Source organism: Anas acuta, chromosome 2 (genome assembly GCF_963932015.1).
Source record: "Anas acuta chromosome 2, bAnaAcu1.1, whole genome shotgun sequence".
In the NCBI taxonomy this organism is placed as follows: domain Eukaryota; kingdom Metazoa; phylum Chordata; class Aves; order Anseriformes; family Anatidae; genus Anas; species Anas acuta.
Window position 1 is genome coordinate 67,540,646 of NC_088980.1, and position 118,474 is coordinate 67,659,119.

Below are 118,474 nucleotides of genomic sequence, written 5' to 3' on the forward strand. Positions count from 1 at the left end.
TCTGGGCTTCAATGCCACCTGAAACAACCATATGGCTTGACAGATCACAGTGTTTTCTGAAAGTTATTTTCCCATTTCACTGCTGCTGAGGTGTTGCCCTCCCTGCTGTCAAACACCCTGGATGTGCAAGAAAGAGAGAAAAAGCCTGTCGCTGGCTGGGACTGGCTCCACGCTTATGGCAGTTTAGCTGCCAACAAAGAAAGTTCCTTCAGAGAAAATACAAATGAAAGGCTTGAGAACAAAGTGCCTTGCATTGCTCCTTCTGTCTTTGCAAGGGGACAGCCAAGGATTCCTGAGGTGCTCCCTGGGAGTAGTCCATTTTGTTCTGCTAAATTTAGAAAAGCCCAACAATAAAGGAGAGACTGGATAACCAAAACAGTTGAGAATAGAAAGCAGAGCCACTTCTCTCTCCTCCCTGAGCTGCAGCATCCCCAGTCAGTTGTCAACAAACCACTGCTGTTTGGCAACTGAGTGGATAGCCCATGTGAAATGAGTCTGATGTCCAGCAGGGAAAAATGTCTGTCTCACACTAATGGCAAACACAGAACACGCTTGGCTCCTTACTCCAGACAAGGAAGTAAATATTAATTCATATTAATTAGACAAACACTTCCTTTTTCTCCCAGAAAGATGACAAAGGGAAAAAGAGTAGAGAAAAGCCGCTCTAGAACTTGGCAAGTTTCAGAGAAACTGTCAGTCTCATCGTATAATCTGTTTCTGCAGAGCCCACAGGAACTATACTTTACTACACCCCATACAACGCAACAGCTCTGCTGCACCTCTGAAGTTTCTTGCAAGCCAGGGCTGCACAGCTGCTGCAGTTGCTGGGTATTGCTGGGACTTCAGGAGATCTGCTGTCTGCCTTTCCAGCTAAAGCAATGCAGGTAAAGTTAGTCAAGCTCCCACACTGCCACCAGATTACACCCCAGTATCTTCACATCCCCTGTAACTTCTATACCCTAGAGCTTCTAGCACTCTCCAGTAGGTACATCTGGGATACATTTCAGATCTGTCCCTCCAGCATCTCCTGCTGGCGCTCCTCAGGGCATTCCTAGGCTGGTAACACCATCCTTCTACAAAGTATCCAAAGCCCATTCTTCTGCCAGCTTCTCCCTGACAAACCCTTCCTCCAGACTGCCTACTCCATCTTAACATGCCTCAGTCTCAACCTAAAGCCTTTAGAAACTTGTCATGCTTACTCCAAAGTCGGTTCTTAACTTTCCCATGCCTCCTTCTCCTCTCACATTAGTCCACGTTCATGCAGGAAGGTTTCCAGGGCAAAGTATAATAGTTAGTCTCAGTGCTCCTCCTAACTCTGAAACATGTCTGCTCTTCCTCACAGCATATGCTGACAATTTCAAAAGATATATGCACCACTCTTAAATCAACTGAGCAATTTTTCTGTCCAAAATAAGATTTAGAAGACCTCAGAGATAGACTATCCAGATAATATAGATTTTTTTTTTTTGAAGCATTTTTCTATTTGCATCTGAATTCCAATAAGGACAGCAGCTTTCCCTGTTTGAGGAGTCCCAGAAACAGCTGTGTGGCTCTTCAGCACCACAGCTAGCCTACAGTCACACCTAGCTCTTCACGAATTCCTACAAGTGCTTCTGACTCAACCGGGTGTTGAACAGTGCCTGGATGAAGTGACAGGCAGCAGAACAACTAGCCCAGCCTTACAGCAGGGCTGCTGACCTGAGAGCGAGCAGGAACAACAGGAACCTCAGCCTCTTGGGTTGAGGGGGGACTGCATGGGCTCCCTCTGTAGCTGGTACCACCTCGGCTTCACCCAACGAACCGCTCTGAGACAGCATTACTTTGATTAAATTAGAGACAAATTTTGAATGCAGCTCACATCTTTAGCGATGTCTGAGCATGCTGGACACACCGTTGGACTCACTTTGGAAACCGGTACATCATTCTCTTAGTCTTCAGTGCTTGCAAGTTTCAGAGGGAATGAAACAGCAGCCAAACCTTGGAGCAGGTATCTCCCCACAGCTCCTCATCTGAGAAGCTCTTACGAGTTCAGAGCGGTGTGCTTGTCATCCCACCACCTCCCAGCTCAGCAGCTTAGGGCTGGTGCCCCAAAGCAGAGGAACAGCAAAGACTGTTTCAGGTAAAAATGTTAGGGCATGGACCAGGCATGCACGCAGACTTCACTTCAGCCTCGCATGGCAGCAGAGCATCGGGAGTTGCCAGTGCTGTGGCAAGAAACAAGGAGACAAAAACTGCTTTTTCCTCCTGATAAACTCACATCTACATTTGCCGTGGGTTTATCAGGAGGAAAAGCTGAAATGTTTCAGAAGGCAGAACAGTGCTGAACAGAACAAGACTTTCCTGCCTCTCCTGGGCTTTACTTTGCTATAGTCATCTCCACACACAAGTTTTCATCAAGAAATGAGTGCCTCATTTCTCCTTCCAACAGGCACTGTCAGGCTAAACACAGCCCTGAACGGATTTGCAGCCTGCTTTCTTCTGCCTCTCCCTCTGGTTTTAACTTCTGCCCCTGCACTCCCACAAGCAAAATTCATCAAATCCACATTCCTTGTGTAAGTCTGTGTTGTTTCATTGCCATCTCCATGGCTTCCCTGAGTCACTGCTGGGGGAAGAGCCCCATACCACGAAAGCCTACACACACGGAGCTGCAGCTGCAACAAATACAGCATACCTCCCATCTCCCTGTCAAAGGCTTCTGTTTCTCTGCTGAACATGAAGGGGCATGCTATCTTTTTCTGTACAAGCACCAACTTGATAGATCAGGCTGACTACGCCGAGAACAGAATGGGGGAGAACGCTGTGCATCAGGTCCACAGGAGATATATAAAGCTCACCCCACCTGTAGCATGTTGCCCCAGCCTTGTGTCATGACCAGCAGCTGCATCTGCAGTCCACAGCCTCCCAGAAGGTCACTGATAGAAAAACCCCACCATCATCATGATTTCCTGGCTCCACACACGCTCACAACCACGTGCTGCTGGCCGAAAGAAGGATGTAAAACCTTGCTGCAGCACTGGGGGTTTGTCCTATGAGATCAAGGGTGATTTTTCTGCTTCCCTGTAATTTCCCTTAATTACAGGAAAAGTGATCGGAGCTCTTTAAAGCCAAGCTGCAGGATCCCAAATGCAAGAAGCCATTTGTAGCTTCCCGTTTAACTAACTTCACCCCATTCAGCCCTGCAGCCAGGGCTACCTGAACCATTTCCAGCCAGGAAAGTGAAGGAGAAAAATTCCCAGAAGCATCTGCTGTTTATGCAGAGGCAGAAACAGGCTTCATTTTACAATGAAGGTTGCAGTGAAGGACAAGCAGAAAGGTCTGCAAGAGGAGAGCAGAGAGAAGGGAAAAAACAGCAACTTGCTCTGACTTCAAGCAGCCTTGCAGAAATGAATCAATCTTTAAACTCTTTGTGCAGGTAGAAGGCTCTGGGGCATTTCCCCCATACACTGGTTCAAGCTTGGCTTAATTCCCAGCTAAACTCAAAGATAAAAAGCCACAAGAGTGACTGGCTGTGAACACAAAAAAGAAAAACGGACTTACACTGTTTTGTTTTTCCACCCTGTGCTTTGATTTTATGAAGGATGGTGAGAGCAGCTCAGCCAAAAACTATTATCTCAGGAGGCAATTTAAGCTAGAAACTGGTACTTGTAATTAACTTGCATTCCAGAAGGGGAGAAATTAACTTAACTGGGCCTTTTTTTTTTTTTTTTTGTGTGTGTGTGTGTGTGCTGCATTTCAAAGAGAAATTAATTTTTGATAAATGAGAACAATCACGTGTATTTTGCACTGCTCGACCTGCAGCTTTTGTCCCTGCTTGAGATGCTGCTAACTGATTTACTTCAGGAATGAGCACAGCCCTGCTGGCAACTCGCATTGCTTTCATAGAAACTAGTACGATGAGTGAAAGGACATTCCTAGAGCAGGGCTGCGCTTTACAAGACATGTCACAGCCCTATGCACATATGCAGGAGGTGGACACAGGATCCAGCATTTTCACCTTGCAGCAGCAGCAGGAGGAACTTTAAATAAACTAAAAATAATTATGAATCACCTAGTCTCCTGAGTGGAGTCCTGAACACTGTGGTGGTCTTTGTTCCTGTGTAGTTTAGAAACAAATGTCCTGCTTTGTGGATGGCTCACCTATAGGAGAAATTTTGTACAAAGTGGTAGCTTAAATACTGTTCTCTAGATATGCTTCTCTACTGTTTTCTAAAATACTTTTATTCTTGATTTGTAGCCCCATATACTCTGGTAAAGATATATTTATTTATTTATTTTCCCTGTTGAAAACTAATCAAATGCCCTGAAGCATGTCCAGAGAAGGGCTACAAAGCTGGTGAAGGGCCTGAAACACAAGTCCTGTGAGGAGCAGCTGAGGGAACTGGGGTTGTTCAGTCTGCAGGAGGCCTTATCGCTCTCTACAGCTACCTGAAAGGAAGCTGTGGGGAGCTGGGGGTTGGCCTCTTCTCACAGGTAACTAGTGATGGGCCTAGAGGGAATGGCCTCAAATTGCACAGGGGGAGGTTTAGGTGGGAAATGAGGAGACATTTCTTCTCAGAAAGAGTGGTCAGGCATTGGAATACGTTGCCTCAGGATGTGGCAGAGTCACCATCTCAAGGAAAGGTTGGACATGGTGCTTAGGGACACAGTTTAGTGGGTGACAGTGGTGGCTGGGCTAGATGATCTTGGAGGTCTTTTCTCCATGCTATGCACACTGACAAATCCTGCAGCTGTGAGCAGTATGAATAACCCAGCCCCACCCAAGTTTGTATCACTGCTTGAAGGCAGTGATACAAATGAGAGCTTACTCCTTGTTCCCTCTTTTCTTCTCCCTAGGGGTGGTGTACTCAGAAGTGCCCCAGTTTGTGTCAGTTCATCTCTTTTCCCAGTGTAAGACACCCCAGGTGTGACTTCACTTGCTTATCTAGACATTTGCACAGGAGCAATCACCAGGGCTCTCCTTAAACTGAATAGAGAGAAATAGGCTCAGTAAAGTCTGATCGGTATGACTAAGTATACTTTAGCATGAGATAAACTCTTTCCAGACTCCATTGTTTACATCTCCTCAAGCCTCTACAGGCAGCTTGGGTAAGTGGCTCATCAACAAACAATCACATTGTGGGATCCTAGCATAACAAATCCCACATCTGTCTCCCGTAACTTGGTGCGGCTACATATGGAGTTTAACTGAGGTCACAAGCTAAAACACTTTAGAAGTTTGTGGGTTTCCCCAGGACTAGGGAGCCTAGTGTCAGTAAATCAAAGCTTTGGTGCTGAGGCTTCATCAAATCTCTTCTCTTGACAGCTCCCTGCTTGAAGCAGGGCTGAGCCCAGGCAGTCACCAGGGGCTCTGGTAGCAGCCCACAGCTGCCAGCCTGCAAGCATGACAATGGCTGAATCACAAAAAAATAAGGCGGCTGAAAGAACTTCTATTTTACATACTTTACAGCATACAATTACTTACATTATAGCATACAATTTCAAAGTGTGGGTTTCAAAATGACTTTCTGACAGTGATTTTGCTTTCTTTTACTAGTTAGAAACATGTTATGAAAGACTGTCATTTACTGTTTCCTGACTGCCAGCATATAGGCCTCCAGCTCATTTTTGACCCATATCAGCATGAGCACAACAATTATTTGGCATACAATGTGTACCTAAGTGAGTATACACATTCAATAAAATGAGTCTTCTACAGTGCACGATATTTGGAAACAGTCTCAGCTTATTCTCAATGCTTTATCTGATCGTACAAGCAAAGAAACTGCCCGTGCAACAAATTGCAGGCACAGCTGGTAGTACATTAATAACAAGTAAGGTACTGCAGCACTGTGCTCATCAACAGCTAACCAGAGCACACTTAAGATGGGAGCATCAGGACACACAAACTGCTCCTATACCACAAATCCATGGTACTACTATCTGGGAAGACAGAAGCACAGACAGGCCAGCACTTGTTACCAGACTCTTACCACAACCCAAATCACTGCAGCTCACTGGTTTTCCAGCAGACAGATCTTCCTCCAGCTGTGCTAGCAAAGGGAGTGACATCCCACATTTCACATTTTTCATATGGAGCCATTACATCTAACTTTCTGGACAGGGTTCCATGACAGGGCAGCAGCACAGGAGCTCAAGGCTATCTGTGGTATCTCTTATACAGCAAACCAAAGCCTTCAGAGCAACAATTCTGACCCTTTGGCATTTTCTACAGAAGTTATTCCTTGTAAATCTCTGCATCCAGGCAAGGCACCAGAGACAGATCTCTGTGCCCCACAAACGTTGTTCACTTCCATTCTTCTTCTTGAAAAAAAAAAAAAAAAGTGTAAGTAGAAAAGTGAAATACAATGTTTTGTACCAGAAAGCACCCATGCCTTCCCAGAAGGAAACTGTACAACAGGCACAGACTGCAGCAGCAGCCTTCCCTTCCCCAGCAGGGCTACTTGTCCACAGCCATGAAGACAAAGGTACCAGCCTTATTACCAGAGCAGCCACAGCGGTGCCCCCCCACCAGCTGAGATGCATATATATCTTTAAAAACCTATTTCATACTCACAGCAGCAAGTCCTCCAGACTTGATTCATCTCTTGCCCTTGCACTGCAGGCAGAGAGAATGCAAAAAAAAAAACACAAACCAAAACAAAACACAACAGAAAACCAAAAGGCTTTCCAAGCCCTACCTTTTGCACAAGTAGGAAGGCTGATGAGCTTTCCACAGCTTCCTTGCCCAGGTGGGACAGTCTCGCACCTGCTGGCAGCAGCACAAAACCTGAAATCAAAGCCTGGCTCCAAAACACACCAGCCCTTTAGCATGCAGGATGGGAATGGGAAGGCTGCCACTCGCACTGCACCAGACACTGACACTGCAGTAGCAGTAGGTTACTGCTACTAATGACAGTAAAAGGCTGTCATTAGTAGCACTAACCATGATGGCTATTAATGAAACTCAGTTGATTGCGGCTTCTTCCCGGTGCAGGAAGCACACACCAAACCCTACCACTGTACCCTTTCCTTCTCTCAGCACAATTTCTTCCTTTTGCTAGGATGGGACAAGCTCACCCAATCTCCCAGAATTACTTTTGAAGCATCCTCCAGTCCCGCTTGAAGTACTGAGGACAAGTGCGGCTCATCTAACATGAACTCTCAGTTCCTCTCAGGAAGACCATGGGACAGAGGAGAAAATTTAGTGCCATTGTTGGAGATAGGCGTGGACTGTGATCACAGGGAGATGTCTCTCCCATACAGCATCACAGGAGCTTCCACTGATGTGGTGGATGGATCCTGCAAGACGCTGACCTGCTAGATGACTGCAAACAACCCAGTTTATTCCCAACGCATTTACTTTTGTTAAGAGGCTATCTTGCCAAGTCCTTAGAAGTGTTAAAAAGAGCAGCAGCCCTCCAGACCCAAGCAGCACATGAATGGCTCCGATGCAGAAGGGCAAGGGAAGCCCTGCATTAAGCCTACCTTTATACACAAACTCCTGTGCACAGCTGACCTGAATCCTTCCTGTCTTTCCATCCACTCCTTACTTACAGAAAACCTGCAGGAACATAGTGTCTTTGAGCTCAGTCTCTAAGTGATAGTTTGAAGGAGAAATGCATGTAGCCTGAACACAGACACAGCTGCAATAAGCCCTGTTTCCCTGGCAAGGTATACAGCCTGAAAGATAAAAATAATAATAATAAAAAAATGCCAGCAGCTCTCAGTGTTAGATTTGATAAAGGGGACTTGCTATTACTCCCAGCTAACAAACAAAGGTTCAAAGGGACACCAACAAAATGCTCCCTGCTTTTCCCTTTGCCTGAATCATCAGGATGACTCACAAGCTAGCAAGGCTCCCACTACATCTGTATCTCATTGCTCTTCTCAAGAATTTCTGTCTTTATTACAAAGAAAACGTGACACAGGCTCTCTACCCCAAAGCCTAGTATTAAAACCTTCCCTGCAAGTCTAATATTAAGTGAGCTCATCATGAGTCTTGGTTTTACGGCCAGAAAACAGCTGCTCCATAACCAGGAAGATTTTGACCAGCTCTGGTGGGCTGTCATTTCACCTCACATCCCTGCAGTGAAACCATAAGAAGTGTGAGAAATGCAACAGCAGGTTGTTTCCGAAGAGATCTGGACAGCAGACAGTTTGCTCCTATGACTAGTCCAGAAAAAAATAAACATGGAAAACTAACCCATTTCTTTAAGCTGGTCTTTACAACGTTACAGTATGTTCATAACCCTGAGAGGTAAAGAAATGCTGCTTCTATTTTATGGCAAGCAGTAAGAAAAGCAGATCCCTCTTGGTACTTTTGGGGTTTCCTTTGAGGCAGATCATTTTTGAGGTCACTTTGACGAAAAAAAAATAATCCAGTGACCCTCTACTGCAGAACAACACGCATTTCCCCCCAAGCATGGGATTCTACACAGCTCACAGCTTTCTTGGCACGAGGCATGCAGGAATGCCCCTGTCCCTCCCAGCCAAGATCCACCAGGATTTCCACCGGGATCGCTAAAAACAGGGACAGCAAAGGCGCTTGACTGCACTGGGTGCACTGATGGGTGGGTGCTCAACACGTCTCCTGCGCTGTGCCTTCTACCTGCTAAGCTTGAAGGCCCACGCCATCTAGTGGTGAACAACTGGGCCCCAAGCTCCCTTTTCACCTACCTTTGGCAACAAAATCCTCCAGGTTTCAGACCAGACAAGCACAATTCATCTGTTTGAGAAGCCAGTCCAGAGGGAAACGCTTTCCTGATAGCCACACTATTACTGCAGCACTTAGGAGGAACACGAGGACATCTTGGAACTAGAGATAAGGAAAAAGTCAATCTCCCCTCAGTGAATCCTTTAGAAAGTGTAAAAACTAATGCCATTTTGTAAATGTAATTGCTGGTCATTAAATACTGCAAATATCAAATAAACCTTGTGATTTTGGCAAGTTAAGAGGCTAATACAGAAAGTCAACAGAACAAGATCCAGAAAGCAAAATTTGTATTTTCTGATACCAGACTTTCAAGTCCTACTGAGCCATTCAAATTCTCCAGCGCAGAGAAGATATTAATATCCACGTATAACAGGCTACCCTCCACTGCAGCAGTTTTGAGGACGATGTAGGGTGCACACACCTCCTCATTTGCTAAATTACTCCAGTGAAGGCAAGGCAATTGAAGCTCCAATCACAGGTTTCACAGCACAGATTTCTGCATAGAAGGCTGGAAGTTTTAATGGAGGGAACAACAATCAGCTGCCTGCATCGTATTGCACACACACAGCCCCAGCTGGGAAGGATTTGCAGCTAAATAGTTACCAGGCCACAGCCCCTAATACAGGACACGTCTTCTCACCCTTCCAAGTTCAGGGGCATTGGCAGAGTCCTGGTGGCAAAGCATCCAAGCCACACTAGAAGGAAGGACATCACAAACAGTGTACACATACAGTACAGATGCTCAAAACACACAGATTTCTGGTCTACATGAAGAGTACAGCAATATACATGTCTTTAAGTTTGGATATGAAACCCAGCATCCTTACACGACCAACTCCCAGTCTAATCCTAGGTAAGTCTTCACATAGGTATAAGCAAGGCAAGATGAAACCCAGCTTGTTTTACAAAGGCTACCTGATCTCCTTATGTTGGATAAAGGCCACAAGAACCTCAAGGACTGCACACAAGTACCTGTGTGGAAGGAGCACTGCCGGCTATGATGGCCTGCTAGGGAGCTTGTGGCAGAGCAGAGTTACACAGCAGCAGCTTTAGTCATCTTCCTGGAGCAGACGGTGATGTGTTTCCTTGTGGTCAGCACCAAGCAGAACAGCAAGCAGGTGCTTTATGAGCATCTGATACTTGTAACCAATCACACATCACTCCCACCTATGTCTAACCCCCCTTCCCAAACACACCTCTATCTACAACTCAGACTTTTTGAAGTCAAAAAACCCTCAAGTGCTCAAGTTACCTAATGCCATAGCATTTTAGTAGCCCCTTCGTTAGTAGCCCCTTTCTGCAAATGAGAACAGTAGGACAACAGCAGACCATCTCATTCAGGACTCAACACATGCATTTTACTTAACAGAAGCAATCAGGGAGAAAGCACACACATTTTCTTCTCCTGTACAACATCCTCAATTCCAAACTATTAGAACTTCCTACTTTAAATCAGTAACCAATCTTAAAAGTACCAAGAACAAAGGAAAGAGTTGTTTTATTTAATTGCTAAAACCAAATGATAGCTTTCAAGAGCAATGCAGAAAAATCATCTGTAATAACAATTGACCTAAAAGAAACGTACTAACCTGGCTTTTAGGATGAAATCATCTGTAGGTACTACGCCAGCTAGAATCTGACTTTTGAGAAGTCCTCTTTTGTACACTCATATGAAGTCTTATTCTACAGAAAAAAAAAAATCCCATTCCAAAGAGAGACAGAAACACACTCAGATCAAGTATTTGTAACAAGTCTGGTTATTTTATTTTTTACGTGTGCAGTCAGCTAAAACAACAGCTAAACAGATGAAAACAGACAACCACAGAAGCTTTAGGTACAGTATCTTAACACTGAATAAGCAAATGACCGCATTAAACACTTTTTTTTTTTATGCTGGTCATTTCCATACAAGACAGAATTACATACACAGGTCTAGTTCAGTGTAAAACCTGATGTTAAGCAGCAAGTTGCTCACGAGTTGCAGCACGGTATATGGCATTTACTGCAAACAGCTACAGCAGCAGTGCTCAGTGGATGAACTGCATAGAATTAACCTTACGGGCAAACATTAGATAGACCACCACAATAACAACCTTAGTGGCTCCTTAACAGGTCTGAATTATGCAATTCAACAACAATTGTCTATACTCTGGTATTTTAACAATAGGTTTTCTATATTTTTTCACTGCTCTGTACTATATTTGTTCCAGCTTTCCTGGCAGCAACTGTTTTCATTTAACTAATTATACAATGCAAGTAATCACTGCTTATTCAAAAGTTACACAGCCCCTGCAACAGAAGTGATATGAATACATTTAAAATAACCAACCCAAAGTACATTCAATAGAATGGCTGCAACAATAAGGCAATGAACAGTTTCGAAAATAGATCCTACTTAACAAAACAAGACCAACCACATAACATGTTGTCTTCATAAGGTTTCAGACTTGAATAGGTCATTTCAAAGTTAAGTGCTTATCCACCAGTAACAGTTCAGAAGTACACTGGTAAAAATATTCAAAGACATGAGTATATTGGACTGCCAGCAATCACAACCCAGGTCTTAGCATGAGTATGCTTGCACACACACAGCTTCATTTTTACAGGTTTACATGAAGTGCCCTGCACAGAGATTTTACTACAGACTCTCAGGAAAAACTGTATACTGACTGAAGATACCAATATTATAAAATTCTTCCTAACCTCGTAATATAAGCCTCTGACCTGCTACTAGTAAGATCACAAATGTTATACATTAAGCAAATAGTGTTATTGGCAGCTATGTCACAGCAACTTTAAAAAAATAGCATCAGCTGTTTAAAAGAGACTGAAAATAATTTGGGGGAGAGAACTGTACACTTACAATATGCAAATAAGGGAACTGTTTGGCTAGAGCAGATGAACTACCCAGAGATTCTACGCCTATTAGCTTTAAACTACCATCTAATTGCACATTTAATCAGTGTCAGCATTCAAGCCTGCATGGGTCTTCCTTCATTAACTTGCTCCGGAGTCTTGATTCTTGCACCTTTAGAACTACTCTGGATAGCTACAAATATCATTATAACTTTGCATTTCTTCACAGCTACCAGAAGCAGAGACTGAGTTAACTGTTCCTTATCTCAGATGGAGATATTACAAGCGTAAGCATTTTGCCATCTTCAGTGGATTTAGGTCTAGGCAAAAGTAAAGTGCAGTGGAGTGTCAATATTCTACATTAGGACCAAAAAAAAAATCTTTATTTGTAAGCCCATATTAGCAAAGCTCCAAGACAGAGATGCTAAACATTTTTCTTCAGAAAAATGCTCCAGGATTTGGCTAGTACTGCTGAGCTGAAAGTCTCATCATGTGAAAAAGACATACAGACACAAGAATATTGTGACATTAAGTTGTGCAATAAAATCAACTGAAAGCAGCAAGGAAAAGAACCTGATTGCTTTTGCTCAGTTTGAGTAAACGGAAATTTTACTAGCGAAGAAAATATTATTAGGAATTCCTGCTCAGCAGTCAGGATAGAGGAAGGAGACTTACTATATTTCTGCATGTGTTTCAACGATATGCGTACTGTCTAGTCATGCTTTGAAGTGCAGCCCTGTGATACAAAGCATGCTTATACGTACATGCTAGTAACTAAAACAATGACTTTCAGGTTCCAAAGGAAGGTCCAGGCTGATCTTACATATCTTAATGCTCAAGCATCCAAGTCATTTATAAGGTGAATACTCTCAGTAACTTTTAAACAGTATTCACAGATGACAAATTAAAACAAAGGCACAAAAGAAGTGCTCTTTTCCCAGAAGTAGGTCTACTTAATGAGAAACCTAAATGTTGCTGCTTTTAGCTGCATAAGTGAACCAAAACCACAATTTTGGAAGTTACAGGTTTAAACTTCATTAACAGCTGCAAGTACAAGATCAATTTTGTAGTCCTGTTTAACAGTTTTTGTTGTTATTGTTTTTGTTTGTTTTAATACAATGAACAGTGATCCAAACAATACCGCATATCTAGGTTCTGAGAGAAAACTGAGGCTGTTCATGAAATAGACTTTTGATTGCTCCCCCCGCCATGCACACGGAGGTGGAACATGCATGGTCCTCTTTTTCCCAAAGATCTCACGCATCAATCTTCAGATTGGCTAGATAAACAGAACTGGAGCTCTTAATTCAGAACTGCAGTGTCAGAATAGCTGCATAACTCATTCTCAAAAACCAGGAGCTCATTACTGGTAAAGATCAGCAAGTTTCCCACCAAACATGAGGTACCGAATTCATTAAATTAATTGCTGTAACACTATCAAAGTGTTAGAGTGACGTCTAACAAACTGGTCAGAATGCCTTCACTGGTTCCAGAGAAAAAGTTAGGTCTGGTACCAAATACCTGATGTAAGAGTGTTCAAGGTGAGCTAGAAAAGTACTTAGTATTCAAGAGCCAAAGATGACACTTCAGATTACTAAACCATAGGTACATAACCTAGGCATCTTCCCCTCTCTAACATAAATTGGACTTGGAGTAAGAGGTTCAGGAAGAACATACAGAAATCTATCATGATTGTTCTACCTGTAACCATTCTTATGCCAAAAGCAAGAAAACAAATCTTATGACCAGATTCAGTATCTGCCTTATTTTAAGGAAACAATTAAAACCTCCCATGTTCATTTAATATTGTTTTTTCATAATTCATTTATACTTACATAGAGATAAGAAAATAACAAAGTTTCACTTTAGAATACTTTCTAAAGCAGGATATTCTTCCAACTGTTTTTCAAGTTCACATGCATTCTCAAGGTTGAAAAAAATATATATTCATATATAGCTAAAGAAATAAAACTCAATTTCAGTACATGTAGTTGCAGTGCTGTAAAGAAAAAAAATAATTTAGAAACCATTTCAACTCTGAAACATTTATTATGTTCAGACAAATGCAAAGGCTAAGCCTATGGTCCAGGACCTATTTTTCATCTGTGCACAGGGACAGGAGCTACAGCAGCTCAGCATTTTTCTGATGGAGAAAAATGCTCTCCACCCCTCGTTTCTTACAGTACTCTATGACTTGCTGTCAAAGCCCTCCCTGAACCTTTATTGAAGTAGCAAGTATTGACAGTTCCAAAGCAAAGGTCCACAAGTATTAATATTACCTCTTAGGTCAGTTTTTCAGTAAGGTCAAGCCATTGAACAACACAGCGCAGAGGTGCTTAACCATTAGCCAGAAGTTCAATGAAGTATTTTAAGTTGTTTCTTCTGCGGGTGCCCTTCGCTGTCGAGCAGATTTCTGTCTACTTCTGTGTGGTGAGGGTGGAGTCTCTTGTTCGGCTTCTGTCTCTGCAGGCTCGTTGTCCCCCTGCTGGGACCCTGTATCACCTATCAATTCTCTCAGGAATTTGAACTTAGACAAAAACAACTGCCAGACCACATACCAGCCTGCAGGAGACAAAGAAAAAAGGTACCACTTAGTTAATTCACACACATCGATAGGCAGCTCTCAGGCAAAGCACAGCAGAAAAGGGAGAAAAAAAATAATCAAGTGCCACCTTGATTACTCTTAACCCCAGCATTCCTCCCTCCCCCTCCACACCCACCCACCCACCCACCCCTGTTCACAGTCCTGCAGGCAACTATGCAGCTTGATCAAGTTTGCCCTCATCCAGAAGCAAATATTCTAAGCTCCAGGCAAGAACCTGAACATATTCTTAATTGCAGTGCCACAGCAAACAATAAGCAGGCGATTACACCTGTGCAAAGGCATGGACCTTAGCTGGCAGATGAAAAGGAACTTCTGTGGTTACACCTAAAGCAAGGCCACAGAATTCAATACATAGGCACTGTAAAAAGGTAGCAGTGGGGTTCCTATGCTCCCTCAGCAAACACACCACACTCAGGAGGAACCACCTTCTAAAAGCTGCATTACATTAGGCACACTTGGAGACTTTTAAATTAATGCCATGTTTTACATTAAATACATAACTTCCTTATCATAAGTCACTAAAAGGCAACATCCTCCAATTCAGTATTTTCTCACCACACCAAAGTCCCATTAAAGTAAAATTATCAGGTAAATTTGTATAACATTTAGTTCCACCCCAATGCAGAAATGTTCTTGGTCTCAAAACCACACAAGTGAATTTTACAGCTGAGAGAGTCACATTTCTAGAATCTCTAAAAATATTTAAGATCCACCACCTCCTTGCTCTTAAGTCAGCATTTCCAGAACAGATGGACAACACTTACAAAAGCAGATGTATTTTTATCTAAACCTAACCCAGAACCTTCTTTATAAAATTCTCATTTATCTAAGCACTTTGATAAAGAAAGGCTGGAGCTGTACCAAACTGAGAACTAGTTATCCCATTCCCTTTAGCTGGCCAGTCAAGTTTCATTATCTATAGCTTAGACGTGTCACTTAGCTGCATATTTCACAGATAAGCAGGATAAAATTGGAGCTGTGATCCAAAGGCATATGCTATAATACAAGCTGCAATATCAAAACCATTTATCTCAGTCAGAGCTATAAATTAACAGTCCTTTTCTCAATCTGAAGGTTTTGCCATGCAAGCCTGTAGTGCTGACACCTGCAAATATTAGCAGCCCTATTTTGCACATCTCGGGAAAGCTGTCCCTCAGCAACAGAGCTGTCAGCAGAAATGGATTTCTGAGCCTGGGCAATGGGCATATAAAGCAAGGTGAAACGCTAACAAGTGGCACTTGTGTAACCACAGCACCTTTATTTTTCTCCCTCTTTTGTCACTGGAGTCAGGACAAGGTGAAAGCCATTACTTAGGACAAAGCAAGACCCCACCCTTCCCCTCTGTCCTAGAATACTCTTCTCACCCTGTAGACTCTTAATTTCCAGAACTTCTCTGCTACCAGGGTCAGCTAGAGGAAGGCATGACAACCTTTTAAGATCCAACTTAATTCCCAAGGCCTACTCCAAGTATTTCCTATTCCATTAACATCTGAAACTTTAAATTATTTGCGTGACATCAGATTCAATTTATTTACAAATACTTTAAAAGCCCTGTATCTAGAAAAAAAAAAATGAAAATGGCTCGTTTATTGTGTTTTTGCATATCTAGAGGTAAAAATTACCTCTACTTTTGAAAATTGTTCCCATTGAGTGGTATTTAAGGTCTTTGGGATCTACAATGTTTTGTCAACTTTGAAGACCATAAATCGATCCATTTTTCTCACGGCTCTAAAACTCATTAAAAAAAGTAATCAAATCTCCAAAGGCACACTTACTTCCAGTCTGCACGGGAAAGAAAAAGTGTTCCCAATGCATACAGGAAAGGTGAAAGTGAGACCTGAGCAGAATATTACAAACTGTTATAAGTGTCTTCAACTCCACAGTTTGCTGAGAGATGAAATTTGTGAGACTGAACCGAGAAGTGCATGAAAAGCATGCAAAGTGTTTTATCACATTCACTTAAGGAGATGGGGGGGGTGCATGAAGCTCTCAGCCACAACTTGCCTTTTTCAAAAGGTTCTCCCTAAAATACCTTCAAGTGAATTCATGTCAGATACATACGCTACTTCCAGAGAACACCCCAAGGAAGAAAAAGCCAAAATATTCAGGGCCTCCCCCCAAATAAAGTTGTAGGACACTTGACAGAAGCACCGGAGTATATTTGATATAAACAAACAGGCCAGTAAGTGAGGTATTTAACTTTGGCTGGGTAAAGAGCTTCTTATGCTTCCCTTATCAGTGCAAACTGGCCACTTACACAGAATTACAACCTGGACAAAAGCAAACACTGAAGGCCATTACAACCAACCTGACCAGCAGGACCAGGCAGATGTGAGCCAGGATGCAGTACACTGAAAACAGAATTACAAGAGGCTTACCCACTGATAGTGGGAGGGACAACCAGGCTCAAGAGCTGTAAAAATAAGTTCAGGTTTACCCTGTCTCTGCCACATCACCATCCATTGCTGCCTCCTGGTCGTCTTCTCAGGCACGTCCCTCCCCACATGCACCCCTGCTGGCTCCACATGAAAGACTCCCCAGACTGCCAAACTATACCACAGACACCGTGGTATAAGGTAATCAAGGTAGAAAGATTCCTTTCTTACACTTGTTCTCATCACAGTGCCAACTTGGATGGAAAGTTGTTTTTTTACAGCATCCCCCGAACACACCCGATCATCTGAATCCAGTTAAAGATGCCTCTTCAGCTGAGACTCCCTGTCGCCTCGCAGTTACCAAACACTCCAATAAAACTTCTCAGAAATAACCAGACTAGTAAAGAATTGAAGCAAGTTGCTCAGGGCAAAAGAGACTCTCTCCAGCAATGGTATTGAGTAAATACACCATTAAACAACAACAAAAACAAAACAAACAAACAAAAAGACAAAGCCTGGAGACAGATTCAAAGTACCAAGTTGCATCGCCATCTCATTTGAAAGTATCTTTTATCAATTTTTCAGCCTCTTAAGAACACTGCAAAATTGTAACCCCACACTTTTTAAATGTCAACTACAGAGTGCATTTAGTGTATTTTTTTTTATTTCTTAAACTAGAATGGACAGAAAGGCCACTCTCCTATTATGCATCTCAGCTTTGCCACTATTCTGCTATAGAGCTGATGCCAGGCAGGTAGCTGGCACCACCAGTTTGCATCTAAGAAGTTTCCAGTCTGTTCAGGCCACTCAAAGAAGTCTTACTGGTTCACCTCCGCACACAAAATACTTGTTTGGAATCAGTCTTGTCTTCTTTAGCCATTTGATTTGCCTTTTTGAGTCGTTCTCAGCTTAGTTGAATCTGTGACAGTAAAACAGCCCTGGCACAATACATCTTCAGCCAACTAGCAGGGATGACATGCCACACCAACATGTAATATTTTACCCTAACTGGTGAAAGAAGCTGCTCTCCAAGAAGTGAGTTAGGGCAAGGGTACATACACCACTGCAACACACAGCAGGGGCTCCAGCTCCCTGTAAAGCAGATACCCAAATCCAGAGAGCCTGGAAAGTCTGCAACCATTATTCAGCATTTAGGCAAAGTAGCAGCTTCCAACCTCCACAGAGTTGTAAGCTGGGAGCCACTTAAAACGCCACGGCTACGTGCCAGCCAGAGACATTTAAGCCACGCTTGGCATCGTGCCATCAGTATGTCACCCCTCCTACGAATCGTGAGGCAATGTGTTTGCAAAGACGGGACCGTGACTCAAGGCTCATTTACTGACTCAAAAGCATGTATCATCTTTGCAATAAAGCTGTCATGACAACTTTAATTTGACCAAGTTTCAATAAAGCTACCTTCTCTGTTACCTCCCATACTGACTCCTAGTTCTTCGTAAAGGGGAAAGAAGCAAAAGCAATCTGATGCTATATTACTCATCCTCACTTGCTCATGGGCACAAGTCTCGGGTCCATAACTTTCATTCACCTTATGTTAGCGTGTAAACATAAAGAGGGGGAGGATTTTATTTACTGGAACACATTTTCCTCTTCCATTTGAATCACAAAGATAAGCATAAAAAGCCAAAACAGGGATAATGTGGAATGCTGGTGTAAAATAAGCTGAATTTTCTTATGCAAAACACACATTGGTCCAAGAAAGGAAGGAAGGTGATGCGGTAACAGTGCAAGAGTTACTTGCTTGTATTCAAACACTGAAGTGCCCACCAGAGAAAATCTTAACAGCTACAGATGGGGGGGCGGAGGCACACAGCTCTAGAGGCTAAACTGAGATTTGGGAGAACAAGGTTCTACCACAGGCAAATCACTTTAACGCTGTGCCTTTTGAAGAGGTATGTAATACACTGCCCCAGAGAACACCTTTACTGTCTCCTGATGTCTGCTGTCAGTGACACGCTGCTTGGGTCTGTGCCGCTCCCTAAGCCTGCTCCTTATTTCGCACCACATCACTTGCTGACTGATGCAAGGAAGCTTGCTCTTTTCCAGTCTTCCATTTTTAACAGTTGTAAATTTCAGTTTCAAATGAAAAAGTATTTTCTCTTTATTGCTAGCCTACTCAGGCATGGCTTTCCTCATGTTTTGAGGTATGTCACAAGATTATGTCATTTATGATAGTTACAAAACTGTTTAAACAAAGCGTTATAGAAGAGTTATTCAGGCAGAATTTAAGGCTCAAATGTTTTCCCATCTACAAATGAATTCAGACTTGTGAAGCAAACCACACACACTTGGTTCAGCAATCAAAGTTACATGATTTTTGTTATAAGTTTATGTCTCAAACCCCATCTCATCAGCCTCGCCTGCTGAATGAGAAGAACAAGCCTATCTGTTCCCCTGAAGGCACTTCTGCACCTTCATCGGACTATGTGCATTAGTACATTGGGAAAATAAAACAAAATAAAACAAATACACAGAGAATAGAACACCAGCCAAGTTGAACTCATGTATTGCTTACCTATGTTACATATGGAGTGGTAATTCGTGTCGAGAAAATGGTTGATATTAATAAAGAAGGGGGAGATTTGGGAGTGTGGCCATAGGGGTTTGAAAGCCTCATGGTTGAGATAACATTAGAATCTTAACAATGAGGCCATCAAGAATATATAAGACTTTAGAGGGAACAAAGAAGGGTGATTCAGGAGACTCCATGCAGTCTGGGGTTTCTTGTTCTCCAGCCATTAAGGCATGGAAGTTTCTGGGTGTTTGCTGTTGTTGTTACATTCAAAGTTGTTTGGCCAATGAAAAGTTGTTTTGAAAAGAACTGCTGTGGAGAGAAGGGTATAAGAGGGGAAACTGCCCGCAAGATAAAAAAGGAAGGCAACACGATGTGAAGAAGTTATGATCAATAAAGAAACAGGAAAAAGGAGTGAAGAGGAACAGGCTAGCGGAACAGAGACCAGGACGGGAACAGACACATTGATTGCCTCATGAAGAAAGGTTCAGCCAAACTCAGCAAACTGCTCAGAGAAGCTCGTACAGAAAGTTGCTGGAAATGGGCACACCGGAGCTGGAGAGAAGCTCGAGCTGAGAGAAGCGGACCTGTGCACACAACTGCCTCTCACTGGTAAGCAGTTGCGCATTATGGAGAATCATACGTCCTTAGGAACAAAGACTGTCCTGGTAACCTTACAGCTTATTCTCCTTATTAAGGATTGGACAGTTTATGAGCCTAAAATATGGGACCAAAGTGGGGTCAAGGTGTGGGACTCTGCAACTAAAAACGACAAGGTTGCAGTGGGATTGCTCGGCACCCGGCGAGCAGCCTCTGAGGTCTTAAAGAGCCCTGGGGGACCACAGTCAGAAACGTGTGGCTTGCCAGACAGTGAGGGAGCTGCGGGCTCCTTTACTGATCCGCCTGCTACACCATGGGCCCCTCTGCTGCTACAGCCATCGAAGGCTTTTGCTGTTACACCCCCTGTTGACCTGGAGGTGCCTTTTGAACCAGGCCTATTGGCCTTGAAAAGGAGATGGATATGCTTTTCTTCGATCCGGGAGGAACGGGATACATAAGGCCCGAAGACCGAGTTGCTCGACAACTTAAAGCGAGACATATTGTTCAAAAGGAATGGAAAATGGAGACTTGTTAGTAATCAATAAAAAGAATGGAAAATGGAGAAACTTAAAGGATTGTTTGTTACCTTTTCTGATTTGTTACCTTTTCTGATATGTTTTGGTGTACTCGAGTTTATTAAGTCATGGAAGCTAAAGGATTGTTTGTTACCTTTCCTGATTGTACGTATGTATAGGCATACTCGCGTTTAGTATGTAAAGCAATGTTCTGTATATTTAGAATGTTTGATGTTTGTGTGTGTGTGTTGGTGGAGCATAGACTCCCCGCACACCCAGCACTGTTTACTTGCATTTTATACCTTTTAGAAATATTTGTTTTATAAATATTAAAAAACTCAGATTGAGTTGAGACCTCATTTATAACACCTATCTCCTTCACTGTGCATAAATTCCTACCAGCAACAAGGAACGCACAAAAGCAATGAGATCACGAGAGAAAACAGAGAAAGGAACTCTGGAAAGATGGCTATAAAGTGGAAGGAAGTTACCTTAGGTCCACTTTTAGAAGAGCAATTGAAAACTAGACATGTTTGTAGTCTCTCAATGGTTTTTATGTCAGATGTGCTCAGTTTTACAAATAGATTTCACTAGCTGCAAGCCTTCAGTGCTTCCTAACAATTCCAGATTAGGATTGGAAATGGCAATTGCAAGCATCCAGAAGTGTGGCGTAATGACCACACAGACACCAGGGTTTCTTTAGGGATCAGTAACTTCAGTAACTTTTATTGAGGACAGGCTTCCTTGTTATACCATTAGCTCTGCAAGCGGTACTTTCCCACTAGCTACTCATTAGTTAACAACTTTGCCCTGTAACAGCAAACATTTAGCCACTTCCAAGTCTTAACGGTTGGAGAACAGGCTGTTTGAGACAGCAAGGGTCTCGTGAATCACTTTTCTTTGTTCTTTCTAGCTTGTTTACATTCCTCATGGCTTCATCGTCAGGAATCCCATGTTATCACATCACCAACCATGGGGCTTGTCGACCCCCCTGGCGATACTCCCACACAGCAGCGTTAAACAGAAAAAGAACTCAGGTCACTAACTCAGTGTACTTGTATAGACATAAATGCAAAATTCAGGTATAATCATTTGCTTTTCACATTGCTGACGAACTGGTCCTAATAACTTCTGACAGTTTGTGCATTGAATTTTATCTTTTCACTTCAGAAAAAAAAAATAACTGGAAGGAAATTTAACATTATAGGAGGCTTTCATAGCGCTTAGCCCATCACATCTGTGATGAGCAACATAAATTCAGGCAATCCTGGGACATCTCCTGGATATTTTAGTAGATTTTTCTCTGCAAGCATTCACACCATGAGTCCTTTTACAAGCCACTCAAAATACAAGTAACAGCTCATCAGTCTTTGGACCCTGGCAGTCTTCTGAGGCTGTTAAATACCTTTCATCAGATGGCTATAAAATATTCTTATCAGCTTAAGCTTACTCAAGCTTATATCCGGTCATCCTTGTCTCAAGTTTGTCCATTAACTTGTGTGCCTCACTGGCTAGCATTTACTTGTATCCTGGCATACATACAGCACTCATCTCCTTGGGAGACTGACAGGCTCTCTATTTACAAATAGAGACCCCTCAGTACAAAAGTTGATAAGATGCTGCCTACGACAGACACAAATAATTTGATTGGAGGTAGTTTATACTGATTTCTCCTAATAGTGGTCTTGATACACTTTTCCTGAAATAGTTTCCAGTCTTGGCACAAGAACTAGAAGTATCCTCGTACTAACTGATTAGTAAATGCTGTGTAGAACTGGGAAAATACCATTACCAATGCTATATAAATCATACCAAACTTTACCTAGCAGCCATTTCTGTCTTTAAAATCTAGGCACATTTTAGCAATCAATTTATAAACTGATACTGTTAAAAACAAGATACAGAGGACAGATGAAGCACAGTGTTCATTAAATCTGAGTGTGGAATACAGAAGTCCAAACTGATAAGTACTTATAAGCCATTTAAAAATAAAGTTATTAACTACTTTTGCTATTTTTAAACAAGGAAGTACTAAAGAGAAGTTACCAGGCAAAGTTAAAGAGATCCCTCAGCACTTCACACCATTTGTCATACAGAGACAAAAGCAGAAACACCTAGAGAAAATGTTTCTGATTTTGAACAGTATGTTGTAAAGTTATTCTTAGCCTTCAGCATTATCTCTCACATGTACTCTGACAGCACGGAAAGCCTAGTAAATACATTGCGTCTCCAAAAGACAGAAGATGGCCACTGAAGAATATCCACTGAAGACAAGAAACCCATCTCAGAACAGATATCCACCTGTGTCACTGTTCAGTCTGTGACAATGGACAAGAAGGGATACAGGAGAAAAGAGCAAAGGAGCAGGGAAAGCTTACAAGGTGCCTCACCTACCCCCAATAATCTGTATTTCAGATGTTCCCTTACCTTTTAACATTAGTACTAGGGCTTAAATACATTGATGGACCATTCAAAGTTCACAGAAGAAAGATAAGTTTTAGAATCCAAAATATTCTTAATATTCTTCATGAGCTTACCATTTTCCCCTTTCTTTGTGTAAAAGAGTACTTTCTCTTTTTTTTTTTTTTTTTTTTGTTAAGCCTGATCATTTCCCTTTATATACTCCAATTCCTCTGTAACAAGGAAATGGAACAACCATTCCCTGTTCACCTTTTTCACTCTACTCAGTTTTATAACTATCACCTTCCACCATTCAACTGTTTTCCAGGCTAGACAGCTCTAACCTAGTTAGAATCTCTTCATGCAGAAATCACTGCACAGCTCTCACCGTTCTATGCTTTTAAAAAAAATAATCTGGGAGATCTTTTTCTCTATAAATAAGGTAATGGAAATACGCTGAGATACAGGCACGTGATAGGTCCTTGTAGCAATATAATGGCATTTTCTATTTTATATTAAATGTCTGAACATTTGATTTGCCTATGTAGTTTCTACAATGAATTAAATGTATTTCGGAAAATTTCTTTGAGTGCCTTGATTTAATCCTCTGTTCAGGATAATAACAGTTCAGTTTGAACCCCTTAAGCTTCTCCACATGATTTACGTATGCACATACCTCTCAGTTCTCAGGGGTGTAACTCCACAGATGTTAATGCTGGATTTCACCTGCCGTTTCACTGTCGAGCCCCTTGACGTTACTACATCTTTTCGCGATGCAGTTTTGAGCACAACTCTTTTCAAAAGCATTAGATGCCAGCTGAGCCTTCAGGTCACCCCCCTTGGTTTTCAGAAAAATAACCCCCCCGAGCAGCAGACGCCGGGTGGCTTCACATCTCACAGGTCTGCACCGCAGCTGGGCTTGGTGGCGCTTACCCTGCATGCTGGGGCTGCTTTTTGAACCCCTATCCCGACGCCCCGGCCCCCCCACTCAGCACAGGTCCGGGAGGGATTTTCCTCCCCGCGCCCCGCGGCCACTCACCGCACAGCATGAAGAGCAGCACGCAGGCCAGGGTGGCCACGATCACCAGCAGGGTCAGCCCGATGCTCTGCCACATGCTGCCCGCTCGCCCCCCGCGCGGAGGGCAGCTCCGAGGGCTGGCGGAGCCGGGGGGGGCCCCACGCGAGCTGGCGGCGGCGGCGTCGCCCCCCGCCGCTCCGCGGAGCAGAGGCGGGGCGGGCCCTGAGGGGCGCGCGGGGCTCACCGGGAGTCCGAGTTCGGCTCCCGCAGGAGCGCGCAGGCCTCTGCGCGGCGCGGACTACAAGTCCCAGCGTGCCCCGCGCTTCGCCGCCTGTCCCCGCCGCGGGATGGTGTCGCTGCGCCAGCGCCTGTAATGGCCGCCCGAGAAGGGTCCGGCGCCTCGGCGGCTCTGAGGAGACAGTTCGTCCCCCGCGCTGAGGGAGCCCGTCGTTTTTCTTCACTTTGTCATCGCTGTGCTGGCTTCCCGCTGTTTGATGTGCGCGTTACAGCGGGGGTGCAAATTCCACGGGACCTGTGGTGATAGCACTGCAGCTGCCCTGCCCTCACAAGGGAAATCCGAGGAAATGATAACTGCCAGGAATCCTGAGATAAAGGCTGCGCTCCTCACCGATACAGCCCCACTGGTGCAGACTTTAGCACTTTCACCTTTAGCACTGGAAAATAAAAGGTTGTGACTTTCCCTTCTAGCATGGGAGACACCGGCTGATGTTCCTAAAACTACTGAAAAAGAGCAGAGCTGTGACTGCCCATGAAGGTGTCACCATTGCAGGGAGATGTCGAAGCCTAATCCACTTATCCTTTGTGTTTCTTACATGGTTGATTTTAAAATCTCCCCTTCTAAGTGAAGCTAAAGTTCTTTCTTTTCCTGCTCGTTGAGTATGTCATGTGCCTCCTCCTTTCAGGAAACCTGTAACCTAAAATTACCTGCACTTGTAATCCTCCATTCACATTCTGAAATTTGCTGTCACTTCACCAAATCAGACCAGAGTTCCATCTTCTTATTTTAGACTATTCTCCTATAATTCCAAGCCCTGTTTAATACTCTGCCTAACCCACTCATCATGTCTTGCAAGTTTAATTCCACTTTAAACACCTTTTCTGATATTTCTCAATAACTTTGCACTTTGTTAATGCCTCCACATCTTTAAATGTCACTCTAATACTAACCTAAGCAGTTGTTACATGCATACTTATGCAAGGTATCTTCTGTATTGCAAACAAACAGCAAAGCAATAACAGATACTGTATTCGCTTTTGAAAAATAAGTAAGTTCCCTCTTAGCTACAGTGCTGTGTTTCTCTATTTTTTTTTAGTTTTCACAGAGAGTACATTCTCTGGGTATGGAATTGCCACATTCCTGTAAAGTAGCTGTCATATTTGGGGTCTATTAAAAAATTTCATATACATTATCCTACAGTTCCAAACCAGTTTAGTAATAGTAGTTAATTAATTCACATCCCTGAAACACATCAGCAACCATAACTGAAGAAAAAATTATCTTGGAAAACTATTTTGGAATGAAGTCATTTTTGAGTGATAAATATCTATAACAGTGATACCATCCAAAGCAGTATATTACACAATAAAAATGAAAACAGGAAGCAACTAAATTTCTCATATTGCACTGCACAGGAAGATGGTCTTTTAATCAACATATGTTCAGTTTGGAAATCCTTAATTGTATTTGTTTAAGTGTGTGTTTCTTCAGAATGTTAAATTTGAATGTGATGGGTCTTCAGGCTTGAATTTAAGGCATCTTGAAATGGTAAATGCTCTTAGTTTAAAAGAACTAGCTCAAAAGGCAAAGCAGATACCATATTTTGGTTGCTCATACTAACCGTTCTAAATCACTTATCTTCTGTTAATTAAAGTGCTCTCAAATTATACTACAAGAAATTTAATTCTCTTATAGAAAGGAAAAACGTGACATGAATATCAGAAAAGCTTCCCAACCACAAGACTTCTCAGGTTGAACAGTAACCACCAAAAGGAGAGAAATGTCCAACCTAGCAGCTGTTACATATTTAGTTAAAAAAAAAAAAAAAAAAAAAGTGATGTATTTAAAAACTTTTTTTATCCCACAAAGCAAATGAAGAGTAAGTAGAACAAATAAGCTTCATGAATCATAATTGGCTTAAATCTGAGGAGAACATACAATCCAAAAATTTTCAGAATATCATGATTGAAGCTGAAGCATTTCACCTTCTGCCTAATTTCAACAAGGTTTCTCACCCAGTACACACATGTCCTAACCACAGGGTTAGCTGAGCAGGATTACCTCATTACGTCCTCTGACCTACCAGCAATGTTCTACCTAATGCAGCCCAGTATAACACTCTCCTCTCATCCACTGGGCTAACTACCTTATGTAGAAGGCTATCAGGTCGATTAGACATGATTCTCTGTTCTTAAATCCATGCTAACTATTCACGATCATCTTGTCCTTCGTGTATGTGGAGACACTTCCACAAAGATTTTCTCCATCGTCTTCCCAAGGTTTGAGATAAGACTGCCTGGCCTGTATTTCTCTAGGTCTTCCTCCCTGAAGATAGGAGTGACATATGCTCTCTTCCAGTCTGCCGGAATCACTCCCAGTCACTAGCACATTTCAAAGACAACTAAGAATTACCTCACAATGACATCATCCAGCTCTCTCAGCACTCATAGGTACAACCTATCGGGCCCCATGGACCTATGTATATCCAGTTTGTTGAAGTGCTCCCTAAGATGGTCCTCCTTTACTGCCGGCAAGTCTTCCATGTTCCACACTTTCCCTCTGGTCTCAGTGGCCTGGGATTGCTGGAGACCAGTATGAATGCAGTACTGAAATTGCCATCAACAAGCACATAAAAAAGACTGTGTAGCGTAATTGTTGAAGCAGTTAAATTCAAGTTCACATCCTCACAGGCACAGTCAAGGGGTAACACTGTGGATGTTATACTTTAACCAAGTTGTGAGATAACAGGAGAAACACTTCCTTCTCTAACCATTTGGTGAATATAGTCTTTGTTATCCCGTGTTTCCTAATAAATAAAACCTTTCATGTGGATCATGTGGAACACATTGTGTAAAATGAAACATATATGCAGATTCCATCTAAATAATAATAAAAATAAAATGGAAACATTATATATACTTTATCTTAGACTTTTCTTCAGAACAAAATTAAATTAAATAAGCACGTATCTTCCCTGCTACATCTTACAAGGAGATGATGTTGTTTAGCTTTGAGAAAAGAAGGCTCAAGGGAGACCTTGTCACACTGTACAATTATCTTAAAGGAGGTTGTAGCAAGGTGAGGCTCGGGCTCTTATCTCAAGCAGCAAATGATAAGATGAGGGGAAATGGCCTCAAGTTGTGCCAGGGGAAGTTTAGGTTGGATATTAGGAGAAATTACTTTACTGAAAGGGTTGTGCGAAATTAGAATGGGCTGCCCAGTGAAGTGGTTGAGTCACCATCCCTGGAGGTTTTCAAGAAATGTGTAGATGTGGAGCGTAGTAACATGGTTTAGTGGTGGACTTGTCTGTACTAGGTTAAAGGTTGGACTAGATGATTTCAGAGCTCTTTTCCAACCTAAATGATTCTATGATTCTGTATCAGTTCGTACATGTATATTAATGTGCCAGAAGTTTGTATCAATACTGATGATGATGCGTTTGGGATAAGTGAGCTACAATACGGATATTGTTTGTTTGTTTCAGAAGTCTGTGGAATCAAATACAAGAAAGTATATTAAAAGAAAGTGATGATTTTTCTAATCAGTGAAGTTTCTAATTTCTGAAATTTGAGAAATTAGGTTGTTTATGCAAATCTAAGCTTGATCTACCTGGTTTCTTACATGTGTATGTGCAATATGGAGTTGCAGAATTGAACGTGTCTCATCTGTTCCCTGAAGAGGATGGAAAAAAAAAATATTGATAATGAGCTTTATGACTTATTAAAGTCATTGCCATCTTTTATCCATCACCTTGCAACATTTGGTCACTGCGCACTATCAATATTGTACATTCAATACTTTTTCCTATGACGCTCAACACTGATCAACCTTCTTATATCTTTTCTGTCAGTGCACATGACCATCTACGCATTGATGTATGTTTTGTGGGTTAGAAAAAAAAGGTTGGCCAAGGTCATCATGCAGCAAAGGAACTGTAGCCCAAGACCAATGAGCAGACCTCTTAGAGTGCTTCTGCTAATTAGTACACCAGACCATGGGGCAGGCCAAAGCAGGAGTATTTGATGCAATTTCACAGAGCAGCACAGACATGCAATGTTGCAAATAAGAGAGCTAAAGACCACTAGCAGTGAAGAGTAATCCAGATTCTGAAGGTACAAGCCTTATTTAAAGGGTGTGAGAGCTGATGCATCTAGACTAACCAGTTGTTTCACAGCAGTCAGTTAACTGGTGGTCATGTTTGTGTAGCAAAATGAGGAGGGATGTTTTAATCCTCCATGAGCCAGGGAGAGGACTGAGGCTGAAACAGGTGTTTGAAACTTCAACTGCTTTTGCACCTGCCATTTTTGGTTTCCTTTCCAGCTGGTACATGCGGAAAATGTAATGCTTCTCTTGTATTTAATGTATTTGTAGCACAGATTCATAACTGTGTAGCAAAGCAGAACTTTCACTTATGTTAGTTGCTGCTGTCAGAGCTCAGCATTGTGACAAATCTACATTCAATTACCCTAAGGCAACAGCAGAAGGAAGAAGAAAATCTTTGACTAGCTGTAGAAAAAATATTTAAACGATCTACCCATAATCACATGGAAATTGTGTTATATAAGCAGTGTGTTCTAGTCCTCCAAAAGAATTTTAACCACTTTAACAAGATTATCTTTTCTCGTTTTTAACACCCTTGCATCATCCATGGCCTCCTTTTTGTTTATTATCGTACACAGTGCATTGATGAAGTAGGAGTCTTGCCAAAGGCTATTAATGTAAATAAGACTTATTAAAATGAGCATGCACGAGAAGAACAAATTAAAGTAATCCAGGCAGTTTTTGTTCAGCCATGTCCTAATTTTTTAATCCTTGTCTTGGCACATACAATATCTTTGAAAGTAACTGGCAACCATGCCAAGTACTGTCACCAAAACAAGCTTGACTGCCAACTGCTAATACCCAAGAAGCTGGCCAAGTAATGATAGTTCACGCAGAAGGTGCAAAATGTAGCCCTTTCTTCTATCCAGACTACACGTGATGACCTTCCCCCCGCTGCCTCTCTTTTGGTATTAATGCATTACTATTTCCCAGGGAAGGAGTACAGAGAAGAGATTGCATCCACTCCTTTCCCTGGTGGTGGTTATCCTTGATAACGTGATGCTTTATGTTGTAAGCTCTTTGAGGAAGGACCTGCCTTCTGGAGTAGGTCTCAACACAGCAAGACCACAATCCCAAACTGGGACCTCTATAGGCTACCATAATGCTAATGCTAGCATGTGCAGGAGAAATAATTCAGTTCCAGTCACAACTCAGAGCATTTTAGCACCATCAGATTCCTCACAGGAGACACGTAGACAATGGACAGAGCATCTAAATATGGTCTTTTGTATTTAGCCTCAGTTTTGGGTCAGGTCCATCAATCTTCGCCAAGTTCTTGGCTGATTTAAATGATCAAAATGGATTATTAATATGAATATGATAAGAGGGATGAGAATATTCTATTTACAGAGATTTATAAAATGCCAAACTAAGCTATGTAAAGTATGTAAACTATGAGTGCAGCCAAGGACTTTTCCTGGGTGTGTTGCTATTGCATTTCAGCTTTAGCAAAGCGTTTGAGTAAATACCTGCAAGTATCCCTTTGTGCCGAAAGGGGGTGCTAAAACATAATATTATAAAATCAGCACTGCTACACAATCGCTCAAATTAATATTTTCTGCAGCCACAAGTTTACTGTGGCTTAGTTTTTTTTTTATTTTACATGCCCACAGCTGGAAATTTAAGACAACGTTTAGTTTTATACTTAGTCATACTACAACAGCTCTAGTTTCAAAATTAAAAGCACAGAAAATGACATTATACAAAGAAATTGCAAAATGTTAGCTTTAGAGGAGTGATTACTCAAATTTGATTCAATGCATCTTTATTACCAACAGATCTTAAGCACTCACTGAGAGTTAACAAAAGTCTATCACATTAACCTTGTAACTCCCCATAACATCGGTAGCAGAATTGAGAAATTTAGGTATGTAACCATTGCCCTATGTTAATAAAATCAGAAACAAAAAAAAATAACAATAATAATTTAAAAAAAAATAATAATAACAATGACAAACTGACAATATAAGGAAGTGAACCTCTTTCATTCCAGTTAGCTTCTCAGGAAAAGAAGACGTTTAGCCAGTGAGGCCGGTGAGTTGTACAGATACTACTGAGAAGACAATTTTGTGAAACAGGCAAGTCCTAAGTTTAAATTCCAAGTTTTGGAGGAGATCGTGAGCAAGAGCAGTGATTAGCAATGGGAGACATGTCTGAGTTCACTTTTCTTTCCCAGACAAATTCAAAGCCTGTCTGGACACAGCCCTGGGTAACTGGCTCTAGGTGACTCTGCTTGAGCAGAGGAGTTGGACCAGATGACCTTCAAAGGCCCCTTCCCACCTCAACCATTCTTAGGTAGCTTGTGATAAGGTCAAATCTGCAGCAATCCATGCACCAGCAGGACTCAAGCTAATTGTGGTATTTCACCATCAGTTGAGTGCATTGTCCCAGAGTGAAGTGCTGCTTAAATTGCTTCTACTTATTCTCCCTGTTTCTGAAGAATGTCAGACTGAACTAAACAATTCTGGTTCTCCACATGTTGACTTATTTTTCTGCCTTTCCTCTCAGCAGAACATGATGTTCAGCAACCACTCAAAGCTAACATGCCTGGCAGAAGTCTGCTGTGCTCACTGCCTGGGATCCAACAACATGTGCAGGATCACCTTCCATGCTAAACAGATGATTCAAAATCCTGACACAACCCTTAAGTCTCCAAATTCAGCACATTAAATAGGTTTTAAAATATCCATAGTACTATTACACATTCTTCTAAATGCCATCAAAATCCTGTTTGCTCCCTATTTGTGATTTCATTGGAGAAATAATTGTTGTGATTTAGAACACACAAACAAACAAAGCAAGTTGCTACTATAGAAATAAACTATATTGATATTATGATGTTTCAGTTACAAGGAGCTCAAGAAATTAGGAATGGATCATCTTTACCAAACCTGAACACCCATTTCCTTTCTTTTTTAGACAAAGAAAAGTGGGAATAAAGAAAAAATGTTTTGTATTACCATCCTTAGGGCTGGATTTGGCTTGACACACTGAATCCAGCCTGTTTGGTCAATAAAGAAATATTCAAATTTATTGAGTCATTACCATGGTTCTTTGCCAGTCACCTTCTGAACTGCTCATTGCTCAACAGCACCTAAATACTAATTTCAAAGAGGACAACTTTCTGCTTAGGTAGCAACTTCTCTGGGGGACGGAATGGATATCAAAAAGCTCTTCTTTTCAATATTCCAAGATGTTCTGTAGTAACAACGAAAGAATCAAATGAATTAACTGATCAAGAACATTAATGAGAGAAAAGGCCAGCAGATAACCCTCAGGAATTATAGCAGTTCAGTACAGACTAACACAACGGAATTTGGAAGCGCAAGCAAACAAACTTGTGTCTGCAAAAAATGGGCTAAAAGTTTTATGAGGATATGCTTTCACGTGAGGCTTCTGGCAGTCAAGCATCACTGGGATGGCAGACTTTGTCAACACGTTTGGAGCATCTCTGTGTCTAGATCAAAGAAAATGCAAGATGTAAAGTAGTACACGAACAAGGAACCCACCAGGAAAGACCTGAGGCTTACAACATCATGTCCCTAAGCACCACGTCCAACCTTTCCTTAAACACCCCGAGGGATGGTGACTCTACCACTTCCCTGGCAACCCGTCCCAATGCCTGACTGCTCTTTCTGAGAAGAAATGTCTCCTCATTTCCAACCTGAACCTCCCCTGGTGCAACCTGAGGCCATTCCCTCTAGTCCTATCACTAGTTACCTGTGAGAAGAGGCCAACCACCAGCTCCCTGCACCTTCCTTTCAGGTATCTGTAGAGAGCAATAAGGTCTCCCCTGAGCCTCCTCTTCTCCAGACTGAACAACCCCAGTTCCCTCAGCTGCTCCTCACAGGACTTGCGTTCCAGGCCCCTCACCAGCTTCGTTGCCCTTCTCTGGACGTACTCCAGGGCCTTGACGTCCTTCCTGTACTGAGAGGCCCAAAACTTTACACAGTGCTCGAGGTGCAGCCTCACCAGAGCACAGGGGGACAATCACCTCCCTGGTCCTGCTGGCCACACTGTTCCTGACACAAGCCAGGATGCTGTTGGCCTTCTTGGCCACCTGGGCACACTGCCGGCTCAAGGCTTTAGCTGTTCTGCGCCATGCTTGGTCTCCTTGGCTCACTTCCACTGCTCGTGCCACCATGGGGACAGTCTGTTCTCCGAGCTCAGGTCGAGGAAACCCTGAGCAGCCAGAACTGAGAGGACAGGACTGGGACAGCTTTGACACTTTTAGCATGTAATTTTTGACAAATTTTCACTTTAAAAGCAAAGTGGAGAATGCCAATATTTTAAGAAAGATTGTTTTTATTTCACACACCAAAGTCTGCTTTATTAAAAACAGGGGGAAAGAAGAAGGGCATTTTCGGCAAGCTTCGATAGCCCGAATAAATATTTTTTATAGGAGATGTAATGCTTTGTTTGCACTCGGAACAAATCCCGCAGCTGGCTGAGGGCTCCCTGCCGCCTCCGTCCCCTTCGCCCTCAGCGGCTGGCATCGCCCTCCCGCTCCCTCCTTCCCCGGGGCAGGCCCAGGGCCCCGGGCTGGGAGGCGGGCACGGCGGAGCCGGAGGCGGTACCTTAAAGCGGGGGCGCGGCGGCGGCCAGGCCGGCAGAGCCGGGCCGCTACCCTGGACAGCGCCATGGTGAGTGCGCGGCACCCCGCTATGGCGGACCCCCCCCGGTGGCCCCCGACATGGCGGCCCCCTGACCCGGCGGCCCCCAAAATGGCGAGCCCCTGGCGGCGGCAGGGCGAGGGAGGGATGAGTGGAGGGGGCCCGGCGGGGAGCGGGAGGCCGGGGGAGCGGGGCCGGGGACTGAGAGGAGCCGGGGACGAAGCGGGGTGCGCGGATGCCGTGGCGCGGTTCCCCCGTTGGCACTCGGCAGCGGGCGGGAGGCGGCTCCCACAAGATGCAGCCCGGTCCCTTGCTCCTCGCAGGTGCATTTTGCTCTGCTCCAAGCACGTTACACAAACAGATTACTGGTGTGCTCTTCTTGTGTTAAGTGTAAAAACCATACTGGAACGCTTTCCTTTTTTTTTTTTTTTTTTCGTGTAATGAATGAACAATGGAGTTTTAGACTCCAGTTCAGCATTTAAGAGAGTTACAGTGGAACAATGCCATCATCTGTTTAGCGAGGAGGAGCATTCCCCAAAGCATATTGTGTCTTTGCAGTCATGGTGACTTCCCAAAGGATCTCATCCTGTTTGTGAACAGTAATGTATTAAGTGTAACGCTGGCCTTATAAAGGAGGAGAGGATCATGCCAATATTTTTGCTTTGAAGTCTGAGCTAAGATGGGGCTGAATGCTGTATCTTCCAAGCTTGTTGTATCAGAAGTTGTGACATGATTAAGAATGGTACCTAATTCTTCTTTAACAGCAAAAACACTTTTTCCAAATGGCTTTGCAACATATGCTGTAATTTTTGCTTTTCATGCATAAAAATCATTTTGAAATCAAGTGACTGAGACATGAATAATGTTCAGATAGCCTTTACATGAATTAACAGGAGTCTCCCTACAGTCAGTTGCAGCAAGTCTGAATCTATTTCTGCTATCCAGTGTGTCTGCAATAAATTCAGGCATAGGATGATAGACGGGAAAAGACCCTCTCAAAAAAGACCAGGAGTGGTGCCCTAGTTGATGCTGCCTAGTAGCTCCAGAATGACTTTCCACTGCATAAATGAACAGCTATTTCTTATAGTACTGGGTAAGACATAAAACAAACTATATGACTAAGTTACTATTACTGCATGAAGCCTAAATTGGTAATGTCTTTCTTATGATACAGTGATGGCAGCTACAAAGAAACCAGAAGGTAACTTGCATTATTTATCAATAACTGTTACAGATAACAATCAGGTGCTCAGAACTGCAGAGTCAACTTGAACAAAAGTTAGAAGAACAGTAAAAATATTTCACTTGGACTCCTTATAGGACAGATATGAGATTAGTCACATAGGTGCAAATCAAAAAAAATAATAATATTGGTAATGTATGCATTGACAACTTTGTATTTCTGCTAATGAAAGCGATAGTGGAGACTTAATCTGTTACTTCTGGATCTTAGAGCTGTTTCATTAACCTTGGAATTATTCTTGGAACAGCTGGTTGCAATATCCAGAAATGGCTATTCAGAGCTGCACACGGTTTTCTTTTAGCAAGTTTTTGCTCTTCTATATCTCCAGTAATCTGTGAGAGTTGAAAAGTTGCTTAGATTTCTTATGCCTTGTTACTCATAAATAGAGGCATCCTGGGAAGAGAATGGCCAGTTTGGGGAAATCCTCTAAGAGGTGTAGAAGCTGGAGGTTGCTTTGGTTCTAAAAGTTTGAAAGAATGTCCTTGGAGCATTAGCTACCTAAGATGAAACCTGAACTTTTTCTGAAAACTGCTGTAATGATACTAATGCAGGGTTAGAAGTTGCAACACATAGATGCTTAAATTGACCTAGAGCTGACTGGAGGGAAGAGGGAAGGATGCTATTGATGGTACCAGGAGTAAATGAATGATGAACTTAGATTTTAGGACAAGTAATAGGAACAGTATTTTAGCATTCCCTTCTATGGTGGCATAGGAGTGATCAGGTGTATGTTACTTCAATTCAAAGGAGAGAGTTTATCACCATCATGGGTGTTAAATCACTATTATTTGTAGAACGCAGCAAACCACAGTCTTCAGGAGGCTTTGAGTGTTTCCATATCATTCCCACAGTATGAAGGTAACCACAGTGGGACATTTCTGTTTATGTGGTTCATTACAGCTCTACTTACTTGAGTGGATCTAGGTCAAATTACACTGGCTCAGGATTTGGCTGCACCCTTGAACTTTAAACCGATTATAAGTTTTGATTTGTCAGTATATTTTCCATGGGGTCAAATCCCACTTTTACAGAGTAAGAGAGTACATAACCTTGCACAGTGCATGCCAACTAATGCTTACGAAGAGGCTAGGTAACACTAAGGTAAGCATAAACACGAGGACTGTACGAAGCTGTATTTAATAGGTTCAAGTATCTTGAACCTCTACAATAATCCAGTTGCAGAGAAGTTATACAGGCAGAAGCTAGATTTATTTTATTTTATTTTTTAATTCCCTAAGGAACACAGATAACCAATGTAATTTGAAATCAATGAAGAAAGACACCTAACTCTTCCAAGCGCCATGACCACCATGTCAGGGTATGATGCCTGATAAGGGCATACGGTCATTATAGGATGTACAGAAAAGGTCCCTAGACAGAAGCAACTCTCCTGTTGGCAGTAGCCAAATGAAAGCCCTGCCTTATTGTCCACTGGTATTTGTTAAATGCCCTGAGCACCTTATGAAAAAGAGTTGAAAGAGTTGAAAAAGTTGAAAGAGTTGCTTTTCTGAAAAGCAAAGACAATGTTCCAGCCCTTTCTTCTGGAGTCCCTGAACTCCAACAGGAAAACAGAAACTGGAGGATAAAAATTTCTGTAAATAGTCATCAATCCACCACAAATTCATGGCTGACATGGGACCTTCACCATCTACTGCCAACATGATCTCTCCAGCTCCATCAGAGTGAAAAGGTAACAGATTTCAGTACCCCCGACATCCAGAACCAAGACAGCAAGCCAGGGTTGTTCTAGGTGAACAGAATTAATGAAGCTGGAGAAACTATGTTCAGGAACTACATATAGAACAGACAAATGGGCACAAGTACTTGTGCAGAAACTGAATGGGATGTGCTGAAGTCTTTAGCACATGATGAAGTGACAAGGGATTAATTAAGAAGTCCTCTAGGTCCTTAAGCTTGAGTCCAATGTTTAATTGGCAAAGTTACTTACAGATACCCACTTACAAAAACTTGCATATTGCCCTTGGTATTGTTTCCTTTCTTCTCAAAGAATATCCTCTGATTTATTTATTTTTTTTAATTCTGGTTGTTGAATCTTCATTACAAGTACTCTGATCTGTGAAAAGAAACAGATACCTGTTCATCAGGTACTTCATTTTACATTCATTTAGTTCAATAGCTTCTCTCAATTTTATTAAAGAAAATAGTTAATCAGATCCAAACACTCTAAAAATGAACCTCTGACTCAAAAATAGGAAAAAAAAAGAAAAAAGCAGTAGTAAATTCTTTAGGTAGTAATAAACTCAAGAATAATGTCAATATGTTGGCTTGGTTTATTATGTCGTTTATGCCAGCTTCAAGTGTAAGTCACATCAGGTGGGAATTTTGCCTGATGTTTTCATTCCATGCTATATAATCACTGCCTGTAAGACTGATTTAGACACCAAGACATTTAGAAATAAATCTCATACAATTTGAGTTGAAGTACATATTTAGCGATAAGGTAATATGTCCCAAGTGCAGATTGACTTGTAATTAAAGAAAGGAGGGAAATTAGGAGTTTGAAATGAAGTGTACCACTGGTTGTTCAGAGCCAGAAAGCTTTTGGGATGATTCTGCCTTGTGACAGAGTTGTGGAAGGGCACAAGAACCATTCCCTTGCTACAGCGGAGAAGAAACACCTGGTGAGACAGTGGCCTGCAATTCTGCTGCATTATAAATGACACGCTTCAGACTTCAAACATATAAATTAATTTGCCAATTTATAAGAGCCTGGCAATAGCTGAGCTTATAAATCTATTATCTGCATGTAGCCCACATGCCATGTCTCATCACGCGATAAATACCTCGGATTGCATCCTTACCCATTGGACTGCTGCACAGCTGACAGGTAGAGTTCAATGTGAAATTAAGTGAATATTTTTGTCTTCTATGGGGCTTCTTATCTACTTAAGTAACAAAAAGCAAAAAAATTCTCATTTTGGGGGGCTAGTTATGCGCAGATCTTGGAGAGTAGGAGGGATCACTTTACATCTTGCATTATATTGGCATCAATACTGAAGGTACTCTGATGAGATGTCAATCTAACAACAGCTGTGTTTTTTCTTAACATTAAGTTCATCCAGCTAATGACTTTTAAACTTCATTGCAATTTGTCTTCCTCAGTCCACACTGACCATAATAAAATGGTCAAGGTCAGATGTAGTCAACTGAAGGAGATAAAACCCCACATGGCAGAAATGGCTACATGAAGATGTGTGATTAAGGGACAAAAAATTAAAACTGTTTTCATCACTGCTGGGAGACTTTTACATGCCTCCTCCTCCCTCTCCCCTTCCCTCAGGAGGATGGGTAAGTCCATGAAAGAAGTTCTTCATATTCTGTCATTATTTGAAAGCCAACCACAGCAAGAAATGGAAGCTGGAATTAGGGTGGCCAAGCTTCAAGGAAATAGCCTAATACCAAGCAAAAGGAAGCTCAACAAAACCATTCTTTTCTCAGTTTTTTAAAGGCTTCCTGCAACATGCCAGTCCCTAGTTATCGCTCAAGACACTTTGCCGCTAGTGAAGTCAATGTGCTATTGCAATCTAATGGTAAGAGAAACCTGTAGACATGAAGAGAAGTCCCCAGTTGCTTTCATCTCCCCTGAGCCAATAACTCAAGCAGTTACAGACACATGGTGTTGTTAGGGCCTTACCATGCAGCACAGTCATTAGCCTTTTTATTTTGTTTCGAGAGATGCAGCAGTCTGGATGTTTCCATGGTGTAAGTGGTTTAAAAGTTTAGGACTTAACATTCTCATTATATGTGGTTAAACTCTAGGATAACTACTGTTAGAGATAATGCAGTAAGGGAGATAGCGTGTGCACCTTTTTGTCCCATGCCAGCAGACTGTCCTCTGTTTTGGGGTTCTGTACCCTTTAAAAAGTTCTTGTTGGAGTTCATTAAAGTGATTTAAGGCTTTAAAAGAGGTAAATTTAGAACTGTTTTGAGGGGATAGTGGGGGAAGAACTTCCACAGTCTTCTTGGCTTCTTTATTAAACTGAAAAACCAAACGTCATTTCCTTTCCTCTCCTCACCCAATCTTAATTATGATTAAAGTAAAAATCATGAATTAGCATTTGAAATCCAAGTTATCCAAGTTATTACCCTGTAGGATTTAAGGGAGAAAGGGAGGAAAAATATAAGTAAGGACCGATTAACAGAACAAGAAGATATTTTCCTCTTTAATTGTTTTTTGTTCTTATGTAACACTTCAGAAAATACTCATCAGATGCTGTTTCTTCGTTTCCCTATATTACACATGCATTTTCACAGCCAGCATGAATTAAAAATACTTTGTTTCTTGCATTTCACTCTGAGCACGGATAAAACCAATCCAGAAAGCAATGTGCCTTCAAATTGGCAGGGAATAAATGGTTGGCAAAGTTGTGAAGGGTGATTTCCATGTTCAGGAATTGGCACATCTTTTAGTAAGGCAGCTCTGAATAATACCATCCACACCTCTCTCTGCTGGCTAGAGCAACCCAAGTTACTTCTATTGCAGTTTAAAAGGTCACATGAGGTAATGTGAGCTCTCCACCTTTTCCAAAAGGTGGTATTTGCTGCAGAACTGTGTTTCAGTACATACATGGTTTAATATTTTTTTTTCCAGTGTTTGTCAATAGTCCATACAATTTTGAGGAGAAAGCCATGAAGCCCATTTTCATATCTACAGGCTTATTTATTATTCACATCTCCTTATGGACAAAATAGTTTAATCAATTTGCATTACCGTCTGTCTGCTCAAAATTTCTTTCCAAATGCAAAAGTTTCTTTAGTCTGAAAAAAACATCCTTGTACAACGTCTGTAGGAACATCTGCATCTTTCCTCTCAGCCATTAGGATTGTGGGGCCTCCTGGGGTAGTATCCCAGAGTCACCCTGCTGTACATAGGAGACAACATTGTGTCTTAAAATGCAGCAGCCCGTCTTAACTAGGTTGTGTGTACTGGATCCCACTGGAACATAATAAGACTTGGCCTATGCTCTTTCTGAGATGTCTCTCTTACTACTGACAGGAAGCTATGCATGAAGCAAGACAAAAAAAAAAAACAAAGCAACCAGAAAAAAAAACAACTCATAATTTCAAGTATTTGGATGAAAAAGACATAAGAAACAAACCCTATCCAAAACCACTTCAGATTGGCAAAGTATCTATAAGTTCCTTTCTTCTTGCTACCTTCTGCTTTAGAAAGCAGATATGAAAGATGCCTTCTAACCTGTCAGTGTGCAGGTATGTTTGATTTCAGCAGTTATCTTCACTCTTCCAAACAGTAAGCTCCAAATTCTGGAGTAAGTGTCTCTATCCAGAAGCGTAATGATCAAGAATCATGAATCTGTCTATGCTAAAAACCACACAAGACAAAGTATATCACTTTCCTAGTTTTATGTTACTCTCAGAAATTTCTGAACCTCTCTTTTCTGGCAGTAGGCTAGTTGTTATATATCCTAAGATTATTTTTGTTGTTGTTTTTCTGGCACATGTCAAAAGCATCATGGGATGTTCACGCTCCTCTTGAAAGCTGAGATACAGTTTGTGATTAAACACATTTGAAGCTTGGCTTAAAAATAGGCAACTTGTATTTTTATATATATATATATATAAATAAATAAAGGTAGTATTTAGTTTTATTGCTCTGAAAAAACATCAGTAGTTCTCCATTTCATTGAAAAGCAATAGAGGACTTCTCGGGTTTAACGCAGCTATTTCTTCCTTACTGCTAGAGATCTTGTAAGCCTGCATTTTAGTAGTATCAGTAAAAGAAACCTTGAAAGATAAAGCACTAAATTAGAGTTATTTTGTGGGTAAAGCACCAAGTTTTTTCCCCTTTGCATTTACTGAACTACCAGCATATTATTTCAAATCAGATATCATTGAAATTTCTCCTCAGGATATAATAAAACTGCATATAAACTTCTTTTTCATGAAATAGATTATTTTTCATCAAGCATAATCTGCGATCCATGGTAGTATTACAATGTATCCAAGCTCTAAGAATAATAACTTAATCATATTTTTCTCTAAGAACAAGGTTTAAAATATTAGCCTTCTCACTTATTGTGGGTGAGAGGAAGTCATCTCCTTCTGTGACACCCTTGAGAGATGGCAGAGTTCAAATCTGAAAATGTTTTCCTTGTAAAGTGCGAAGCTGAAGCCCAAGCCAGAGAACAACTTCAGTAAGACAAGTATAAAAGGAAGAAACAACACAGCACTATACCATTTTTGCCTCCAGGTGTGTTTTCATGAGTTGAACGGAAGGTTAGTATTTCATTATGTTGGCTCATTAAACTTTAGGCTTTGCTGAAACTTGGCACGCACTCCAAAATACTCAAGTCCTGAACACTCAGTAATTGGAATATCTTGAGAAGAAGGAAAAAAAAAAAAAAGAAACCCATACCATTCTCCTAGTCTTCAGCAAACCTGGGGGCTCGTACTAGTTTCTTTTCTGATGTCCTGATCCCTCGCCACTCACAAGTCCTCCTCCAGATACAAATGGCATTGATAGACATTGATGCAAAAATGATTCTCAGCAGTTCTCACTGAATGCAATAAGATGGTTATTTAAATGAAGAGATGAAGAGGACAACATTGTGGAAGTAATGAGGTCATGCAAATTAATACCGAGCTAAATAACAAGGTACTCACTGCAACATGACCCTCTGTGTTCCAAAAAGCAAAGTGATGTCATTAAACACACATGAGTAATTCATTTATCAATCCGGAATTAGAACAGGCTTGAGAATTAATTACCTGTAATTATCTTGTATTTGTCTTGATAAGCCAGTTTGGTATATTGTGGTCAACATCCAGTTGTTCATAGCTTCAGGTTATTGTAACAGATAACTGAATCTTAATTATGAAGGAGAAATGTATATAGCCAGGATGGAAGAAGTGTTAAATTCTGTTAGAGCCTCAGATGACAGTGCTTAGACCTAGCTGGAAAAGTACTGAAGGAAACCTTCAGACATAATTTCTTTGCTTATTTCTTTATATCTTGCTAAAATAAGTTGTTTCGGGCAGATGGATTATCTTAAACACTAGGAATACTTCCATTCCTTTTTACTTGCTTACTTAATTCTGTTATTGCACATTTACTACCCCACTGCACATACAAATTCCACACACTTCAGAGGTGTATGTTTCTTGCTAGTCTGTTTCTAGGCAAAATGCATGTCTTCTGTTTCCTTTTTTTTTTTTTTCCTGTAACCCTTTGATACTGTGATATTTAATTAGATTTATCATTATCTTTTCCACTTCTGTCAGATGTGTTTTTCTGCCAGTTAATTTTTCTTTGTTTAGTTTGCAATCCCATACTCCACCTCCTTTTCTTCTAGGGTAGGCAACTTCCCATTTTCTCCATCTTTAAGGATAGATGTAGTGATACTTAAATCATCTGCAACAGCTCTAGATAACATCAATGCTACTTTTAACTTGTCATCTAAAGTGAATACATTTATTACATTTACTTCTAAGAACATGTAATTTCTTCAAAAAGTTATTCCCATCAACCCACATTTAATGCAAAATAAGGAGCGATGCGTCTCCTCCTTTGGAGCATCTACTTCACATGTTGGAAAGTTGAGCTCCTGAGGATATTAATTTTCTGGAAACTAGTACCAGAGACTTGATTGGTGCCTGTGATGTATATCAGGTCTCACTTTGAGCTGACCTTGCCAGCAACTCCTTTTTCCTCTGGACAGCTGCCTGCCACAACAGGGCAGCACTGAACCTCATCTATACTTAACAGTTAAGGGACCAAGGTTACAAGGAACAATTAGAAGATCAAAATTAGAAGATGTTTGTTAAACTCATAAGCTTAAAATCTGTATGATTTTAAGTTTAATGTACAGATTTTAGTTTTATAAGAAGACACTTTGACCTAAAAGCTCAGGTTTCTCTTCCAGAATGAGTTACACTTACAACTAACTGTAAAGTTTCCAGTACTCAGTTATGTACCTGGATTCCTTACGCAGTAGTTAGATGGTTTCATACTTGCGTAATGACCTAGAAGCGAAATTGAAAGGCTTTGTGCATGTTGGAAGATTAAGGCTGAAACTGTAGAAGCTTGGATATGGATTCTAATCCATGGCATCACAGTACAAACACCTCCTCCTCCACTCTTTCCCTTCCCCTTCTTCCACTTACATCCCTATAAATCATTCAGGAGAGGGTCTGTGCTAATGGGCAGCAACTCCTCAAGGCTTAGCAAATGACTGCTGAACAAGAACTACCTATTTCTCTAGTGGGCAGATAAACTACATCAGATTTCCTTCAGCAAAGTAAGAACAAATTTGAGTTGAGTGTTGTTACTGCTAACAATGTGGTTAAAACAGGCTAAAACAAGGCCTGTCTTACCAGCCTCTGAGAATAATGGAAAGAGCACATTGTGGCATTTTTATCCCCATACAGAACAAATCTCTTTTATTCGTAGCCTCCCACACTCCAGCATATTTCAGTACCTTACCCTTCTTATAACCACGCTCTGAGTAAGGAAGAAAACTGGATGACTTCTTACAGCTGGTACAGCTCTGCCATTTCTCTGAGGCCAGCAATTAAAGCACCTGTAGCTAAAGACACTGCTACAAGTTGCCCTGCAGCACTAAGCTATTCTGCCAGATTCCCTCATTACAAGTTTTGAAGAGAAATTAAAGTATGAAGGCTGCACTCCTGGCAGTGGGCCTGGTGAGTCGGCCAAGTGGACCAATACACCCACGTGGAGCTCTGAGAGTCTTGGTGGCTCTCAGTAGCCAGCACAGATTTTACCCCCAAAGTGATGGGTCATAGTTAGGCAGTGTGCCATCCCTCTCTTTGGTCTCCTGCTTCTTTCAGGTCTGCTCCTATATGGCAAGAAAATGTGAGTGAATACAATGTATAATCCAATAATTTTGATGCATTTTGCCTTTGAGAAGTTAGCCCAGTCTGACTGTATATACAGTTTTCCACAAAGGAAATAAAACTGAATAGATTTCATCTCTGTGTCTAATTTAATCCTCACAATAAAGTTATTAAGGGGTTTGAGAAATAAAGCAAGTGTACATGCATTACTGTAGATGTGTTTTTGTGGGTTACAATACAGAGGTCAGTGATAATCTTGATTTACAGGTATTTTTTAAAATATAATTCTAGTGTTACTGTGGCAGTAAAAAGTTTGAAAGCCTAACTTTAACCTCTAGAATATGTAACTTTAGGAACTTAGATCCATTGTAGCTAGAGTAGTTACTACAAAGGCCAACCAAGTATATGAACATATGATCCAATTCCAGCTGTGCCAGTAGACAAGACTACTACCCTCAGCTCCTTTGCTGCAGGTCTGTCCTGTGTGGTTGCACACACGAGTTTTGCTTAATTTATTTAACTAAGGATGAGCCCAATTACCAAAGAGATCCTATTTGGACAGTTTTAATTAACTGGCTGCACTTGAACAGTTATAGCAGTTGTACAGCCAGCACTGCCAGGAAGTCTGAGGCATCCTATGCTGTAATTGTCTATTTGCTCCTAGAAGTTTATATACTTAAAATAGTATTCTGTACACATTCAGTAGCAATAAAAGCTTTAAATTACTCAAATAGCATGAAAAAATAGTTGTGAACTCCAGAAATTCATAATACATTGACTGTATATGCTGTACAGAATTAAATGTAAACAAAATGTGCTTCCTTTCATTCATTTTCTTATGTACAGTATCTTTAGCATTACATATATTAGAAGTATGTTTTACCCTCTATATCCTGACAAGGTGAATTCCTTGCTGATTTAGGTTGAAACAGGTATTACTTACATATATGCATATAGCTGTTAGTTTTTCCAACAGCTCTCAGACTTTCAGTTTTGTTATGTGCTTCACAGGCTGTATTCAGTCTTCTTCTGCTGCTGTCCATACCAAAGGCGTGCCTATAAAGGGAATTAGTATTGCAGGAAAAAAAAAGTCTTAATTAAGCAATTAATTAATAATTAACATTTTACCAGTTGAGTTTCTGACTTGGTTTTCTAAAGGGCTAATGAAAATTGTCTGTCAAGGAAGGTAAGATGTATTAAAAAAATATATTATTTTTTTCATTTTAATTTTAAAAAGAGAACCCCACAGGCTGTCTTTTAAGCTTGTACTGAGGAATGAGAATTTCAAACCACAGGGAATGAGAATTTCAAACCACAGGGTATTTCAAGTATTCCTGATATGTTTCCCCCACACACACCTCTGCTACACAGATGCCCTGCAGCACTGGAATGAGCTGCTGAAGGAAGCCAGGCAAAACCCTCCAGTACGGGAGAACCCTGCTCAGGGAACACATTTTAGAAAATCCTTTTTTGATCCTCCCTGCCTGCAACAGAAGGGGCACACAGTCCCTTGCACATTAATCCCTGTCATGGGGACACAGGGTTACATTGCAGACATCTGGGACAGCAACCAAGAAACCTACTTTTCAGGCATAGAGTACCCTTTGTCTCACTGTTCTGCCAGGACTGTGGGAAAACTGAAGCTTTGGCATTTTTTTTTTTTTTAAGAAGGTTTCTTGTCCAGCTAGCCATGAGATCCTGCAGACAGGCTTAGGATCTGCTATTCATCCTCAATCTTACAGTTTGTTACAATGGAAAACTGTGAAAAAGATATTCAGAGTGCTCGCAAGGATGTGTTGTCACTTTTGCTTTCTACAGAGAAGGGTCCAAACACATGCCAAGTACAAAAAAATAAAAGCCCTGCATGAATTATACTAATGTACAAAATAATCTTCTCAGTGACAAAATCTGAAGTTAGTGAGGAGGACAAAGTTGTCATGATATGGCATGCCCCCAAAAAATGAGCTGCCTTGTAAGCTTTTTACTATTATTTTTCCATACCATTCCACTTACTACCTATCCCCACTGTGTTTATTCATCGTATGGCTCTAAATTTGGGGTGCTGGCTTTTCACTGAAAAATCTTGATAATAAGGTATGTGGCATATGTGGAGCAGAAGCTGTGTATGTGTGCAAAGCTTTGGGTGCAAATGCGTGCAAATACTCTGTTCTTAAAAAAGAACCTGGTTAATCCAAAGCCCTCCTTGCTCTGGTAGAGTTAAAATTATTTTCCTGTGCTTCTTAAAGTGTAACCATCTAGATTGCTCTTATACAACACAAAGTGATGTGCTACCTCTTCACTGAGTAGCTTGGTTAGGCATCATTTATTAAGTCCAGCTGTTTGGAAGCAGATACACTGGACTGTGCAGGCTTTCACATTGCTGACACAATGTGAATTCTGATACTGATCTGTCTTCAGTCCCTTGTATAGCCAACAAGAGCTAAAGAGAATAATAAGGAAGCAACTGTAATAGAATTATTCTCTCTGTAAAAAAAACACTTAGTGGCTCTTTACTTGTAACTTAAGGACCTTCCTGCTCCAAGGAAAACTTTCTCTTATTCAAGCCAGGACCAGTTCCAAAGTGCTGGTACTTTGCCTAAGAAAGAGACTTATTCACTCTGGCATAAATGGGGAGGTGGAATTTATTTTATGCTTTCATTTTTGACTCATTTCCTTTTAGTTTATTCCCTCACAGTCATACAGCCTTACCACTGTCAGGAATCATGCTCCACCTCAGGTCATGCTGTCATTTTTAAATCTGATTGTCAGAGCAAAGGAAAAATGAGGTCAATAATTGCTGCCATTTTTTGAGGAACTGACAGGCCACATCTAAGGTCTCCCTAGAGAAATCTTCTTTAATTACAAGTTAAGCTGATGTTCCCCTGTGTAGTAGGTAGAATTGTGTAGGATTACTTTTAAAAGGATTGTACTAATCTGCTCTGGTGACAGTTTCATTTTGAAATTCTGATAACAAGCAAGTGGATGGATTATACAGATGTAGTTTTGGGGAGTGTATATGACTGACATACTGCAAAGTGGGCCACAGCAGTTACCTTTTCTTTCCATTCTTCTTCTAAAACAAGATACGCTCTATTTTGAGCACTGTGATTGCTGTATTTTAATCATCACTAAACATGATTATAATGAATTGAGAAAAAAAAAAGTTTGAAAGTTGTAGAAGGGATATCCTGCAAGCAGTGATTCTAGAAAGGGGATTTCCCATGCTGGAAAGAGTGCAACCACTCAGCATTTTAAAAGATATAACAGTGAAAGTGCATGATAGGCTGCACGGTTTCAAATAATTAAATTACAAATTGATGTTGGGAAACCAAGTAAATATTAATTGGTTCTTAAAACACTTTCATGCTAACCCAAGAAAGTGTGGTGAAAAAAAATTCTAAGTTCCTTTTCCTTAAAATAATATTTTTAAGCAATAAATATTACTTACAGTAACTAAACAGATGATTATTTTTATTTAAAAAATTGTCTCACAATGACATTACAATCTGACAGCGGCATGGCTAATACAGTCAATGGGCCAGGCTTACCTTACTGTGTGTGATAATTTAATACAGTATTGTTTATGACTGCTAGCAGGTTGAATAGTCTAGAAGCAAAGACTGATGTCTGAAATAGCTTATTACTTGCTTACAGTATTTTCATGCTAAGTTGTTCTGCCTCTTAGGGCTTACTCACCGTTGGCAATGATGGTGATCTGAGTGCTGGCAGAAGCCATAAAGCAAATGTTTCTCCACCTGGGTCCTTACTCCCAGATGTGGGCTGAGCAGCTGTGGCACTGAGCAGGACTGCAAAACCCTGCTGAAAAGAGACTTCTTGTTAAAACAAAAATAAAAATCCTGAAGTGGAATGAGCCTAAGAATTAGTGCCATTTCTCCAGAAGCAAAAAAGCCTGGAATGTGTTTGCTCCTTATCTGGAAACAGCTCATACTCCTGAGAGAAAACAGCCTTCTTTTCTAGAGCCTCCTGGCTGTAAAGGCCTTTCACACAGACTCAAGGGGCTCACAAAGTGACTACTTCTGATGGCAACCCCAAAGCCAGGGAATCTGGTTTCAGGAACTTTATGTGAAGTACAACACGGCACGACTCTGCAAATATAACCCCATTAAAGTGGTACACGCTGGTCTTGGTTTTTCTTCCTGTATTATTATAAATTTAGCGGTACAAGGTAGAACTTAGTATTCTACTTCATTGCAGATAGAATTTAGCATTTTCAGAAAGACAAAAGAACTATGACGGTTTGTGAAGACTTACAGTACAAGTGCTAAAACTCAGTGCTAAGCAAGTGTTACTTGTTTAACTTAAAAAAAAAAAGTATTAAACCTTTTGGAAGATGGAAGAAATAAAGCAGAGTACCTTTTGTTCATTAGGAAGTGAGAATGAAAGCATACAAACATTTAGCATTTGATCTTCATTTTGTGTGACAATTTTTATTTTTTTAAGGAAGGTAAATGTTGGGAAAGCCCAAAAGTAAATTATTCCCCCCCACCCTCCCTTGCATTTCAAACATGATGGAGCACAGGTGTTCTGCATTAAATACCCAGCATAATTTACCTACTTGGGTAGATCTCCTAGCCTGAGCTGAAGCTCAAGTCTTGTCTGAAGCACAGAAACCTCCTTAAGCAGATAGCTGTCCCTTTTTGCTCCAGCACAACCTGCTGCCTGCAGGAAAAGCCAAGCCCAAGAGGTGTTTTACTTCCTACTACTGGACGCTATGCACAAACAAACAAGGGAGATGGGGAAGCATGCTGCTTTCCCCATTATCAAGACCCCTTCCTCACCTAACACCCCCGTCTATTCTTGTTAGGCAACACCATATTTTTCAAATGCAGTGATGAAGGTACATCGCTACCAACTACAGCCTTACTAGGCACAGATTTTTGTTCACGTGAAGAAAGGGAGGACCAAGTAATATGATTTGGATGGCAACACTCCTCTCTGTGATTAACCATTGCCCTCAGTGCCTGGCAGGAGCCCCTCACATGGCATGTGTTTTGGGGGGACAACGAGCAAAGCATGCTCAGTGCAAGTGCCTCGTGAGCAGCATGGCAAAGCTCTGCCATTAGTAGGCCACTTTCTGTTAATGCTCTCTGGGAGTAATTCCCTGTAAGATGTCTAAGCAAGAGCTTGTTAGAAGGGCTGTGTCCTTAGTCTTTTATGTAGGCCACCCAAACACATGCTCCACAGAGGTGGGTGTGGAAGTTTCTCCACCTTCAAGCCACAAAACCACCTGCTGACACAGTGCCATTATAGGCACTGTCCAAGATGCTTTAGAATCTGCAATACCCCCAAAAACAGATGGAAAAAAGAAAAGAAGGCTAGGAGGGGTTCTCTGTATCTCTAACTCCACTCCTCACAGTTTGCTATGGAGCACAGGCATGCTGGGGATGTAATTTTGCAATACAAAACCACATCTTATCATCCTTATTCACAGACACCAACAGGCACAAATACTGCAGCCCTCAATCCAGACTGGAGCAAGGAACATACTTTCTGAATCTTCTTCATTGGTCTTATGGAGAGATTCCCTTTCATTTTAAGCTTTTTTTTTTTTTTTTTCTTCTCACAAGCCCACTCATAATGAAGACAGTTTACAATAAAGACAATTAGTGAACAGACTACACCCAAGACTCCTTTGGAGATTTAACCCTCCTTTGCAAGATGAGTTCAAGTAGAAAAATGCAGAACTAAGAATCAAGGTGGTAATGAAGAAATCCATTTTGCTGTGTAAGTTACATCTTTTAGCATGCTCCTGGAAACTTTGGCAAGCCAAATGTTTCGCTTGGTGATGCTGTTAGCCTACTCCTTTCCTGAAGGCACTGCTAAACCAAGTGGTAAATGCCATCAAGGTGCAATAAAATAAGAGAACTGTTAGACACAAGTGCCCTCACTTGAAAGTTGTGAGAAGAGAGGAGAAAATAAGTAAAATGTTTCAGAAAAAATAATAATCTATAATTCCAAATCTAGCCATCTGAGCAGCCCAATTGCAGTAAGTGCTGAAAATAAAAGCCTCTGTCTACAATTAGCTAAAACCGTACAGCTCTGTACCTATAATCACACATTCAGCTGTGTCTTTCCACACTTACTAATCTTTGCATTATTACATTCATTTTTCACATAACAAACCATTAACTGATCTGCTTATTGAGGAAGACACTGAATGCACTGCACTTTATTGCAGGCAGCATAACCCAAGCAGCTACCAAAGCAAAAATCTGTGAGCCTCACCTTCCTGTTAGCTTTATACCCTCAGGAACACCATCATCAGCTCAGCTTTCTCTATGGTGTCTAAAGTAGCCCAGGAGAAGGTGCTCAGTACTTTTGGCTGTAATCACTTTTCAAACAGCTGTTCTCCATCTCCTCCAGAAAAAAGGTAGAAGCCAGCCTATTTGATGACTCAGCTCCCCTACTAACTTACTCTCAGATAACCAGTATGTCTGAAACCTACCAGGTTCATGCAGGATGCTAACATGCATTCAACCATTTCCAAATACTTGCAAAAAATAACCCTCAGATGCAAAGATACTACCCTCTTTCTCACAAAAAGTGCTGAACTTGGTTAATAGTGACTGGAAAATGCCCAGGCATTTGCACGTAAGCATGCAAGCTTTAGCAGTAGAATGGAGCACATAATGTGAAGTGTGAGAAAATAATAGGAATAAAATATAATATGGTTGAAGGATACTGAAATTCAGATAAACTGCTTTCAAACAAAATGTGTACCCTACAGAAATCCTTTAGAAATACTTTATATTTCTTAAGCAGTGTTATTATTTGTTGTAACTTTTAAGATGCTCTTGAAATTCTTTAAATAATTTAAAGTCCAGAAAAAAATAGCATCTTTATTTCCTGGAGCAATAACAATTTATTGTAAAAGCTTTTAGAAGAAAGGTGATAGAAAGAGAAAAGAAACTCTATCATACTGTATTTCTCTATCATACTGTCATTTCTCTATCATACTGTATTTTTCAAATACATTTTTGCATTAAATTAAAATGCATTACACGACTTGCATTTCTGTAACAAAGACAGATTGCTCTTTTCTTGTAGCTCTAAAATAACTATATCTTTAGATGAAGTCACCAATAGTTCTCTCTATTAATCATTTTTGATTATCTTCTGCAAAACTGGAGCGTTACCAAACATTGCTCATGTATTATATGGGCACCACTCTGGACCTGGATCACCAGCAGAACTTTTCTTCTTACAGTACTGCTTGTCTTGGGTCACTGCTGTTGCACTGAAGTACATTCCTTCTTAGGACAATACAGTTACAAAATTCTGCTGGCTTTGCAAAGCCAATTGTTAGGAAGGAATGAAACAGTAGGATTGCTGTACTAGCAAACACACCCTGCATGGATGCATCTTGCATTGACAAAATAGTCCTTCAGCCAGCACAGTTTATCACAGTCAGAGGGCTGTGCTTCTCCTAGGAGCTATGGCAGTATTTCTGGGCTGATTAGGTTTCTGCTAGCTAGCCCTTAATCTTAGTCAGTCATCAGTGTTGACTGAATGTCCCAGAACATGGAGCTCCAAAATTACCATATCAAATAAAGAGTCCAGTTTCTGCTTCTTTAAACAATTCATCTGAAGTGCTAAAGAAGATCTAAGATAGGTTCCTTTCTAGCTATTTTGTTCCTTCCCTCCCTGCCTCCCTTCCTGTCTATCCATTGGGAGAAGTGGCAGTCCTCCCCCACCCTGCTGCCTCTTGAGCTCACTCCAGCTTATTCTTACTTTCAGTGAAATTATCTAGCAGTCAGTTCCATATGCTAATTATAAATTGCTTATAGCAACAGTCAGCTTCTGGATGTCTTGTCACCAAATTTCATTTAACTTCCCCCTTGTTCTAGTGACATAGCCCATAGAAGCCTCTGACTCATCTTTCTGCCTTCAGCTTCATCTGTCTGTTGCTTTCCCCTACAGATACAACACAGAAATCCTAAAAGATGAAGACAAAAACCTAAAAGGTGGTCTGAAACAATCTTTTGAAGAAGAATTGTCCCGCATTGCACATCTTTGTTCCAGATTAATTTTAAATTTTCCAAGCAATAAAAAAGATAATTCATTTTGTGAGCAGTTACACCGCAGTCCTGAGACTTATTTTAGCCTTTTCTTTGCTTCATTTCAGCCCATATTGCAGCCATTCTGGAGTCAACACTACAGTTTTCCACTATTTGTTTAATACTTGGCCATTCATATATGGGCAGGCATCTAAAATTGTTTTCTTTAAACAAGCTGATAAATTCTGATTAATTCCATTAGTGCTCAGTAGCTGACTATGGAGCAGAAGTCTTGAGGGAATTAAAGAAAAGATGTCATCTAAATAATAAGAAAGAAATCACCATACACTTAATATATATGTTTTCTGTCATGGTTGTTTCAAATATCACATTTACTTCCAGAAGCTGTATGGGCAAGAAGAAGCTGACACCTACTTCTGTTTTTTGTTTAAAGTCTGAAATGAGATCTCTTTGCATATAGAGTGCATTAGTTTCTGCATAGCTGTGTAAGAAATTGTCTTGGATTTTTGAGATACTAACTGATATTCCAAGCATTTGCATGAAAAAGATTTCCAGACAGTGTAAGAAAGATTAAATGCAGTTTACTCATCTGTAGGACCTTTATTTCAGAAAGTGATTTAAAATCCACATAATCAAACAAAAAGCCTCACAATGCATATACTTAAGAATTACCTTTTATTTGTATTTCAGTCAAAGTTATTCTCTGTAATAGTACTTTATGCACACAAAGAATGTTTTGAGTGTAAGTTCCTCACCCCATCTCAGAAAATCCAGTATTGCTGTCTCTGAATTTCAAGGAGCCTTTAATTTTAGAATACCAGTCCGTAGACTTCTCATGGCTACAAAGACCCCATACTTGGGAGCAAATTCTCATTCTAAAGGGTTTGTGACGGCAGCCAAGAGATCCACTTTAGGTGGGTTTCCTGTCCTGTTGGTGGTCATTCCTCTTCAGTGTCTCCCAAAAGATTAAACAAGTTATTCACTTATTCCCATTTCTGTTCTAAAAATACTGAAACTCATAAGAAATCTCCATGTTGCTTTATCATCACTGGCTTTATTCTCCCTCCCCATCTTTCCCCTTGGGTGCTTTGATCTGTTTGAATAACCTAATATGTTTTTTTGTTGGTTTAGGTAAATAGATCTTCCACTAATTTGTCCTAGTCCTGCCAAACTGCTAGCATTCCCAATGACAAGAGCAATGTCCTGTACAGCAGAAGGAAAATCAGAAAATCAAGAAACACACATTAATCTTTAGCCTTGTAGCTGAAATGCTTTCATTGATAAAGGCTATTACAGTGATTTTCCAGAGAGCATTGAGTTCTCAGAGCATGTATTTTTGTTCAGACTGGTTTTATTTGCTTTTCTTTACAAATACAACTGACCATGTTGAGCAAGACGTTTTCATCTAACCTGTCCAGAGGCAGGAACTATTAAGGACATGTTCTAAAGTCCAGAAATACAGTCTAGTCTTTTGAAGACATAGAGAAAGCTCCATAGAGCTTTCTTAATAAGCACCAAAGAAAGGTGACAGAGCAGTCATTCAAAGCGACCTAACTTTTTAAAACTAAGAATATTTTTTTCCAAAATATTACTACTAGTGTTTAGTATATAAACAAATATATCATCTTTAACAACACTGTAAATCTGTAAGACAGCCAAACAACTTTTTTTTTTTTTTTTTTTTTCTTCCTGTAAGCTAAAATAAGTTGCAGGAGAGTTAAAGGGGAGGCAAATATTGGGTCATTTTAAAATATATTTATTTATTTTGCTGTGCCTCTTATAAAAATTTCTACTCTCAGATGACGTATGAAAAGCAAACCAGACATTGAATCAATCAATTGCTAATTAAGGTAGAGTGGAGCAGAGTTGGGAGCTGGTACAAGCTTTTTTTTTTTTTTTTTAATCTTCATTCTGCTCTTCCTTCTTAGTGATTATTCAACAATTTCTATTCCTCCATCTAACTGGTAGAAGTAAGCCTAGAATTTCCATTTAAATGCAGCCTAGAGTAGATTTGTCTACAGAATTTAAATATAAAAGGAATACACATGGTTTATTACTTTATTCCTGACATGGTGTAAGATGTGCTTATATAAAGTAACCATGAAAGCAAGTAGCTTTGAATGCTCGTTACTACAAGACATTTGAATCCATTAAAGTATTTTTTTACAAAGCAGTCTCCTAAGTCTAAACGCACACACACACACACACAAAAAAAAAAAAAAAAAAAAAAAAAAAAAAAAAAAACACCAAATACATGAGTACCTCAGTTTCATATTAATGCAGGAAGTGGGCAAGTCACAGAGAAACAGTAAAAAATGGCGTTGCCCAAATGGCAATACCTACACCATGAAATGTTAGCTGATGAGCTGAATAGCTGAAGGTGTAAAAATGGAAGCAGATATTTTGCACATCCTGGAAGCAATGTGGCATCCTACAACTGAAGGCATCCTTTGGCTGCCAAGGGGGTTGTCTGCAGCCAAGAAAACACCCTTTCCCAGAGCCAGCAGGCAGGACAACTTCCTAAAGTCTGGTTCAGTTTCTTCAGTGCTGTGAAGTATGAAGTATCACGAATCATCACTTTCCTTCTCTCCTTTTTCAGAGCAATTCCTTTCTGGTGTTTGTTGATTCCTTTCTGTTGTTGTTATGCTTTTTGAGTGTTTGCTTCATTATTTTTTTTTAGGAAGAATAAAAGATTTTTATTTTTTTTTTGTGGTGATGGTGGTGCATTTTTCTAAGATAATGTGAACACAGCAGCATTTTGGAGAAGCAGTTTTGCAGCCTTGGTTGCTGCAAAACCTCTTGCTCCCTAGGAGGTCTCAGCTGTACCTATATATTCACATAAAAGCTGTTCACTTTGAGCATCCTGAGGACCAACTTCAGAGGGGAAGAAACACATGGGGCTTGGGAGGGCCAGCAGCTTTTCCCTGCCCACACCACAGCCCAGCCCCTGTACTTGTCAGGGTGCAAATGTGGCTCTTCAAAAGGCAAATCTGCTAATGGAAGCTGCAGCTCAAGATGTCATGAAGACAATTTGGCATTTGAGGCTGCACACAGCCCTTGGCAGCTCTTGCCTCATGGAGATGTTCTTTGTCTTTCTCCTGAGTTTGGCTGCATTTGCTAAGTGCTGAAATTGATTTATCAAGCACAGAAAGGAATTGTTGGAAAGCACAGAGAAAGAACCAGGCTGAAGCCAGACTTGGGGCAAAGAGCTGTTCATGCACCAGCATGCAGGAAGCAGCTGCCCAGAACTGGAGTCTGGGAGGAGGTTATTTTGGAGAGGCCACCACATCTGACTGAGGGAAGGCCTGCACCAGTCAAGGCTTAGCTCCCAACTCAGTCACCAATCGTCACAAAAGCACTGAGCCTGCCAGCTTAGCAGCTTCATTGGCTTAGACCTCAAAACACAAAGTCTCTGTAAAATTCCTCCTTTTCCTGCCTCCCTGCATGGCCTGAACGTCATTACTGGAGGCCTGAAATCTCCTGCTGACTTGTCTTTAGAACTCAGTGCCTCATTTAGTGAAATCTTAGCTGGCTCGCCCCAAAGGTTTCCCTCTTTAAGAGCAAAGTGTCAATATATTCAGCTCATGTGCTGTTATTAGCCTGGTGATAGCCATGCAGCTTTGTGAAACTTACCAAAGCAATTGCCAGATCCTCTCTACAAAAAGTGATTTTAGTTGAGGAAGCAGAACAAAAAACAAACAAAAAAATATCTTTACCAGAGAGAAAATGACATTCATCACAGATGGATTTGCAGTGCAGAGTTTACTTCACTGTTTATTTCCACACTGTTGTATGGCTTTTACTTCATTAATAAAACCTCATTTCAGACCTGGTTCACTTTCTAAAGAGTTCTAGAGTTTTGGCACTGTTTCCAGTAGTGAGGCCTCTATTCAATAAGTTCATTTTTAGAGGATTTTTTTTTTTTTTTTTTTCAGAAGACCTGATGTGTCATACCCTGGAAATACTTAAGCATCACGACATGCTCTTTGCCAAATTACTCTATTCTTATTATTGTATTTTCTATGTGAGCTATGGGATAATATTGTCGTTATATGTATTTTTTTTTTTTTTTAGGAGCATCTGAAAGCTTTTGACCAGGAAATAAATGAGTTTGTGGACTATATGTTTGGACCTCGAGGTAAGTTGCTCCACCTATAGCCCTTTTAGGAAACAGTGACTATCCTGATTACCACTCAAAAATATTCTGATAATTAGAAGCAGTCAAAATTTTGTTTATGAATAATTTCTCATTGAAAACTGTGAACTAGGCAGAATCATGATATTTGCAGGAACACACCGTTATCGTAGGGAATTTGTCAAAGCACCAGGCTTTTAGAAAAACAATGCTTTTTGTTTTGACTGTTTGACATATTATCTATAATACAAATTAAAACTAGTCACAAGTTATACTGAAGGTGAAAGAAGAAATGAAGGTGATTTAAAAAAAATACAAAAATCTCTGTGTTATAGAGCCCTTTGATTCTTAAAATATCATAGGATTTCAACTTTATGTCCTTAGAGAAATTAAAAAAAAAAAATCTTTGATTTTTCTGAAAGCGGAAGTTTGGAAGTTCTGTTTGGGGATTGATGCTCATTAATAATCTAGTCCTTGTTTGGTCCTGCTATGTAGCAAATAGCCTAATTCAGAAGCACGCTCAGCACAATAGCAAGAAAGTGCTCTCAGCACCCTGCAGGATGACATCCAAAATTTCAGTAAACCGGTAGACAGTATGAGAGAACAAATACACCCTTCTACTGCCTATTCTTGCTTTCTGAAACAGTTTGGATGAGAATAACTTGAATTGTTATAGTGCTGGTTTAGCAGAGCTTGGACGTGCCTCATGATCTGTTAGGCCTGAAAGGGGTAATAGTTGTGCCAATAGTTAGAGCCAGCGGCAAAAAAAAATGAGGTAGGACCGCATAAAAAAGAGAAGGGCTATGGCAAGGTGGGATAGGGCCAAGCAACTGAAGTAAAAAGTAAGAGAGGAGCTTAGAGAGTAGACCCAGTCCTCAGGGAAGGACCTTGTGTGGCCATCTTGTTGCTGGTAAGCCTGTGTTTAAACATTATTCAGCATGTCCAACTTCAGGAATAGCCCTGCAAACTTTGCTCTGTGTTTAATGCCAATACTGCTGCCTGTGGAAATATGGTTATGTATTCTCATTTTGTTGCAGTAATATCCTCTTGGTCCCACAAACAGTTCATGCTTCATTAGGATGACAAGGAAAAGTATAAGTAGCGTTCTTAAAACCAAGAAATTTTCATTTTTCTTAGCTGTCTGGCTGAGTACAAAATATCTACTATCATTTCTGCAGTAGATGTGAAGCTTGAAAGAAAGTTTTCTAGTGAAAAGACAGTGAATAGCTTGGGAACTGCAGCAGAAGCGATTAAAACAGACAGAGTAGGTTCGTCTAATTAATAGTTTCTACAGTAATTCATTTTATTAACAAACAACTGTGATGACAAGCGTATAAGTACTACTATTTTATTTTTAAATCAACATGATGTTCTCTTTCATTCCTCCTTCCTCCTTGGTCCTGACCACATTGTTTGAAAGGACCAGCTGTAATTAATCCAATGCAGAATCCCACACAGATCCCTGTGGACTTTTAGAAAGCACTTTAGTTAAGTATTATTTGTAATACTTGCCAAGTACATTACCATGCCTCTCCAGATATCAGTGCTGAAGATAGCATTTGTCCATACCTCTTCACCACGCTTTTTTCTTTGGAATTGGTGGTATAGTGATTTCATAAGTAGCAAAGCTCCCTCCAGTATATTTATATACATAAATAATTCATGGTAGACTGCAAACAGTTTTAAATTGGATAGAATGACACCACAAATGATAATCTAATGAATTCTTGAGAGCTTCCCCAATTGTATAAAACCAACAAAACATTCCTATTCTTTCTCTCCCCCAACTTTCATCCACAATACCCACTTAATTCAGCAGCAAGGTGGCTTAAAAAGAGAGATACCAATGCTGCATTCTTTCAAAATCAATCCTACATTTGTGGTTTGTATTTGAGGTAGCAACCCTTGAAATAGTGTTGCTATTATATTGGTTGTAGTTATTATTACCTGGTGTGGCTGAGGCCACAGCAGGAGACAGAAAGCCAGGCACTAATTCCTGGAGATTCTCTCTGCTCACATTAGTAGTTTACACAACCTGCAGTACTACACCACTAGAAAAAGGGGTGTGCTATCAAAGATATTAATTTGATTTAGATAAAGGCCTCTTTTGTGTCTTTGTTCTCTGCTGCCAGATAGACTTTGTAAATTAATTTACCTAAAATTTGCTTTTGACCTAACAGACCAAGTCCCTTGGTTCAGGGAACAGAAGCCACATACATGCCCATTGGTTGCATCTCTTAATAAGAAGTGGTCTTACAAAGTGATGTTGGTACATATTGTTCTGGATTGGAGTTTATCTAGGTTCAGGACAAAATGAGAAAGAGTGAAATTGCTATATTGTTCTGAAAAATAACATTTTTACAGGGCCTTCATGTTCTACAGAGTATTGTTTGGTGTTAGGGCATGAAGCTATGTCAATGGAGGGTCAGGCTGGATGTTAGGAAAGGTTCTTCATGGAGAGGATGATCGGGCCCTGGGACAGGCTCCCCGAACAATGATGACAACACCAGGCCTGCTGGAGTTTAAGAAGCACTTGGACAATGCTCTCAGACATATGGTTTGATTTTTGAGTGGTCATGTGTGGACCCAGGAGTTGGACTCGATGATCCTTGTGAGTCCCATCCAAGTCAGGATATTATATGATTATGCAAAATTAAGGAATACTGAATTACAGGAGCTAAATCTAGTTAATGAGTTGCTTTTATTTTTTTTTTAATCTGCCAAAGAAGCAGAAGTGATTGAGAATAGATATATTTTAACAAAGTTATGTTAAAGTAATAATCACTCCTTCTGTAGTCAATTGAATATAAACAGTAATAAAGCATTGGTACAAAGCCACCTACCCTCAGCATCTGAAAAGGTATGAATTTACTCAGACAACATTTGAATTTTCTCAAACACCAGTCAGCCAAAGCTATACAGCAACCTGAATCAAAATGTTTCTAAACCTCACTGATAAAAGCCTGATACATTTAAAGAGCCTGTGAGGCTTGCCACTCATTTCAAAGGTGCCAAGATTTCACCCCAGGGGTCTAGCACATCGTGGCCAGTGACTGTGAATGAGCTTATTCACAGAGCAACCAGAGCTTGGGTGCGCCTGCTCCTTTCTATGGTTGTTGTCCAGCACTTTCACACTCTGACTTTATTCACTGCCCTGGTCTCAAATTTAGATGCTGTGAGGGTTCAGCAGAGTAAAAATAATGCTTTCTTACATTAACACTGTACCTTTATATTACAAGAACAGAGAGTAGCCTAACACAGAGTAACTGTCGGTCTCTTTTCTTCTTCTGATAACCTGTTTTTTTTAAAAATACACTCCCCTTCATCTGCTTTCCCAACACATAAAAACCTCCCTCTTCTTGGCATTCAAGGAAAAGTGAACATGGAAACAGAACAGTCAGGATCCTCTGGCTGCTTTTGATAAACCATTTTCTGCTAATAACTGTCCTACCCTTCAAGGTACCAAGGTCAGGTTGGAAAATAATCAGTACGGGAATAAGTTTTAAAATTTCTCTAGACACTTGAAAATTAAATTGTACAGATCTTAAAAATATTTGATATGCTGACCTGAATGAGCACAAGGAGTTCTGCTTTTGTGTAGATCAGGCCACATGCTTGTGGCCACTCACAGCACGAGTGAAAAAGCTTTCTGAGGGCATACTAGGGCAGCATTTAATGCTGTTTAGTTTATTTTGTATTCTTATCTCTTCCAATTATTTTTCCTCTTTGAGCAAATATACCATTTAGTTATCTGATGCCAGTTGGCCTTTGTGCAAATAACCTTTATGCATGAAATATTGCAGTCCTTGGATGGGGGGATCCTTTTTAGAGAGCAGTCTTGCTGAAACAATTGCTTTCATTTAGAATACCAATTAAATAAATCAAAACCTTATGCTCCTAAAACATATGCTAGATCAACATTTGTGCACACAAGCTTTACCTGTCCTGACTCATGTGTCCTGTTTATAGCCCATATGGGAACAGAATCACCTCAAAAACACCCATTCCACAGCTTCCCAAATGTCCCGTGACCTTTGAGAGGGTTGTTGGAAACATTTAGTCTCACACTGAAGTGACCTTAATTGGGCACTGAGATATCAAGACAGAAAACAGGCACTCTGGCTTGGTAATGCACACCAAAGCAAAGCTGCCCTGAAGGAAGGGCTGTGCTTTGCAGTAGGTAATCATGCTTTCACAACTCTTTTAATCCTATGCCTGTCATCTTTTGGAGAGAGGAGCTGGTTCTTAGGAGTTCAGAAGGGAGAGTCAAAGCCAGAAGAGCACTGGACTTCCACAGTAACTCAGGTCTTATTGAAAGTCTTTCCTGCAAAAGAGCTTACTTCCCATGTGGAGCCCAAATCCATGATATGTGTTACAGCTACTGCAATGGAAGCAAGGTGGGAAGTGGAGGGAAATGCTAGTGAGAAAGAAAGTTCCATTAGCAGATTATTCTAACTCACTTAAAATCTCACTTTACTTATATCTCTCTATATATTTCTGTGGAAAGAATAGTTGGAAAGAATATGATAAAGCAAAATTGTCACAAGCAACAGTTTTTTAAACACTAAGGCACATTTGATGTGTGCAATATCCATTGCCCAGTCCTTTCCACCACAGGTTGAAAAAGTAGTAAAATGTTTTTTCATACAGTGTGAACACATTCTCTTCTGTTACAGTTTTTAGCATAATTCTTTAAAAGAGTCTTCAAAAAAAAAAAAACAAATAATTTAAAACAGTTTCTGAGAGCAGAAAGAACTACTGTGACCTACACAATAGCTTCTCATTGACTTATTTCTTCATATACTCCATAACTCTTGACAGATTTGTCTTTTTGAAAAACTAGCCATGTTGCCACTTGCCTTTCTCTTTGATAAATGTCCAAAGATTGTTGTTGTAAAAAATTAACTCTAAATCTTCCTCTATCTTGGAAAAATAAAAAAAGGAGGGGAAAAAAACATTTGCTCGTGACATAGAGTTGCTCATAGGACAATGAAATGGTGCTTCCAGATTGGCATGCAGGATTAGGATTTGCTCATATACACTGAACTATCTGATTACCGCCAATGAGATTACTTGTGTGAATAAGGCAAGCAGGATTTGACCTTAATATTGCATTTCAGGATCAAACAAATGGAACAAAAACTATGAGAAAGCAAGCCCGTATGCTAGCAAATATCTTTGATAACCATCAAAGTAAACATTTGCTATTTGTTTTTCATATTTAATGTTTTTGAAAAATCCTCTCCTTTTATAAATGTTTTCTAGCAAATATCACGTGCCTTCATACATATGTAACAAATGCAGAATCAAAATAGTATAATATTATCTTCAAGTTGTCTGACCCTTGAGCAAGTCAAGATAAGGCTTAATTAAGTTAAAACATTAATGAAAATACATACAGGTTTTTTTTCCTCTTTTCATTTTCACTTTCCTGTGAAAATGAGGAGATGTAAGTGACTTTAAATTATTAGGGAATTTTATGCAGTTTTCACCACACATTCTGTGAATTAGTATGCCACTTTTGGGAGGTGATAGCAATGAATAGCTCTTAATGTAAGCAGAGCACAGCAGATTTCCTTTGCATATGTTTTGCATATGTTTTTCATTGTACAACCTGCCTTATTTTAGCAGTACTTTACTATAACATTCTTAATTGCTTGCTGCATGCATTTCTTTTCAGATTCCAGGGTTAGAGGATGGCTACTTTTGGATTCTTACCTTCCTACATTTTTCCTTACTTGTGCATACTTACTGTGCATATGGCTAGGCAACAAGTTCATGAAGAACAGGCCTCCGTTCTCCCTCAGGGCTCACCTCATTGTATATAACCTTGGGATTACACTGCTCTCCATGTACATGCTCATAGAGGTAAGTGTTCTTCAATACAGCACAGCTGAGAAAGGTGAGCAACGTACATTTTTTAGCAGAAATACCTTAGATGGTTTTGCTAGGAAATTTGACATGAATGGTAAATTTAAGTAAATTTAACATCAAGAACAGTCCCTAAAAGCACTTTGCAATTGGGCAATGACTTGTAGAGTACCTTCCCTGCATTGGTCTCAGCATGTTTCAGCTGTCCTTCCTGAGCTACAGTTCACCCCTGAAGACAGCTGGCTGCTACTATGACAGTGTTTACAAGCTTGAAGATGAATCTGCAGCAGTTGCTGAATTCAAATATGCCTACACCTCGTTATTCAGCATACGTAAAAATTCCCAAGAATGGCTTTTATTTGTATGACTGCCTGTGAAGTAATTGTTCTTTGTACAAATGTCCATATTTAAATGTGAACAGATTCACATATGAGAGTAAGTACAGATTTATTTATGGTGTTGGCAATTCAATGTTATTTTTTGTGCTCTCCTTAGTACAAAGCTTCCATCATATAGTCAGACAGTAGAAACATTAAGTAGCGGGCATGATAAAAACCTGCCACTTCAGCCAAGAGCAAGTCCTTTGGGGACTTGCAGGCTGAATATGGTCTCACAGATTATTTTCTGAGCGCTTATCAGGAAGAAACACGCTTACATAAAATCAGGTTCCACTCATAACCAGGAGGGAGGTTTGAATGCATCTGACAAGTTCTATAATAGCAAAGGATTTGAGCAGCATTCCTCTGCAAAGATATGTGTTTTCACCTTCCTGTACGAACAGAGCTGGCCTGAGAGTCAGTTTAAGACTTCTAAGGGTGAGACTCATCCCTCCAGCACCCAACACCTACAGGCCTTGACTGATAACAGGACAAAGACCTGGTGTGCTGAGGCAGGGAACACAAGCACAATTCATTCTCCTCTCCTGTAATGGAGAGGATGCATTTATTACTGCATTTCAGCTCCATTCCCAACTTTCAACATTTGCCTGACTGATTTCAGATACTGGTTTATTCAGCTCTCCTTTGCAAGGGAGGCTTTTGTGGAATAATCCTAATTCCCAATGAGGCCCTGTCATTATTCCAGTATCATTTTCTCCCCTCTGCCAAAACTGTAGCATCTCCAACTGCTGACATTGCTGCTTTGCTTGCACAGCCCTCTCACAGCATTTCTTGCTTCCTGGGCTCTCAGCCACAGCAGCAGTTTCTATGAAAATAACAAGGACTGACTGTTCCATCAACCGGACAAGAAACTTTGCTTTGTCCAGAAGCCAAACAGGACTCTGAAGATTTCAAGTTTTAAATTAATTTGAGCTAACAACCAGGTGAGTGGCCAGGTCAGAAGGCCAAACAGCAGTTTGTGCAAAGGACCAATTGTGCTACACAGTGCTTTTTCCTGGTCAAAGCCCCAGCTGGCTTCCACAATTGCTCTGGGTGTCTCAGAGTGCAGGATGAGGTTCAGAGCAAAGGAGAAACAAGCACAATTGCTAGAAGGTTTTATGGTGCTGTACTGATTTTCCTCCAGAATTTAAATCAGCACTTCAATGTTTAAATCTCCATTCTGCTTGAAGGTATATGGATAGCTGTCTTTGGTAGTAAGACTCAATGGAAATGATTAATTGTATAGAAAACAAAAATACCACTCCCTTTCCCTTGCAGTTTGATTTGGCCTGCCACAAGCAAATGAACAAGCAAACAGAATTTTAGCAAGTCTTATATGAATTGAGTTTTTTTTGCCACCTTCATACCCTTGTAGGAACTGTGTTGAGCCAGCTCCCATTCAGCTGCCTCAACTGCCCTTTCTTTCCCAAGGCTAACTTTGACGATCGTGGAGTTGCATGAGTCCTCCCTAAGTCCCTCCAGGCCTTGACTCTGTAGCTGGAGGCTGCTGGCTTACACCTCCAAGACCACAGCCAGGCATGGTTGGCAGCGCCTCCATGCTCCCCATTCTGCATTTGTCAGGAACCCATCGGACATCACAGCTGGTTTATTGCAGATGGCACAGCTCTGGACTGTCAGCCAGGCTGGTTGTACATTGCACAAGTTGCTCTTCCATAATAGTGGTTCTGTACTTTTTCATAGCCGATTCGTGTGGTTCCTATTCACAATTTTTCCTGTGAAGGAGCAGAGTGGCTATTGAGATTTGCAGACCTACCTGAGGAGCTTGCACATCCCTGCTGAAGGGAAAAAGGCAATGATGAAGGCAGAAATCTTCTTCAGCAGTGAATAAGGTTACACTGACTCAACATTGTCTTATTCCTGAAGCCTGTCTCTCACCCCTGCTCCCTCTGTCTTTAATAGAAGGTAAGCTCTTTAAGGCAAGAGTTACCTATATTTAGAGCATTCTCTGTAGTGGTTTATGTAAACACAGTGGTTTCTTATGTAAACACAGCTGATCTCTCCAAGGAGTATGATTCAAGATTAATTCCTAATTAGAGAGATCTATAACAATGGCCTTATTCCTTCATCGTCCCACTGCACTTCCAACGCTATGGTCTCTGTAACAGAGATAAACATGAAATAATAAGCCCTATTATAGAAATTAACTACAAAGAACAGTTATTGGCATTGTTCTACTTGTCTCTTCTTGGTCTTGTTTACAAGTTGCCACATCTTGAGAGAGCTCCAGAATGGAGTGGGTGCTTCTTAGACATTCACGAGAAAAAGACCTGTTGTGTGTCAGAGGTGCATCTCCAAATGCAGACTGTCACATATGATAGCTTCAATAAGAAACATGATAAACCAACCAATAGGGAAACTTATACTGCAATTCTTTCCCCCTCATTGTGCCTGATCTAGTTTAGCTGTCCCCTACAATCAAGTCATGCAACCTCAAGGCAGAAAGGCAAAGGTTGTAGCAAGGACTCAACAAAACTGCTAGATTTTTATGCCTCCAAAGGCAGACTTCCCTTTTGAGCCAGAGCTCTGTGCATTGCTCCATGGACATGAAACTATAGCTCCATTACCTTTGAGTCCAACCAATCTCTCAAGCACTTAAGATATGCCATTAACATAAGGTCAGATATCCCTATGATCCCTAAAAAGCAGGATCTCAAAACTCATGTGTCAGGAATTTTGAAGGCCTCTTCAAATCGTTTTGAAGGCCTCCTTGAAGAACAGTTTATTAGACCTTAATCTAGAAACCTGTGCTAGGCAAACAGATTTTCCTGAAGCCACCAAAGACACTTACCTTTTCCTGTTAATTGTAATGGAGAAGTGGAACACTTGTTTTTGGAATGCAGCTTTTTCCAAGTACCTGAAACTTAGACACATTTCCTGTGCTTAAATTAGGCAGGCTGCAGGTGCACTGCAGGAGGGTCAGAAGGTCAAATTCCCTCCCATCTTGTCACTATAAGAGAAAGGTGCACCAGACATTTGTTATTGGATGTGTACTCTTCTGTACCATTAAGTGTTAATAGACTCAGGTCAAACAGATCCAAGAGTTTCCAGAAACATTGCCAAAAACCGTGCACAAAACAACCACTACCATTTTGTTTAATAAAAATCAAAACTTCTTTCAATTTCACTGAAAAGAAATATGCCTTTCTTCTACACAAATCTCTGCTTAATATTGTGAAAGTGCCAGCTATGCACAGAAAACCAGCTTAATGTGAAAAGCAATCAAGTATTTGCATATTTTAAAATGAATTCATGAGCAAGTCAACTCTCAGACCACACTCCAGAGACCCAATGTGAGGCACCAGAGGCCCAGATAAGGTATTGAAGTTTACCACAGGATGAGATCCTCATAACTTTCATACTTAATTAAACTTTGAAACAAAGCAGACCAATGCTGATCTCTGAATTAAGAAATTACTCATGTGATACTACTCTTTGTCATTAACAGGAAAAGACATAATCTCTACCAGGGTCTTAAGTTGCTTTCCCCAGCAGTAAGTATCACCTCTGCCCTATTTAAATTAAATCTTAGCTAGTCATCAAGCTCTCATCCAAGTCTTTGTGTTGATCAGGCACTAAGAAAAACAGGACAACGGCACCAACAGTCATATTAAAAAGGAGATCTAGAGATGTGTGTTAGCATACATTAGCATACATTAGCATACAGGTGGCATGGTATCTCAAGTGTTTGTATCCCCAGGTAGCTTCACGGAATTATTACAAATCCATAGGACTTGAGAACTGTAAACAAGAAACCATATCCATGTGGGGAAGCAGGACTTGCATGAGTGACCCATCAATCCAGAGCAAAAGTCAGAGGTTCCTGCTGGGTGCCAAAGGGAAAGAGCAGAACTGTACAGGTATTGCAAGCCCAGTGCATTAAGCTGTTTACTGAAGTCAGAAGATAATTCTTATACTTTGCACAGTGTGAAAAAAAAACAAACACACAAAAACAAACAAACAAACACCAACAAAAAAAAAAAACATCAAGTTTACCTCCACTTTTCCTGTTTCTAGGAGCTAAAATTTAAACCCACAGTAAGTCTGAAGATTCTCAAGTACAGTAATGACGTGGAAGTAGATCCATTATTCATACATACCATTAGGGTGACGAAGATGGTGAAGGGCCTAGAGGGGAAGACGTATGAGGAGTGGCTGAGTGCACTGAGCCTGTTCAGCCTGGAGAAGAGGAGGCTGAGGGGGGACCTCATCGCAGTCTACAACTTCCTTATGAGGGGGAGTGGAGAGGCAGGTGACCTGTTCTCTGTAAACACCAGTGATAGGACCCGTGGGAATGGTTTTAAGCTGAGGCAGGGGAAGTTTAAGCTGGACATCAGGAAGAGGTTCTTCACTGAGAGGGTGGTTGCACACTGGAACAGGCTCCCCAGGGACGTAGTCACTGCACCAAGCCTGTCTGAATTTAGAAAGCGATTGGACTGTGCACTTAGTCACATGGTCTAAAATTTTGGGTAGACCTGCGGAGTGCCAGGAGTTGGACTTGATGATCCTTTTGGGTCCCTTCCAACTCGGGATATTCTATGATTCAATGATTCTTTGATCCGTTTTTACAAATAGCATCAAAAAATGCATGTGTTAATATTAACCAGGTTGCCAAGAATGCAAAACATCCAAAGGAATGTTTTCTAGGAAGATAGTTTGTATTTTTAAGGGGGAGAGAGAGGATCTCTCATCTCTTTATTGTATCCTGCACTTACACAATCATTGCATGATAAAACATAGCACAAGTTCTGTAGCATCATGAGGTGCTCAGCATGTGGAAGGGAACATAACTGAACCACTAAAAGTAATGTATGAGTTTGGTATCATAGAAATAGAGCACTAGTAACTGGATGTCTTGTGTCAGGTTACCAGCTTCTGTTCCAGATACGCAGCTGGCTCATTTGATACCATTAGGTAACCTGCTTTCATTCCACATCACAGACAGCCAACATGAAAGTCATGGCCTGGGATCACCAAGATGCCAAAAAGCACTCTCTGCCTTCCAAGTTTCACCACCAACTTTTTATTACGGAGTTAGCCAGAAATCTTAAAAAGTATCTTACAAAGCAGAGTAGTCAAAACTCAAAGAGTGGATTCTCCTGTTTTCCCTAAAGGAGATGAACAGCATACGAGTCACCTACTATGGAAAGCTGACATGTCAGAAAAGCCAACATGAAAGAACAAGGTTAAGGCACTCAAAATAGATTTTCACACTAAGCTGCTGGCTGTTGAAACACAGATACAAATCAGAGGGAATTTTTCTGCCAAGTGAAATGACTGGGGAATAGGCACACAGTATGGTCTGCAAATCTGGCATTTATATAGGGCCATGGAAGAACAAACAGAAGAACAAATTAAAGAAAAAAAAATGCAGCTAGGTTGTGATATTCTTACCCCAGATTTTTCTCCCTGTTTGCATGGTGTGATGAATTACAGATTTTTGAAATGCCAAGTTAAAAATCTAAGATACTGAAATGAAATTATATATATTTTTTAAGTTTCTGAGCCTTTAAGAGTTCTCATCTCATTTTTGAGAGCTATGAATGGAATTCTTGAAACAGTCTTGTGAGCAAGCCAGTTCAATATAGCACCAGCAGGAAAGTTTCCAAACCTGTAACAACAACAAAAAAAAGATGTTTGAAAAAGCAGTCTATTGTAATCATATACAAGTCAGAAAATCTGTAAAGCAGACAAATCAAAAGATTTCAAATGGCTTTTTTTTTTTTTCCTATTAAATTTCTGTAATTTAATGTTTCAGCTACCATACCAGAGGGTTTTGTGAGATTTGATATTTTCAAGGGAAGAAAATGAATTAGCTACTAAGGAATGCCAAAAAAAAGATTGAAAAAAGGGAAGAAAAAAAAAAAGTTTCCACAATGAAAGTTTCCACCTGAAAAAAACAACAACAAAAACCTACACAATAACAGACTTCCAAAGATGCATGAAAAGGAAAAATGAACAAATTCTACCAATTTAAACATAATAAAGGTATAAATTTACAGTTACAGAATGCATTAGAATGAACCAAGTGAAACTGAGATACCGAAAGTACTGTTTAAACTTACATACCTCTCACAAGGTAGAATTGTTTAAAAGCCTAAGATAAAAAATATAGGCACATCATATCATAAATGTAGATTACAAAAGATTGTGTCAGATAAATACAACAAATTGCGGATGTTCTTACTTTAACAAAGCAGTAGACTCCATTTATGATAATAATTTACAGTTCCTCAGTAAAAGCAGGAGAAGAGTTCCTTCCTAGTCCATGACGTTGCTTCTTACAAGAAGGGAAAGGCAGTCATCTTTTCTCCTTTATTTGTTTTTAGGATTTTGAGTTTTTAGAGGGTACAGCTTCAACTCCCTACAATCACAAGGGCTAGAGATGGTACCACTACTACCACTTCCCACCAATAAAGCTGCGAGGCTATCATAGTTGCTGTCAGATAACAAAACAGCAAGAGGCAATATCATTTACTTTCTCTGCAGAACTGTCCACAGAGGTTTCTGGCAGAGCTGTTAATGCTTGTGTTTGAGGCCATATCTTACCAAAGCTCCCAGATGGAGTTCAGGATGCTGCCTCCAAATGAGCTTCTGATACCCCCATGCTGCTTGACCATCCTGCTCCTGGCCAAGGGCAAGATGACAACTCTATTTTCTTCAGCATTTCTCAAGCAACAAGGCAGAGTTGAGAGCAAATCTTCAATAACAGCCCACCAACGATGCTGTACCTGCCTATTCCAAAAGTCGCAGTCTCTCAGGGATCTCTTAGTAACTTCTGATTGGAGGGAATATCCAACGCAGGAGAGCACACAGGAAAGGCACCAAGAGGAGCCATCTGTAAAAACAACTGTGCAGTAACATCTCCCTGAACATTGCTCCTGAAGCTGCTGCATATTGCCAGCTGCAGCACAGGCACAGATCTGTACACCTCCTTCTACGCAGAGGACAGAAAAAGCCCATGCATTTGGGACTGGAAACTACCCTTTCCCACTCAGCTGATTTTTGAAAGATGGGAGGGAAACAAAGTGCCATACCTAGGAGCTTTAACCCCCTTCTCCTCAGCATCTCTGCAGGTTAAGCAGGGAGAGGAGTCCGCAAACTCCAGCCCTACATGCTTGCAAGCACAGCACACACTTGGCTAAACACATTGTGATCTCAGCTGCACTGAGCATTTGCTTGGGGACCTCCAGACAGGTTTTGCTGTTGGATTTTTGCTGTTTTCAGACTGCAGTCCCATCCTGTTTGGTTTTGTGACCTCTGGCACACTCTGTAGATGAATCCACTGAAACGGGGTCTGCTCCAGAGGAGGAGTGGTTTTGTTTCAGTTCTCCGATAGCAGCCATCTAAAACACCTACATATTGTCTCTTCATCTCTCTCTCTATATATATACACACACAATCTAAAAGATACTCCACTGATTATTTTGGCCGCAGACAGACACTAAATATGTTGGAAATACAGGGACAACTGCATGTGATTCAGAGAAAAAGTAATAGAGACTTTGGCTTTCTAAGTCTTTGGTTTTGTTTGTTTGGTTTTTGTTATTTTAATTTGAATTTATAAGATACATTCTGACTTATTTGCCAATTCTGTAGATCCAAAGAAATTATTGCTCTTAATATGTATTTACTCTAGGAATTAATTCAATATGATCACTGAAAATAAATCTACTTTGCTTTACATAGTCTGTCACACTTTGTTAAGCACAGGAGACTTTTTCAGTCTCAAGTGGAGGGGAAGGTCTGTACAGACACCAATACACACCTTCCCCTGAATGTAGTGCCAGAGTTAAAAACAACACATGCCTCACAGCATCTTGCAATGCTGCTTACAGTGTAACTCTGCAGTGTACTTCTCCCACCATACCTTGCTGCACCCTCTGCAGACCCCAGAACATGAACTGCCACTTGGCCACAGAAGTACTTTTCACATATTCAAGTAAGGAAGTCACTTTTAAAATCTCTCAACTCTACCTCATAGTGTTGTTGATTTGCAAAATACAATGCTGCCCAAAAGAGCTGCCAGTTGCTTTAGGTAATCATTACTATAAAAACATTCCACATCAAAAGCCCTCCATATGGCTTTCCAGATACCTTCTGCTTCATCACAGCATGGTAGACTGACGTTTCATTGCTTTGTCTGCTTCCCAGCATGACATGGACAAAGTCTCAGAAATTGCTTTTGTGTCTGTCAGTGTCTCCACTCAGCACCACGCACGCTCTCTTCTCTTTCTTCCTGCATTTACAAATAAAGGATAAAGTGATGTATATGTGTCATAAAGAAATATTTCTCCTCTTGCACTACTTTAGATTTATATTTGTTTTTTTTTTTGCTTGGTTGGTACCGAGGATTTTTCTCAAGGATAGGAAGGGGTTTTGCACTAGTAGAGCTGTGAAGCTCTGTTCGTTCTGCTACAGGAGCACTGCACTAAGTAACAAGAAATATTTGTGGATGCCTTGAAGGCTCTAAAGCAAGAGGAATGTAAAAGGTGCACCACGTCAGTGTGTATTTCCAATAGAATGTGAAACCTTTTCCATTGCAAAGGGGAAGATATTAGCAAGTTGTCTGGTCTAAGAGCATCAGTTCATGGAACTAATGGGAACCTACAATATTCTCATGCTATTTAAAAAAAAATAAATCAGAAAAGCTAAAGGAGAACTACTTTGTTTATGAATGTAATTGCTGTGTTTTCTGTTCCAGCTCATCCTTGCCACATGGGAAGGAGGCTACAACTTGCAGTGCCAGAACCTCCACAGTGCAGGGGCGGCCGACATCCGGGTGAGGCACAGCAGCAGCTCAGCCCCAGCACCCACAGCCAGCCTTCCTTCCCTGCGCTGCAGTGCAGCACTTCCACATGCACTGCGGGTGCACTGATGCCATCAGGGACAGCTTTAGCATGAGGGTGTTATCAGAGTGACCTGATAGCTGGTAGCAAACAAGCAGAGTTAGGCTTTTTATTTAGTGCAGAGGCATTCTGATCATTGAAAGCGTGACAGGGAGCATTTTTAAAAGACATATTTCAAGGTCTGTGGTCAAAAGAGTGGTGCCTGACTATTAAAACAGACAATATGGATCCATTAAGAACTCGGGAGAAAAATCCATTACCTGCAATGTTGGGCTCTAGCTGGAAATATATTTGGACCCAACTCTAAACGTTGGAAAACTTCAGAGCCATTCTGCTGCCTTGGCTCATCTCTAGTTTCAACTCTTATTGCATCACAGCAATTCCATGTAGTAACCCTTTATCGTTCCCCCTTTCAGGCTTGTTTTCCAGATAACAATAGAGCTCAAGGGCTGAAAGACTGGATAATACACAATTTTCCCCAACCTTCAAATTCTGTCTGTGTTTTAGCAAAGAAGAAGTCAGTTAAGTGCCTTTTCCCATCAACAAAAGGTCCCCCCCCCCTCCATTTTAAATAACCGTTTTTAACTGCCCTGGGACATATCCTGAGCTCTGATAAACCATTTCAGCCTTAGAGGAGTTACATTCCAGTGAGCTGAGTGTCAAACTTGGATTATTTAAAAAAATAAGCTGCCTGTGTAACCTATTCAGCGTTAAGAAGCTACAAATGATATCATCCTTAAAATAAACTGTATCTGTGATTCAAAAAAGCAGAACAATTAAAAGACCTATCCTCAAGTTTATATTTTCTTAAATTATATTTAATTATATATTCAGACAATCCCATTTTAAAACATGATGAATTTTCTATACACTGCCTCTTCAAAGAGGAAATAAAATTGAAGCCAGAGCTTGTATTCCTCCTTCAGTGGGACACTGATGCCTTTGTGGGAATTGTGTGCTTAAGGACTAATGAAGTATAACAATAGTTAAGCCCTGTTATGGACAGGTATTGATCTCCTGCTGCTTTGTTCTTGCTCACACAGGTAGCCAAGGTGCTGTGGTGGTATTATTTTTCCAAAGTAATTGAATTCATGGACACTATCTTCTTCGTACTGAGGAAGAAAAGTAGCCAGATCACCTTCCTCCATGTTTATCACCATGCCACCATGTTTAATATCTGGTGGTGTGTCCTGAACTGGATACCCTGCGGGCAAAGTAAGTCTCTGTTCACTTCATCAACTGGGGTGTGAATCACCTGCTGCTGGGGGGGAATTGCACCACCATGCAAAGCAAGTGCTTCACTGTGCTGCTGTAGCACAGCACCATTAAGGTTCACAGCCTCTTTCAGAATTGCAGCACAGTTGCAGATCTCAGTGAAATTAAAAGCATAGTTAGAAGTACAGGGCAGAAAAAAGTCCTGAGCACTAGGCCCTGGATTTTCCACTTAGCTGCCACAACCTCTTATATTTACATTTCTTCAAACCACTTTTAGACAGGGTAACGCTCCTGGTTGGTACAGAAGAGTGATCATATATAAAATCTACGTCAAAAGCAGAGGTAGAATGAAATCATGAGCCTAGTGAAGCCAATCAGAACAGCATTTTTACAGATCTCACACAGAATCACAGAATGTTAGGGAGTGAAAGGGACCTTGAAAGATCATCTAATCCAATCCCCCTGCTGGAGCAGGAAATTCCACTCCTATATGCATCAATCTGTTATATTCTGCTTTGGCAAGATACTTCACTTACACAACCACGAATTAAAATACAAGTAGTTTTGTTTTGGGATTGTTTTATTTTGGTTTTGTTTGTTTTGTTTTTCCAATGAGAATGCTGTGCCATTAGACAGCTGTTGTAAGCTGTTGTAAACAAAAAGGGTTTTCTCCCACATCAGGGATTGTTTTTAACAATTACTAGTTCATGTCTTTACATAGCAAACAACATTTTAAGTTATCTATGTTACAAAGTTACTTCAATCTTTAAAACTTACATAAATTTATGCTTGTGATAGAATCAACGTAAGGGCCCACAGCAGGCCAAACTAAATCAACATTCCTTCAAGCAAACGTGGCAAAAAGCAAAACTATTTCTTGAATTCTGAACAGGACAGCCAAAACTAATGGGTACTGTCTTATTTTTCACACTGAAGTAGTAGAAGCATCAGACTTCCTTGGCTCATCACACTTTGGGTGCCATGTTTCACAACAGTAATAGCTAAGTGTCTTGGGTCCTAAGAAGCTATTGAAATAGCCATCATCTTCCCCGTTGAGGTGGGGAAGTGCCACAGGCTGCTCACTTGGTATCTGCATACCAACAAAGAGCAGAGAACTATTTCATGTGTCTCATAACACATACTTTTCCAGGGCTTCATACAACTGGAGGCTTTCCGCAGCGTTGTTATCGGAGTTGAGAAGAAAATTGGTTTTCCTAATTTTAAGCTGTTAAATGGAATCACCTCGGTCCCCAGAAATATTTTGTAAGGCAATTTGTTGCAGGGATTTTTCGGTATCAGAAAGCAGGATTGCCATGTGTTCGTACTTGTTTTGGCCAGCACAAAGTCCAAGTAAATTACTGTTCTAGGTAGAAGCAGAGATCAAGGATTTCATAGTAGCTACAAGCTGTTTCTGTAGAGGGATAAACTCAATGGAGCAAAGTTAATGGAAAGCACACAAACCTGTGTGTCTGAAAATAATTCCCACACTTTGCACTCATTTTTTGCTATTATGATTAACAGTGTGGAAAAACAGTAGTCCAGTAATTAATCAATAATTATTCAGTAATTAATCAGCGGAAAAATCAAAACCAGTCATGAGACCATCTCATTGTTGTCAAGCACTGCTATCAAACACATGGTCATACATCAGGTAGACTAGTGCTGGTGCTTCTCAGTACTCTGTAAGGTACAGAGGGCAATTCTTTCAATCTCAATCCAGTATTTACTAAGTGCAGCTAATGAGAGTGGCAAGGTGTGACAACATTCTGGAAATCATTCTGTAAATCTGCATCTAGCAGAAGAGCCCCTGAAGAAAGCGAGAGCAATGCTCAAATAAAGTCACACCAAGCAAGTTTCATTCAGAGGCTGACTAAAGCTCTTACTACTACATCAGAGGAGACCAGGTGCCACCTAGGGTGCAGCAGCAGTAATCCACAGCACAGAGTGAAAACTTAATGTATTCAGGAGGCACTGCTAGCAGCAATATCTTCTAATTTTTTAGCAGTTGGTGATATAAAATGTTTTCTGTGTTGAATGTTCATAGGTTTCTTTGGACCCACTTTGAATAGCTTTATCCATGTGCTCATGTATTCTTATTATGGACTGTCAGTCATCCCTTCTATGCGCAAGTATTTGTGGTGGAAGAAATACCTCACTCAGGCACAATTGGTACGTATCTACATTACTCCCCTTTTTTAATGGACAGAAGTCCTTCAGAAATGTCAGAGAGGACAAAACAAATGATGGACAAACAGTCATTTGTAGAATTAAGCCAGTTAGAATCCAGTTACAACAAAGCTATCATGCACAGTAATTCACTAGTACAGCCCAGTAAAATTTAATAACTGAAATAATGCTTGAAACTATTTTCTACAATGCAGTAGAAACTCTGCAGTCCGTAAAACTCCATTAGTTTTGATCTCCTGTGTAGAAAATGGATGCTGCTTAATCATGGTAAATGGACTACTGATTAAAAAACTGTGAAAGCTACTGACTATATAAAACATTAAAAAGATACACTGCACACTTAAATGGCTTTACAGTTTGAAAAACTCGTTCAGTGAAGAAAATCAAGAAGTCACTTCAAACAAGAAGTGTAACTGTGGTACAACTATGAAACACAAGAAGATATAAACAACTCTTAGACAATAAGACAGAGCAGACTTCTAAAAGTCTGTACCAGCAGCTTTTAGAACAAAGAACAGAGTCATGCCAAATGCTATGAACAAAATGCAAGGCTTGATATGAAAAAAAAAAAAAAGTGTTCTCTTCACTTTTTTAATCTTACAACCTGTGCATCTCATTTGGGAGTTTGCAGTGAGCTTAAAAATGCCTCTGTAGCATTGTTTTTTAGGTAATGCCTCTTATCTGAGCTGGGATCACCCCTGCAGCTAGAACAGGCTGCCCTGTTTGCATGTAAGTGCACCCCAGCTTGCTGGACTGAGGGCACCCTCAGCTGGTGAGCGAGAGACAGATACAGCAGAATTGGCTGGTATTGCAGTCCAAAATACCGTCAACCCTCTTTTTCCACCCCATTTTTTTGCTTCATTTGTCCCCATCTTAGCTCTGTCAGCACTAGTGCCCTCCTACTACACTTCTCGTCACTCCTGGGATTTCTATTTTTCTGTTCAAACTTGCAAAGCCATTGCCTTGAGTCTTCACAGTTTCTCAGGTTTCTGCCCAATAACGGAGGCAACACTGTACCTGGCATGACACAGCCTAGAAGATATAACAACTCCTGTTAAAACAGCTTTCATTTTGCCAACCATTTGCCTAGAACCTCTTATTTATAGGAATATCCCACCCCTTTGTGTGTTTTTTTTTGTTGTTGTTTGTTTTTTAAGATGTCACAGGAGCACCTTTTTAACCTTACCTTCACATTGCATTCACTTGTTCAGAAAGGGAGAGTGTTCAAGGATACTCAAAATTTCAAAAGGGCAGAACTAGGTATCATTGTTATATTTGATTTAGCTAGTACCAACCCTTTTTTCTCAGTAAATATTCATGCATGATCTGTCTTCTCCAGATCCAGTTTCTGCTCACTATTGTGCACACACTCAGTGCGGCTGTGAAGCCATGTGGATTTCCATTTGGCTGCCTCATGTTCCAGTCTTCCTACATGGCCACACTGGTCATTCTCTTTGTAAACTTTTACATTAAGGTAAGGAGTCTATCCAAAAGGATTGGTGATCCAAAATGGTGGGTGGTGGGGGAAAGCAAGCTTTTTGCATAGTGGTCTTGACACAAACCACATACAAAACATATACAACAAACCTCAGTACTTAAATATGTTTGTGTTCACATAGACATGTCAGTTAAGACTAATAGATGCAGTAGTGTCTCCAATATACAGTCAGTAGTGACACTGCAGCTGAGCTCTTCTATACTGCACTGAAGTGCAGTCTTGTGCCAGGGCTCAATTCTGCACTCATGTAGCCTGTCAGGTACTTCATGCAGGACCTAGGAGGTCTGAACTTGCTCTGCTTAGCAACTTTGAGTTTTCCTCCCTTCTTGGAAGAGCAAAAAACAAGCAGCATCATTCAACTTTTTTTTTTTTTTTTTTTTTTTTTAAGCAAGGAATGCCCCAGCCTGCCTGCATACATACAGCTTCTAGTGAAAAGGACCCCTTTAGACACAAAGAAGTATTACAGTAATACTAGGGAGGCAATATCATCCACAGCAGCAAAAATAATACAAATCCATGAACAAAGTCTAAAGCAAATATGTACCTGCATCAACAAACACCAGACATCACCATTTTACAGTTAACCGTAAATAGCATTTAGGGAACACTAATTAAATCCAAGTAGTTACTTTTCATTTTGCTTTTGTAGACATACCGGAAAGCACCTTCAAGAACAGCTGTAAAGGAGACCCCTGTCACAACAGAAGTAAAGAATGGTTTCCATAAGGACTACTTCACTGCTGCCAATGGATTCCTGAATAAGAAAGCACAATAAGTATAGTATTTCCCATGATTTTTTTTTCTAAAAAGAATAAGACTGAAGTACAGGCTTTAGCTGAAAACCTATTTGGTTACATTTATCAGTTCTTTGTACCAGACACTTCTTAATGTACTGCTATTTAAGTCTTAACAAAACAAGTAGATTTATTTGTCCTGTCAAAGATCACCACCAGAACAATAAGGCCAACATCCTTCTCACACAAAAAATAAAATCTTTCTGATTAGTAATGCTGACACAAAAACGCCTTATAAAATGGTTGATGGATAAATCCTTCAAAGCCTTCAAAAGGTTAGGACTCTCTTCAGACTTAACACCCTGAGCACTTTCTATGCATGTGAGATGTCTCGAGGCAAGTCTTCATAGTGCATCCAGCACATTCAGCTAAACTGTGGTTAAGGTCAGAAGAAGAGAGATGAGAACAATACTGTTTCCATTACCATACCCCTCTCCGCCACTTCCCGGCCATTCTCCCCAAGCATGTTCCCTCCCATAGACACCAGTGAGGTCTCTGTTCCTGCAGGAGCTCTGAGGAAGGATGTAGCAGAAGGCAGAGACCAGGTGCACAATCCCAGGGTTTGTAGACAAACAGGTACCATGCTTGCTTGCTTTATGTATGGGCAAACTGGCTCAAACACCACAAAGGTTGGCAGGAGTTTGCTGCGTCAGGGGGCTGGGACAGGTAGCACCTGGAGGCTGTCTGATATGGAATTTAGGATACATGACATTGCACAGTGATGTGGAGTTTTGAGCTCCAGTCAGAGCAAAGCAAGTTTCTTTGGATGTCCTAAATTAAAAGAGATGTAACTAAATGGATTTTGGAAGAAACAGGAGCTCAGCGACTTCATGAACATAAATCCTTTGAGTGTAAATGTGCAAAAAGTTAACCCTATACAAACACTGTTAGTCTGAAGGAAACTGGCATGCCAAACATTAATAGACAGGAAGATGATGAAAGTCTTAAAAGTGAACATCACAACAAGCCAAGTACATCATACAGGGATTTCTGCACTAGGTGGGCCTTATTCAGACTGCTGTCTGACAGGAGAGACTGGGACTGGGGCACAGTCTTCTATAGGGAAAGCAAAGAGATATTTCCTGCCTGTAGTTGTGATGGTGCGTCTCACACAAAAGTCAGTCATTATCTCTGCAGCTTCAGTTAGCTTTTGCTTCCCACTTACAAGTAGAAATTAAGAATCCCCATGGTTAGCTTTGGGAATCTGCTCCATTCCCTTTTCTCACTTAGACCATTTCAAAGTCTCTGCTAAAAGCAAACACAGCCTTTTTCCTCTCCCTTTTTCATCATGAAGTAGTTTTGAACTCTTCCAGTCTTGCATTCTCTCAATGTAACCACCTTTGGAGTCACCCCAACCCAGCAAGCCTGAGAGACCAACGCAGCTCTGTAAAGGGACCATGTCCTTTCCCTCCCCTTGCCCTGCAGGGTCCCACGGAGGAAGAAGAACCTCATGCACACAGCCAGCAGAGGTCAAGCAGCAGCAGGGGACCTCTGAGGAGAGAAAGCTGCCCCAGATCCAGCTCCTCTAATCCTTCTCCACCTCCCAAGTTAGTTTTTTCCTTCTCAAGCTGATCTTTCATCAGCGGCTCTTGGAGACAGCAGGCACAAAGGCAGGGAGATTTGTCCTGGGACAAGAGGCAGGGTAGCCAGCCTTGCTGGGAACACCCTGAGAGGCTGCAAAGAGAGTGAGTAGAGGGAGAGAGGAAAAGGTACAGGATGGTTACAGGGGTAAGAAGAGAAGTTTCTGGACTGCAAAAGCAAGAGGAGGAAGTGGCACAGAGAAAAGTGGTGCAGGTCAGAGTGCAATTTGAATTTGTGCTTGAAAGTCCCATTGGATGACCCATCTCAAGCCAGTTGTAGTTCCTACTCCATAACAGCATGAACAAAACCCTTCATCACCAGCAGAAAACTGAAGCCCTTACTATGCTGCAGCATGGGCAGTACGCTTAAGCTACCTGGCCGTTAAACTACATCATTGTGAACTGGATAACCAAAATTACTGCAATACCCAAACGCTTTTACACCACCACAGACATACATCTAGCTGCTGCATAGTCACATTTGCTCTCTCTTCGTTCAGCTGACCACAGCGAAGGTCAGCGTTTCACTTTATCTAACATTTGATAAGGAGGGAAGGCAGCAACCAAAAAAATAGACACAAAGCCCAGACTCGGTGTATACACTAGTTCTCACTAGCCCTTCCAGAGATATTGCAGATCTTTCTGGTCAATACAGTAAAACTCACAAGCTGTAAGAAATTACTGGGATTGACCGAGGGTGTTGTACATAGCCCCAAGTCAAGGGAGAGCTTCAGAGCTCTGCAGATGTCAGCTCGATCCAAGAAACACCTCCAGAAGGGATAAATGTAGAGGGAATCAGAAGAAGCAACAAGATAGTATGCAAGGCAACCAGCTGAACCATTTGGCTGAGGCAGACAACAAAATGGTTGTGTGTCCAAGCATGGATTTTAGGCTGAGTAGAGTCCCGAACTTTTTGACGGCAAAGCATGCGTTTGACTACCAGCGCAGACCATGTCAGCACGCTAAGTGTTAAAGTTTACTATGGCAACCAAACCCACAGATATTGATTGTGTTTTGTTGAAACCTCAATAAAAATAAACAAATGCCTTACTTGAAGCTCAAAGGGCTGGGAAAAAAAAGAAAAAAAAAAAGAAAAAAAAAAAAGAAAAAAACAAGATGGTCTCACCTTTCAGATCCAGACCAGGTAGGCAGGCTAGAATCAAATCAGGTATGGTTTAAATTCTTCAGATCTGTCTTAACATCTTCAAAATGCTGCAACTCTGAAGAAAAAGAAGCATTGACTTTTTAAACTGATTTTCCTGTAATACATAACACTGTAAATAAACAGATTTTACTATTGGGTTGTCTCTCCTCCCCTTTGTTTACGGCGTGAATTACCGGGAACTGGTAACTAGAGATCACTTTCTTTCTGAAAATTTTCAGAAAGCTTTTAGGCCATTCCACTCAGAACAAGAGAAATCTCCCAAAACCACACACCACCTGCACTCACAGTGGTGTTAAGATTCTCTTGGTTTTCATACAACTGTTGGCTGTGCTCTGCCCACAGTTGACTGGGCAGGTGGTATTTCTGCATCCCACATTCATACCTACTTGTACAATAATTGGGTTGATAGGACAAAGTTTCCTACAGTGTGCAGACATGGGATTTCTACACTTCCTACCTGAGGTACCTTTCTTTGGTAGACTAAACATCCCTGTCCCTTGCAGACAGTCCTACTTCTTAACAGTGGCTCTACAGGCAATGTAGGCTCCCAGCTTTATTCCTCTGTGTCCTGGTTCAGATGCATGAAGTAGATGATGCAAATACCTCACACTGAGTTTGCCTTTCCCAGCAGAGAGAAAACACTTACAGCCCCAAATTAAATCCAAACAGACTCTCAAAAATTAAACTGTGTAGCTTTGCTGCCTCCGTGTTCCCAGGCCTCTCTCTCTCACCTTGCACATTTCAGCTGGAGAGATCCTTTCGATTCATCCTTTATAAGAGCATCAAAAGAGCAATCTTGGACAGACAGAAGTTTCTAAACTGCACAGGAGGAAGGGTATTGCATCCCACTTGCTAGTCCAAGCAAGCTTGACTCTCAGTTCGTTTTGTTCACACTTAATTTCATGTACTCTGTGGTACCCCACAGACAACAGTGAAAAACATCTCTAGATTTTGCTGCGTATGATGGTGTGAAGGCATACTCGGAACATCATCATTGAGACGTGCTGTGATTTTAAAAATATCACCTCTTCACCCAAATATACCAGCGTGGTGGGTGGGGAAGGGCCTGGTTTAACCATTCTGTGCCAAGATGGGGAATGCTGTCAGTCAGTGTAGGCTGCCTTACCAAATGCATCACTATTCTTGTGCATGCTGTTTCTGCTGTATAAAGGCTTCAAGACATCCTCTTCGGAGTTCTACCAAAGAAAAAATGAGTAAATTAAACAGTCTACACTGCCTAGAAAGAAGCATGTGGATTTCCAGTGACTCTTCTGCAGACTTAGCAACTACAAGAGGCTTTTAACTAACACTCAGTTCCTGGAAAATTATTTCAAATGAACAAGAAGTGGGAGCCTGGCCCAGATCAGCCTCTGAATTCCAGTTAGGGCAATAAAAGGAAACAGATTATCCTCATTTTATGTGAAAATGCTAGAATTTTATCCTCATAAAACTATTACTTCTTTTTCCCCCTTCAGGTTTGAGAAAGTATTTATGTATTTCTGAAAGATGCATTTTATTTCTCCTTGGAGCAGATTCAATAAAACCATAGGAGCAGGATGAAAGGAAGTCTAAGGTTTCAGCTGATGCTGATGGTGGCAAAGAGGATCCAGCCTAAAAGCTGCTCCTACCAACATACAGGCGGAGGAGATCTTCAGGCAGTTACATGTTCATGCAGTGCTTCAAGCTATATTCACAGAAAGCAGGCTTTTTGCATTTGATCTCTTTGCAGCCCTTACATAGATCTTTTTCTCCGCCCACGCACAGACTTTCTTGTGCTATGTTTATGTGCAATTTCCAAACCACACTTTACCAGCTGAAGATGAAGCTTGCTGGGCATGCTCACCCAGTAGCATGTTTGGACCACCACAAGGGAATGGCAGAGGAGGAGCACTTTGTACAGCCCAACAGGCAAGCAATACACCTTCCCATATTCACTAACAAGAATTTCTTTTATGAAATTCAAGAATTGGCCAAGCCGCTTTCCATCATTTATCAGCAGTCCTGGTTATCAAGGGAGGGCCCAGTCAACTGGCAGCTAGCAACCATGATGCTCATCTACAAGAATGGCCAGAGGGTGGACCCGGGAAACTATAGGCCTGTTAGTTTGACTTCAGTAACAGGGAAGCTCATGGAGCAGATTATCCCCCCATGCTCTGGTGAGGCCACACCAAGAGTACTATGTTCAGGTTTGGGCCCCTTGCTACAAGAAGGACACGGAGGTGCTCGAGAGAGGCCAGAGAAGAGCAACAAAGCTGGTGAGGGGACTGGGACTGGAGAACAAGTCTTACAAGGAGCAGCTGAGATTGTTCAGGCTGGAAAAGAGGAGGCTAGTGGCTTACCACTCTCTACATGTACCTTAAAGGAGGCTGTAGTCAGGTGGGGATTGGTCTATTCTCTCATGTGCCTGGTGACAGCCGAGGGGAAATGGGCTAAAGTGGTGCCATGGGAGGTTTAGGTTGGATATTAGGAAGAACTTCTTTACTGAGAGGGTTGTTAGACATTGGAATGGGCTGCCCAGGAAAGTGGTTGAGTCACCATCCCTGGAGGTCTTTAAAAGACATTTAGATGTAGAGCTTAGCGATATGGTTTAGTGGAGGACTTGTTAGTCTTAGGTCAGAGGTTGGACTTGGTGGTCTTGGAGGTCTCTTCCAACCTAGATGATTCTGTGATTCTGTAACAGAAACAAATGGACAAAAGCACCATGTTTAACCATGGTCATCTTCTAGCAATACCCCAAATGCAATCACCTTTTCTAATGTCCTTCCAGTACATTGCCTTTCCTCTGGGTAGATAGCGCAAGAACTTCATGCTGCTGGCAGCTCCTCTCCTATAACCAGGAAAGGCCTAAAGACTTGGATACATGAGTCACTTGGTTAGGCATCAGCATTAGCCACACAGACATCAAGGGCTGGCATGGAAGATCAGATATTGTACACCAAGGTTCCCTTCAGCACTTCTTACGAGTTGCTTGTGATCTCCATAGCAGGTTGTTGCTAGTATTTTCCTAAAGGTCATTGATGCTCAAGTGAAGGCTGAAGCAGCCAGATATGCACTAGGATATAACTTAAAAGCATTTTTCAAGTTTATTTATTATGAGATAAAAATATTAAAAAACAAATATTTCTGCCACTGAAGTTAGCCACACGTTATGATTGCTACTTCAGGCCAGGCAGGCAGCTAGCAGTTTTGTAGGGACTGCAATATCATAAACCAATGCAAAAGGGTGGCTGCCCCACAGTGGAGTAGACTCCACTGCAAGGAGTTATGCTGATTACAAAGCAGGACTGTCCTCCAAAAAGCCACCACACTTTTGGGGACTTACGTTCATCTAGCTACCCTCCTTTTGGCCAACATACACTTTCATACTGAGATTCAATGCCCATGGAAATGCCACAAAATTGTCTTTTCTGATGTAATTTTAAACAGGCCTATCGAGCCAATTAGCACATTTTTCTAACCCAGATGGTACTGTAGCTGGGAGCCTCCTAGATCTCCATACACAGCTCTCCAGTGCCCACATAAGTTTATCTTTTAAAGAAAGCTAATGTTTGAATAATTTGTTTGTTCAAAGCTCATACTTGCTCACTAGGTCATCCTTTGATTCTCAACATTGTTCCTTCATTGCCTCTCAGTTTTCCTCCATTAGGTCCCAGCTGAACTCAGTTCCAAAAAATATCATTTATTTCAGATGAAAAGAACAGACAAGTGATAGACAAACACTTGGCCTGCTGTTTCAGGCTCGCTGCAGGGTACATGCAGAAGGAAAGGGAAGCAAAGTAGAGGAGAGAAAGCTATCAAGTTTGATTTGCTGCTTTGGGACAGTAGTAGCCTCCCAGGAAGCAAAGAGGAAGGAATGAGCTTTAAGAAGGTCCTTCCAGGAACTGGAATTACAGGACAAAAATCAGGCTGCTGATGTATGCCAAGGCTCAGCTTTGTTGGGCTTTTCTCACCATCTGGCTCTAAGTAGCACTTTCTTCTCAGCAATTGCTCATTACAAACAAAAACCACCCTATAATATATGACCAAGAAAGGCTCTATTGCTTCATTCAGTTTCAGTATACACTAACTCTCAGCTGTTCCTGGAAGCACATCCATTTTCCAGCACACCACTCCCATAGAAACAGTCATGCCACTTCCAGGAGCAGGACGTGTCCCAGCACACAGCTAGCCCCAGCAGCTTTGCTGAGGGCAGGGCAGACTGACCCCAGGCCAGGACAAGCAAAAATACACAGGTCCCTGGTCACTCGGCCTTCTTCCAGCCCCAGAGGGCACCCCCTTTGCTGGTGTCTTGTGGCTTTCACGCAGGCTTGCCACTGGGTGACAGGAGACCTTGGACAGATCACTGCATTGATACAGAACATGCAGGTAAACAAGTTCTTGGCAGAGCACCGTACCCCAAAAGAGATATGGTATAGAGATACCACGGCCTATAACAGGGTTTATTATTAAGCTGGTTAATTGAAGTGGTTGAGAGATAACTGCTTCATGCTTCTTTATCCTCTGCATGCACTTCCTATTTCCCACTTCTTTTTCTGGGTACTGATGCCTTTATGTGTCTTCACAGCACCCACATCATGTTTGTTGGTGATGCTCAGACAACAGGATGAAAACTGAGCTCTACCTACTTACATAAAAACAAAAAAGAAGAAATTAAAAGAAGCAACTGGCTAAGGAATACTTAAAAGAAAGTCAGTTAGATGATGAAAAGCATCAGATGATGAAAAGCATCAGGGAGTAAGGAGACCTGCTCAGGAAAAAAGACAAGGTGAGCAAAATGACCTCCAAAAGGAAATGTTAGGATAACTCACACAAGGCCATTTTGCCAACACAGTATCTGCAGAAACTGAGTGGACTTAAGACTTCAGGGGATTTCACCTCAAACCTGCCAAACAGCATGGGAAATTGTATGAGATGGGCTGTCCAAGGATAGAAAAACTAAGTCCTGCTCCAGAGGTTGTCTCTACATGCATCTGTTGCTCACTACAGACAAAGACCATTAGGAAAAGACATATCTTCCAGCATGTCCTCCCACCTGGGACAGTCTACAGGTTGCTGAGCTTCTCAACTGGTAAAGCATTTTATATACAGGAATACAAAAAAAGCGCAGGGCAAACAGACATCTGAGCTGTGCAGCAGCTCTTCCCCTTCCCCTAACAGTAAAAGGGTTTTTTAGTGTTGAGACTTCTCCAATAAATCTGTTAAAAACAAGTGTGAATGCATACAACAATGGTAACTTCTAATAAGGGAGAGATCCTGATTTTCCAAGCCCTCTAAAGTGTTCAACACATCTTCCAAGTTTCTTACTAACAGATTAGACAAGGATTCAATAATGAGACACTATGCTTCAGTTTTGTTCCTCTAAATGCCCTAGCAAGAATACTTACACATGAAAAACATCTCTATGTATTCCTTCAAGTCATGGTAGAATGCTCTTTTTGTATCTCCTACCACACACAGTGGGGAAACATAGCAAAACAGGACTCACAGCAGAAAGAGCTATCATGTTTCACACTGTTCCTGTTCCAAAACTTCCTTTGGGCAATAACCCTGTTGTAGACGCAGGCAAGCAAGCCTAAACCAGCCCAGCCAAGGCAACATCTGTCCTAAAGGAGATGACACGTGCCCCAAGGATGCAGGTTACAAGTGGAGATTCAGTGAACTTGCAGAATTCAGATCCTGACTCACACCAATCCCAGCCAGGAATACTTAAGCTAAAGGCACGAGCACAATCTCCAGCAAGTATCTCCAGCAAGCGATGCCGTGACAGCAGCTACAGATGCTCAGTGTTCTCCACTCAGGCACTACCCTGCACAATCTTCGGAAGACAACAGGTTCAGCTCCCCAGAAGGTATTTAGCAGTGAAACAAACCCTGACAAAGCTGGGCTTCTGCTGTGAAGGTATGCTGTGTGCAGGGACAATTCCTTCAACTCTGACCCACCCAGTAATCTGAAGTCTGTTCTACAAGATAAGTAAGGAGACAGAGCTTGGAAACATGCCGCGTTCCCACACATTCATTATGATGCACAAGCACATGTGAAGTTTGCCACAGCATTAAATGCAGCGTGTGAAAAGCAACCGTAATTTAGCAAATTCAGTTGAAATAGAGGATGATGTTAAATAGCACAGCTTAGCTCCTGCTTGTTGTCAAGACTTTTGATGCTACTTATCTATCCTAACATTGTACTCTGTACTTTGCACTCTCCTAGAAGCCAATAGTTCCTGGTTTTAAAAAAATTCTTCAGCTTCACATGTTTTCTTCTCTGCAATGCTCCAGGTTTCTTACCCTCCACAGTCCCCAGTGTGCCATCAGGCATCTGGCCAACATCTAGTGATCCCTCTGGGTTTTCATCTCTGCAAACAAGAATCAAGTGGCTCTGGTTTCAAGCCAGTAGTTCCCACAGTGCTGCATGCAGGTGAGAAAGGCTACCCTTCAAACACTCCACAAAGGTTATACAGGACTCTAGAAAGTGCCTTTCAACAGGCATGCATAGCGCATCGATTCAGGAATGAGAAGTTGGTTCTGTTATGCAAAGAATGTTTTACTTAGAATCAAAGTACTTTTACATTTGATAAGGGTATTAACAGAATACTCAGAGATAGCCAATACATATCAGGTTGTTGGATAAACCATATTATTTAGTTCTTTTTCTATTTCTTTGGTATTTAGTGGACCTGTCTTGCATTTTTCAGAAAATCTTGATGTTACTGACACAGGAGTCAAAACCGGAACCTTCAAGCAGTCTACATTAATACTGAGATTTTGTGTGTGAAAACAATGTTGTTTGCCATTCTTCCCCCCCCCCCCCCAAATTTTTCTTTCCACTTAAAGTAGATTAACATATCCTTCACATGACCATCTTTTCTGTGTGGCATAAGATGCTCAAACATGAAGAACTATTGTGAATCCAGAGGTTGCTAGTCAGAAGGAACATTGTTTTCTGCCGCATTCTTCATTGGGCGTTCATACTGTAAAGAAAAAATAGGCAATGAAGTTTGAATAAGCTTTTACATTGCATTAGACAATAAAATGCAGAGAGGTGAAGAGAATGTTTAACTTCAGCTTTTAACTCCCAAATACCTAGCCTGGAACAAGGCACTGCAGGATGAGCATCTCCCATGATGTGACTGCTCCTTTCTCAGCCCTGCTGCTCTGTGAGGGACCCTTCACCAGGAACAGTTGTGGTAAGGAAATGCCTGCACCATGAGCAGCTTAGGGCTTGTAATAGGAACTTATCCTTAAAGAGCTACACAGGCCACTGATTACACTAAAGCCTGCCCACAGATAATGGAATCCTTCAGATAAGAACCCAGGAGAAGTATTACTACATGATGGTTCCTGTCACAATCACACGCCTAGAGTGGTTTGGGCACAGCACCTACTGTGGTGTTCTGGATCCTGGATCGTACTGGCAAAGCTCCAGGTTTCCTCACCCAGGGCTGAGTCAGCAGACTGAATTCTGGAAGAAAAAGTAAGCTTGTATAGTTGATCTGTGGTGAAACTTAGTGATATTTACCAATAAGAGTGAACCTTGGGATTCCCCCTTTTGCAACTTCTTGCTGAGCACTTGTACCAACAGCATTTTATTTTCTTTTTTAAATACAGGAAAGGATCACCTCCTCTGACCCCTATTACACACATACATGACCTGAGGGTTCATCCCTTTCCAGACCCTGTTACAGGTCTCTTGAGGTGTGCCCACCCTACACAGCTTCCCATGCAGAGAGTCCCCTACTGAGCCCTAGTCCCAGTTCACGGACCTCACAAGACTGCAAAGGCTCCATCAGCAAACAGAGCAGAGATGCCATACCAGCTTCAGGCTATTCCTTTTAAGTAGCTACTTCTTTAACTTGAAGCCATCACAGGACTTGTGAGCAGGCACAACTGACAGCAGATGCGTACCTTTGATTCCGCTGGTTGAAGAGAGAATTCATTTTGAGTAACTGGGTGTTCCAGAAGTCCTAAGAAGAGCCCCAAAGAAACCCCAAATTACTTTGGAAGGGGCACCCCTGCAGGCTGGCACAAGATGAGTCATACACACCATAGCATCCTTCTCCATGTTTGACAAGATTTGGGTTTCCTTCTCAAGGCTGGCAAGCTCCTCAACAACAGTCTTCTGGAAGGTGTCCAGCTTATTCAGTCTGATGACAAATCAGAGACAAGTTTTCAGGGATCAGCAGCACAAAGTGACTGACATCCCCACTCTCTGCTTTGAACATCAGACCTGCCTTTAGGCAGAGGCATATGTCGTTGCTGGGCTTGACAGGGAAGTCTTGTTCTCAGGGCACGCAAATAGCTTTACCACGCCAAATCAAAGGTGTAGGTTGGCCAAACAACCTTCCTCAGGTAGCAGCACAGAGGCTGTTTGCTCTGAGGCTCAGTACAGAACATACAATAAGTTTCCCCACGCAATTATTAAATTAAGACTACGATTATATAAAGACTATTATTAAATAAAGACTATTTTGTACCCTACTTCATCTAAATCCTGCAAACAACATGCACAGAGGCCAGATAGATTTGCATATGTCAAGTTATACCTGTATTTTGTCAATAACAAATCCATAATGGTTGCACCTGATTTTGAATACATCTCCAATCTGAGAAATCTGACAAGCCAGAAAGCAAAAGGACCTGTTGAAAGCCCCATCAGGTGAATACACATGAAACAAATGTCAGCCAGTGGACTTCGTGAACAGAGACAATCTACTGAAATTACTGAAATGGGTCTACAACAAAGCTGGAATAAATAACCCCTTACTTTTATTCTCACCCAGTTCAGTTACAAAGTTAGCCTGGCTTGTTTGTTCACTCTCTTAAAAACACAGCAACAAAAGCTACTAAGTGTAACAAGAGGATTTTTAGCAGATTTGCAAACAATGATGACAGCAAACAGCACTCTCTGGCTGTCTACATCAGCCACTCCTAACTCAAGCTTTCTTTGTATTGACTAATCCATCCTCTCTGCCCTAAGAAGCAGGACAAACCACCAGAAGTATACATCTGAAACTCCACTTACAGAACAGTTAGAGGCACACAACCTTTTCTGCCTTAAAAGCTGTGAAGATCAGGCTCTGCTACAAAGAGGTATTTCAATTTCATACCAATCAGAATTCATATGGGGCCAAAGCTGTTTTCAGCCAGCAGCAGACAGCTCACCTGCGCTCGTGTATCTGGTTCAGCAGGACAGACATGGTCTCCTCAGAAGTCCTCAGCGTGTTCTGGGCACGCATCTCCATCCTTTTGTACCTGGACTAACCACAGGATGCACCATCAGGGATGGGCAACAGCCCAACCCCAAACCTAAAAATCCAGTTTGCAAAGCACTTTCCTGGAGCACACGCTGCCCCATGGGGCGTGCTCAGCTGAAACCATCTTAAGTCAGATTTAAACTAGAGGGAGATAGCAAACAGCACTTTAAACTAAAGGGAGATAGTAACACAGGCAAAGTGGTGTGAGCATGAACTGGATTTGTTCAGCCACACTACTCACACCAACAGATCTGTGTAACCCATGTGATTTCAGGTCAGGATCCTGCTATCCAACCAGCAAAAAAGTGAAGTTCACTAAACTCTGACACACTTAGCAGCTGCACAAAGACAGGTCTTTGTTAGCACCACTTCAGATCAGCATGAATGCAAACCATGTGTATTTTCATCATAACCGACTTTTAAGTGCAGCCACATTCAGCCTCAAGTAGCTAGTGTCAGAAATTAGGTGTTAGAACTTAATGCCAACTCAAAAAAAAAAAATCACTGTTACAGAGCGTCAACACAGTATAAGGATGCTCTGACACATCTGGTTTGTTTAAAGCTTTTAAAATACACAAGATTCATGATGGGCCAGATATTGTCCTCTCATATTAAGCTTGGTTTAAAGCTGACACATTACAGCTCAATCAACAGTAACAATTAGTTACACACACTGCATGTGAGGTACGTCTAGACAGTGGAGCAAACCAACAAGAATCACCAATACAACTGACTGTGAAACCACCACCACCAAACCACTGCACTGGAGGGAATCAGCACGTCCTTATGGATCCACATGTTGTACTCAATCAGTGCATCCTGCACTGCTTTCTGTTTTCCATTATGAAAAACCTCTGTAGGTTATTCTGAGCTAATGAACTCTGTGATCCAAAATTAAGTTTTCCTATGCCTGGTATTTGCTCCATGAGAACAAATACCAATGGCTACAGTTTAGGTGTGCTGCCACTCTGCTGGGTTGGTCTTCAAAAAAATACATTCTTTCTGATGAAATTTTAAACACCTAAACAAGTCTTACATTCCAACACAAAAATTAGAAAAAAGGAAGAACCTAATTAAAACCTCCCTTACGAGTCACTTCTTGCCCTTCCCCTAGGGCTTCTGAGAGCACAGGGGCTGTGCAAAACACTTAGAATAGCTCCAGGCTAACAGCCACTGCAGCCAAAACTCTTGGGCATGAAATATAGATTATTTGCACCAACTGTTGAAAGGCAGTTGTGTTTACTATGAGAAAATTTCACCCATGGTGTACATGTTAAGAGAGCACACATTACCCAGAACAGTTTCTTTCGTTGGCTGATGAAGCTTTCAAATGCAGTAATCATCCCTGAGGCAACAGTATCTTCATGATTTATCTCAGAATAAAATACATCATCCTCATCTTCCATTTCCTGACCTACAAGAAAGTGTATGCTTGGTAAGTACTTTGCTGGGGGTCTTAGTGGAAAACACACACACGCTACCACAGGGAGATATAAAAATTAGTATTCATTAGAGTGGAGACTTGAGGATTGCTCCTCTGGAGCTCACAAACAGGAAGGAAAACAGCTTAAAACACAGTTGGAAAGTGGGAAAGACTTGTTAGCAAGCAGTGTTGAATAAGAGGTGTGATACTAACCTACTGCAGAGAGCAGCACATTTACAAATAACTATGCAAGATGATGATGCCAATAGAGGTCAGTTATCCAATAATTGAAGTTAGTTTGTCCATTATCTCTGTGCCTTCTATGTTTTTAAATAGCTCTGGTCAAACAATAGTCTAAAATACTAGAAAGCACTACCACTACCAGGCAGCTTCATGAGTGCATGGTGGTTAGGAACACCAAATTTCAGTATTCACTCTAAATGTGTGGCATCCAATGAGTGCATCACAAGATGTGCCTTCTGCTACATTTTGCCTTTTGGAGAGGATACCCTCCCTCCATATACCTCTCTGCAAGCTTCTGCATGACTGATTTCTACCACCAAAAAAGAACAGCTGGAAACACTTGAACACTTCACCTTAGAAAACAAACTTGCTTTACCTATTTGGATCTCTTCTTTCTTCTCATCTGAATCAAAAAGTTTCTTTGGTGTACTGGGAGCATCAGAGAACAAGTGTTTTGTTTCCTGACTGTAAAGCTTGGGCTTCTTTCCAACAGTGCCACTTAATACATCTAAAGAGAGAAGATGTTTCAGTACAGACCTGTTCTTTTGCAGAAGACATGTAGCAGTATCTACCAGGTACATAAGCAAAAACCACCACTAGAATTACCAATGCTGAACAAGCAATTTTGTTTTAGGGTCTTGCATCAGACTTACACATGACAAAACACAAGACTTCACCAGCAAGTCTTTTCCCCTTGCAAAAGCAGTCAGCCAGACCATCTAGTGCCATGCAGCAACTAACACACGTCCGTCTCGAAGATGATTTAATTTCCCACTTGTCCCACTACTCTAGCCAGAAAAAAAAAGAAAAACTTATCCATCTTCTACCCCTTCTCTCTCCCAGCCCAAGCCCACAATCTGTTTATACTCATTTGTTCTTAACCTAGTTTTAGCTGTTGCTTTAAAAAAAAAAAAACATAAGTATGGAGGGAGATAAACTAATCACACCCATTATAACTGAATTCCAGATCTTCAAAGCCTTACCACATGATTGCTTGTAGCCCAGGAACAACCTTGTTAACACAGAGCTGGATGTGGCAGCATGTATTTTAAGTAAAACATACAACAGAATATCCCTCCTTAGTCTGACTGTCCATTTCTCTGAGCTCAATTAGGTGTCTATGGTTAAACGATCACCTCTCTGGATTCTCCACTGGGCAGAAAACAGGAAAGTGGTAGAGCCCAGGACAAGGGGTCATTGAGGCCATGAGGAGCATGCTGCTGCAGCAGCAGGTAAAGTTAGTACATGGAGTAAGTGTTCATGTGCAATCACAGATCACATCTGACATTTCTGAACATATCCCTACTTCTTGCCTTTGCATAGCATCCACTTTTCTCCAACTATAAGACTGCAGTAAATGGTGGTTAAAAAAAATCACCAGCATTTATTTTCCCCCAAATTAAACAGAGGTATTGATGGGGTGAGGGTATATTCTGCAAGTGCTGGACAAGTTGTGCACATATTGGGGAAGCTAGCCTATGAGAAAGAATGCCTTTTTCCAAAATGGAGGTTTCAGTGACTCAGTTTGTTGTCCCAATGTTGACTGTGAAGTCTACAGCCTCTCAGAGCTACATCAGCCTCATAAGAAATAGGATGACAAGTCTGTTGTTGCTTAACTTTCATGAAGTTCAGTAGTTCCAAACACAAAGACACTCTGCTGCAGTTTTTCAGCGAGGCTGTGCAAGTTCAGTCTCAATAAAAGAATTTGTAAATACCAACATTACCTAAAAACCTTACAGCTGTCATAAGCATCAGTACAAATCACCATTTATCAAGAGCTTCATACCTAAGAATACAGACATAGACCACTATTGTAAAGAAAGTCTATAACCTCCTGGGATTTTTATTTATTTTTTTTAATCATTATTCTTCAAATTGAGGTTGCACTGCATCTCCAAGTCATTAAAAATAAATTTGGGATTTATTCTTCCACTTATTTCACATAGTTACTCTCAGGCAACTAGTTTGTAAATCCCCATGCTCTTACCAGCAGTGTTAGTAGGGTCTCCTGTGAGCAAAGGCAGGATTTAAGAGTTAGCAATCAGTTCAGGAATTTACACAAAACATCCCACCGTAGTCCATATCGCAATATGGACAACAGAAATGGAAGGTGTTTCTTGTGCACAAAGCATCCCTCAGATACATAAAACCTCAGTGCCTTCACATCTTCGAAAGAAAAGAACCGTCAGCACCCCTTCTACTTTTTAACCAGTTCTTCTATGTTACTGAGACTAACGTACCTGAGTCCTTCCGCTTAAAGTTTTCTTCTTCTTTTGTATTATTGTCAGATGCATTTTGAAACTTCTAAGAAGAAGAAGATAATCAGAAGGTGCCCAGTGCTGCAGGCAAGCAGTCAGGTTTGCAAAGCAAAGAAGCAAAATGCACCGATACACCGCCTACAGGCGAGAAGTAGGCCAAGAGCAGATCAGGAAGAGCTCAAGCACTACATACAGCACCTGTGTTGCCTTCTCCTCCACATCAGAGAGGCCCTCAGCAGATGCATCCAGGGACAGTGGTGCCACTTCAAGCTCCTCTGAGAGCACGTCACCTATGAAAGAGTGCAGCCAAGCAACAGAGGCAGGAGAGGTTGAGCCCTGTGTTGTCTAGACACCTGAATTTAACAACAAATATAGAAAAATACAGCCACCCTTCTCCTCTGCCTATCCACACATGAACAGGGAGCAGCATCTCAAACTTGGTCCAAAGTTCGCCTTGTTTCTGGCTGCCATCACATTCCCTTCCTTCACCTCATGTTGCTGCTGGATTGTTCAGGTTTACAGAGCAACACCTAATGCTGTTGCCCGGTCCAGCAAAAGCATTGGTGTTATGGTTTAACCAGGCTGGCAGCTCAGCACCACATGGCAGCTCACTCACCCTTCCCCCTTCCCCCTCTAGGGTGGGGGAAGAGAATTTTAAAAAAAAAAAATGAAAGCCTGTGAGTTGAGATAAAGACAGCTTAATAGGACAGGAAAAAAATGAAAATAATAATGGTAAAGTAACTACTACTACTACTGTGTCCAAACAAGTGATGCACAATGCAATTGCTCACCACCTGCCCCAATGTCCCCTCTGTCCCTGAGCAGGACCTGATAGTCCACCAACCCTGGCTAGCCACCCCTATATATTGTTCAGCATAACACCATAGGGTATGGAACACCCCTTGGGCCAGTTTGGGTCAGCTGTCCTGGCTCTGTCCCCTCCCAGCTCCCTCTGCACCCCCAGCATGCCCAGTGGCAGGATAGGGCAAGAAGCTGAAAAGTCCTTAGCTTGGTGTAAGCACTGCTCTGCAGCAACTAAAACTGTTACCGATGTTACTCTCATCATAAATCCTAAACACAGCACCATACCAGCTACTAGTGGAAAAATTAACTCTATCCTTGCCAAAACCAGGACAGTTGGCAGGAGGAAGAAACTGAGGCAGGGAAAGTTGACTAGTGTAATGTCTGTAGTATGATATCCAGGAAGTCCAAAGCAAAAATTAAAACAAATTTAAAAAAAAAAAAAACCACAGAATCAAAACCCCCACATTGCAGCATGAAGATAGGCTGCTTAACTTTTCAGTAGAAAAAGTTTTGGGCATCACTAGTTTTCCATAACCACTTTATGGAGCAGTCTGAAATCAACCCAGTGGCTGATGTATCATCAGGTGCAGAGACACACTGCACTGGGTAACACCACCTAAAGGGTTTTTGTAGCTCCAGGCTGTCCACAGAAATGAATATTAGTGTCAACACTGTACATGTCTTTACTCCCAATGAAGCCTCAGACCTACCATAGAAGAAGTGACCATCACCACTGCAGAACAGAGTGGAGAGATCTTCCAACCAAGTTCATGCAGAGCTGACATATAAGCCATGGTCTGTATCTGCACTCAGTAGTTGCTTTACGACATAAATGAAGAAAATACCAGTTCATAGGCACACTATATATTAGTATCTACAGATTATTTATTTCAGACCTTAGAAAATAATGCTTGAGCAGAACATTTTTTGTTTGCTTCTGGGAAACAAAACCTGGACATTTAAGTAGAGGTAACAGATTAGCCTGGACAGGGTAAAGTAGCACAAATGCAGTGCATTCTTCCTCCAGAAACCCCACAGTTTAGGTGCCAGATAACACAGCCCTTGTGCCCTACTTTCATAGTACGTTGAACAACATTAGAAAAAGAAATACCAGCAAGATCCACTGTAGGTAAGTCATCTCCTTTGGAGGTGGACATGCTTGTTTTCTTTAGCATTTCCTTTTGATCTCTTCGGCTTTCTTTTAGCTGGGAGCAGAAAGACAAGTCTTAACATATATTTCCTTTAAACAATACAAGTAATTTAAATTTATTTTGGTGTGGTTTGATTTTTTTTTTTTTGTCATGAAGTTTTGTTTGTTTCTACACTAGGAGTGGAAACTTTTAAGTTAGATATAACACATAATGACACTTCTCTCCAACTCTGAAGGAGATCTGTATCTTGAAGTCAGCTGCATGCCGAAGTTTTGCATTTAGCCAGTAGAGCCTAATTTGCTTAGGGATCATGCACAGCTGTTTTTATGAAGTTTCCCATGTTTTCCTACAACCTCCTTGTTTCCCCAGTCTCTGGTGACCAACACAATACCAGCAACATTTAGGCAGCAAATTGGTCCATTAGAACACTTGAGAAAATGGCACCAGCTTATTTGATTCCCAGTGTTTGTGTGTTTTGCATACATACTGTTTTTAACTATGAGACACGTGAGCATGGCAGCTTCTCACCTCCTGTGTCCGGTAGTCACTGCCACTACTTGCAGAAGACACTGGAAGCACTGCAAGGAGAAAGGTTTACCTGGGTACCAACAACATAACAGGGAGCCAGAACTTGTTCCCAGAAGGGCACCCAAAGGGGGAGGATTCCTCCTTCACAAGCCATCGCTAGCCCCTTCCTCACCTGCAGTTTTATGCATTCACTGTGCATGACACAGACTAAGCTTACCTTTTACTTTTCTCCTCACCCTACGCCTTTTTCGGGTATAGTCAAGAGATTTTGGCAACGGCTGTTTCTGAGAGTCAAGGATCCAGCTCTTTTCACTCTGGCTGTTACTTGTTTTTTCATGGTTGCTTCCAGAAAAAAGATGCTTCCTGTAACTAAAGACACTACCAGGAGTCAGTCCTGCTCAGCCAGCTCCCTCTGCCCACCCAGGAAGCTCCATAGCCATTCCCCTTCCTCTCCACCAGCAAATTGTTCCATTTATTGCTCCCCACAGTACAATACCCAATGCATTTTAAGCTGCATAAAAACACTGAGAAGCAAACACTTGCCCTTTTCCAGTACCACGTTTAGAGCATTGTCATGCTTCATCACCCCTTCCCCTCCTGTGTCTAGAGAAGAGCACAGCTCTTGGCAGAGGAAAACCCCCAAATTAGAAAGCATGGATGACCAACTGGCCTTCTCTCAAGCTTGCTCACATCCTCATTTCATCATCCTGCCAAGTAACCCACACAGACACAAGTCAGACAATTAGGTGCTGTGACAGTGTAACACAGGAGTACAGAAGGGCACAACCAAACAGTGCTACCGAACAGGCCAGCAGGATGGCCAGATTATTCATGCTCAGCACTATTAGTTAGTTTATCAAATTAAATTACAACAATCATAAGTTAAATATATTTAGACTTTGGCATTATTATTGACAAAGAAGTTTCCCTTCTTTGGCTGGCTTCTGAAGCTAACAATTTTGGAATACCAGAACTTTAGCACCTCTCAACAAAATTAGGCTATGTGCTTCAAGGCATCTAACCCCTGGCTGCTTACTGTAACTAGAATTGGCCAATAAAAAGCAGAGTGTTTAAATGTTTTTCAGGAGGTAAACCAGTTGTTTAGGTGCATGACTAGGGAAGGGGACTGCTTAAGAGCTCAATTCATAATATTGTTAAATTAGGCAGAAGTCATTCTTCTCTCTAGTAACTCTGATATTCTCAGATCCTGTTTAAATGTTAGTACCAGTGACATCCATAGAAGCTGTGACAGCCAGGCAAGGAACTATTTCATTGGGACCATCACACAGCCTTCCTGATCCTAACTTAAACTGCTTTAACTGAGGTAGCAAACTTTTCCACTGAGCAAGAAATTTATGGATTGTGCATGTATGATCCTGTACCTCAAATTCCGTGAAGAAGTTTTCTGGCCAAGAAGTTTTCCTTTGGCTTCAGCAACCTAGAAAGAGGGGGGGGGGGGGATAAAAAGTAAAAGTCACGTGTCTTGAAGTTCAGTTACCATGTGAAATAATCTGAAATAAAACTGTATCTACCCAGGAAGATTTCGGATGGTGTTGTTGGGACACTGGGCAGCATACCACAAAGCAGTGTTTCATGCTGACACCCAGTGGCAGTAGTGAGAAGCAGACGGTGTCCAGTTTTATCAGACATTTGGGGTGTCTCGTTCAGCATCCCTGAATTAACAGCAAGTTGCGACAGCACATGTGAAGAGGCTGAGAGCCAAAGGGCTTGTGTACGGGAGAGCCACCTCGATGGAAACTATTAGGAGCAAGTTTTTTTGGCTTCCTGGGAAGACCTGCTCTGGTCAGATGCAAAGCAGGCAGAGTGACTCATTTTTGCTGGATTTTCTAACAGCCTGCAGATGTAAACCAAGCAGAATGTCCAACCAAAGCTTCACAAGGACTGAGTTTAAGCTGGGATTCCCAATGTGCAAAGCATGGCTCAATAAAACAAGAACAGAGGCCAGCCTTCGATCGCAAAGATATCCCCCCGCCTCATTCAAGCACCAGCTCAAATTCCTATCACAAACAGTTGTAACATCACAGTTTCCACCCCAGAACTCATGAAGGTACTGAAGCATTCTCCCCACCTAAATACATATATTATGTATGACACCACAAAGAAGTGCAAGAACCTCAGATTCCCAGTTGCCTCTAACAGCATGTCCACCCTTGCTGCATGCCTGAACCCAAAGTCACTGCTCCCTGGTAGCTGCTGAGCAAAGCTCAGCCCCTAACAACTTCTTCCCTATAGCATTACCTTTTCATGGCTTGCAGAGTCTGAGCTTTCAAAGCCATAGGAGTCCTTCCTGGAAGACAAAGCAACATATGCATGGCAGCGATACACAACCATCAGTCACCCAACTGCACTGAGGGAGGGGGAAATAACATTTAATTTTGGGCTCTATTAATGGCAAACAATTAAGTAGTTCATATGCCTAAAAATACTATTTCCTCAGCTTTTAAAAGTAGCTTGTTCCTTTCCTACCTAGTCTCTATTATTGTTTTAATTAATTCTCACACTATTTCTTTCTAAGTTTTTAATTTTAAAAGAAACATTTATAAAAACAAGTCCGTATATGTTTATGTAATCAATATCTTGTTCCCAGAAGTCACTAATACTAGCACATAGTAGGACAGTCATGAATGACATGAAAGAACTTCAGAAATATTTAAGAGGAAAAAAGCGTAATTCTCTTTTGAAAGTTCTAACTTAACGTTTGTTTCCTAATCACTTCTCTGCATGCATCTAAATTTTGTTCTCATACCCTTAATTATCTGAAGTGCATTTTTCTTTCTCTAAATGGCAGCTATTTAAGAAATCCTACAATTAGTTCTCAACATACAGTACGCCTTTCTTTTCTCATGAGCATAAGAATAGGGAACTGCGCCCTTCTTGGTAAAGCTTTCTAGCAGAAAGCAATGCTCATTTCCAGATGAGGCACTACAGGGAGCAGAATGACCAAATCAAGACTTCTCTATCCCTACCTTCTATTATGTTACTCCTGCATCAGATTTTTCATTCTTACCTACAATCAATCAAAAAATTCATTTACGCATGTCTTCAGGCTAAGAATCCCTAGGCTAAACAAGGATACAAGAAAACACTGGAGCAAAACACTTGGGCATCCAAACCCACAGCAGGGAGAAAAAGCCCATCCTAAAACTCCAGAGCACGTGATACCAAAGACCTAGGGCAATATCAGGAAGGTTTGGGTACTTGTGAACAAGGTTGCCACTCATAACACAACCCACCAGAGGGTAAGAGGATTATGGCTAGGTAATGAAAAATGGAAACGCCAGCTCGGCATCGTGTCACAGAGGGAAGGGCACTTTTGGCAGACTGGAGTTAGCTTCAGGAACTGTGTTCACTTCAGGAACACACAGGTTTCCAGTGGGACAAGTAAGGTCCTTTTGTCATCTCCTGCTTGTTTTGGTGCCTCCTCTGTTCAGAAAGCCCACCCCATCAGTGCTCCCTCTGTCCCACCCCATTACTGCTAGAAGGGGTCTAAAATCACCTGGGACACCAAACCCCACATACACTTGTGTGCCATACCTGTCTTCAATCATCTGTTTGGCCAAGCCTTTTTTTCCATTTCTCCTTTCCCTGGTATTGTCCTTCTAAAAAGGAAAAAAGTTGCAGAATCTCAAACCACAATATGCAGCCACCTACTAATCCTACAGCCTGCTAGAAGCAGGGATAAGGAATGTCAGGAAACATCAACATTTGCACCACTGCAAGCCTATCGTAACAGTCCAGTTATAAGCCATTTCCTGTAGTTAGTTCACACGAGAAAGTGTGGGAGTCCTGGAGCTGAGGCCAGGGAGACAGTGAGTTGAGGATAAAGAAATAGTTTAAAAGCTCTGAATTCTTATGCAGAGGGTAAGCATTACAAAAACCTTTGAGTAGTGAAGTACAAATGTGTATATTTTATAGAAACATAAACCCCAGGACAAATCTAAAATCTGATTTCTCACATAAGCTCAGTACCAACTTCAAAGCAAAATTAGTCTTTTGGAAATTTCATTTCTTTCCTGTATGGCACAGATTTGTTTTATTATTATTTAATACCTTAACAGAAGTTCTCAAGTGCTCAAGTTGCCTAAAGACATGCAGCCACAGATAGCTCTTATTTATCTGTTTTTCTCTAGCTTGCAAGCTCCCATGCCAAGAATATGGAGACAGATCTGTCCTGGGATCATCATTAGAGCTCAAATACAAAGCATCTTTGTAAACTTCCAGACACATCTTCCCTTCAAGGAGCAAATCTTTGCTCTTGTAGACCATGTGTAAGGCTTGCAACACATGAATTTCTCCCATGGAGGACCAGGCTAGCTGACTATACACCCTGCTCCTGGGCCTGCACACAGCATACTACTGCCATGGAGTATATACTAGGTAAGCTCAGCTGAGCCCAAATTGCTTGCTTGGACCACACTATAGTAAGGTTGACAGGCATTGCCTTCTCAGCTCACACCTGGTGCCAAAAGGCACATTACATCTAGTGACATTGCATGGGCTCAGGACTGGCTCAGCCAACCCTAGGTGGCTTTAGCTGTGCCACTAGAGCATTTCCTCCCTTACCTCACATCTTCACTGAGGTGTTCCCCAAGGCAAACGTACCTTTGGCGTTGACTCCTCCATTGGTGGTTCTTCTAGGGCCTTCTCACTGGGGAGAAAAGGACACGTGAGGAAACATGGTGCTGGGGGACCACCCATTTAGAGCCCAGATCATCAGTTTATGAAGTACTAAGAAAAAGAACTGGCATCAGTAAGTCTACCAGCCTCAAAGCAGTGCTTTAAAAGCAAAGAAAGCTAACCAGTAGCTCTACAGAGTCTGCCTACTTAACTGTAAGAAATGCTGTCCTTCATGGCTCTGAAAAAATGTATCACTAATGCCAAGGTGGCCTCAAATTCACATGATCTTTCACAAAGATCATGGTCTTTATTATGAATTGCCATGTATTTGATGAGCTGAATATACAGCAGAAGAACTGTTTGTAATACAGATGTATGCGTACTGCATTTGGATTAGATTAATGATGAAACTAAGATGCATCCAAGCCAGGACCTAAATGCTACCCTTTAACCAATAACTATTCTGAAGTGTTGTAACTATTGGCTAGCCACCTTGATAGTCAAGGTGGCTAAGATTTGATTTTTTTTCCATTTAGTAACTGACATAGATCTCAAAAATCTCATGCATTAAAGCCCCAGAGGAAGGAAAACACACCAAAGAAGAGTCCTAGAAATATATGAAAGAAAAAATAAACACCTTGCAATTTCTGGTCTGCAAGGAGCTTACCTAGTCTTAGCTTTTGTCCTTGGAGATAGAGTTTTGGATTTTTTTGCTGAAGGAGGCAAGGAAACTACAGCTTCACCCTCAGGAGCTGAAAGTAAACAATTTACCTGCTTTTGCCGGGAGGCCCACAAAAGCAGAGTCTTACCAGGTCACCCGGGTGATATTTCACTGGGTCAGACTTAAGGAACTGAAGGGAGCCATGCCTGACCTGAGCCTTGGTGAGCATTGTCCATGTCAGTCTGCTGGCCCACTGAAACCATGGTGATACCAGAGTTAACTATTTTCTGTTTAGAGACCTGAAACCATGAACAGAGCACGCACAGAATAAGAAAAACAGGTGGTCCCTTGTTTGTTCATGTGTGTGGCTTGGTGGTTGGCAACTTTTTTTAGGAAAAGATTTTCAGTGCTAGCCTGTGACAGCAGCTGGGTGACATGATCCTTGTTAACCACAAAAATATTTTTGGTTATAGTTCAGTAATACTATGAGCAACTCACTAAGAGCATCCCACCATATCCTTACAAGGCAGAAAAACTTTTTTTCCCCTTTTTAAAACAGTTTTTACCAACACTGCAGCTCTGCAGGCAAGTGTTTAGGCTGACTTCCCACTGATATGAAAAAGAGGAAGTTTGAAAACACATCAGGTACCAGCAGGTTTTCTTTGGAAGAACATTTTAACCACACCTATGAAAAAGCAGAATTGAAGAGGTGATAAAGAGGGGCACAAGGACTGTTTCATCATACACCAAACACTTACTGCTACACTGCCTGCTAATGACTGGTTGTGTTGAGAAAATAAGTCTTCTGATGGGGAGCCCACATTTTCAGAGACTGAAAGATCTTCCCTCTTCTGTGGATCACTAGATTGAGGTGTCACTGCAGAACAACAATCAGGATGAGATTATCTTCCTAGTACTTTAAACACAGATGTATGTGCATACGTATACCCCTCTCACTTTTACACACATGCATAAAGGCATAACAGTACCAAATTATTAGGCACAAACCTCTCAAGATCACATTTAGCAAAACAAAACCAAGCACCTCCAAATCACCCCCTGTGGAACCAAAATACTAAAGATCCTCTTGAGCCTACCCCACAGAGCACATGAAGATAAATAAGTTTATCATCCTATTGCTACCTCGACTCTTAGCTCTGCAAGACATGGCACAACACTTTTCATCTGACCGAAGCACCAGACCAAATCTCCCACCATCCATTTCCCTGTACTGAACCTCCACCAAGTGCTGCAAACAACTGCAGATAAACCATGTGCTACCCTTTGCATTCCTAGATTGCTCCAAGTAGCACTGCCCACCATACACCTCTGTGTCCTCACAATGTACATTGATGAAAGACCTTCACCCCCCTGATATGCCTCCCAAATCTGGAGGACTTCCATTAGAGTTCATTCTGGGCTGTAACCAGAGAGGAAGGCCTAAAGAAGTTACTGTGAAGGCTGCTTTTTTTCCCCCCTCCAATGTGCCTAATTGGAAGCTGTGGACTGTGAGAGAAGGTACTCGTTTTAAAATTGAGCAACTTAAATCCCATAAACTAAAAATGAAAAAAAGTCACCTGCTTCAGTCTGACCAGCTTTATTCCCACTATGGATAGTGTCCTCTTCAGCCACATTTGTCTGTTAGGGTGAATGAATCTTTTGTCAAATGACCTTAAAGAAGCAGACTCCTTTATCTAAGGAAGCTAGCTACTTAATAAGACAATAACCACCAAGAAGTCATTGGATGCTAGCTGAATTAACCATTTGGAAGCTTCTCCTCTCCTACAAGGAGGAATGACAGCCACTGTATGACTATTTACTCTCATGTAGCTTTTTGCCTGCTAATTTTGTGGTCTGTGGCTGAATCACAAGGATAAAAAATATTTATTGCATGTATGTATATTTAAATTAACAAGAAAAATCACTCCCATGTTCTCCCATTACAAAAAACTTGAGGACTCTTGCTTTTTGGAAGTATTCTGCTTTTACTCTAAGAAGTAGTATGTACACAGACAGTTTAGGACTTCTCTTGTAGTACTCCTTTTCTTTTCTCCAGGTTCTAATACCACAATTAACTTAACCTGTGCAATGTACTAGTTTAAATTAATGCAAGAAAGTGTTTACATTTCAAGCTAGGCAATTAAATACAATAAGCTTTATTATATACTTCAAGAATTCCACAAAAAGTCATCACATCACATTGAGTGATTTAATTAACAAAACAGTTTAACACTTCCAGCTTCTAAACCACAAATGAGTCCTTTGAAACCTTTTCTCCCCCCCTGAAGTGTCTAACACCTCTTGTGGTGGTTTTACCATGCTAGGCAGCTAAATACCACAACTTCTCTCTCACTCCCCCTCCTTAGATGAGGGGAGGAAGAAGTAAAGTAAAGAACAACTCACGGGTTGAGATAAGGATAATTTAATTTAAAAAGTTATTTTTAAGGAAAAATTATTATTAACTAAACAATTTAACTAAAGGGAAAAAAGGGGAAAAGGGAGGGTGGGAGGGGAAAAAATCAAAACAAAACAAATAAAGGCTATGTGGAAAGAGGCAGAGGAAAGAAATTTCTCTCTACTTTCCACAAATGAGCAATGCTTGACCACATCCTTGAAACAGGGCCTCAACGCACGTAGCCAGTGTTCAGGAAGAGGACCAATGTTTTCACAGCGAGAGCCCACCTCTCCCCTCTTCTTCCTTTTTCCGCCTTTTTATTGCTGAGTGTGACACCATATGGTATGGCATATCCCTTTGGTTGGTTTAGGTCAACTGCCCTGGTGATGTTACTTTTCTCACTTTTTTGTCCACCTCCTAGGAGGGTTAGAGAGAGTCCTGATGCTGTGCCAGCACTGCTCAGCAGCAACGCTGGTGTGATACCACTGCTGTTCTAGCTACAAGTGCAGAGCACAGCACTGTATGGGCTGCTGCAGGGAAAGTTAACATCCCAGCCAGACCCAGTACACCTCTTTCAGGCCAACAATAAGTGTCCACATAGAGGGTCACAAACCCTCAAGGGAAAGAAGAATATATAATGAACAGACAGGGGAAAAACAGAAGCACAATGTTTTTGCCAAGTGTATATCAATAAAAAAATTTAGGGAAGAAAAAAGGCAAACCATACTAAGAGCTTACCATCATTTTTTCTTCTCCAAGGACTTTTTTAAGTATATTTAAAATTTCATACTCGGCACTGAAACATATTTTGATTTTTGTTGCTTCTGTCTTGTTAAGAGTAGCAGGAATCTTCATGTAAATTTTAACAATCTTTTCTCCACCACCCTCTGTGGAAAAAAAAAAAAAGAGAACAGCTACATCTGTTTTAGAGCAATGCATTCACTCTGTTACTCCAAAAACATTTGAATAAGTGTTTTTGTTCTTCAGTTTTAAGGCAGTTTCTTTCACACCTTCCCCATGCATTTCCAGTTACACCATTGACACATTTCTTTCTCATTGGATCTAGATGATTATGCATCCAGTACCCTCATACCTCTACAAGCACCACCACCCCCCTGCCCCCCGACACGTCTGACTGGGAGAAGAGGCCTTAGGACTGCAACCTCCTACCCCGCCACCTTGGCAGGTTACAGAGCCACCAGTACAGCTTTGCTGCTGTCTGTGCCAAGCAGATCCTTTGTCCTTTCCACAAGGCATAAATACCTTTCCTCTTCACATTTCTACCTATTGCCGTTACAGGACACACAATGAAGAGTCATTTACGTGCACAGCATCCTGGTGACACTTGGAGTAGCTCTTATGGTTTCCCCTGCCCTGGGTACATTCAATCACTGTTTCAGTCCTCCTCTTAATGGCAGCATAGCCATTTCCCAGGCACCATCCAGAAAATAAGCTTCTGTAGGGCCTGAAGCAGCTAGCATAGATCTTCCCTTAACACTAATCTCACATGCTGAGCCAGCCTAGCCAAGGGGCTCTTCCCTCCTCCCCTTCCTCTGCTTCCCTCCTCTGCTCCCAGGGGCATAAGTCCCTCTCCTGCCTTCCTCTTCCACTGTAGTTGCTGCCAGACCTGACTGAGATGCTCCAACTCTTTTTTGGGGTGGGCTGGAGGGGGCAGGCAGGGTCAGGTTATTGTGCTAAATGGGCCCACAGATGGTCCAACAAGCAGAGCTGGTGCAAGGTGACAGAGCACATGGCATGGAGAAGGGAAGGCATGGGAACTCTTTGGTGATGCTGAGATTTTACATTGGCTCCCTATGTCTTGTGAGCCCACAGCCAAGCAAGGGGTAATGCCGGTTGCAAAAATCTTACCCTTCAGACTGTAACTGCTGACTGCATCTTTCAACAGCCTCACGGAGTCCCAGAGAGCACCCTTTAAAACCAAAACCACCACATCAGCAAGGCTGGAGAAGCATCCACGTGGTATATTAGGCTAACCCAAGGCCACCTGGGCTTTACTATTACCTCGCTACTGTCTATGTAAAAAGTCACACTCTGGCTGCCAGTGTTGAAGTCAATCCAGAACTCCTCCAGCTTCTCATCTGATGGCTTTTTCACCTGGGAAAGCATGAGAGCTGTGTTGCTGTTTCTTCTAATACATTATTCTCAGTTTTCTTTACTGCAATGAAACTGGAGAAAGTTGCTCCACATATACACACCTTCCAGAAATTAAAGTTGTGATCAACATGTAAGGTGCTGGCCAGTTCACAATAGCTAGTTAACTCAGCCATGCCCACCAAGTCAAAATGAGGCTGTACATCAGCTAAATGAAAGGAAATACCTCAGGCAAATGCCTGCATGTTTGCACCAGGGAACACTGAAGCTTTCTGTGTATCTGAGCACTTGAGATAAGCTGACGCAGTGGGACCAGCTTCAGACAAACCTCTTCATTGACTTGGTTTTGATTTGGTACAACTGTCAAGAACACTTGTCAACACTTGAACAAATGTCAGGAACATTTACTTAAAGACCTGGAAAGCAATCTGCACAATTTATAACCATGACTATGACCTCTTCTATACATGGGCATCATTCTGATCTTGTTTTCTGGCAGTCTAGGAGCAGCTCTGCCAGAGGAATCAGAGTCCTCCTGTTCTCCTGCTTCTTTTCAGAAGGTCTCTCTTCAGTCATCACCATGAAGAGAAGTGCTGCCTCTGACATTTGGCTGACACACAAGCAGAGTCAGCAGCAGTAAATTAGGAGCTGGGTGACAAACAAGCAAACATTTGAACTAGAATGGAAAGTTACACTCTAAGTTCTGGAAAATTAAGTTATTTAATGAAAAACAGGAGGGGGGTGGAAAGACAACATATACTGCACCAAGTACCTATTTTAACTGTGGCAGCACTGTAGATAATGTGATCCAGTATTAAGATCTTTTACCTGGTTCATGTCAGCAAAAGCAGATATGCAAGGAAACGAATAGACTCTGGAAGAAAAGCAGACTTCATATGAACATCAATCAGAATCTGGCTTTCTGAAAGCTAAAGATTGGCTGCCAATCTTCACGGCTCATTGTTCAAAATGACTAACTTCCAAGAAGTTAGAAAAAAACATTGTCTTTAGTAGTTTTAACTTTCAAAAGGACCACTATTAGAATAAAATCTTTTTCTTAGTAACTTCATTAACCATGGATGTGATGTACTTTTTTTTTTTTTTTTACAGAACACAAGTTAGTGTACAATCCTACTTCCCCCCCCGCCCCCCCCCCCCCCCCGATTTTAAATGAATTGAAGGAACATCAGTTTAGTTTCTCAGTTCACAGATTACCTTCTGTCATCCCCAAGTCTTTCATTTAGCTGGTTAAGAAATTTCCTGCAGTCCTTCAAGACAAATAATATCTTATTAAAAAAATAATCCTGCTATGTCTTCTTTACAAAGCATTACATTATTGGAGATGTATAACCTTTACTCCAGTTACAAATTTTAGTTTGTTTTTTGTTTGTTGTTTTTTTTTTTTTTTTAAAACTCAGTGAGACACCAAAGGCCAAGAATAAACACCCAAGTTACTACAAATGGTTGAACTCAACTTATAACCAGCAAGCCTTCAAACATAAACCATACAAGCAAACATATTTGTAAAGAACAACTCAGAAATAAGGGCTTTTCTAATGATAGGTGATTTTGTATCTGCCAGGTTAAAAAGAAGCACATTCACAAATAAATAACTTAGCGTATCTACAAAAATCAGTTCTGTAAGAACTTATTACAAGGACATCCTGAATGAACTAGAACAAAACCAGCCCCTGTACAGACTTGCCAAACACGTTGTTTTCAAAATAAGGACCCTCACCGTCTCAAATTCTCTATCCTTGATCTCTTTGAAAGCTTCAGCAAGATAGTTATCTTCAAACCAGTGGTGAACAAGGTCATCTCTCCATTTTTTTGTCATTAGCCTACAAAGTGCTTCTGAAAGTGCAACCTGAAGGTCATAATCTACATGGCAAACATAAGCACAGGATAAATACCCCCCTGGCAAAACAGGGTTAGCATCATTGCTCTTAACACTAGCATATTTTGCAGCCTTGTTCCTCAGGGTGAACCCAAAGGGAGCCAGGGAACAGCACCCCCAGGCAGCAGAGGACAGCAGCCAAATGCCAGCTGTGGGCATCACCTGCTGCCTGTGCTTAGGGTGTGCAGGGCACTGCACACAGCCCTGTCAGGAGAGGCCCTTGGGCATCAGGGAGGGGATGAGAGGGAAGCCTCCTCACTAAAGCACTACAATTAAGTCACATTGCGTGCTCCACACTAACTCCCCAGAAAACATCATGGCTAGGAAAAAAAAAATCACGCTAGGCTAAGAATGGCTAGGAAGATCACACTCAAGATGTAGTAAAACCTTGCAAGACGCAGTTTGTCCACATTACAGCTCAGTGTTATTTTAAGACTAAATGCAAACATACTTTGTAATACAAACATAAATTACCTTCTTAAGCACATAAGTTTAGATTTTTTATTAGTTAATAAGAATTACGAACTAGAAAGATCTAATACACATTGCATTGAACAACTTTTGATAAAGATTTTCTGAAAGTACCATCCGATTGTTCACCCCCCAAGAATCAAGTACTTATAAGGAAACAAATTGAATTAATTCATCTGTATTAAATAAGCAGATGAAGTAAAGCCAAACAAACCCTAGCTTCATAAGAATATTCACTCAGTAGTTCTTACCCCCAACCTCCAGTATCGTTTTTGCAAGGTCATTCCTGAAACAACATAATTCAATACGTTAAAGTGGAAATAAAACCCTAATGTAAGCCTAACATAACACTTCTTAATACACTATCAACTGATGCCAACAATCACATGTAAAGTACAAGGGAGAGCCCTGTAACTCTGTGCCCAAACAAACAGTGAACGCTGCTCAACTGAGCAAGTACTACAGCCCCAGAGCTGGGAAGCCAGTTGCACCTAGCAAATTAGTACTTCTTTCCCTGAGACAGGGATTGCTGGAGAAAACACTTACGTAAGGGAGCAAATCTCTTCAGACAAGGGGAACTTCTTCCTCTCCTCACGCGGGACACTGTCTAGTATAGAGTTGAGAGTCCTCAAAGCCTTTCCCCCCAAGAAAAGGAGGATGGCAGAACAGGGAAGAAAGAAGCCAACTTAATATACTTCACCTTATTTACTCACACACCCTTGTGTGTGGGCACATCTACATTTTCTTCCCTGAGCATGAGCCTTACCTCCAGCCGCAGAGCACAGCAAATGCTTCCTTCTGTCACAAGATGTCCTAGCTCAGGCAGAAATAAATTCACCAGTTGTTTCTTCCCTATGAAATGAGCTTGCAAGGTTACTACTAGCAATGAGCTGATCTCTGGATAAAAGATAAGTGAAACAACTAGACTTCGTGGTGTTGAAGGAGTAAAAACATCCCAGCTGTGCACTCAGCTGTAAACAAGACTTGCAATCACCTAGTCACAGAAGGGTCCTGGTGACTTCTCTGCAAAAATAACTCCAGGTACTTTAACTGCAGACCTGGGTAGCTATTTAAATAGACATAGAAGGGAGAAGCTACTTACTAACCACAACAAATAAAACAAGCAATACTCAGATTTTTAAAGAAGCCAATAGTGCAAACTGCAACTGTGTTAGCCAGAACACTCCAGTGCCCGTTCTACTTCCACTCAAACATGGGACAAGGATGAATAAGCTCAAGCTACCTGGTGCACAGTGCACAGCTTCATTCTCATCTGACTTGTGAAGCCAGGTCCCTGGGCACACAGATCTTGCTCTCTGGCAGTAGCTGCTCCCTTAGCATAAGGGAAAAGCAGCTGTGGCCATAACATCTTGGCTCCAAAATGAAGGCAGGAGAGGTGTCCCATCTAACAAAGGGGCTATCATCTCAGCAGCAAAGAGCACACAGGACTGTAGCAGCACTTAGCCTATTTCTCAGCTACAAGGCAGCAGCACCCTGAACAATGGCAGCAGCAGCTTGCTTCAGCACATGCCTGCAGACCCCATGCTGCACACCTCTAGGGAAGCAATCGGCTGAAGTCCTCTGCTCTTGGGTGGACTTCAGGGTGCCCAGCTACCACGCTGGCCTGTGGAGGTGGGCACCTTCAGAAAAGAAATGGCACCTGAAGGCACTACAAGGAGACATGCAGGAGCTGCTTGACCAGGCTGACATCCTTTCAGTAGCACTGCTTATTCTGACCAATTGTAATACTTGATGCTAACAAAGTATATTTGAACAAGATACCACAGCTAGCTTTTTTTTTTAAGCATATAAAAAATAAAGATAAATAGTAAGGTGTTTTGTTCTATAATGCAAATGTTAAGGAAAATGAACTGGAGGGGAAATTTATCAGGAGGCTTTAAAGAAAGTATTGCAGGGAGGAGAGAAGAGAGGGGATAGAGTTCAGGCAGAATTAAGAAGTGTACTCCCAAGACTGAAATTCAGGAGGCCTAAACAAAATAATAATACTGACCTTCATTACTGCACTTGCATATCACCTAATGGAAAAAGGATGTCTTTGTTAACACACAACGACCCAAGAACAGCAAAGTGCTTAGGTGTTCATGCCCCTACTGCCACAGCATTCAGGGGCTAAAATAACCTAAAAACATTACAGCACCCACATCCAGAAAAGCAGCACCACCCGAGACAGGTGTCACACACTGTCATCGTGCATCATACATGCTGGCACTACACAGGTGGCACAAAGGAGAGGCACCCGCTTCCCCTAGGTATTTCAGCAGCACCCTCAGATTTCCTGCAAAACCCACACCCAGGCACCTGCATGCTGCTTTTGGTGCATACATGGGCCTGTGCAAACAGTTTGTGTTCACATGCTACTGTAAAAGTGTTGTAGCCGGAGAGATTTGGAGAGCAGTGAAGTCCCTTGAGAATAATACAACAATCACCTCATCATCCACAGTGAAAGTTTACAGAAGTTGTTAGTAGGACAAAAGAATCAAACTCTGACAAAAATAATTTATGGAGTCTTTTTGATAATTTCAATGCAGTTAGAGGAGCAAGAAAACCTGATCTTGCTCAAAATCTTTTATAGTATCCTAAAAAGTAGACTGCAATCAAGAACTGTTAATGTGTCATAAGCACTCAAATTCTTACACTCTAGGTACACACAGTTCCAGTAAACACACACACATCCAGTTGGACATATAATTGCACTCACCCCCAGAAAACTTTATAGCACTATAGACAGCAATAACAGGGGAACAGCTTGTGGAAAGGTGCTAAAAGCATTCTTCCAATCACAGCATTCACATTCCTAGGCCTCTGATACCTTTCTAGTTAAAAACATTGACAATAAATAGTAAGTGATAACAGCAAGTAGCTCTGATTAGCCTCTAGAATTAAGTCAGTCATTTCAAAGACTGCAGGCACAAATAGCCAGGGCCATCTTGTAAGAGCACTTGCATCTGAGGTACAGCTCAGTGCCAGTAACTCATGCTTTCAGAGAAGGGCTTCAATTCAAGTTTTGAGAAATGCATCTGAATTTCTTCCCACTTTTCCTGCAAAAACAAGCAGTTGGCCGAATCCTAGAATGCAAGGCCCATATAATTATTTTTTGAATAGAAAATTTGTGAATGATGTCTAGCTTATATAACAGCAGTCCGTCTACCCCCCCCACCCCATTCACATACATACCAATGCAGAGTCAAAGAAGTCTTCAAGAAGTGCCATCAAAAAATGATTTTCATTTGGATCAATGATGGTCACAAACCCTCTTGTTCTTTCAAACCAAGATACCACGTAAAAGGAGGAAAAAAAAAAAAAAGAGTTAAAATCTCACAAGAAGAGGTAATAAGACTTAAATAAGATGCATCTGCAGCAAGCCTCACACACACAGGAATGTTTTCAATCTCTGCACTTCACAGGCCCCATACTGTGTTAAAAGCCACATGGCAAGAAGGAGTTTGAATTTTGCTAGCAGGCCATGCCAGCTGCTGCCCTTGCAGCATTCATCCTCCCCCCTTCCCTCCCCAGTCCCATTTTTTTTTCTCCTTTCTGGTCTCAAAGCACCCATTCTTGGTGCCCAGGACCTCCTTGTCATGATACATTGTAGCTACCATGAACTGACCTCCTCCTGAAGTTTCCAAAGTGAAATAATGCTTAAAACATTTCCCAAACTTTTTCAGTGTTATTATATGAACACTATTCAACATACTACACAGCACCACACACCTATGGCTACCTACAGATCTATACCTGAGGTGCAGAGCTTAGATGGGCAAGACTTCATTAATAATGTTTCCAGAAAGGAATTTTGATCACCCATATCCCTGAAAAGCATCATTACAGCACATTGGGCTGAGGACTCTTGTGAGGACACAAGAGAGCAAGTGCAAACTCTTCTCTCCAAACCACATCAGATGCAGGCATTATTCAGCTTAGACACAAGTGCATTACTACAATTAATGCCAGCTGAAATCAGTATTGTGCTGATTAGAAGACAAAATACAATTGCAGATTAAATGCACCTGTTGCACTATATCTGAAAGGGGACCTACTTAAAGTGTATGTTAGCTTTTATGATTTTAAAAGCTGAAATTGCTCATCAATCCTACTACTATAAACATTTTGCTACTTAAAATGAATTTATGCTGTATTTATGTTGTTTGACAAAAAACACTCATCTAAACTGCTCATCCTCTGCCTCCCTCAACAGCTTAAAAACATAGGTGCAACAATGATGTTAGCTTCTGCACTGAAAGCAGTGCAAAGAAAGCAACTCACCCTCCCACACCTGCTCAGCTCAAGAAATATATTTATTTAAAAAGAGTAAAATTTACTTTTACAAGCCATACTCTAGTATTCACTTCCTTCAGGGTCTTTTCGCAATGCAAGCAACCCTAAGTCACGTTAGTAATTTATATAGGCATTATACTCATCTTGTCTACCAGTCCTTGCTCGATGAGCAAACTCATCCCCTGCTGAAGATCGCTTTTCAAGTAGAGCTGCACACACTTCAGCAGCAGGGAAACATTGTGGAATTCGTTCTTGTCCAGCTCCTGAAGAAAGACAGTGCCACACTTGGCTGGCCTGATGCCATGGGTGACAAAGGCAGGCACCAGGACATTTAAGATCAGTTAGGGTACTCACCTTTCGCAGTGCTTTGTCCAGCTGGAAAAAGAGAGACTCGCTGTATTTCTGGAGAGGCTCCATTCCTCTCCCTTGAAGCAGATCACTTATTTTCTGAAATCCCTTCCCCTTGAAAGCATCAGTGAGAAGCGATTCGAGCTGCAGAGGGAGGGGAAGCAAACACCACAGAGGTTAAAATAGGCAGGCGTTTGAATCATCACAGTGCTGATTACAAGAAAACACTCACCATGCTACTCTAAAAGCTGGGGGGGTTAATAGCTTCATCTATACTTACTTGACTGTTTCCCTACTTCCATTTCACTGTTACACCTCAAGGTGAAACATTTATCTTAATCTCCAAAAGAGACAAAGGATCACAGGAGCTTTGCTACTGAGTTATTTTAAATGATTCCGAGGAAGGGAGCGAGCAACTCCTTTGGCACAGGCAGCAATAAGCTGCTCTTATCCCATCCCACTGCTCCCACAGTAATTTTTACATGTTTGCTAAGAAAAAGGCAGTGGTCTTGGCTTCACTTGCAAAGTTACATTAAACGATTAAAAATCCTAGGTCCTGCTACATGCATTTAAGAATGCACCTTTAAATAAATATATATATACGCATATATATTTGGGTCCCTTCCAACTTGGATGTCCTCAGGAATTTGTAAAACAGAGGTAGGGATGTATTTAAAAGGTATTTACATAGTCTTCTGCTCTAGCTGCCATATTGTCATTCATTTCTTTACTCCATTTTTGGCTTTCTTCTTCCTTTAAAAGGAAAGAGAAAATGTAATATAAGAAAATCACTTTTTCTGCTCAAAATTTGAGGATGTTCTACTTACCCTCCCTCTCCCAAGTTTTCTTCTGTCATCTCCCAAAGTTTCACAATCACCCCATGCTTCCGAAGCAGTAGTGTCCCCCATCCCTGGTGCAAGGGGCTCCATGGTGCCCCCCACCTACCCACCCAGGGGCTGCCTGGCATCAGTGGGATGAAAAGGAAGGAGAAAAACCCTTGAGGCCAAAGGATTGCAGGTACACACAGCACTCTAAGTCTCTAGCATCACATCACAAACTCTTTTCTATTCCTGGGAGCTGAAAACAAACTTTTTGGAAAAATCCCCAAAACCAGAAGGCATGTCAACTACTATTCCCCCCCCCAAAAAAAAAAAAAACACCTTCAGCAGGTGCAGCACAGCCCTAAACTGGTCTAAGCATACTGGGGGGTGCAGAGCAGGCAGCCCTCACCTGGTGCAGCAGCTGGGAGCCCCCCTCCCTATGGGAGTCCCCTCCAGGGCCAGCCCCCTGCCGCTCAAGCGGGGCCAGGCAGGGACGCCCCGGGGGCATAAAAACGGGAGCTGCCGCCTACCGCTGCCCCCTCTTCCAGCATGAAGCTTACCTGGGACATCAACGACCCCAAACTGCCGCAGGTACCTGGTAGAGGGGGATACGGGGGGAGGGGGTTGGCACTGGCACGGGAAATCAGCAGGAACCTGGGGAACCTCCCTGTGATGGGGTCAGAATGCTGTTGGGGTTTTCCCCCAGGGCCTGAAGCCCTCCAGGATGACTCTGTCCTCCCAAGGAGCTGTGCTTCACAGCCTCTTTAATTCCCCCACACCAGGAGCCTCAGCATTGCTTCCTACCAAGCTCACCTTTTACCTCGCAAAATCTTCCCCGGTGCAGTTACGGGGTTCTTAAGGGACTCTGCTGATGGCCGGAAATAAAGGCAGGGATTTAATGCAAAACCTCGGGCAGCTGTGTACAAACTCTTAAAGCAGTCCTTGCTGTTAGACCAGCTTCCTTCTCCCTCATTCCCCCATTTGCATGCTAAAGGAAGTTCGGATTGGCCTTTTTCCATTATAATTTAAATCATTTAAATATTGTATCTGTCTGCTGATGTGTCTGATTAAGCAGATTTGTCAATGAACATTCACTTTTTTTTCTCGGTTTGTGAGCTTCAAATGCATTTTTAACCCAACCAATTTTCATCTCACAATATATTGCACATCTCATGCAGTTACAGAAATGATTAACTCTGTAAATTCTGGATGCAAATGCTCTGTAAATCCCTGAATTCCCTGGGATTGCTCACATGTGGTGTATGTGTATGTTAAATGGGCATTGTGGGAATTCTATTTGCATTGTAAAATAATTGGAGCTTAAAATTTCAGTCATTCTTTCATTGTTCTGTTAATCACATTTTGATAAGGAATGCTGGAAAGCCAGTGACATCCCTAATGGAAATGGTCTTTCTCTGGACCACCACGCATCTACTGCAATGTACAGAGTTGCACGTTTTTGCAATGTTTTCTTTTTTTGTTTGTTTTGCAAGAGCCTTGTTCATCTTGTGTTAGATGCACTGCAAGCAACAGTTGCTTAGCTAAAACTTCTAGTTTCCAGCCTGCAGGTGCATAGCGCTGTGGTGAGAAGAACTTAATAGCAAGCAGAAACAGGGCAGCTCCCGTCCTGCCTGGGCAAAAGTGTGGTGGGGCAGCCCATAGGTGCTCGTAGTGAGGCTGATTTCCTACAGCTGGGCCACCTTACAGCAAAGAGGCATTGATGACAACAGACCTTCTCATTACCAATGGTGATCCCAAAGGGGAAGGAGACCTGATTTTCTTTCGTGATATGGAAGCCCAGGTTGCCTTTCTCCTTTCACAGGCTGTTTCTGAATAAGCTATTCTTCCAAAAACATTTTCTGCTGCTTCTGGCTTTTGCTGCATGAGAGGTCACAGAAGGAGCCCTCCCTCTCCTATTGTGCATTTTGCAATGGGATGACAACCTTGTGTTGCGATACCCCATCCTTATGCTCTCCCTGCTGTAGGAGCCCAAGCACTTCGATGCCTTCCAGGAGTGGCCGGATGGCTACGTGCGCCTCATCTACTCCAGTGAGGAGAAGAATGCGCAGAGGCACCTCAGCGGCTGGGCCATGCGCAACACCAACAACCACAACTGCCAGATCCTCAAGAAGTCCTGCCTAGGGGTGGTGGTGTGCGCCAGGAGCTGTGCCCTGCCCAGCGGTGCCAGGCTGCAGCTGCGTCCCGCCATATGTGACAAGGCTCGACAGAAGCAGCAAAGTGAGGGGGGCTTAGGGTGGGACAGGGCACCTGGGGACTCCCCTTCCATCAGCTGGGGCCGGCTGACTTCTAAGCAGAGGCCAGGTTGTTTTCTGGCATGCAGACTAAGGTGGTGTTGCAAGCAGTGTGAGCAAGTTAGTCCCAAATTCTGTCAACATCTGCTTGCAAATAGCTACGGGCAAATGGACCCACCGTCCTTTCATTCATTAGCTTATATCACCCGTGCAGCTCTAGTCTGCTCGGTAGACTGTGTCCCATTTACTGGAATATCATATCTCAATCTGAATTTCAGTGACGGACTTGTCCTATTGCTCTTGTGCTCCATTCACTCTCTGATTGCACCCTCGCCTTGAACAAGTGTTTTTCAAAAGTTTCTCGATCTGTTTTTGCAGAGAAAGCCTGTCCAAACTGCAATGCAGCCCTTGAGCTCATTCCTTGCCGAGGGCACAGTGGCTATCCGGTCACTAACTTCTGGAGGCTGGATGGCAAAGCAATATTTTTCCAGGTAAAAAGCATGTATATGCATGTGCACAGACATGCACATAAACGATATCCATATCCAGAAATATCTCCTTTTTCTTTTTTTTTTTTTCCTCTTTGTGTGTGTGTGTGTGCACCATCGAGCATGGTGAGTACAGTAGAGTTTGGACTCATGCCTGGATTCATCTGTATTATGAACCTGGCAATAACACATAAAGCAGTAACACTTGCCTGTCTTTTAAAAAAGCAGTACTTGAGGGCTAACTTTTTTCCATCTTAGCTATAACATCATTATAGAGGTCTAAAGTTCTCTTGTTTATAGTAAACAGATATGAACAAAGCTTGTCCTGCACCTTAGCACGTCTGCTGACTGAATCTCACCAAGGACCAAAGATTTATTTCCTACTAAGATAAGTAAATGGGGAAATGAAAGCATTTAAACTGCATAATTTCAAACAAAAATTCTGCTACATATGGGAAAAAAAAAAAAAAAAAAAAAACAACTTTGAATTCTAAAAGGTTTTAAAAGCTCACCAGAAAAAGGGTATTTAGAAGGCGGTTTTGAAACTCTGTGATGATGTTTCTGTGTGTTTTTTGTTGTTGTTTTTTAGCAGTACTAGGACAAAAATTTCACCAAACCCTTCTGTTCTGAGCTTACATTTTCTGCTGGGTTTGGGGCTTTTTTTCCTCCCCAGACTCCAGTGAACTCTATTTTTCCTATCAGTAAATGGAAGCAAATTGGCCACATTCCCTAATTCTCACCTGTTATTTATAATTGTTATTATTCAGACATTGCATCATAAAAATGCAAAAACTGAAAAGATTTTGATAAAAATTGTTGATAAATTCTCACTTGGAATTTGCATTTGAATGAGGACATTTTAAAAATAGTTTTAAGTTTTCTAGTTTGTATTAGGGACTACCTGAAAGTCCATGCTGGAAAGCGTAATGGGTAAGTACATGTAGCATACGTTGTTTCGTCATATGTGAATATAGTTTTGCATACATAAGTCTGTGTATCCACAGCAGCTTCAATAGCACACCATCTCTGGATGGCTTTCCTGGGTACAGATTTCCAAAATGTTGTTATCATTTTCAAAGTAAGTAATACTTGTCATCCGTTAGCATGAAACCTCTTTCAAGCATGTTGTTGCCATTTTAGTGGCGGATGTTATAATGCAGAACTAGGATCCTGGAGGCAACCAACTAAACTAAATTTATAATGCATCCCCCCACTCCCCTGGTTCTGATCAGCTGTTCCTGAATGTCACAGACATGGGTAGCAGCTTTGCTTTTTCATCACCCAGTCTTGCAGGTCTGCAGTCATCTCTGATTTCTTCTCCCACACTTCTTACTTCTGTCTACCTGCAGGTCACAGCTGGCACAGCTGAGCTTTATTCATTTCTAAAATGTAATCCCCCCTTGTTCTTTAGATTCTTCTCTGTGCTCTCTTGTGCCAGGCCACAGGTTATGTGGCCTCTTGCTCTCTCTCTCTCTCGTTCTACTACTGCATTTTATTTTCTCTTACCTCCTTCCAGTTTGCATCTAGTTCTTTGATTATCCTTATTTAGGCTAAAGGAGTTCACGACCACCCTAGGCCAGAGAGTAAATTGGAGGCAGAGGCAAGGCGAAGTGCAATTAAGAAGCAAATATCCTCTTCTCACCATTCCCAGAAAAAGAGACCTCTAAACTCGGAGGTAAGTCAAGGTTTTCAGTCAATTAGAGAGGTGTCAGAGATGCATACTGACATGTATGCCCAAGGCAAAACAAAGCTTTATACCATGCTACAGCTGTTTGCTTGGGACTGAAATGAGCAATAGTGCAACTGTCAGGATGTGTATGTGGGTGGTATCCATTCCCAAATCTCAAAGATCTCATCCTTTCCAGGTGGGAAAATACCATGATAGCAGTGGTTACGTCAATAACATGCAGAATCTGCCCTGCATGGATGGCCCAGAAAGAGTCAGCATCATCACAGACACCAGTTTTTCAATTCCAACTCAGTCTTACCCCTGGCCACAAAACGCTGACCTCTACAAAGCGCCTTATGACTCAGCCAGCTTCCAAGAGGATCAGCTATCACCATACCAGAAGTGCCCCAATCCAAGGATCTATGTGCCTAGAGCGTGCAGCTATGAGTTTGGAGTTCCTACTTTTATAAGCTCCAGCGCTTACCCATCATTATACAAAGATCTAACAAATCCTCCCACTGACGCTGACCCCATCAATTTGAATGGATCTCACTATAGTTCTTTGGCCAGCAACGACAAGAGCTTTGATAATACTGGTAGGCATTACGGATTGAAACCAGTCTGGGGGAAAACTGCCAGCAGAGAAAGGAGCGACTATGGTCAGATCCAAACAAGGGCTAACCACCCTTATTATGGTGGTGAGTACCCCAGCAGGTATGGCACCAGCCCCTCTCCCATAGCCCCACCGTTACAAACTGTCATCACGACTACCACAAAAGTGTCCTACCGGGCCTACAAGCCATCTGCGCTGAAATGCAGCAACAACCTCTGCGATATGAACAACCTTCAGAGCTATACCCACGTGGCTGAAAATGTCTCAGGTGCTATCTATTCAGGGATGAAGAATCAGGAAGATTTTGGGATGATCAAGTCAGCGTTGCTCTACCAGCATGATGCAATCCCTGCAAAGGCCGAACCAGCCGAGAGCGTGGAGACCTATCGGTATGGGCTACCACTGGCGAACAGCTATGCTGAGCATGAAGGACAGGACTTAAGGTTTGAAAGTGCTGAATATTGGCTAAACACTGCATAAATGACAGCAGAATGATTAACTCAAACTGGGAAATAAATGCATGACTGCACTGACCATACACATGACTTGGGAATTGAGGAGAAGTGAGGAAGCAGTGTGTTACAACAACTTATCCCCTAGAATTGCCTTTCTGGCACTGAACAAAGCATATTGCCCACAAAATTTCAATATGTGTACCACTAAAATGGTATGAGATGTCCAGCCCCAAGCAGGAGAAGGTTGTGCGGAGGCACGGTACCCGTGGAAGCAAATGGCCTCTGCTGGAGGCTGCGATCTGCTTACAGCCACCAGCCCTGCCAAAGGCTGCGGGCTTGGAGGGGGATGGCAGTAAAGAACATGGTCCCCAGGGAATGGGAAAAGATGATGAAGGAGGTGTAGATTGCGGTCAATGGAAAGAAGAGACAGTGAGGTAACTTGCAGGATAATCCACCTGAGTGATCCATTCACCTGCCACAATCCTGATGAATAGAAGAACTAATTGTCTTTTTCTGAAAAAAGAAATGATAAACCTTCATGGAAACTGCTATTTTGTTTGACGGCAGCAGGCCAGTGTGAATGCCCCTTCCTGGTTACTGTTCTTCTCTCTGCTTCACCATTAAGTCTTTCTTTCCTCCAAGGGATTTCTCCTAGCACTTTTTTTTCCTCTCTGCAATCAACCTCCCATGACAGTGGTGGTCTACTGGGAATGAAGCAACTGACAAAATGAGAGGCCAAAAAACAATTTCCAGAGACCCTGAACTAAACAGAAAAGGTTGCATCCCCAGGTTCTCAGATAACTGAATTCATTCTCCAATAGGCACAAAATAAATACTGCTGGTTTAAATGTTATGTATTTTGGAAGCTGGATAGTGCTGTGTAACAAAAACCATACCTAAACAGTGTATGCCTAGCAAGAAAGCTATGTAGGCTGGGGTTTGGTCAGGGTGACAGCATTTATTATTAGTATTAGTTACCAAGTATTTTAATTTTTTGGATGCTCAAATATTTTGGAAAAATCTGTTTTTATTATGTGTTGGCTATGTTTTATGTAACAGCCTGCTACTGTGTGCTTTTAATAAATATGCGTTTAAAAACAAGATAACAAACTAACATGAGCAGCTGGTTAGTTGGCTTCGACACGCAGAACCTTGTAGTGCTGTCATCAATCAGTAACCAAATCTTATTTGTAAAACATGGTGTACAAACTCTTGGGTTTTTTAAAAAGTCATACATCTTTCGAGGTCCCTTCCAATCCCTTCAGTTCTGTGATTATGAGTATTTCTTCAAGTTTGTATTTTTATGAAAAAAATATATGCAGCCTGACTTTTGAAATTGATCCTCACAGGAA

At 41.5% G+C, this 118,474-nt stretch overlaps 4 protein-coding genes and 1 long non-coding RNA gene across 42 annotated transcripts; 2 read left to right on the forward strand and 3 right to left on the reverse strand.

The window, feature by feature from the left end:
• Positions 1-10,426: 10,426 nt before the first annotated feature.
• SMIM13 (small integral membrane protein 13) lies at positions 10,427-23,936 on the reverse strand. The gene is made up of 2 exons (XM_068670730.1): positions 23,613-23,936; positions 10,427-14,110 (listed from the first exon to the last, which is right to left on the reverse strand). Exons 1-2 carry the CDS (start codon positions 23,686-23,688, stop codon positions 13,917-13,919), a joined length of 270 nt encoding a protein of 89 aa, XP_068526831.1. The 5' UTR covers positions 23,689-23,936; the 3' UTR covers positions 10,427-13,916.
• An 8,546-nt stretch (positions 23,937-32,482) lies between these two features.
• Positions 32,483-78,484, forward strand: ELOVL2 (ELOVL fatty acid elongase 2). Of its 2 annotated transcripts, none has more exons than XM_068670757.1 (8): positions 32,483-32,573; positions 54,735-54,798; positions 60,476-60,663; positions 69,766-69,843; positions 70,954-71,125; positions 73,170-73,294; positions 74,652-74,786; positions 75,460-78,484. In XM_068670757.1, the coding sequence occupies exons 1-8, from the start codon at positions 32,571-32,573 to the stop codon at positions 75,583-75,585; spliced, it is 891 nt and encodes a 296-aa protein (XP_068526858.1). In that variant the 5' UTR covers positions 32,483-32,570; the 3' UTR covers positions 75,586-78,484. The 2 variants fall into 2 exon arrangements, with proteins under 2 accessions (XP_068526858.1, XP_068526859.1); XM_068670758.1 differs by lacking the exon at positions 32,483-32,573 and adding an exon at positions 48,344-48,366.
• Positions 41,218-49,479, reverse strand: LOC137850556 (uncharacterized). 20 transcript variants are annotated; one of them, XR_011092635.1, is made up of 5 exons: positions 48,868-49,479; positions 47,198-47,301; positions 46,318-46,437; positions 43,565-43,677; positions 41,218-42,623 (listed from the first exon to the last, which is right to left on the reverse strand). It is a non-coding gene; the product is annotated as an uncharacterized lncRNA (long non-coding RNA). The 20 variants fall into 20 exon arrangements; XR_011092631.1 differs by having other exon boundaries at positions 47,194-47,301; XR_011092624.1 differs by having other exon boundaries at positions 46,318-46,440; positions 47,194-47,301; positions 48,868-49,478.
• A 6,384-nt stretch (positions 78,485-84,868) lies between the features above and the next one.
• SYCP2L (synaptonemal complex protein 2 like) lies at positions 84,869-112,558 on the reverse strand. 16 transcript variants are annotated; one of them, XR_011092613.1, is made up of 35 exons: positions 111,652-111,768; positions 111,512-111,577; positions 110,831-110,968; positions 110,620-110,739; positions 109,376-109,480; positions 108,192-108,216; positions 106,947-107,077; positions 106,727-106,815; positions 106,432-106,466; positions 105,551-105,693; positions 105,028-105,080; positions 104,641-104,686; positions 103,723-103,815; positions 103,570-103,630; positions 102,439-102,587; positions 100,883-100,943; positions 100,064-100,182; positions 99,517-99,604; positions 99,312-99,396; positions 98,630-98,675; positions 97,562-97,626; positions 96,266-96,314; positions 95,389-95,444; positions 94,224-94,384; positions 94,007-94,056; positions 93,439-93,532; positions 91,722-91,813; positions 91,506-91,569; positions 89,642-89,773; positions 88,892-89,013; positions 87,508-87,602; positions 86,390-86,489; positions 86,159-86,261; positions 85,727-85,807; positions 84,869-85,316 (listed from the first exon to the last, which is right to left on the reverse strand). XR_011092613.1 is itself a non-coding variant. In XM_068670741.1 (35 exons), the coding sequence occupies exons 2-35, from the start codon at positions 111,545-111,547 to the stop codon at positions 85,301-85,303; spliced, it is 2,859 nt and encodes a 952-aa protein (XP_068526842.1). In that variant the 5' UTR covers positions 111,548-111,577; positions 112,466-112,558; the 3' UTR covers positions 84,869-85,300. The 16 variants fall into 16 exon arrangements, 13 of the variants coding, with proteins under 13 accessions (XP_068526842.1, XP_068526840.1, XP_068526839.1 ...); XR_011092612.1 differs by having other exon boundaries at positions 85,731-85,807; positions 86,159-86,309; XR_011092611.1 differs by having other exon boundaries at positions 86,159-86,309.
• GCM2 (glial cells missing transcription factor 2) lies at positions 112,146-117,380 on the forward strand. 3 transcript variants are annotated; one of them, XM_068670752.1, is made up of 5 exons: positions 112,146-112,236; positions 113,631-113,883; positions 114,276-114,388; positions 115,935-116,060; positions 116,251-117,380. In XM_068670752.1, exons 1-5 carry the CDS (start codon positions 112,195-112,197, stop codon positions 117,145-117,147), a joined length of 1,431 nt encoding a protein of 476 aa, XP_068526853.1. In that variant the 5' UTR covers positions 112,146-112,194; the 3' UTR covers positions 117,148-117,380. The 3 variants fall into 3 exon arrangements, with proteins under 3 accessions (XP_068526853.1, XP_068526854.1, XP_068526855.1); XM_068670753.1 differs by lacking the exon at positions 112,146-112,236 and adding an exon at positions 112,630-112,843; XM_068670754.1 differs by lacking the exon at positions 112,146-112,236 and adding an exon at positions 112,911-113,534.
• Positions 117,381-118,474: the final 1,094 nt, after the last annotated feature.

Bases quoted from the DNA above. Each gene is read 5' to 3' on its own strand.
- GCM2 (XM_068670752.1), top strand. From the start codon at position 112,195: ATGAAGCTTACCTGGGACATCAACGACCCCAAACTGCCGCAG. The intron at 112,237-113,630 runs GTACCTGGTAGA...TCCCTGCTGTAG, and splicing joins ACGACCCCAAACTGCCGCAG to GAGCCCAAGCACTTCGATGC. The intron at 114,389-115,934 runs GTAAAAAGCATG...ATCCTTATTTAG, and splicing joins GCAAAGCAATATTTTTCCAG to GCTAAAGGAGTTCACGACCA.
- SYCP2L (XM_068670731.1), bottom strand. From the start codon at position 111,753: ATGGAGCCCCTTGCACCAGGGATGGGGGACACTACTGCTTCGGAAGCA. The intron at 105,694-106,431 runs GTAAGAACTACT...TTTGCCATGTAG, and splicing joins AACGATACTGGAGGTTGGGG to ATTATGACCTTCAGGTTGCA. The intron at 99,605-100,063 runs GTAAGTGTTTGG...TCATGGTTTCAG, and splicing joins CATTAGCAGGCAGTGTAGCA to GTCTCTAAACAGAAAATAGT.
- ELOVL2 (XM_068670757.1), top strand. The intron at 54,799-60,475 runs GTAAGTTGCTCC...ATTTCTTTTCAG, and splicing joins CTATATGTTTGGACCTCGAG to ATTCCAGGGTTAGAGGATGG. The intron at 69,844-70,953 runs GTGAGGCACAGC...TTGCTCACACAG, and splicing joins CAGGGGCGGCCGACATCCGG to GTAGCCAAGGTGCTGTGGTG.
- SMIM13 (XM_068670730.1), bottom strand. From the start codon at position 23,688: ATGTGGCAGAGCATCGGGCTGACCCTGCTGGTGATCGTGGCCACCCTG. The intron at 14,111-23,612 runs GTGAGTGGCCGC...TGTCTCCTGCAG, and splicing joins GCTGCTCTTCATGCTGTGCG to GCTGGTATGTGGTCTGGCAG.